Below are 144179 nucleotides of genomic sequence, written 5' to 3' on the forward strand. Positions count from 1 at the left end.
TCGATGATTTCTTGTTTATCGGTAAGAAGGGGGCGGGTGAATATGGGTCGCTCATGAGATCATTTCAGGGATGGATGGATGAAATGGGGGTACCTCTGCCAGTGGGAAGATGGTCGGTCCGGCCACAACAATGACCGTTCTGGGGATCGAGATTGATTTGGTCACAGGCGAGTGCAGACTGCCTAGTGATAAAGTGCTGAAATTGAAAGACACGATCAAGGAGTTGATGGGTAAAGGTAAAGCCACCCTGAGGGAGCTTCGATCACTGGCGGGCAACCTGAATTTTGCGGGGAAGGTCATTCCGGCAGGGAAGGTATTCGCAGGGAGCATTGAGCTTAAAGCAGTGGGGCTACAGCACGCGGGACAGCACCTCCGCCTGGGGGGCGGAAGTCAAGGAGGACCTCAAAATGTGGGATGCCTTTTTGGACAACTTTAATGGGGTGTTGATATGGTGAGAGGAGTTGGACAGCTGCAATGGTCTTCAACTATTCACTATTTCCTAAGGTTCACATGGATTTGGGGCCATTTTGGGGAGCGAGTGGTGCGGCCAGGCCTGGCCAGTAGCATGGCAGTGTGAGGGGATTACTAGAGATATCACACTGCTCCTAGAGTTGTTTCCTATCGTAGTGGCATTTAAATTGTGACCCCGACATGAGAAAGATAAGACGGTGATGATTTTGTCAGACAACCTGGCGGTGGTGCAGATCATCAATCAAGGGACATCCAGTAATTCCAGGGTGCCTAAACTGCTTAGAGTGCTCACAAGGAGCCTGCTGATGCTGAACATGGAGCTGGGAGCAGTTCTTAGCCTTTCAGAACTAAGTATTGTCAGAATCACAGAAGGATTTGCCGGTACAGGCTTTTGTGGGATGGTGTTGGCGCTCTGGGAGGTCCAGATCCTGGATGGCATATCACTTGGCTGCAATAGCGCACTACTACAAGTTGTGGGGAAGGCCATACATTGTAATGGCAAGGAAAGCAGGCCGAAAGAAGGCAGATGAAAGGCGGCCCATTGATGTGGTGAAATGACACAGTATGATCGAATGCCTGGGAGTGGTTTGTCGGGATGTGTACGAAAAAAGGTCTTGTTCGCGGCAGCCTTCACATTGGCTTTCTTTGGACCGTTCAGTGTGAACGACAATACACTAAGGGCCTGATTTACAAAGCGTGTTTCAATGGGTTTGTGTCATTGTAAAACGCTTTTGTAAAATAGGCCCCATGTCTTTGCAATTTGGAAATATTATTTTTCATTTAGAAAAAGCACCTGCGCAAGTGCCTTTTCACTGAATTTTTACAATATTTATAATGTTCACATGCACAATGGAAATCACGGGGATTCCTTTTGAAGGCCATTGGCAGTCACTTGCATGGCATCTTGCAACACACATTCCTAGGACGAATTTGCTTTGATAAAAAGCCCCCCCATACTTATTGCAGGAGTGCATGAATCCCTCTACTGATTTGACCTTCAGAGCATTTTTTCCAGTCTTGAGAGGCGGCTTTTGAACACGTATGTGAGTTTTATATCTAGGGCCATTCATGGGCATGGGCAGTCTGTATTGCGCCCCACAGCCCTGTAGCAGTGAGGGCCCCACGGGCACCCAGGGGCAGCATCTGAACCTGCATAGAAACTAAAGCTGGCCTTGAAAGCGGAGCACATAGGGGCTGCAATAGCTTTCTTCCTTCCGCAACTCTCTTGAAGACACTGCCAACTCGTCATCAGCCTCCTGCAAAACTCTGCAGCTTCATTTAAATGTCCATCTGAAAACATAGGACACTGAAGTGCCTAGCCGGGTTGTGTGATGGGGAGTTCATTTGTCCCCTAATTGAGTGTAATAAGAGCAGCAATTGCTAATCAAATGTGTGCCATTCCTGAAGACAGTTCATCTGAGTCATTACAAAATATACCCTGAATATAAACCACCTACTTTATTTCAATGGTGCATGCTTGTTAGCACACACCAAAAGGTTTGCTACTATGCAAATTTGAAGTATTATTTTTTTTTAAAAAAACTGTGATAAACAGTGACTACATTCAGGTGATCATACCTCACTACTTGTTTTGAAGGGTATCTTTAAGTCTTAGACGCATAGTTGTCAAAGCCAAAAGATGTTCAAGGCTCAAATTATTTTCCCAATCCTGCCTGGAAAAATGCAATTCCAATCATACCGTTGGTTTTCCTGCTTTTATAAGGATTTCCATATTGATCTGTGTGGTTTAGTATGCCATTTCTGTACTTTTCAAGTACATTCTATAAAAACAGTATTGTTTAGCTCTTGAAAGCTATGCATATGCGTACCAACCAAAGCTCAGTAGATATGTTGTGAAATGACAAAATCATAGACCCGGCTCAACCCCTAGCTTCATTATTTAACTAAAGTGTGTGATCCTGGACAACTAATTCTATCTCACTCTGCCTTATCTGCCAAGATAGGAAGGCTCTAAAAGTGAATCCTTTTCATGGTTTATATTATTAAAAACCAACCTCAATGATGGTTAAATAGACAGTAGTGTGGTTTCATATATACTAGTCCCTGTGGCTTTTCATGTATTGCACATCTAAAGGTATTTGCCGCTTGTCTTATCCCTGGCAATATCTTGTAATGTAGGTTTCCACCATGCCCCTGAGTGTAAAGGTTTGATACCACTTACTGCGTGATGTCACTTCCAGTGATGTCAAATTGGGCGGTGCACGCGCACTTCGACCCACACATCCTTGCACCGGCCATGCCTATATCGCTCTAGTGAACAGCTAGAGCCTACAGCCAAACGACTCGTGCATGTACTTCCTGCACTGCCGAGTTCCTAAATAACCCGGGCCGTAACTCCTGCCTCATGAAACTCAGAGGCTACATTAACTGTATATGCTTAGCTTGTGACACGCCAGCTATTCATGGGAGTGGACTTCAGAAGCAGCCCCTGGGGGGGCAGCAGCTGCACTAAGCAATGCTTGGGAAATCGTTGCTGGCTGCCATGGGACTTATTCAGACTCAAGGATGCCAGCTGCGGCTGCGGAGACGTGTGTGCTTGTGCCAGCACGCTGACATAGCCGGGCCATCCCCCGGTGGGCCACCTCCCCACAACCACAGACCATATGCATTTACAAAATGGACCGCAGAGACAATAATATGTTTGGAACAAACAGATCACGTTTTATTGGCGTCAGCAACATGGCCGGTCCCAGCCTCCTTCAGCGTAATGGGCCACAACACCACTGCAGGGACGGGCTTGCTTGTGCCAGCATGGCGACATATCCATTTGTCTTGTTCATTGCCTCAAAGGGCCCCTCTAAAGTGAACCGCAGTCGTTTAAAGTTTGAGGGTGCAAGGAAGGTCTTGATCCTCAACGAGATCCAGCAAGCAATTGAGTGACGTTTTCGCAGCTGGCAGGGGTGTCACATCTTCTGCACAACATGATACATCCAACGTTTTTTGGAAAAGAAAGAAGACCGTGTTTAATATCCCTTTTTGAAACCATTAAAGTAAAAAAAAACGTATCTCCGTTGCACAATATTTTATGTACACTTTGAAAACAACGTGTAATTTTGGAAATGTTCCCAAACTCAACATAAGACTATCTCAAACTCTATACAATCAGCAGCATGTTATCTGAGCAGGATTCCAATTTGTTTCCAGTGTCTTGTAAAATGTTAGAAGGTTTGAATGCCAGCATTCCGTTTCCAAAACATCCTAAAAGGACTTGCATTTGAGGTTAATAATGTTTTCTGTCACTAGCAGTACAGCCTTCATTTCATGCTATTATGCTAGGGTTTGTATAGCGCGGGGTGCCTAGAGGCATTAACACGTTCTATTGGAGCTAAGAAGGTGCAGTCCTAGAATTAGAGAAGCCCATTGTGATTCTGGATTTAAGTTTGTGTGTGGGAGGTGGGCGGAGGGAGTCAGGGGTAGTTTTGGCTATTAGTTGGCTTTGTAAGCACTGCCTGTACTTCAAAACTATTAAACTAGTGGCATGAGAAGTGAAGAAAGGAAAGAGATAGGATGTTAGGAGAGGTGTACAGACTGTACTTGTTATTTGGCTTTTTACCGACCGATTGACCACCAATGTTTATGGTAGTCCCGAGGGCAATTTCCGTGCACTATTTGCCACTGCCGACCCAAAACAATGCTGTGCTTGGCAGTGTTATTTCTAAGCAGTCTTCTAAAAGGTACTATCTTAGTAGTTGTATCACACCATGAGAAGGGAACACGCTTCTCGTATAATAAAACTGTCTTAACTAAGCATCTCTACAGCCACTTGATTTATAATTTGTATGTATCCTGGCATCTGTGGCTTGCACTCAATTTCTGTTAAAAACAAGGATTAGCAAGGTCAACAGTTTTGCATCTTGAATAGGTGTTAGATGGGCCCTTGCCATGCACTGATATAATATGCCCAGGTACCAACACCATTTGACAGCTGTTACCATCTCATGGTCAGGTAGCGCCATTATGACAGTGCCTGGAAACCACCATTGCATGCTGACACAGAAACCAAAGCTGTTGACTTGGCCAATCCTTGTTTCAAGTGCATTAAGTTTATCCGAGATTCAGGGTGCTTCCACCGTAACACATTTCCTCCTAGTCCAAGATTTGTGATTACACTTAGGGGAGGAGGAGGAGAACGAGCTGACCATTAGAAGTGTGGTATTTTGGGGAGTTGCCAAGTATGGATTTTTGAGTAAGTGCAGCCACTTTGAAAAGTATTTAGCCAAGCGCAGGTAGCAAGTGGGATGTGCATGGGACAGAAGCCGCATGGGTGAAAGGTGGAGCAATAACGACTGAATGGGCAACGCTCTCTTGAGGAACCCTGAGCCTGTTCTTTATGTTCCTGGTAGCACCGTGTATCCGGGACTACAGTATTCCAATGTAGCACCCGTCATTGTGCTTGGGATGCTAGCCGAGGATCAAGGAACCGGATGCAGTAAATGGTGGAGGCGTTTTGTATACGTCACACGAGAAACCAAATCAGCTGAGGGTCCAAGAGTTCCACCTGAGAGTAAATGGGAAGGGTCGATGTTAGGCCTTGCATTATTGATAGTGGCTGTGCTGGTGATGGTGGCATCAGAGGTAGTGCTATTGCAGCTAAACTCTTTTGGGCCCATCCGCGTTGTCATACTGGTCCTGATCCTGGAAAGCGTAATGTGGTCCTGGCAGCCCTTATTAGGAAGCAAAAGTATAGTTGTGAGTCATCAGCATAGCAATGAAAGCGTCTGCCCATGTTGATGGACATTTTGTAAAAACTTGGTACCTGAAGAACACCCGGACCAGCAGGTAAGTTATTTGTAGGTTTATTGTTAGTTAGTTGTCAGGAACAACATCGGCATGTCCCTTCAAGCCAGCATAGCTCTCAACTGAAAACCTTAGAACCAGCTTTCAGAGCATAACATCCCCAACACTCCACACACTGTGACACCTTTACATTCCATACAATAGTGATGTCACCACCTCACCTCAAATACACATTACAACACATTTCATTCAGATTTCTTTTATGTTTGTTCCGAAAGAAAGCCAACGTATACTTTATGAAGACCTTTGAATATTGCACTGAAGGAAGGCATAGCTATTCAAGGGATACAGAGAGTCTGCAGAATTGCATTTTAGAGCAGACGTTCTGAAACATGCCCATTTGTCATATTAATTATGCTTATGCTATACCCGATATTTAGGATGCTGCATTCTATCTGCTTCAGTGTGTGTGCATACCTACTGATTCTCAAACATCAAGAGAAAAACATAGTGGATAAAGGTTCAGCCTCAAGACGCTCTCGTTTTCATGCTAGCAGGGTTTATGCAGAACACATCACATCTTAAAAATAGCTCCCTGTCTCAAAGTCAGTGAATGCAGACCCTAAGGGGCATGTCAGATATAATCATGAAGTATTAGGGCTGCCATTTGCACCTTAATATGGTGGGCTCTGTGCTTGGATTAGCAGCTATTGGGGAAGACTTAAGAAGACGATGCAGCAAAGTTCAAGCTCTGACATGGTCCAAGAAAAAGCATCTTCATTGCGGAAAGTGAAAATATATTTTCATAGAAGTTAAGGGGATCAGGGAGGGGACAGGTTGAGGGGACGGGACACACTCTGGGCCCGATTCATGGAATTATCTGTGCGTAAAATAGGGTACTTGTGCGCGTAACTGCATGCAAATCTGCCTTTGTCGATTCATGGAATCGAATGTGCGGTACTTTCCCTGGACTTGCGTGGAGTTCACCATGGCTCATCATGGCTTTGTGAGCAGTCGAGGGCCTGGCGCGAGACTCCAAGCAGAGCGTGGGCGTGGCTTGCTCAGAGGGCTGGGAAGGGGGCCGAACACCAACAATCGGGAAGAACTTGCGAAATACGAGGGCATCTGAGGGACAGCCTGTGGGCAGTTCCTTGCATGCCCACCTTTGCGCGGCACAAGACGTATTAATGGATTCGATCGCACCATGTCTCGGCTGGGAAATGGCCATGCAGGTCCTTCATACAATCTGCCTCCTGAAGGCAGGCGTAAGTACACTTGCGCGTAGGATTTGTGGCACGCAGGTGGGGCTGCATGGTGGATTTCAGGGGGGTGTACTGAATCGGGGTTCGGATGTAATTTAGGGGTGCGTGTAAGCATTGTAGCAGGATGCAGGATTGCTTTACGGGGGTTCACATGCAGATTTACCGAGTTATATCTTAATTATAATTTTTTATATTCATAGTGTCAGGGTTCCAGATACAGTTACTGGGGACCCCATGCAGGGTCTCTGAGTCACAGGCCTGCTTCCGTGGGACCCCATGCACTGTTTGATGTTTGCTTGTATTCGCCCCCGGGGGAGCGCGCAACGGTAGCTGTTTATGCTTTGCGGGCGGGCATGTCGGGAGAGTTCCAGGCACAACTTGTGAATACTGTTACTTTGCGCTGTAAATTTCATGAATACGCGGGGTGTGCATTTTTCTTTCTGTGCGCAGCCTTGCACAGTGTCCTTCTCGGTGCGTGGCTCTTTTGGGATTTCTGCGCACATTTCCATGAATCGCACCCTGTATCATTACCTTGATCTGATAAGCAATAGAAGGTGAAGCGTGATGAATCACTCTCAGATGTCTTGCGCCGTCAATTAGAGTGAGTATGTTATTCTTCGTAGAAGGACATACAAAATGGAATCAAACCAGTGGAAATGGACCAAGGTACTTTTTTTCATGACATTAGACCAAAACATTTTATACATCAAAGATTGCATTTGGCAGAGGCAATTAGTAACATTCTGGTTACACCGTAATCTCTTCCAAATTCATCAATTTCTCCACTGTGTGTTTGTGTGTGCACATGTAGGTACACATATTGGGCCGGATTCATGGAGCGTTGCAAAGTGTATTTTTGCACTGCAAAGTGACTTTGCACTGCACAAAATGGGCTTAATTCACGATGCAAAGGGTACTTTTGCAGTGCAAAGTGATTTTGCACTGCAAAAATACCCTTTGCACTGGTCTATGAATCAGGGTGTTTGTTTGCAGTGCAAAGTCACTTTGCACCAGTGCAAAGTCACTTTGCACCGCACTAAAATTCCATGAATCAGGCCCTTAGTATCTGCACACATGCAAAGTCAGACACTGCATTGTTTGATAGCTTTAACTTAGGTCAGTGCATACTCGGAGGCTTTAGATATGTTGTGAGAATGTCAGGCCATGGGGGCTCTATCACAACACTCTATGGGCCTGATTCACAGACCGTTTTCCAATGGGATTGCACCACTATATAAAACACTTCTGTGAATCAGGTCCTATAAGTCATGGAACAGTGGCCCAGGTAAAGGAATCGTAGCCTTTCTGCAAGGAAGGACATTGTCAAACCATTAATAGGAAAATACAATCTCTCGTTATTCTGTTTAGAAACTTTGTTGGATCAGTGATTCAAATGCATTATGTTTAATGCAATTCAAACAAAGTAGCTAGATGCATAATTGTGAGGTGCCAAAGAGCAAATTGAATATAAAGTAAGTTGTGGAATCAAGTATGAAAGTAATGATTCATATTTCCACGTCATTAAATAGTATCAAAGTATTTAAAGCGAATTGCAACATGTACTTGCAAAACAAGGAAATCCACAGCAAACATGTTTTGATGCAGGAGGATAACAGAATCCACTTGCCAGTGACGCCAAGTGCTCTTTTCATGAATGCTGAATTATGTAATCAGGACAAACACAGATAAGCTTGCTCGATATGTAGACAAATCAAATAATAGTTGGTAATATTTTCCTGGAGCAAAGCTAGAGACAACAAAACCTGACCTGCACCAGAGATTATACTTGGACAGGTTTGTCATATTTTAGCAAGAAGGACAGTTTTACTATTATTTGGGACACGCACGCCCCTACTAGAAAACTGGTAAAATAAGGGTATTGCACCTTATTATTATTTAGCAAAAATCATGTGTCAATAGTTAATGTCTAAAACAAGTGCGGCCGGGGATGTATGACATTTGGAGCACATGTTCAAGGCAATGATGGCAGCCTTAGATGAAAATGACATAGCCAACATGAATGTGGCATATTAAAATGACATACAGAGACAGACGAAAGATGAACATGCAAGACAAAAGACAGGGGAGGGAGGTGGGATAACCTACAGACAGGTTGACATCTAAGATTGGGTTCAGAATGTCAATCAGCAATTGCAGCTCTTCTGTGGATGACTGGCCTGTGAAAAACAGACAACGCAGAGAAAGGTATTACTAGCATGAAATGGTCCCACTCAGTAATAGATGACCCACCACATTTGATTTTAACTCCCATTACACTGCAGAAGAGGGAATAACAGCAAATATGCACCCATTTATTTGTGGTAGCATTGCAAGAAACCTGGACGTGTGAACACTGTGACATCGATGGGCACAGTACCATCCACAGACTTGCTAATAGTCCCAAGGGAGGCCTCCTGACATCGATATGGCACCCATGGACCGGTGCCGATACTGGATGATCTACAGACATGGGATTGGCGGTTCTCATTCAATATGAGAACCATGTGAGCTCACCAATGCTTGTGATCAACATATCTATAATAATCTTCAGAATGGAATTTTCAATAAGGTTAATATCCAACCATCACGAGAATTTTGAATGAATGTGACGCTAACATTCTGATCATTCTGTTAGGTGACTTTAGTGCCATATAGGCAGAATCTATTTGTTTTGATGAGGAGCACAGCAACTCAGGACCACACATGACCCAAATGTCTAATAGACACTGAAAAGGCTGGAAAAATCTGATTCAAACATATAAATGGAAGATCATGAATGGCAATAGTCCAAGTGATCCTACTAGAAACCCAACGAGAATAGGCAGACTGAGTATGTCGACCATTGACTATATTATAATTAGTGAATCGGCTGAACAGTTTGTCTGTGATATGTCAGTTGGCAGCCATGAAGAAAGTGACCATCTCCCCCTATATCTGTTGTTAACGAATGGTGTGGAAGAAAAGACTGCATATGAATTAACTGGAAACAGTCTGATCAATAATGCTGGGAACTGCATAAAATGGAACCCAACTAATGTAGCAAAGGGGAATCCGATTGCAGATTTGGAACTCAGTAATTTCATTGTCAAGATTCCAGCAGTAACAGACACTAATGATCTTAATGTGATAGTAGCCTGTGAAAAAGAAATAACTGCAATAAAAAGTGTCTCTGGACACAAATCTGTCGAGATCCAATAATAGCCAAGTTATATGGGCAGTAATAAACCAAACAAAAAAAGAAGTTTCTCCCAATTTACTCTGTTGGGGAAGATGAATGATCCACACACGTTTGGAAAACGTTTGGGATCGCAGGAACCCGTTGATGAAATTTCAGATTCTGTAGTGACTAAATGGAAGTGCAGCCTTTTGGTTGAAGAAATTAAGGGTCTGATCCTAACTGTACCCTCTTCGCGAGCAATGGGCCCAGATTGTACGTGTAATGCACTGATAAAACTCTCGCCGGACAAATGGGCCAATGCTCTGCACTTACTGTTTGTATGGATTGGGAATCACAGTACGGTGCTCAAAACATGGCAGGAAACCTCCATATTACCCATACACAAAGAAAATAGCTGGAACGATCTTAGCAATTATCGTATGTTAGCGATGCTGGATATACCAGCCAAACTTGTCGCTAAAGTGCTACACATAAAATTGATTCAATGGATTACAGAGTGTCATATTTTGCTGCCCAATCAATCTGGATTTTGGGCAAAACCATCGACAATCCATAATATTACAATCTTGGTCTCAGCAATTGAATACACATGGGCTAGACGTCAGCCACCAGTTTATGGGGCGTTCATACATTTTCCAGCCATTTTTGATACGATTCTCAGAAACAAACTTTGGAATGAGCTAAAGCGATGGAATATCCCGCTTGGTTTTCTCTCTATGATTAGATTGCTATACTCGAATACATCAGTAAGAGTGAGATTAGACGGAGAAGGTAAAGAGTCTGGGCTAATATCAACATGCCAAGGAATCAAGCAAGGGTGCAATTTAGCTGCGACTTTATTTAACTTATACGTAGCAGACTTGCCTATGGCCTTTAACACAATGATCTCAAATGACCTAAAAATAGGCCCTCTCGAAATCCCTTTAAAATTGGGAAGCAGTGTGTTACTGAAAACATGTACTGAAAAGGGCCAAGAGAGAACTGGCATCATTAATTAAATAACTGTAAATCAGTGTGAAAGGCCGCTGGATGTTTGTATCGCTGCAGCGTGTGCCCACTGCCAAGGAAACGTTCAGAGCCTTTGCAGGCAGCAGCAGAGAGTAAAAGTTAAGTTACACTATAACACATTTTGTTGTCAAGTACTACTTCCAACACACGATTGCATGTGTCAGTCCACTAATTCAGAGGCGGGCTTCGGAGGCCTGGCTGGCTGTTTACAGATGTCATTTCAGCAGCTAAGCAACTGGTTGACCTGACCTGATGATCGTTTCTCCAGGAACTCCAGTGCAACTCTGGCTCTCAATTAAGAACACATATACCAGCAATAATAAAGCAGCTGTGTTGGGCGCACCAGGTGGGCTGGATCTCCAGCCTGCTTTGGGCTGAATGTGCAGCTGCAAGCAAAGGAAGTGGCAGAGCAATAATGGCAAATTGACTGACAGTGCTATGAGCATTTGCTGGGTTAACAGAGCTATGATCATTTGCTGGGCGACTGCACTCCTTGACCATCATTCAACTCTAACACTCAGGTGCTGCTCCTGCCTTAGAAAGATTGAGGTATCCTGATATAGGAAAACAAAAAAGGAAGCCAAAATAGTGGCTGCCCAAAGTCAGAGGGCCTCATTACGACCCGGGTGGTAAGGGATTACCGGTATCGATAAGGGCACCGGTGCCGGTAATCCCTTACCGCCCTATTTCGAGGTCCCTTTGCGGGTCCTCCTTTAATGCCTGGTATTACCAGGCGTTAAGGACAGGACCCGCAAAGGGACTTTGGAGGTAATAACGGTACCGCAATTAGCGTTACCGTTATTAGCGCCTTCCCCATTCCCATTGAGCCCTATGGGGGCTCAAATGGGAATGGGGAAGGGCCCTGGTGAATGGGGAATGACTGCCCCTGCCAACCTTGGAATGGGGCGGTAATAGCTCCATTCACCAGGGCAGAGTCGGTATGGGTTTGGAGGCAGCCATGGCGCTAATAGCGCCATGGTTACCTCCAAACTCGTAATGACCCCCAGAGTCTGAGATGAGAGCATTATACTGAGCCCTGAGGGGCTCCCCAAAATATGAGGTGGGGGTCAGATGACGAAAGAGACACATAGAACAGATTGGGACAGGTGAGGAAGGCGTATAGATGTGCTAGAGTGAGTCTTGGAAGTTGGACCTATACAATATCACGCCTAGATCCCTCCGGGTTTGGAGCGCTTTATAAATAAATAAACAAACAAGCAAACAATGCATTCCAACAGTATGAAATGGTTGGCCGAGTAGGACGTCACTGAGATCTCATAGTGCCAGGGAGACCACACTACAGGCATCGACTCAAAAGCATAGGTTGCTGAAGATGGCTACCAAAACCAACCCCTTCCTTCTGTCTTGAAAGGATAGTCTGTTTTCATTTCTCCTTTTGCACAATTTAATAGTTTGAAGATAAAGAAACAGCTTAACTAAAAACATCAGGTGTCCTGAGTTGGAAAGATGTAGGATTGCTTTACCACTCTAAGAGTGATGTGCTGGTGCCGACCAGCGTTTTTTTTTTAATGTTGTACGGCACTTGAATCCTTTTGCCCAACATGTTGCCTGGTGCCAGCTGTTTTGCCTGCTTGTTATTCCGATGTGCTGTTCTGAGCGCCCGCTGCCTGGGGACATCAAGTGACACTGATGTGGATCTGCCATCCCTCACCGCGGATGAGCGCGGATGCCAGTTCACCGCTGGAATTAAAATCACTGCGACACCCTCCCCTGTCCCACCTGGGAGATGGGCTGCTAACAGACATCTTTTATTAATGAGGCAGTTGGTGAAGCGCTGGCATAAAAGCATTCCGCCACTCACCGGTAATCTGTTAAATCAATAGCCGCATTTTTGCGCAGGTTATCATTTTATTGATCATGCAAAAAAACATCTTGTTGATGGAGGGGGAGAGGTGGATATAGGCCAACACTTCTATTATCTATTTTCCCAAACATGAGCCTGTTCTACCCTGCAGTAGGGCTAATACATTGTTATAGTGGCCTCTTGTCTCTTCTGCAGGATGAGCAATGAAAACAGCCACAAGAACGGAAAATAAGGCCATCCCTTAATGGCTGACTATTTTTTTTACTGGCTTTTTAGAGCATGGTCCTAATAATGAGGCGAATATTAATATTAATCATAACAGAAATGTTATGCCGGTGGCACTGATCTGTTTGCTACCTAGTGGCGTCGCTAGGGGTGTGTGGGGTGGTGCAAGGCCGTTCCTCTGAAATACTACCCACCCTAGTGCCCCCCTACCTCAGCTGGGCTACTTTCTCTGCACTGCAGTGCAGTGCCACACACACAGGGCCGCAATCAATGCTGCCGCACAACAATGAAGATCTGCTAAGTCACCCTGCAGCCAAGAGCAGCCCCTCCAATCAGAATGTAGCACACAAAACCGCTAATGATGGGTCATTAGTGACTTAATGGTTTAGTGCCTACATTCTGATGGGAGGTTCACAAAAGGGGTATGATAGTTGGTGTGCACAAAAGATTCTCTGCAATACTGCTTCTGACGTCACACATTGCCCTTTTATAGGCACCCCCCCCCTAGTTTTGTCTGTGGCCCCCCTACTTTTTTCTGTGGCCCTCTCTGTGCCCCTCCTAAATTTGATTCCTAGCGACGTCACTGGTGCTACCATGCATCTGATCGTGTGTATGGTATCAGTGGGAAATGGTATGAGGTAGTGGGTGTTGAGCTTGCCCCGGGATCTTCCAGATTGTAGGGTTAGCTTACGACCATTGTGGGGCTAAGTAGCTAGAGTGGAATGGTCCCATCTTTACTACATTTCCAGAGGACCAACAGTTGATACGCTGTGATGGTGCATTACATCATGAATTTCTCATTAGCATCATAGGCTATGGCACTAGCCAATCAGGAAGCTCGAAATGCAGTGCTCCCTGGCCCTCGCCACCATTCAGATTGCCCCCCATCCCTCTAGCAACCAACCGTGTACCCTATAAGACGCACAGAACTCAGACCCGAGTGTTAAGGGCTGTTTTGTAATTTTAAGAAAAAGAAAGGTAAACTTACTAGAAATCTCTGTGATGCTGCTTAGATCTCCTGAAGTCCCTTTTCTATGTTGATGATGTCACCATCACCAATACAAAAACATGTTTTGATAGTACGAGGTGCAGAGTCTAAGGTCAGATTTCCTTTTCATTTTTACAATGATAACAATACTTCAGCAAACGTGCCTTGGGTTGGAGGTTGCTAATGGTGCTATATCCATCGGCGGAAGACCGACCCTGCAGGTAATGACACCACCGTCTGTGTTCAGGCACCCTCACATTCCTTGGGCTCTTAACTTGGCCAGTGGTTGTTACCGGCAGGGGCGGCCCGCCACCACAGGTAATAACGCCTCAATTTGACATTGGTTCATATGAACATAAAGCAACAGCTTACTCTGTGCATTCCTCAGTGAAAGACTCTCTTCCTGATCACCCGGTTAGCGTACGGAAGCCTCAAAGACTCTGCCTCTCTCAGGTGAGAGTATGGCAAAAGGGACCATTCTTCACTGGCCTGAGGGCATTCCTCTTTATTTTGGAGATTGTAAGATGCTGTTGGCCATCTATAAGACAAGACAGGCAGAACCAGGGATGCCCGCGTACGGCCAAGTGAAGGCAGGTGTCAGAGCAATCTGGAGATATGGAGGATGTTATGGCCCAGAGGGTCAGGTAGAAGTGACCACTCGAAAAGGTATTATCACTGGACATCAGGTAGCGTATTGCATGGAGGGTTCTCATCATAATCAATTTCCTAAAGGGAATGAAATTGTCACCCAGCATCTCATTTTTTATATAAAGTAATTTGATATAGACAAGTAAGAATTGTATGCATGCTAGAAAGATACGACTGGCACAACTCTGCATCATATGCCGTAGGGCAGGTAGTGCTGGCATATTTTTTTATTCCACCGATAAACCCACATCAAGGAGCAACACAAAGTTATCCACACATTTGTAAACCTTTCTTTCTTGTTATTGCTGTGCCACCACAAACAATACAATTATAGTTTCTTCTTGGTTTTGATGTATTTATAAACCTCTTACTATTATATTTTTTTTGTTTTTTTGTTTATTGTCAGGGCTGCAGATAGGATTTAGAAGTGAGAATATTTTGCTCCCTATTTTTTAAAGTTGGGAGTAAAATGATTTTTTACGGAGTAAAAATGTAAGTCAAATTCCCAGTAAGAGTTTTAACTGGAAAACGGAAAAGTGTTTTGTAATAATTAAAAAATAAATGCTTACTTCTTATGATCAGGCAGTTATATTAGTAGCTTCCTCTGGGGGTACTACACTAGGGTGATCCGATTTTTCACACAAAAAACCCGGACAGGCCATAGACATAGAAGTAGGACTAACATAAATAAAAAAATACAGTCCTACTTCTATGTCTATGGCCTGTTGTGGGGGCTCGGAGGGGGTGTGCTCACATGCACACCCCTCTCATTGGAGGAAAGTGTCAGGGGACGGGAAGGGGGAGGAAATGGGGGCGTGAAATGCTTTTCACGCCCCCATTCTCGCAGTTAGAGTTGCGCTGGGACCCGATTTCGGGATTTCGAAATTTCGAAATCGGGTCCCGGCACAAACAGTGACCGTGGTCACTCACCATTGCAAACCCCGGACGGGGTTTGCAAAATAAAAAAACTATCGGGACGGAGGGCGATTTCCCCAGACTGTCCCGGGAAAACCCGGACGTCTGGTCACCCTATACTACACGCACTACTGGTCCAAACATATTCATGGAGCTGTGTGGGTGCAAGCAGGAGAACAAGGTTATAGGTGTCCGTTTCCCAATTTTTGTTTCTAGTATTTTTATTCCCTATTTATATGTGTGGGGAGTATTTGCCTATTTATAATGAGTAAAAGTAGCCGATACACCCCTTACTTGTAGGGACGGTTATTGTGTTACGGTTTATCATTAAATCCTTTCAAAAACAGATACAAATTCAAATTCAAATTTCAATATTTACAATATTTGTCAATACTGAAGGCTCAGAATGAGCTCTTATAAAGTGGGATTATCACCTAGATTTACAAATATTTCTTTTTAAGAGCATTCATCAATCTTCTCCATAAATTGTCCAAAATCACAGCGGACGGGTAATTAATACATTTCTCAAAGAAGAAGAATTCTCTTTAAATTAAGAATGGACAGTGTAATATCAAATGGTGAGGGGAGTCCATCTCCTCAGATATACAAAGTCTACATGTTCTCTTTTCCTGATGAAGGCCTATTTGTGGGCCTATCAGTTCCAACATGTGTAAACAATTGAGCATAAACTTTAAAAACCAAGTTCTGTGGTCATGAGAGGGTGACTTAACCACATAAGCCAACATAGAATTAGACCCTGATGACATATGTATGTACTCTTTATAGAGCTTTAGATTTAGTAGGCTATCGCTGCTCTCAGTGGAATCCCACTCTTAACTATTTTTTTTAATTAACCAACTCTCACAGCCAGGATCCATAGCCACCTCAGCCAGGAAATGTTTGCAAGTTCTCATAAAATTTCCCAGAGTGTAATCCACATCTTCTCAGAATACATCACCCAATTTACAATATAATGGTGTCCCCTTATCCTCCTTGATTTTAATGTAAAGTCACAGTTTACTCCACTTAAAAGTGAACCAACAAAAGTTCTTCACTAACTCCTGGCGAATCACAACAATTGGAAGAGACTGAGGAAGACCCAAAACAGCAAACCAAATTTTCCCCTCGGATATCCTTAGCCATTTCCTAATCTTGACTGGTAAGAACTCCAGTCGGTACATAATCGTTGTGGGCACATTAGCCTTATAAAATTCTATCAAAGGCAATAGTGAAAAGTGACAGACTTTAGCCTGGATTAACTTCATCTGAGTGATGAACAAATGAATCCTCGCCTCCAATTTCTATTTGATTAATGTTATGTGGTTGCTAGAGGCAAATATAAACCTCAGATATACTAAGGAATTAACCTTGGCAATTCTCTGATCATATCCTTAAATTTTGACTTTTTATTAAAAATCAAAATGCTGGATATATATAAATTAATTGCTAGATTGTTCTCCATAGCATATACCCCAATATGCACTTAACACTTCTGTAGACCTATGGGAGTGGCATCAAATAACAACAGATCATCGGCATATGCTGACCACTGTGACTCTAATTAACCTCTTCTCAGAGGAAAACAGGCGGTTTTATGAAGGGCTATGGGGAGATCCAACAAGTACAGATTAAAACGTGTAGGGGCTAAAACGCAGCCCTGCCTAAAGTCAGTATCCATCGCAGTCTCCTTAGACAAAGCACCTTCAGAGTTCAAACAAACTCTCAAAGTATTATTACAATAAAACAGGAGAAGCATGTTTAAAAGACCTGACGGTATACCCCCAGTTAACTAGTTCACGCCAAAATCGACCTCTATCCACTCAATTGAAGGCTGCTGGCATGTCTAGGCTCGCATATAGAGGGACTTCTCCTTTTCCTGCTCTAACTTACTCTGGCATAGGTAGAAAACCAACCCATTCTTTGATGTCCCCATTCCTGTTCTGAATCCCATTTGAAAGATACTAAGCCTCTTAGTACTATCCATCCAATCCACAAAACCTTACTCATAGATTCGTGTGTGCTGCACTTTTTTGAACTTTTTTGTGGATTTGCGATCGGCAGAGTGCCTTGCCTGAGACCCCACACAGTGGGTGGGCATGGCCTGCGCAGGGTCCGGAGTAGGGGGCGGAACACACAAAATGAGCAAGAACAAAGGGAAAAGTGGGCATTACAAGGGCCGGGCCGCAGGCAGTCCATAGCATGCACACAAATGCGCACAACAAAGCCTATTCATGGATGTGCCCACACAACATCTCACCTGCGAAATGCCCACTCATATTCCTTGATCTTTCCACCACCTGAAGGCAGGCATCCAGACACTTGCGCATTGGATTTGCAGCACGGAGGTGAGTTTGCATGTCGGATTTAGAGGTGCGTGCACGCAGATGTGGTTCCGATCGGACTTATGGGTGCGTGAACGCAACATAGCGGGGTGCAGGGACGGTTTATGGGGGTTTGCATGCAGTTTGTCCGAAATATAACATGAGTTACAGGAAACGGTATGCATGTTCTCGGGGTGCCGGTTGCAGTTACGAGGGACCCCGCAGTGTTGCCGAGGTGCTGGCTTGGTTGTGGGGCACCCCACGCAGTTTTCACAGAGTGCATGTGTTGGCACCCAAGGAGGCCGCAAAGGTAGGTTAATATGGCTGTCTTGACTATGCGTGAGGGCATGTCAGGGGCGTTCCATCTGCAACTTGCAGAAAGACCAACTTTGCAGCAACAATTCTGTGAATACGCAGAGCGCACAGATTTCCATCTGCACGCTGGCTCGCGCAAAGTCGCTCACGGCACGCAGGCTTTGCGGGATCTCTGTGCACTTTTCCATGAATCAGGGCCTAAATGGTCTAAGGCGATGTGTCCTTTCTCCCACATTATATTTGTTTTAAAAAACACAAAATATGAGAGTGACTCCAGGGGACAGTTATATTAAAAATCAATGGTAAAGTTTACAAAATATTTCAAAATCCTAGGGCACATCGGCCAGTTGGGAGGGCAACACAAAAGTCATGCTCTGCCCGACAGGAGCTTTGCATATGTCTTGTATACAATAACATTGATTTTTCAAATATTTGACCCTAAAGTGCCTCCCATTCTTTGTGTCTTGGATGGATTTCGAGCACGTGGGCGTGTGCACCACTACATGCCCCAGTGGTGCGCACAAAGTGAGGAGTTTGCTTTTTACATTTGCTCTTAAGCCTGTTCCAGTGTCTTATTACTGTGATTTTTCATGTATTGTGCATATAGTGCAGTAAAGGTGACAATGGGCTGAAACCTTTAACTGCACGTAAACCCTGAGAGAAATGTTACGGTTCCCTTGAAAAGTCATAATCAGACATGAGCTATGCTGGCACTTCCCAGTCAAATGTGCTGAGTTCTCGATCTGATGTGTTGCTACTGTCCTATTCAATGTAATGTAGGACTGGTGGCATGTTCCATTAATGTGCTTTTAAATATATGTTATCCGTTGTAAGATATACCAACACTCCCCTTCACATGCATTCCACTCCTGATAAATTATGTCGCTGTTTCATTACCTGCTTTGCTCTTTATTTTGTCAACGTAGGGGTATAACATTCAAGTTCCAAGGTACTAGCCATCCATAAAAGTCACCGGACACTTTATTTATTTAATTAGTTATTTATTTAGAATACGCACAATGGACCCGTAGGCATGATGACGCATACTTAACAAACAACAAAAAGTCAGCAACACAAACATAGAAATAAATAAAATAAATAACAAAGCGGGATGGGGGAGAGTCTAAACGTCCAGAAAAACAAATACTGTATAAACATGCCAAGAAGAACTAAAACTCTACAGAGGTATCTTAACGCTTGCGGCCCTTGGTTCGTAAGATCGAAGAGAACCCAAAGATTAGGAGTCCTAAAGTACCAGTTTACAATTCGAATTATAAACATACAGGCAGCACACCGTTTCTTACTCGCCAAGAGTCAATTATCACTAGCCAATGGCTAGTGGCGCGTGCAGATTTTGAGCCCAATTGATTATTTTACTGGTTAGAAATGATGCAACTAGCCCATTAAATGGGGCATAGTCCAACAGGGTAATCGAATGCTTTGCATGCCGGTAATAAAAGGTGCTGCTACGGTCTCCTTTATGCACCGCAGTGCTACTTGGAAGTGCAGCGCCTCAGCCATTCTGGCGGTGAGGGCCAGTAATGCCCCACTCACTGTATCGCAGCCCCACAGCTGTCACTACACAAATACATTGCCTCCTCAGCTACGGACCAGTCATGGTGCACATGTGCACGCTGACATTATGGGTACCCACCATCAGTTTGGCCAATTTTAGGAAAATTGATGCAGTATAGACACTTTATAGTGAGGATGCCCCCCAGTTTATAGAGGACCTCACAAAAACAGTTTTTTGTATTTGGCAATAATCCAAGAAGCGTTGAAGCAATCGCCACCAAGCGTTGCACAATGTTACCTCCCATTGTTATAATACTAGTTGGCCCTGAAAACGCACCTCAGGACGTGAAACAGGCAACGGCCATGTTGTACCTAGTTAACATGAAGGCTTTGCTTAGATTGTGCAATAAATCTATTTGAAGGCAATATACCTAGGCAGTAGTACATTTCTTGTTTTGAAAGTTTTTCGTCACGATTTGTAGGTATCGTCACTAGCGAGTCCTTAGAGGGATTGTTTAGTTCGAGAGAGAAGTGCTCGCTTTTTAACATCTAAGTAGTATCTCCAGCTCTTACAAATCAACATTGTAACGCGTTACTCATGTAATGCTAGAGGTGTGGTCAATAGTGAAGTCTTCAAAGACGTCCTGACAGCGCCGTACAGAAAGTCTTTAGTGGTGTCATTGACTATGCCATTGATGATGTCCTCTGTCATTTCCTTACCTTTCAGGTTTTTACAGAGGTCAATAGTGAGGTGTTATGGCGAGCGAGGGCAGCCGACACGAAAGAGGCGGGTGGGCATCAAAGCAAAAGAGAGGCAGAACATCCTATTGCGTGCATGGCAGCAGGAAGGGCGAGCCCCAGTGTGGAAAAATACAGTGAGATGGCGCCCGGGACATTTTATGTAATTATTTATTTAATTTATATAGCACACATACAACCCGGGGGTGGCACTGCTATCATCCTAAGGGTATCACTTAACCTGCACTACGGTATATTATCCATTCTGGACAATTGTGAATATACCTTAATCAAACTGGGTATACATTATCACATTACTATTAGCCTTCTTGTTCTGTATCGGCCACCTTCACATACTCCGCTATTTGAGGAACAACTCCTTACGCTAGTAGGAGATTTTCTCAAGACTACTTTGTTGGCATTTAGCCTGGGTGACTTTAGCCTCTGGGCCTCCCACAGGGATGACCCAGAGGCAGACTCGCTGCTTATCGCACTTCAGGCACTGGGGATTTCCCAGCTAGTTGAGAACGCAACGCACAAAGAGGGACATATTTTATTTTGGGTGCTGAACCATAAACTAATTATTATTCCTATGACGATCACAGCGTGCCCTTGGTCAGATCATCATTTCATTACCTTCTCACTTCTTCTTCCCACTAAGTTGGAAAAAACGAACACCCATACAAGTATAGAATCTAAAGTGAGCAATACCCAAAGGGTTACTTCCGAACTTTCTGGGGAACTGGCTACCTCTCTCTTTGAAGAACTTGCTCCTTCTAATGATCTGCAGGAGCTCGTAGAACAATTTGCTAAGATAACTTCCATGGTTATAAACATTTTGACACCTATTATCATAAAAAAAAAAAATAATAAACATTTGGCAATATGTGGTTCTGCAAGGACATAATTCAGAACAGAAGATTGAAAAGACTTTGGGAAAGGACATGGTGAAAAGATCCATCTCAGGAGTGAGTGTGGCAGCCGTATATTAAAATGGGATCATTCCAGCAATAAAGATCACTTTGACAATTGGATCAATTCTGCTAAATCTGATCAAAAAGAACTGTTCACTATCATAAGGGAATTGGAGGGAAAAACAAGTACTTTCCCCACCATTGTCAAGAGTGATGCATGGTGTACTAAAATTCAAGAGGGTTTTCCACAAAAATCAATTCCCACAGATCCACTATTGAGGCACATCGAGTTGACTCAACTCTCGCTCACTACAATAAGGTGAGCACAGTGGAAATCGCCACTAAAAAAGAAAACCACTCCACCTCCCTGAGTTCTGCTTTAATCAATTTACAGAGGTGAAGGTCCTAGAGATTGTAAAGAGCCTGAAACCTTCTACTTGCATTGGGGACATATGTCCAGCCAGTATAATTCAGAAGGACATCACTCCCCTTCTCCCTCTCATCACTAACATCATGTATTCCACTTTTGCACTGTGCCTCCTACTCTTAAGAAGTGTGGATTACTCCTATTCTCAAGAAGGAAACACTGGATCCTGGATTGATGGGAAATTATCGTCCCATCACCAATGTCCCTTTCCTATTGAAGATTTTGGATAGACAGCTGATCTCCAGTTTCACAACCACATGGTCAAGCATGGCTTACTAAGCAATTTAGAGTCTGGTTTCCATGCTATGCACGGTACTGGACCTGCCATGATGAACCTGAAAAATAATTTGGCCAGTATTGTGAATTCTGGGAAGGTGGCTCTGCTGAGGATTCTTGACCTCTTGATCTCATTGATCACACTCTGCTGCTCGAGAGGCTGGCAAAAACTGCTGTTGAAGGATTGCAGTCACCCCCAGAGTTGCTGACCTGTGGAGTACCACAGGGTGCCTGTCTCTCCCCAAAAATATTTAATCTATATACCCCGCTGCTCTTCGACATCCTGGATGCCGCGGGCATTGTATACACCAAATACGCGGACGGCACCGAGGTGGTCTTTGAGCTGTCGGGTGTCTATCAGAGGGACTCCCAGTTGCTCAATCAGATATACAACATGATCCAGGAATGCATGGATGCTAACTCCTTGCCCTAAACAACAACAAGACAGAATTCTTGCTGGTGAGTTCAGGTCAACGGTTGAGTAAACTGGAGCTTAGATACGGTCAATTCACAGTAGCAGATTGTGTTATCCCTTTGAGCCCATGGTTGAAAATGCTTGGGGTATATATGGATTGCAATTTGAACATGAATAAACCCATAATACAGTCTAAAGCCTCCTGTGCCTGCACGACAAAACTTATTAGACAGATTAAACCTTACTTGTCTCATAGAAATTTTGCCATGTTGGCCACGGCTCTCGTCAATTCAAGAATAGACTACTGCAACAGTCTTCTTGTAGGAATCTACAAAAACAACTTAAAAACCTTACAAGTGGCTCAAAATGGTGCTGTGAGACCGTTCTGTGGTTTCACAAGAACCGCTCATGTCACACAGGCCCGGAGGTCTCTCCATTGGTTATCATTGCGGTATGGCATCAACTACAAAATCCTTACACTGACATACAAATGTTTGGCAAGAAATGTTCCATCCTACTTAGCAAAGAGGCTGAAGAAGGCCACTTCCACACGCTCATTACACTCTGGTGATCTTGACCTTCTACATACTCCCAGAAACAAACTTAAGCACTTTGGTGGCACAAGTTTGACGTCTGCCCCCCTGGTCTTTGGAATTCTGTCCCATTAGAATTGAGAAACAATCGCTCTCTCCTTGGCTTTAAAAAAAACTATCAAGACCTTTGCCTTAAATTCTGAGTACTAGATATTCCTTATTCTCTATATTTGGATAGTGGTCTCTGTCTTTTGATCCTATTGCTCGTCCCTCACTTTGTCTCTCTGTCTCCTTTTGATCTTTTCTCTTACTCGTGCACACTGTAGCCTCCGGGCAATTTGTGTCTTACAAGAATTACTTAATAATATTAATAAGAAGAAGAATTGAGGCACTGTTACAGGTACAAGTTCTCACAATGGTTTCATCAAATAATACAATAGGGTAGCACAGGTACATGTTATCATAGTGGCATTGTCATCCAGTATAGTATTGTAGCAAGGTTAATCTTTCTGGCATGGTTGCGAATAGGGGTCAGGGAGAGTTATGGGTTAGGAGAAGAGCTGCGTTTTGAGTGCTTTGCGGAACACGCAATAGGATGTTCTGCCCTCAGAGAGGTGGGGGAGTTCCCAAATTTAGTAGCTAGGTAAGGAGAAGAAACCCTTTTAGGGACAGAGCGAATGGCACAAATGCTCATGGGTACTCAGCCTTGAGAGAGATGAATTCCCGGCAACAACCAGCTGCGAGTGCTCAGAATTCCTTAATCTTGGTCTGGTCGGCTAAGCTGTCAGGGTTGTTGCAAAAAGGGTGCTAACCTGTTTTCTGTAGTAGCAAAGACTTCTGTTATTTGAGAAATCAGGCATTGGCAGTCTTTAGTATTCAATTGTGTTGAAGTCCGTAGGCCAAATACCTTTTTAGATGCACCATTTTGTTTCACATTTTGAACATATTATAATCTAAAACGCTTCACAGTGTTATTATTAAAATAGTGACAACATAATGAAAAAGAATAAAAACTGTCCCGGACCTCTGCCGAGTGGGACAGTACATGTCACCAGCAGGATATCTAAGACAGATGGTTGGCTATGCCATTTATAATTCTGCAAATTAAGCACTGCATAAAATGCATACAATAATTGGAACATATTATATGTGAAGTCCTCTATTTGCTACAGCACAACTGTCTGATTATGGCTTTCACACCCCAGCTGGGGGGCAGGCACAGGGTTAAAGGCCCGCGAGCCCGGGCTTTGTAGGCCCGAGTGAAGAGAGCGCCTCAGCTCCGGCTGCGGGCCATTACACCCTGAGTCCGTCCCCTAGCCGGGGCGTGAATTCCATTTGTAACCCGGGATTTACCAGGGTGTGAATAGTTTTAAGTTTTTTTCCTTCTGACAGGAGATGAGCTCCGCGCGAGCCCATCTCCCATGGAAATGGCTGCTGCCATCAAAATACAAAAGGGAAACCTGTTCCAAAATGGCCACCGTCACCCGAAAAGAAACCTAGTCCCTTTTCTATTTAATTGGCAAAAAACATTTTTTTTTTGTTGCTTTTTTCTTTCAAGCCGCTGCGGGCAGTGAATGCAGAATCATGCCCGGCAAAGGAGGATTCTGATTGCTTAGACCGCCTTTCCTGGGTGCAAATATGGTGCAGTCGTCTTACTGTGACATCACAGTGTGCCCATTGAATTCAAATTCTCTGGCTATGATGTCGGTAAACATCAACAGGAAGCCAAGCTTTTATTTTCATAGACCATCTTCTCAGGACCATGCTATGCTCGGGCCTTCAGTGCAGGCTGCAGGCCATTACCACCTGGTCTCAGCTTGCTGCAGTATTAGCACCAAAAGGCACGGCTAGCATGGCCCTTGCATACATTTTTGTTAATGAAAACAGGCCTCTGGGCAACCGAAATTTCTGAAAGAAAAGTAGCCCAATCCAAAATGGCTGCTGCAGGAAATGGCAAGAGAGATCAAGATAAAAGCCCTCTTTCAATGTCTGTGGTCTTCAGTGTGCTTCGGATAAAGCAAGTATTCAGGACTAAAGTGAGTGAGAGCTTTTTTAATGAAATGTATAATAAAGATTTAGCGAGAGGTGTGAGATACAGCATTCAATCTGAAAGATGATAGGATGGCGCTCCTGGCCTGAGTGCCAATATACATTATCATGAAGCTCTTTGTCTGTATTAATTGCTCTGCCTGCAGTTTCATGCTTTGCTCAGATCAGAACTCCCCCTTAACTTAGAATCCCACCCAATGACGTACAAGTGTGGGTACATTATTCTGTATAGGACTGAAATCTCTGTGTAAACATCTGCAGCATGGCCCCTGCTCGCAAGAAAGTTCTTATAGCACATCATACGTTCAATAAGAAAATCACACAACTATTTGCTAACAGTTTATTTATTGTTAAAGTGCAGACCAGGCCCTGCCGACTCTTTCATAGTTGTACATGGGTAGTTAAAAAAGGTGAAGAACAGACAATAGCCACTTTCAGCAAAGATTATGGGACATGGGGGAGAGAGGGGAGTAGTGTGCACAAATAGAAAGGCGTGCCAAAAGGCTGCGTTTTATAGAGATGAACGTGCAAATCGACCTTTCAAGATTGTGTAATGCACGGGTGAGGCCCCGCCATGCCACAGAGAACTGTGCATATGTAACTATTACAATGATTACAATCTGAATTTTCCCTGCTAGAGTCCTTCCATACAAGTCAGTGTGCTAGACCGGATCAAGCCTGGCAGAGACGGTCTTTAGGGGCGCGGCATACATCGACACCGCAGGGAGCTAGACAGGCAGGGCGCATGGCCTGTGAGTTTAGACACCATGCTCAGGGCCTCGCTCCAAGGGCAGCTGCCCCCCAGTTAACGCTTACCCAGCCGGAATTAACATATCTATGAATTTGGAAGTAATTAGCGGTGCTTTGCCTGCGGACCGTTAACAGTCTAGATGATTACGCGGCTGTAAACTAATTTACTGCCGCCCGTCTACCACCGCAACTTCATTATTGTGGAGCCGACGGCGGTCACGTGGCTGGTCTCACTGGTGCTGAGGGACCAGCACCATGCTGGTGTGTCGGGGTCACCCAGACGTATAGGTATTTGCAGGGCAGGGCCCTATGAGGTTGTGGGGCACAGTCTAGGTGTCGGAGCACTTTGGATGCCGGTAACAACATTAATGGTGAGTGCCGGGCTGGACCCAGGGCGATAGGCTGGTCTGTGGAGCCCAGACCAGCGGGGACCTTCGGGCCCATGATCATTAGGAGTGTGGCCTGCAGGCCAGGGCCGCAGGACCGTGGTCACATGGTGTAGGCCTGCATGCCCACAATGGGAGATGGAGAAAACATGATTTGCATAGTTGGAGTCTGCAGCCATTCTGCTGCACATGCGGGCAGGGGCTCCTTGTATTAGCTTGGGCATGGCTCATCTTAAAAGGGCAATACACGTGGGAGGGACACATCCCCTTAAAAGGGTATACACATGGGAGGGTCACACATCACCCTCATGGCATCATGTAAACAGCGCTGGCAAGAAGTCTTGCGCTTTTTTACACCCACAGACACAAAGTTGTTTGCATTCCTGTGCTTGTGCCAGCACATTTATTTGGGAGCTTTGTGCCACCTCGCTTCACCCTCCTCCCCAGCAGTGCCCTCACGACTGCCCCCTCCCCTCACCCTTTGCTCCACCCCCACCTCAACAAACATTGCTAGTTTAAAGTTGCATTGGACGGCAGCATGGAGTGTGGGTAGTTGACCTTGACGCTTAAGTTCGTGGAAGAGGCCTTCCACCAAGACACCGAGAGTCGCAGCCAAGGCACTGACAATCCTCTTGACTTTATAGGTCGGAAATATCTCCTTTGTTTCTTTATGGCTGGGTCATTAAACTGCTGAACATTTTATCCCCCTTCCTACCTCAGTCATTTTATCACCGAAGGAGTCTCTTTTATCGTTTTTCCCATTTAATCTGCATTTTCTCTTTCACTGGCCAAAGTGACAATTAAATCTATTAAGCTTCTGTCTGATGGCTTAAAAAAATGTATGAACAGAAAAATGGCCGCGCGGCTGTTCTAATGATTGCGAGACAGAGACTGTACTTGAAAGCAGTGAACAGTGCAGGGTTCTGATGCCGAACTGGAGTATATTTGCCTTGTTCCCTGCTAATGAACATGGCTTTGCAAAACCCTGGAGAAGGGACGTGTGAATAAAACATCAAGGGGTGGAGGCGAGTGGGGGGGTGGGGGAGGGCTATAGCCTCGAGAAAATGGCGCATCGGTTTCCAGCGAGTCACGCATGTAAAAGCACAGTTGTGTCGCGTGAGTAATGCTGCTCATGCTTTGATGTTCTTCGAGAATTAACTATAAGACATCTTTTAATTAGTGACAGTCCTGGGGCCTGGAAGGGGAGGCTAATTAAAAATCGGATTAGTGGGAAATGAAAGTTTGATACATTAGAGCAGCTTTAGAGAGGAGATGGGGGTGTAAGGGATCATGCCTGCAGTGGGGCAGACAAAGCAAGCACTGAACTCAAACATTACAGACGAAGCCAGTCTTTGAGCTGTAGGCCCAAAGTCTTGTGCAGGGAATTATCAAAGAAAGAGGACTCTGTTCGCAAAACTGACAGAGAAAGAGGACTTACCATACCGTTCCCCATGTGTTTAAAATGGCACACGCTAACTTCTCTGGAATGGGAGAGAGTTAACTCTTTCTAATGTTTATCATCCCACTATGTTCATTAAAAAATAGATTTCTTATAATAATGTTTTCATACTACTTATTGATACTGAAAGAACATTGGTTCAGGTGATATTATCATATATCATATCGATTATCGTCATCAAAAACCTTCCTCGACCACATTTGGGGCCCGATTCGTGGAATTATGTGCATGGTTCAAAGTGACTTAGCACTGCTGAAAAGTGACTTTGCACTGCTGACACACACCCTGATTCATGGAGCTGTGTATGTTTGCACTAATACAAAAAGGTAGCAGGTGCCCCTCTCTAGAACGAACATGGCATGATAACCTGTTCTGTGTTTTTTTTCCACTTTGAGAGTCCAGAGCTATCGCTTTTTGCTCACTGTACCTTTCACAAAGGAGGAATATCCATTTGCACATCAGTATTTGTCCTGCCCACATTGGCAGTCCAGCACTGAAATGCCAGACAAACCTCCTTTCAACAAGAGTATCAACAGCAACCCCAGATACGTGTTTCAGCCTTGTTGGGCCTCATCAGTGAGGTGGAGCTGTGCCTCTCTGAGCACAGTGAGCAAGGGTCCACGTCTGGGTTTCCCCAGGTAACTTACGGTGACAAACCCCAAGTTCCTTGCAAAAATACAAAAAAGGTAGCAGGCGCCACTCTCTAGAAAGCATGATAACCTGCTCTGTGTTTTTTGTTCCCACTTTCAAGCATTTGCTTTGACTATTTCTCATTTTTGATTTGCTGCACATAGCGTGATGTTTCCAAGTGCTATGAAGATGTTTTTTGTCCTGAAGGAGATGGTAAAAACCTTTGCGATATCGCGCACCTGCTGTTGCAAAATAGGTTTACATTGTTTTATTCAGTCAGTCAAAGTCTGTACAAAGTAATTTTTGCACTACAAAATGACTGTGCACTCACTTTGCACTGCAAAAAGACACTTTGCACAGTTCCATGAATCAGGGTTTGTGTCAGCAGTGCAAAGTCACTGTTCAGCAGTGCAAAGTCACTGTTCAGCAGTGGAAAGTCCATTTGAGCCGTACAAGAAATTCCATGAATCAGGCCCTTAAGATATAACGAAAAATGTACAAACACTAAATGATGTTCAATATAAAACTCCTGGGATCCATAGGTAAACAGCTGAGACTGATGTGCCAGGAAGTGGAACTGATACTTAATTTCATCTATGTCCTTCCTTGCTTACAAATCAATGTCATGATGCTCCCAGACTAGAATAAAACAATGCAAACCTACATTTCAACAGCAGGTGCGCGATATCTCAAAGGCTCGTACCACCTCCTCAGGAATAATCAGCAGACAAGCACAACCTGGCATTAAGATGCACATAAAATACTTTGAAACCTGAGTCACTATATAGATATGTACTTAATGAATGCAATTAATATCTACCTATGAGATGCATGCCCAAAAGGTATCAACTCAACTATGAACAGTCCCAGCATTTAAAAAAAAAATGTCTAATCAGTGTGTCTACTTGGCGCAGCTTTACCAATTAGAGCCTAGCTCCATGTTTCTACAAAAGTGCATTTTTCTGACTGTGGTCGGCTGATAGTCTGGAAAGATCTGTGCTTCAAGTTCTAATAACACAAAATGATTTGAGGAGGATATCTAAAAATGATACTCCAGAATTTGTATACAGTCCATTAAAACATGTATCGATGTAAATATACGAACAGACAATTATTCAACTATCCTTTTCTTGGTTAATAAAAATCACAATGAATCATAAAGAATGCAGGAGCAGATGTGGATGTGAACATAGTGGTTTACCTGATTCATAATAAAGGGCACCTTGTTTGCAATTGCTTTGTTCCTAAATATCCAGGAAAGGTGAATCAGGGGCAATCACTCATCCTTTTACGACAAACTGCAAGGTAAAACCAACAGTTTGAAACCTAGAGGGCAGTTTCCCCTCACAAACGTATCTTTCGATAGTGATTTGCTTTTGCGTGCTGTGTAGTCGGCGTGTGCCCATCTCCTGCCCTCCAATCCAGAAAGAAGCAGTGGTGGATCCTAAAAGTCATAGGCTATTTAAAGTGAAGCTGACTTGTCAATTTCCTGACCCCTAGCTTGACGCTCACACCTGAGAGTCGAGTGCAGCATTTAGTGCTAGACTTGAGTCGGATAACAGAAACTCTCTGACTTTAGTTCAATCATGTTGCACAGTGCACATTGTATGTACTGACTACTATTCATTGTAATGACAGTGACAAATCAAGTTGCTCGCACATAAAGCGAGGATCCACTGTATCTCTCGGCGTGAAAAGCAATTGATCAGTGTCCCTTTTCCTTCGTGATTCAGTTTAACCAAGATCTTACAGAATGGATCGACAACACCAAGGCAGGGTTTGTTACTGAAATGCTCCATCAATTTAGCACAAGGGAAGGCAGCATGAATTGGTGATCTGTGCTCTCAATTTGTAATGTGACTTTACGTATGGTGATCCACTCATACACTAGGTTATAGCCGATTTGTACTACTTGCACCAGGCAGGAACTATTGCAGATAGGGTGAAACTACAATCGGTGTTTCACCTGGCTATGCACATTTTCTTTTACTTTCAATGGTGAGTGGACATGAGGCACAGCAGCCACATTTGAATACCCTTCAATATTTTGGGATAATCACCTGATACATTGTTCCTCCAATTCATAATGGGGCTTTACTCGAATCTGTGTGCGATTCTGCCCTCTCCTAAATGGGCAGAGATGAATAACCCCAATGCCTGCAAAACAAGTGGTCATTGTTTAATTGGTCAGCCTGTATACCCCACTGCATACTCTCCAATGCATGAAAACAAAGCCAATGCAATCATCATTTTGTTGTTGCACTTTGGGCATTAGAAGATGTGCCCTTGCCATTGCATTTCCCACACAATTCTTTAGATACTTGCTCTTGATTAATTTCATAATGCGGTTGGTAGCCCCTTCACTATAAACAGACATATCAATGCATGCACAATCACAAGTAATTGTCCTATTGTACACTGTGGGCTAAGCACAGTACGTTCAATTGCATGAATCCTCATTCAAGAATGTTTAACACCCCTTGACCCACAAAGAGGCAGCATTCACACAATGAATTATTTCAGGTCCTCATTGTAATGGCCTGGCACACCACAATCTCACTTATACTTTCTGGGACAAGGCATAAACTGTGTTGTAACAATAGATTACCGTAATGTGTAAATGGCCAACAAGAAAAGTGACAGATGGCTATAAACAATGTTTATGTTGAACAATTAACAATGCAATTTGTGTAATACTTATTCAAAACAAACACACACTACACTTCTACATACCAAGGGATGGGAATGTATTCAGAATAAGCTTGTTTAAAAATACATGTTAAAACAAATTACACCTTCATGTTAAATTAGTTGATTTTTAAAATGTGTTGGAAAACATAAGGTACAACGGTTTTGAAATGTCATGCAGGTATGAAATTAGAAAGTCAAAATAGTGAAGGAATTCAGCAAATTGCTCACTCATTGGTCTCAGAAGTCCACCTATGGCAAAACACCCTGGTTTCCTTGCAGCTTAAAACTGAGATGCAACTCCAATCAGCCATTTTAAAATGGCATTCAATTTTCTGGAGGGAACGGTAGGGGAGAAATCAACCCACCTACAGGGGTCTAGTAGGATTCTTTTCCCTCTTTCACCCATTCCCTTCTAGAATTTTATATAGGCCATGGTCATAACAAGGAAAATGTATTTTAATCACTGTTAATATGTATGCTTCTTTACACACTGGATGTACCTAACAGGCTGAGATTCTGCTTCTGAGGAAACCAAAGGCATTGATTAATTTCCATCAAGCAGATGCCACTACCACCTGCACTATATAAAATTGTCATGGAAACATACTTTTAAGTATTCTTTCAGGCTATCAACTCACTTACTTTCAAGTGTTTTTACAAAGCACCCGGACTCTGCATAGGATGGTCACTGTAATTACTCCATCTGGCAAATCTCTCCTCACTGCCTAGACATCAACTAGCGGGGCCTTCGGCTACTTCCAGGAACCAACTCCAGCTGTATGCAATATGGTTCTGCTATTAAGCACTGGACTCCATACTGCTTCAGTTCACATGTGGAGTGGGCCTTCCCAAAATGGCTTTGAATTCGCCCGTGAAAGATGGCTCCTTTCTTCTTTTTTAAAAACCAGTCTTTCTTCATATGGTAACCCTGGGATTCTTACTGGAACCTCTACTTTTCGACTCTTGTGGTTTACCAAATCTCCCGGTTCCATGTGTAATAACCCGCAAAAATATCGCCATACATAAATATTGCCGTATTTTTGCAGCAATATTAGTTTAGTTTAGTTTACATCCCCGCAACCCCTGCATTATTTTTAAAGGAGTGGGGACACCCCCGCAACCCCTGCTCCCAAAAACCCCCAAAATTACCCCCCCCCAAAAAATATCGCCTATGGCCGTTCCAGACGACCATATATACGGCAATATTTTTGGTGGGGATAATATGTAGTGATCCCAATCTCCCTGACTGTGCATAGAGTGGTTCTTATAAAGGACATTTGCGCTCTCCTTGTGAGCTACTCATGATGACATTCTTTTCTAGTCATTCTCCTTTGGAGTGGAATGTTTAGTTGACCATTTACACGTATTATGCCTGACTGGCTAAGAGTGTGAGGACCTTTCTGAATGTTCTTTTTCTTCATGTTACTATCTTGCCTTCACTGGAGAAGAAATCACATGTTCCACGTTGTCCCTCCTGCTACATGCCATCACCAAAAGCGCAATTTTACAAAATAAATAAGAGGTTATTAAAATGACATTTGAAATAACTCTCCCTCCAAAATAAAACCATTTCCCCTTGCACTTTTCCCTTCCCCTCTACCCTTGCACTTGCGCGATCTGAATGACACTTGGCCTAGTAGGATCGTTGTCTGTCTCCCCTTGTTCTCGCCCCCCGCCTCGTCGCGCCTTGAAACCCTTGTGTATAGGTGCGTTACAAATGCCATATCATATCATATCATATCATATCATATCATATCTAAACAAAATAAATAAATAAATGAAACCATGTCAGTTTTCAAAGCGAGCTGTTTCCTCACATGCAACTTAAATTCTCTAGTATAAACAGAAAGGAAGATATTATTATTTTAATATAGTAAAATGTGGATATATCATTATCAAACTAACATATTCCTTCTCATGCCGATCACAGTCATATATGTGTTGTTTTCTCTAACCAAACTAGTGGAGGAGATAGAAGCATGGAGGCGGTCTGCTGCTCTGTGCTCAGTCTCGCACCTTGGCGGTAATCCCCACCTACAAAACCATACAACGGGCACATCAGCGTGCACGTCTGAGTGTGCGTCAGAGTGTCCTTTGTCTTGTGGTGCGGGCCGCAAGCTGTAGGGGACCAACTTTCTCCATCAACCCAGGTAAGCATTTGCTTGCCCTGAATTTATATCATATCATTGTTTCACCATGACTCGTAAAGCCACGCTCCGTAGCGCTGCTATTAAAAACCTACGGATTTCCAAGAAGAAGATCGTTAAGGTCTGTGTTGGAAAAAAGCAGAGCAACCCTGAGGCGGCTAAGAACACGCCCCCTCACAGCTTCAGATCACGGGATTCTTCGCACCCAAATCCACCTCTAAATCCCGTAATTCGTCAGCATTAACAAGCGACTCCCCTGACCAGTCCTTGTCGAACGCAATTGATAACAAGTTGGTGGTAAAATTAAAACATGCTTCCCTGGGTGGTGAACAAGTGCTATCTGAACATAACTGCGAGTACAAAGTCATTCGATTTGTCCAACTCGGCCAACTTGGCAACTTTCGCTTCCTTCTCAGGGTCATCGAATAGCTATGGCTCCAGCTGCTTAAGCGATGTGCCCATTTTCAATGATACAGATCGCCTGAATGCAACTCAATTTAAAAATAGTATCAATGAAATTGCCTTAAAAATCGAAGCAGAGACGGCTTTCCTAGCGTCTTGAATGACGGAGCAACGAGAAGCCAAAACAATCAAAATAACAATAATAATAATAATTTCGCATTTATATAGCGCTACTAACCCTCAGGTGTCTGAGCGCTGCTTATTATTACCCACGGTGTGTGGTGCTCTAGTACTGGAAATAGTTTCCGCCCTGGCTATAAAAGAGATAACACTACCTGCACGACATAAACCAACAAAAATTTCGACAAAGACAGTGAATGTGAAAGTATTTACAAAAACGGAGCTGATAGCTGTGCGAACAAACCCACTTCGCACCCCCTGGGCAAATTCACAAAAGCCACATCTGAGGTGTGGGATTTCGAGGAAATCCATATTCCAGCCCCCCATTGAACTAAAAAATGTCTTGACCTTGAAACATAAAGACCAACCTCAGGCTCCACTATTACATCGTTTGAGCCATAAGGAATATGAAAGAGCTGTGAGACCGAAGCAACTAGGCTTTCATCTCCCTACTACGGAAAGCTCTCTAAAATACACCTTAGTGAAAAACATTACGCCTGATGGCACAACTCGGCAGGCATTTCTACTTGACCCGACCAAGAACGGTGGAAAAAGACCATCTGATAATTTGTCACACAGTGCCGGGCCACAAATCAAGAAAGTAGACAACAGGCAACTTTCTAAAGAGGCAGCAAATCAGCTCCATTCATAGACGGCCCTAATAAACACTAGGCCCACTACAAATGCACAGCAATCTAAAGAAAAATTGCAAACAGTGAAACTGACGGGCCGTACGGCCATTGAACTACCGATCATTGCTTCATGTGCTCTTACACACCTGGGAAAGTGGATTATCCTTGAGGAGACTCATCCCACTGCCAGTATTCCGTTTCTGAATAGGTCTCGCCTTCTGGCTATCTTTCAGCAATTGCCACATCTTGACTTAATACAATCATCAGAACTACCAGAGTGGAATAGCTCCACAAACTGGGCATTGGTCGAGTTTGCATCTCCTTTGACAGTTGCTCTTCTGAAAACCCATGCGAATCATTTACCCATTTGGGTCTCTCTCTGCTCGTAAGAGAATTGGGAGGATAAGATACATCCTAATGGCCACTTAGACTCCCAAACTACAGAGAGAGAGGCACTTAGATCCCTTCAAGCCCAAAGGGCCAGAGCCAATGAGAGCATGCCTGACTTGGAATGTTGGATGGCCGAACGCCCTTTAAATGGTGCAAATTGACCAATTCCAAACATAAAACAACACCATTGGATTTCATGGAACACTCAGTGCTTTCGTTCTTTCTTGGCACATCCAGACGACAAAGATCTATTAGAGGCGGCAGACGTTTTTGTCCTGCAAGAAACTTGGTGCACCAAGCCTATTGCTATCGACGGCTTTAACATTCACATTCACATTCTTTCACAAACAGCAATTCCCTCTAAAAAACTCACCATCCACTACTGAATTCAAAAGAACTTTACTCATTAATCTTTAGAGCCCCCCAGGGGCCTACTGACAAAAACGATTACAGAGATTAGGGAAAGCTCTATCTGCAAATGGTTTGCAATGTCCCTTGACGGACAAAAAGTGATTGATGGGGAATAAAAGAGATCTGCACTGAGTCACTATGACGGAATCACTTGCCCCCAGCTCTTGGCATAAACTAATGGGCCATTTTGATCTGACGGTTCTTGATGTTTCCTCCACTGGTATCGTCAGATCACATATTGATTATGTTTTACTGCTCTCTGACCTGAAGACCAGATGTAGCTCTATCAAGTCAACGCATAATAGGTTTAGTGACCATCCAGTCCTTGGCTGGTCTATGGATGCAATAAGCCAGTCTAAGCAAATTTTCTGAAAATTGGACCATTCCTGCAACTTTCAAGGTAATCGCATTCATTGGTCACCCAAGAATATTCAACTTACAAATGAGATTTTATCTTGCGACCAATCAAGCTTGGTAGAAGCCTTGAGCTTGGTAAAGTGGACACAGTTTTTGCCAATAAAGAATCAGAAAAGCAGTAATAACAATATTTTCAAAAACAGCACTCCATTCAATTCTATTAAAGATGGAAAGAAGACCTTACTTCGAAAGGATAGAGCTGCTATCACAGCCAATCCTGGGATAAATTACCAGGAAAAACAAAAAGTATTCACAAATTTGATTACAAAATATAGAAATTGGCTCAAACAACATAAGTCCTCTATTCGCAGCTCAAATTGGCTAAAACTGTTCCAATGGCTAAAAACGCATAATGCAAATACATTCTGGTTGCGATACAAGGATTTCCGCAGAGCGTTATCTCCCATCAGACTTAACCCTATACCTCAGGAGGTATGGTCCAAATATAAACAGGAGTTATATTACACCTCAGACAAAACTGAACTTGATACCTGGAACGATGGGCATGGTGCAATACTGACAAAAGTAAATATGACACAGTATTTTTCCAATTCAAATTTTCAAGAGGAAAACATTACTAGACTAATAGGTAAAACTAAAGCTTTTCAGGCACCTGGCCTGGATGGTGTCCCTAATATAGTCTTTAAAGAACAGCCCGAACTATGGGCAAAAATACTGAAAGTGCTATTTATACACATAGAGCAGAATGACACTATTCCAGGAAAGTTGAAAAAAATCAGTACTAGTTCCCATATTTAAAAAAGGCAATAGAGTAGAGCCATCAAATTATTGTTTACTGACAATGTTGGACTCGAGCCACAAAAATGTTTGCCAACATCATTTTAGAAAAATTTACTATATGGCCTGAAGACAGTAAACTCCTCAGTGTTTTCCAAAAAGGTTTCAGGAAATCCTTTAGTACGATTACAAATATCAGTACACTCCAATTCCTCATCGCAGAATATGAATCTAAGAAGGGTTGTAATATTTTCCGCTGTTTTGTGGACTTCACTAAGGCCTTCGACTTTGTCTCTAGTGCTAAACCTTGGGAAAAATTCAAGCAATGGGAAATAGACTCTACGCTGCTACATTGCATCCAGCAGTTATACTTTCACACCTCCATTTCCATATCGCTCAACACCGACGGTTAACATTCTGAATATTATCAAACGAACCGGGGCCTGAAGCAAGGATGCATGGTGGGCACTATATTGTATAACACCTACACCACTGATTTAGAGCTTAACTTGCATCAGGTCCGAAATTGGCCACCAAACATCAATGGTACAAAGATCGTCAGCTTGTCGTATGCAGACGATATAATACTTTTCGATCAAACATTGATTGGCCTGCAACGTTCAATCTCAGCACTAGCGACATACGCAAAGGAAAATGACATGATAATTAACAAACTAAAGACAAAGATGATGTGCTTTGGTGGGATCCCCAAAGCTAGAGAAGTCTTTAAATGGAGTATTGAAAAAAAACATATTGGAAAACACACAGGAATTCATGTATTTGGACTTTCCAGTAAAAACTCTCCCATCTTCCTTTCACTACGAGACTCTCGTAAAGAAGAACATCTGGAAAAAATGGCTTAACATAAAGAACAACACAGAGCACCGAGGGGGCTATACTATCGAGGGGTTTGTTGAGATATATAACATGAACATTATTCCTACCTTAATGTATGCATTGGAAGTTCTTCGTGGGTTGGCTAAGGAAGCTCGAGGCAAAATTGTTGAGCTCTAAAATAAATCTCCCCAAGGCTGTTCCAGTTGAGGCATTAAGGCTTGAATATGATCTTCCATCACTTAACTCATTGTGGAGCACCCGAAGAGTTTTGATTAACTCCAAATTGCGAAAGCATTATCGTAGCTCAAATGCACCATTACTGCTCTTGGGAGTAAGATTGGATGAAGAGCGAAACTATTCCTTCATAGATTACTTAAAAAGCTTTACTATAAACCACCTTGCAAATCTGGGAATTGAACCTGACATTTTTGACGATAGTTCTAACTATGAGAGGATAATTAAATCTAAAACTCTACAATGGTATACTGCCTCGAATGTTAACAAATTGCACAATTACAAAAGGTATAGGCAATATTCTTACCAGGGCTTCGCGGGTAATAAACCGAGTAGCTACATAACTAAAATGTGCAGCGTTGAATTGAAGCACTTTATTATGTATCTCCTATTTACTATCCCCCCACTAAAAAATATGTTAGCTCATGGCATTCTTCCATAACACAAGACCCTCTTTGTAGACTCTGTCAAACAGACATTGAAACAAGTCGTCATGTTCTTACCGCTTTCCCAGTTATGAATGAATGTTACCTGAGGGGTTATGGAAGGTACGTCAGCTGTATTGATAATATACGTGGCAAGCAATTTTGGTCAACACTGTTTGGGGCCCATTCCTTAGTAGTTATGTCTGACGCTTTTGCAATATGGAACCTAGCTTTAAAGAAATTTGAATTGTTGGTATAATGCAACAACTGTCACATGGCGATTAGGCTGAATTAATTACTGTGAATGAAATTAATTTGTAAATATGTTTGAGGATTTGCTCTTGAACCTTTTTATTATTTTTATGATAATAGTCTATACATTCTTTAAACTGTCTTTGTTTTTTGTTATAAAGAAATGTGCTTAAAGTTTTGTAACTATACTAAATGCACAATAAAACATGTTTTAAAAAAAGACAGAAGCATGTTTAACTCTTGAAATCATCCTTTTTGTAAAGAGCCTGCTTTCAAAGCAGGCATGCCTTTCTACATGTCCCAGCATCAATGGCTTGTGCAAAGCACAAGTTGCAGGCCTGTTTTATTGAATAAAAGCTTCATTAATTCCCTTGGTAATAAAAGCTCATTTGAAAGCATTAGGTTAGCATTAGGTTGAAAACATTGTCGGTTTCCCAGACATTTGAAGGATGCCTTAATAAATGAAAAATGCCATTTTGTGGCTTTAAAAATTAGATAATGGATTCTTTTTAGAATTGCCAAGGTCTGACAGGTTGCACAAACATTACCCATTTAGAATAATTGCCACTAAAAAAGGAAGAATGAGAGACTCATCAATTAAGGGACCACACATGTGAGTTTCTTTTCCGCAATTTTTCTTACTTCCAGTGCCATGTGTTCCAATATTGAGGTTGAGTCAGTGAGATGTCTTATCTTCAGCCACATCTGTAATATTATGCCCCTGTCACCATCTTCCCAATCACATGGAATGTCTCTCATACTTTTTACTCTGTGTGGTCATTTTTGTTGCAATGTAAAGCATGTGTGTTGGTTGCGCCTTGGGAATAACATGTTATTTTAAGGTTCTGGCTTCTGAAAGATACATACAAACTGACACTGGTTTAACCTTCTGTTAAATATAACATAATAAAATCTGGTTTAGCCATCAGTCAACAGGTACATTTAATAAATACTCAAACTCTTTACCCTGGTTACCTGTGTAAACAATCACATATTGAGATAGATACTCTGCAAATAAGCCTCATTGTTTCTTTTGATACATGTAAAGCACCAATTTCACTTTGTCTTTACTATATTTAAGTGAATGTTGTCTTTTCATAGAGAATGTTTGTTCCCCCCCCACTACCCGCCCAACCTCCTTTATTAGCAACATACATAATATTTCTTACAAGGCATACTACACAGCTTTGAAAATTCCACAGAGTATTTTAATCCGTAAGTTTGGTAAACGCACTGGTGATGAAGCGATCATTTTCCACCTGGATATATTGGTCTAGGTAGGGATTATGTGTGTGTTTTGAGGCAAGGAAAATGTCAGATGTATCTTTCCTTTGTTTATCCAGGCTTCCAATTCCAAAATCAATTGTTCAGAGCTTGTCCATAGCATAACTATATTATCTATGTACTTCCACCAGAGATGTAGAGTAGATCCAAAAGGATTATGTCTTGGCTAAACAGAGTTCCTCTAATTTCCCAACATACAAATTGGCAACATTCTAGTGAAATGTAACACCCATGAAAAGATTCTTCTCATATCAAATTCTGATAGCTGAAGTGGAAATTCACTTGGAATTTGCAAGGGCAGTGGTTTTATCCAGTCTTTCGAAGATGCCATTGGGCACCTTTGTTTGTGGTCTATTAGTCTATAGGCTCTCGAAATTTAGTATTGAATTGGAGGGGTCAAAAGGGCATATCCATCAGAGTAGTGTGTGATGATTCCAGCACATAGACTGTAAAATCCAAAATGGAGAAAGGTTCTAAAACCTACTTAATTGCATTGACAATTGGATAAAGAATGGATTAAGTGGCATTTGTTTATGAAATATGATTACTTAACTGATAGTAGGAAAAATTGGCTAATTTATTTGGAAGTGTTTCCCATTGTCACTTATGAGGCCACTGTTTGCAACATCAGTGACCCTAGTTTTGAACTCTTCTATTGGATCCTCTATAGATGCAGCTGAATTGGTGGATACATCTTGCTATTGGTTAGTTATGCCATGATCTGTTGCCCATATTCTTATTATTGTCAGCAGGCTTAATTATATTTGATTATTCATGACTGCTTGCTCACTGACTGATACAGTATTCCAGTTTTTTGTTTTAAAGTAATCACCTCAGATCTCAGGCTTTCAAGTAGAGCAGTGAACAAAGATGGAGGCTTTAATCATGTTGTATTGGATGATGAATTGCACCCAATCTCATGAAAGTAACACTTCATCCTAATCTTCCTAAAAAAAAAACACTGAATTTCTGTACACAGTCTTTTACATATTTCAGTTTGCCTCAATTTGTGTGAGGATAAATAGAAAATTGGTACCTGATCTATCTATGCCTCCCCTCCTCCTTGATCTTGATATTTGCCTCTGCCTCTCAGCATATTTTCCATGTTGCTTGGTGGTAAATGAAAATATTTTCTGCGTCATCTGTGGCTGCGTCTTCGTGATTGCAATAGCCAAGGGGTGTATTTCCTACAAGCCCAGAGAGAAGGGCTGGTTGGGGGAAGCTGCCCATGCAAAAGGAGGCTATCAGGGAGGGCAACAGAGTATTTCCTTGCTGTTGCTGTGCACCAAATGTGAGTGTTGGATACATACTAGAACAAACGTATCCTCTCCACATTACTGGTAGTGGCAGACAAGACAGGTTACCTCAGTGTACCACCTGCTAGTGGCCTTGGAAAAAGATTGTTTACGTCCTCTGCCACAGTGTAACATAGGAGCATCTATACCCTGCTGATACTGATGCAAGGAACAATGCAGAAGGAAAATAATATGTTTGCTAACTATCGAAGGCAGAGACACTACTGGTACAGATGTGAAGAAAGAGATTTCAGTCTACACTTCATCTTACCGGAGAGTATCAATGTGTTAAATGTCCAGGTTGCATGGTATTTATGGCACAACCTTAGACACCCTCCTCTCTCAGTAGCGGTCTAAGAAAGAGCATCAGTTATCTTTACTGTTTGCCCATAATCTTCAGGAATTTGCATTAGAATATGCTGGCAAGCCTAGCATTGGCAAAATGTTTCTATTCAAACAACAAGAGGGAACATCAATACAGTAGTCTTGCGTAATTACTAGCGAAGAACATGTTTAATGGGATACCAACCATCATATGACTTAAAATAGATGACTTTTTATTTCAGTTTGGACATATGCTTTTTTCAGGGGTATCGTAACAGGAACCCAAAATAAGGCATCATAAGTGGCCATCCTTCTGGCTGGTGGTGAGTGAATTCTCAATTCAATCATTACGGTTGTATCCATGCTGTAATATTCTTAAGATTTGTGTTGCCTTTTGATTTTTGGATTAACAGCTGGTATGGATTTTTCTTAGAGTGCTGATTGACTAATGTGCCTTTGCCTGGGGCACCTAGAGATGAAAGTTGCCTTGTGGTTGCAGCAGACACAGTCAATTATGTCTCAACCTTGTATAGCTGTCTGATTTGTGGCAATTAATGTAATCCTTAATCTGTTTTTTGGGCCATTATATGGAAATTGAGGAGTACCTAAAAGAAGGGTTCACTCCTTTGATCACTGCACAGTCCACAGCAAAATGTTCGCCTTTGACACAAGGGACAGGAAACAAGTATGGGGGTAAGCCTGCCTACAATTAATAGTTTGTCAGGAAACTTGGTTATTTTTGGGCATCATGCTTCTCAGGGATCACGCCCTCCACCTTCAGAAGACTCCTTCATGAGTGAAACACTACATTGTATAAGTTACAAAATCGTAGATGCGACCTGCCTGGAAAATCGCCCTTCTCCTGCCACAAAATACAAATCTCGTCCATAGATACTGCATATCGTCCATCGCACCGACAATCCGCCCCAAGACTGGATCCACTTGCCCGGCCAGAATGGGAAGCCACCTCAATGCCAATATCACTTCTGAAAGGGGCCCCCAATGCCCTACACCAATCACTGCTGCCGGACAATACACTGAGATTAACAACACTGCTTGCCATGCACCAAAGTCCACAGGGAAACACTGCAATATGTCGTGTAATACTCCCAAGGGAAATGTGTAACTCTGCCACTTGCCTTGCACCTAACAGTGCTGCTGTACAATGTGATGTGATCACTGCCACCATATACCCGACACCGAATACCTCTGTAGTTAAGGGATCTGCCAGCCAGGCACATAACTATTCTGCCAATAAGGCAACCGCTTGCCCTTACTTCTACCCGCCCTAATTTCGACAACCTTGAAGCCAAAATGTCAGCCAGCACTCCCCTAAACACTGCTGACAACTGCACCGCCTCCAAACCAGCCCAGATCATGCTTAATTTTGCACTGATAAATGCACGCTCCATACCAGCCCATGCACTCGACATCCATGACCTCCTGACAACAGAAAATATAGATGCCCTAATGGTCACTGAAACATGGCCTCACTCTGCATCAGTGCCTGCCCTCACCCTGGCTAGCCCAGCAGGATATAATTAATATACTTAGAAATGACAGACTCAATGCTAGGGGTGGTGGAGTGGCCATCATAGCCAAAGACCACCTATGCCTCAGACCACTCGACACCTCCATCCAGAGTTACGACATCCTATCAGTAAAGCTATCGACCTCACCCACCATCACTATCATTTTCCACATCATCTACTTTCTCCACTTGATCAGTGACAACATTAAACCTTCATCAAAGTCATCCTTCTTGGTGACGTAAACCTGGGCCTTAACAACCCTACTGCCCTACACACCTCCTTCCTGGTCAGATCCCTGAACTCCATAGGATTTAGCCTCTGGGTCAACGCACCCACCCATGCCAAAGGGTGTACCCTGGACTGAGTCGCAGACCACAACTGTCCAGTCTCCATCAGCTCCAATGTTTCCTGTCCATGGTCGGACCATCATATAATTGCCTTTGATCACCCACTGTGCCGTTACACCAAACCAGCCACTACTCCCTTACCCCCTTCATGTGCTTGCAGATCATGCAATCTTACCAAGGACTGCCTCCTTCTCCACCTCAAAGCCCTGAAACTAGAGCACCTCCATTCACATGATTTGGGAAAGTTTTGGGGTTTTTTGGTAACCAACCCAATTTTTACCATGCGCCTGATTTATACTTAAATTCTTAGAATGGTGTTGCAGGTGTGTGAGGCAAAAAGAGGCAAACAACCCCAACCTCTTATCATAATCAAGACAGCAGGACTGGCACACACACATTAAGCACTGTGCCACTCTTGGTAGATGTATAGAAATCCTTTTTTTAGTTTTTTTCCCAAAGCATAGAGAGATACAATCAAAACAGTGCCCTCTAGATAACATGTGTTTCAACACAAAAGAGCCTTTTTCAAATCAGGGCAAATGAGGTCTAAGTTCCAAATATAGGTATAATCAGAGCCCTACAGATAAGGTGCATATAATGGCTTTATACGCATGTAATTAAAGCCATTACGGAGCATTTAATTTTCTTCTGCGTACCGTTTACGCTGTATTTATTTTCATTAAAAAGCATACTTTCCTCTACTAGATGGCAGTAGAGGGCAATAATCTCCATATCTGAGTGTATTACACAACTTCTTTTATTAAATCAATGAAAGTACAGTGGCATTAACTAGATTTTTGGGATTTCTAGTTTACCATTCCGGCTTAACATGTTGATGTAAGGATTTACATGTTGCCATGTGGTGTTATTATGCAATTTGTGTTTTTGGAAGTAAACTCTTTAAGACATATTTACTGTAGGCCTTGAAATCCAAACTATTTGTACTGAGTAATGCTTGGAAGGTATGTGGTCAAATTTGCAGAGTGGATTAAAATCCCAGCTTCACTGTTCAGCCAAGGTTTGTGATCCTGGTCCCCTGTCCCCATACTCCACCCTGCCTCTCACCCCATCTGTCCGGCCATCCTACTCCCTCCTTTTTGGATGCAACCAGAGGACCACTGGTTCCTTTTGTCCACTTCCACCACTGATGTGATTAGCGGTCATGGGCTGAATTTGCTGCGATGCGTGTTATGTTTGAGATGCAGATTCTTGGCTATCTAGGAGGAAACCTATCGGGCAATCAAGACTGCCCTCCTTGGATGGAGGTAGAAGATGGGGGAAGGTACATACAAGTCTTTAATACTCGAGGAGTTCATGTGAAGTTATATTAAACAAGCAGCAAAGAGTAAGCCAAGAGACATACATTTTGTCATGTGCATTATAGAAATGGTCACTACTATTAATGCTACAGGTCAAACAGTGGAACAGAGGCCAGTCAGGCTTTTTTAGTAGTAACTAGTTGGAAATACATCACTTGTAGTGGCAATTTCTATTTTTGCTAAAAAGGCACAGTGGCAAAAGTATTTTTCCAGGATCACACACTTTAGTGTTGAAGTAGGGCTTTGGGACCAGTCTTCAATTTATGCACTTGCCTGCATTTCTTCCTAACTGTAATTGCCAGAATTATGGTTTTTGGCTTTGTACACAAACAATAAACCAGTAAAACTATAAATATGCCTACCATAATGCAATTCAGCTTGCATGCACTTTTTTGGTTATTTGAAGTGATATTGCTAACTAGTGTCTGGCGATCCACATTAATTTCCTGCAGCAGACAGCGGGAAAGGTAGATTAGCAGTTTGTGACTTTTGCTAAGATTATGGGCCTCATTACACGGTAGGCGGTAAGGGTTTACCGGTACCGGTATTTTACCGGTACCGGTAAATCTTTACCGCCTTCCTACGAGGTCCCTTTGCGGGTTGGGGATTTTGACACCTGCATTTTGCAGGCGTTAAAAACCAACCCGCAAAGGGACCCAGGGAGCTAATTACGGTACCGCAATTTGCGGTGCCGTAATTAGCGCCTTCCCCATTCCCATTATGCCCTATGGGGCAAAAATGGGAATGGGGAAGGGCAATGGTGGAAGGGGGAATTACCGCCCCTCCAACCTTGGAATGGGGCGGTAATTCCCCTTTCCACCAAGGCGGTGCCGGTATTTTACCGGCATGGACCATGGCGCTAATTGTGCCATGGTTCACCGCCTACCGTGTAATGAGGCCCTATGTGTGCAAGTTCCTGCAAGTAAATCATATGCCAACAATTGCTTACTCACACTCCCTCTGCAGGCAATACATCAGTCTCAATCTATAGTAGTTCTTAACAGAGTTTCTAGGCTCTAGAATTTTGAAAATGAAGCTGTGTAAGTACCAGGTACTTGTAAGTTATTTTATGGCAGAATACTTTCCACAAGTGTAATAAAATGGTTAAAGCCAAGCCAGACAACTTTGATCTACAACTCTTTTGGGCTACGGATCTGATTTTACATATGCATTGGGTGTATGTTGGATACGTTTTACTCTCTTCCAGAGGAGAAAACTCATTTTTGCTCTCTTGAAATTGCATTTACGCTCTAATTTGAAAAATCATGCGTAAAATACTCCCACCTCAAAATCTTATCTGGAGCACAGGGTATAATATAATATAAATTAATATATTCATGGGTAACAATCCCCCTACAAAGTGTGCACAGTCACTCCCAACATCGGCGAGAGTCTTTATTTCAGGCACACTTCAGGGGCTGAGTCACTGATTTGAGTCTGTTCTTAAACACCTCAACTCAGCATTTCATCCTTCTGAGGTCGATAAATGAGTACCAACACTGGTTGGGTGATATTGTATGTATATTTGTTCTATATAAAGCACTTAAGCCTAAGTGCTATATAATAATGCATCATTATCATTTGGCCCTAGGCGTCTGCTTGCATTCAGAGTAATTTGGTAATATGGGCCTATACACACTGATCTGACCAATAGATATGGAAATTCATTCTTGTATGAAATGTATATCACATTATAGTGATATAGTAACCATATTGTTCGTCGTGTATTTAGGAACAATGCAATGTGATGCCACTTCCTGTTTTGTTAAGGGGTCAAGGGTCATGTTTCATCGCTTTCTGTGATATCACTTTGGGGAGGAGTCAAATGACATCACTTCCTGTGATGTCATCAGAGGTCAAGGGTTGTGTGATGTCACTTCCTCTACCCCTGGCATTTTGGTGGATTACGTCCCTGCTTCAATCTGATGTGGAAGGAATCTTAATTGAGAAAGTAGGAGTAGACGTGAACGTTAGCACATGAGCTGGTAAGCTCCATAACACAAGGCACCTCTTCACCAATTGCTTTGTGAGTAAATATAAAAACATGTGGGAATTAGGCAGCAAACCTTAAAGGTAACAGTTTTAGACCTAAAGGGCCGTCTCTCCACGTGAGCGTGTCTCTCATCAATGGTTTGATTATGCACAGAGTAGATTTGTAGAGGAGGTCCCAAATAAAGCCTGCACTCCAGTCGCCCATTTTGAAGTTCCAGGAACGTTCACACCAAAATATGTGACGTATGATGAGCAAATAAACCAGCAGAGAGCCGCAGTAGGGCTCTGACCAGTGCCTATTAGAAGAGCAACACCTATTGAAGTACCGGTACCCAGAAAACCATGGAGAGTAAGGTATCCATTGAGGAAACCCTACCAGCAAATGAAACGAAATGAAGATTGCCTAAGTACTGTCCCGGAAGAAACCAAAAAGGCTGTAAAGGAAGAACGAATGGTGACGTCACGAGGACCCGGACAGACTCACAGATAGCAGAAATGTCAACCAAAGAATGACACACAGAGACGAAACGCCATGGATAAAGATATCTTGAACCTCGAGGGGGAGAACGATGTTGAAATACAAAGAAGTTTAAGCTGTAAGCAAGATGAAGACATTCAACTAGTTTACACCTGTAATTATGCTTGGAACCGCAAGAAAGCTAAGAGAACAGTGCCGTTTGCTATGCTTAGTAGAAGAGTTGTGCGGCAAGCGCCATTGTACATAATCTACATCAAATGAAGCACCTTATTATAAGTATATTTCTACTTTGCACAAAAGCAGAACCAACCCAGGTTACTAAAGGCCAAATGGAAGAAGATTCATATTCTAGTAACACAAGGAGAGACGGCTGAATCGAAACTCGGCAGATGCAACTCGTGCCAGGGAAGCCAAGGTCATACCAATAGAAGCTATGAACAGTAGCTACATTTAATTGAAACTAAGAACAGAATATCCTGCCTCTGAAAGGTCGAGATAAGAAGACGTAGGCAGGTGGCGGGCTAAATAAGAATCAAATACACAAATTGAGAGAAACAAGACAAATTCATGGTTTGGGAAGCACGTGACCAGCTGAGCAAGAAGAAGCAGGGGTTCACACCTACGCTTGGCACCGGATGTCAGGATCGGTGGTTGGAAGGTATGGAATTACTGGCGGCGGCTTTAATTCTACTCTGAATAGCGCTCTAGTCCTCATCCAACATGGCGGACTATACTATATTTGCCGGCTCCTCCCCTTCTGCCGGCGCGTTGTATCTGTTTTCTCTCGCTACTACGCTTGCATTTCGGTGCCACTCTTGTGATTCTAGTGATTCTTGTGATTACTCTATTGTATCTAGAAAACCCCTCCCCGGGGTCTATTCTGTTTGGTATCTGTGATTTCACTTCTTTCTTTTCCTTCTGTTCGTTTACCTACCTGTTTATCATCTTTACCCTCTGTCTGTTCGCCCTCGGTAACTATACTTTCTTTCTCAGATTGCATTTCTCAGCTTGCATTCACAGCTTGCATTCACGACTTGCATTCACGGCGTCTTGCCAAACAAACCAGCCGCTTGTAACACACGCAAAACGGCGGTGTTACTTCCTGTATGCGAACAGCTTTCGCGACTTTCATTTCAGTTTTCTTACTTACTCCTGGCGACCCTCTGTCTGTCCGCCTTCTGTAACTATACTTTCTTTCTTGGCTTGCATTTCACCGCTTGCATTCACGGCTTGCATTCAAGGCGTCTTGCCCAAACGAAACCAGCCGCTTGTATCACACGCAAGACGGCGGTGTTTACTTTCTGTATGCGAACAGCTTTCGCGACTTTCATTTCATGTTCTTACTTACTCCCAGCGATTTTCTTCGGTGTTAAGGGATCTTTGCTATATATATATAATACGTTTCCCTATATGTTTTGTTCGTTACATTCTTCTCTGTGAATTGAGCCATTCTCAGCTTACAGTACTACATTCAGTACTAGATTTGGTCTTTGGAAACAACTCTCACTTACTTTGGAACCAGGGTTTTTTCTGCCTTCCGGCTTTTTCCCTGGGGCGAGGCTGGCCCTCCTGGGGGCCTCCCTGGGCAGTTTCTCATCTCTGTCACGGTGGCCTCTGGAGGGGCCAGACCTTATTTACACGAAAGAAAAGGTCGGAAACTAAGGGATAACCATCCCAAGGAAAGGAAGAAGGACAGTAAGAAATCCGAAAAGGTACTTAAGAACCGTTCTTCTGAGGATTCAGGTGAGGAGAAGGGGGATTTTGAACCAGAACCTGACAGCATACAACGCCCGAATCACACTATGGCATCATTGGAGCAATACCAAGAGCTATTTGCGGCTATGCAGAATCTAACAGTTGAGGTTCAAGCCCTGAGAACGGAAAACGTTGCACTTCGACAACAGGTAGTGGTACGTCAGGAAGGTCATGGTGACTTACCCACTATGCCACTCTCTTTCGGCAAGTACAACGGGTACCCTGGAGGTCTAAAGGACTTTCTAGATGCTTGTAAAGTGTACTTTGCCTTCAGGACCCATGCATATGAAACGGCCAGATCAAGGGTCGGTTTCATCATCGCAAACCTTTCAGGAAACGCATTATCCTGGGTCACACCATTGGTCACTAATAATGACCCATCCCTAAATGATTATGACCGTTTCATAGAACTGTTCAAGGAAAGATTCGACAGACCGGAGGTCTTCTACTCCTCCTTGGAAGCCATTCTGGATGTTTATCAAGGTAACTCTGATCTTCAAACCTACGTTTCCCGCTTTCAGAGTTTAGCTGCTAAAACAGACTGGCCAGACTCGGCCCAACAGACCATTTTTAGACGAGGTCTTCACGACGAGATCAAGGACGAGCTTGCTAGAGTTGTCAGACCAGCATCCTTCAGAGAGTTGGTAACATTATCACTCCAGATCGAATTTCGCCTACAGGAAAGGCGACAAGAAAGAAGACGACCCAGAGGAACTCCGCTAACCATGAGGCTCCCATCCCCTTCTCCTCCAGCAAGACCCTCAGCCAGGACGGAAGAACCCATGCAGATAGGAGCCACTCGAGGTCCCCTGACTCCAGACGAACGAAGAAGACGACGGGACACAGGATTATGCATGTACTGTGGTTCTTCCAAACATTTACTGAGAGACTGCCCGGAGGTACCTCTTCGACGGAAGGGAAACTTCAGCCCCCGCTCTGCTGCAAGGGAAGTGTCGGGGGACTTGACAAATACCCTTGCAACAACTCAAGAACCTTAGACAACAAGGAAGAAAACAGCCTGATGATATTCAAGGTGAAACTGTGGCTGTCCGAGACTGCTCCCACGGAGGTATTAGCAATGTTGGATTGCGGAGCAGCAGGCAATTTTATGGACCTCAATTGGGCCACTGAACATCAGGTGGCTACCAGACTCAAGTCATCTCCCATTCCAGTAGAAGGTGTTGACGGCAGGCCATTATCCTCTGGACCCATCACCTCAGAGACTTTCCCACTGAAGATGGAGATGGGCCAACATAAAGAGATCTTAGTGTTTGATCAGATCAGGGCCGCCCATTTTCCGGTTGTGATAGGTATCCCATGGTTAAGAAGGCATAACCCGCACATTAACTGGACAGACAATAAGGTGAGCTTTGATTCTCTGTTTTGTAAAACCAACTGTATGGACTTTCCTACTACCCAAATCACCAAGGCCAGATTGGAAGAAGGAAGATCTACTCACAATTCCATAATCATTTCTTCTGTCCCTCTTCAATATCAGGCATTTTCCGAAGTATTTCTGGATACTATACCCAAGATACTACCTCCTCATAGGGCAGAGGACTGCAGCATCGACTTGATACCTGAAGCCATAGTTCCCTTTGGTCGCATGTATCCATTATCGCTTCTGGAACGCAATTCTCTTAGAGAATATCTAAATGCAAATCTACAGAACGGACTTATCCGTGAATCTAGGTCTTCTTGTGGGGCTTCTTTATTCTTTATCCCTAAGAAAGATTCAGTAGAGTTACGTCCTTGTATCGACTATCGAGGATTGAATAAGGTTACCATCCGTGACAGATATCCCATGCCACTTATAAGGGATATATTAGAAGCGGTACAAGGAGCGGTATATTTCACTAAGCTCGACCTAAGAGGTGCCTATCACCTTCTGCGGATAAGACAAGGAGACGAGTGGAAAACGGCATTCCGCACCCCATTTGGTCTATATGAATATAGGGTCATGCCGTTCGGACTGGTAAACGCTCCAGCAATATTCCAAAGATACATGGATAAGGTGTTTTCAGATATGTTGTTCATAACAGTAGTGGTTTATCTTGATGACATCTTGATATTTTCCAAGACACTTTCAGAACACAGAAGACTTGTTGTACAGGTTTTGCAACGCCTTAAGTCCCATCAGTTGCTTGTCAAACCAGAAAAGTGCAAGTTTGAAGCTACGTCAGTATCCTATTTGGGATTTATCCTAACTAAGGAGGGCATAGAGATGGACCCAATCAAGATCGAGGCTATCCGGAGCTGGAAGGAACCTACTAATATAAGGGAGCTACAGAGTTTCCTGGGTTTAGCTAACTTTTATCGGAGATTTATATCCAATTTCTCTAAAACGGTGCTTCCACTAACTACTCTGTTAAAGAAGGGTGTAAAGTTCATCTTTGATGAGGATCCCAGAAGAGCCTTTATGACACTCAAGGAATGCTTTTCTAAGGCACCCATACTGATCCAACCAGATCAAACTAAACCATTCATTATGGAAACGGATGCCTCCATTGGTGCAGTAGGGGCTATCCTACTACAGAAGTCTGAGGACGAGGTGGAACATCCAGTGGCCTATTTTTCAAGGACTCTTACTGCTAGTGAGCGTAACTATTCAGTACTGGAAAGGGAACTTTTGGCAATCAAGTTAGCCTGTCAGGAGTGGCGCCATCTGTTGCAAGGGGCCGCTCACAGCTTTGACATCAGAACGGACCATCGTAATCTTCGGGTTTTACAACAAATGGAATGCACCAATGCACGCCATGCCAGGTGGGCCTATTTCTTCCTGCAATATGATTTTAATATCACCTACATTCCGGGCACAGAAAATTCGAAGGCGGATGCCCTGTCTCGTAGTTTGGGGGAAGGCTCTGGAATCTACAGGGGACACGAATTGGTCTTCCCAGGGCTTAAGATTGTTGCGTCCACTCTATCCTTTCTTCGAGATTTGATACCTCAATATCAAACAGGCTCTGATCCTCCATCCTCTATCATCCAAGGCAAGGATGGGTTATATTATCATTATGAGGCTTTGTTCATTCCTACCAAGAAACTTCAGACTCTAGTCTTGTCCTGGTGCCACGATTCCCCTTTAACAGGACACCCAGGAGTCAGGAAGACTTATGACTTGCTACGCAGGGGTTTTTGGTGGCCTACCCTACGGAACGATGTTTGCCAATATGTTTCCACATGTTCGGTTTGTGCCGCTAACAAACATCGAACTGGAAGACCGCTAGGTCTACTTCAGCAGGACTCCTTACCTAAACGTCCCTGGGAACATATTTCCACTGATTTTATTGTGGATCTCCCTCCTTCGGGTGATATGTCTGTGATCATGGTAACGGTTGATACTTTCAGTAAGTTATCTCACTTCTCCGCCTTCAAGCATGTTCCATCAGCCTCAGAGACAGCAGCCATATTCCTTCGGGATATAGTCCGCTTACATGGGTTGCCTCGGACTGTGGTTTCGGATCGGGGACCTCAATTTACTTCGAAATTTTGGGCATCTCTTTGCCAGGCACTAGGGATTCACAGGGCTCTCTCATCGGGTTACCATCCTCAGAGTAACGGACAGACCGAGAGGTTGAATGCCAATCTGGAACAATATCTGAGATGCTTTTGTAGTCCACAGCAGGAAGGATGGTATCGCTTCCTTCCACAAGCAGAGTTTGCCTACAACAATGCAGTTCATACGTCCATCCAGATGAGTCCTTTTTTTTGTACCTACGGGTATAATCCCCAACATCTGCCCTGGCTCAGTACCCCTTCCACTAAGATTCCTGCTGTGGACGGGGTTCTGAAGAACTTACATGAGGTACATGAACTTGCACAAAAGGCACACCTGGCCAGCCAACAGGCTCAAAAGAGATGGGCAGACAAGAATAGAAGCCCCAACCCTACGTGGCAGGTGGGCCAATTGGTCTGGTTGTCTACCCGTTTCCTGCCCAGGTGGGTTCATTCTGGTAAATTCTCCCCCAGGTTCCTCGGACCTTTTCCCATTGTGCAACGGATTAATCCGGTTGCCTTTAAGATCAAGCTCCCTGATTATCTCAAGAGGGTACATCCGGTCTTCCATGTCTCCTTACTCAAGGAGTACAAGGAAGATCCTTTCCAAAGACCAGTCCGCAAGGTACGTACACAAGTGAAACCAACACCTGAAGAATATGAAGTGGCTTATTTAGTTGATTCCCGGTACCACCGGGGTAGGTTGCAATACCTAGTGCATTGGAAAGGTTATCCGTTGGATGAGAGATCCTGGGAACCAGTGAGTCATATAAAGGCACCCCGATTGGTTCGGAGATTTCACCACTTCCACCCGGGCAAACCGGGGGGTCCCCGGAGGAGAAGGGGGTATACTGTCAGGATCGGTGGTTGGAAGGTATGGAATTACTGGCGGCGGCTTTAATTCTACTCTGAATAGCGCTCTAGTCCTCATCCAACATGGCGGACTATACTATATTTGCCGGCTCCTCCCCTTCTGCCGGCGCGTTGTATCTGTTTTCTCTCGCTACTACGCTTGCATTTCGGTGCCACTCTTGTGATTCTAGTGATTCTTGTGATTACTCTATTGTATCTAGAAAACCCCTCCCCGGGGTCTATTCTGTTTGGTATCTGTGATTTCACTTCTTTCTTTTCCTTCTGTTCGTTTACCTACCTGTTTATCATCTTTACCCTCTGTCTGTTCGCCCTCGGTAACTATACTTTCTTTCTCAGATTGCATTTCTCAGCTTGCATTCACAGCTTGCATTCACGACTTGCATTCACGGCGTCTTGCCAAACAAACCAGCCGCTTGTAACACACGCAAAACGGCGGTGTTACTTCCTGTATGCGAACAGCTTTCGCGACTTTCATTTCAGTTTTCTTACTTACTCCTGGCGACCCTCTGTCTGTCCGCCTTCTGTAACTATACTTTCTTTCTTGGCTTGCATTTCACCGCTTGCATTCACGGCTTGCATTCAAGGCGTCTTGCCCAAACGAAACCAGCCGCTTGTATCACACGCAAGACGGCGGTGTTTACTTTCTGTATGCGAACAGCTTTCGCGACTTTCATTTCATGTTCTTACTTACTCCCAGCGATTTTCTTCGGTGTTAAGGGATCTTTGCTATATATATATAATACGTTTCCCTATATGTTTTGTTCGTTACATTCTTCTCTGTGAATTGAGCCATTCTCAGCTTACAGTACTACATTCAGTACTAGATTTGGTCTTTGGAAACAACTCTCACTTACTTTGGAACCAGGGTTTTTTCTGCCTTCCGGCTTTTTCCCTGGGGCGAGGCTGGCCCTCCTGGGGGCCTCCCTGGGCAGTTTCTCATCTCTGTCACGGTGGCCTCTGGAGGGGCCAGACCTTATTTACACGAAAGAAAAGGTCGGAAACTAAGGGATAACCATCCCAAGGAAAGGAAGAAGGACAGTAAGAAATCCGAAAAGGTACTTAAGAACCGTTCTTCTGAGGATTCAGGTGAGGAGAAGGGGGATTTTGAACCAGAACCTGACACCGGACCAAGCAGAGATACCAGACCTTTTCCAGACAGAAGATGCAGTTTCGAGTCCAACCACAATGTACTAATGACACATAGCTATTAAAGTTATGATTGATTGTAACAAGGGCTGGAGGAAGGCTGGGTAACTAAGGGGCACCTCGCTCCTGGCCAACCATTCAGCGTGCTGCTAAGCAAAGTAGAAAATTATGCATGGGGTTGGTGCCAACCCAATCACAATGGACCAAATAATCTAGGGTCCTATAGTTAGTAGAACCAATGAGACGTCACTCTTTTAGTGACGTCTGCAGTAGTCATGTTTGAAGGAAGGGCTTAGATGCCCACTTGACAGTGTTTACCCAATCCCCTCACTCCATTACCAAATACAGATATAGTACCTATAGTAAAGTTACCTTTTCCTAACCAATAGAATTGCATGTTAACTTTTGAGCGTTACACGTCAATTATGACGAGTTTTGAGTATAAATGTTACAACTTGTATGACGTTCGTTGGAGTTGAAGCGAGAAGGACGATTGCATCACTGCTGAAATCCATAACTCCCCGTTTTTTGTACTTGTCATTAAACGGACTCCCTTTGCCAAACCATTGGGTTGTCCTTATTGATTGGTGTTTGAGTAATAAATCTGCACCCCCATCCATCTCATGGGTGCAGCTATCTCGTCTTAAAATACTTCTGAGCGGACCTCAGCTATATGGGCCGGCCGGGGGTCTCTGGAGTACAGATGCGGGATGTGTCCCAGCTCCTGCTCGTAGATCCAAGACTGGTGGGGGGCTGAGCATGCAAGCCAAACAGTATTGCAAGTCGAGCAAGACTGGGCTATTATCAGATCCACCGCACACTAGACTAAAGAGAAGCTGTGGCACATGAACTGCTAGACTTGTGTCGGTCCAATGTACCTCTGGGGCACGTAGTCCAATCGTCTTCCGAGGGGGACAATAAAACATTGAGAGGCGAGTTGGGTGGATGACCCCAGCATCCATGTCACTTTTGTGGAACAGACTTCATGAAATACAGGGACAAATGATTTACTGAAATGGTAAATCTTTGCATTCGGTGACATGGTCTATCTCGGGGAAAAACGGAATCTTGCAATGACAATTAATCACCCAGCAATGACAACAGCCTGCAGTCAATCAAAATGCATTAAGAGTGCTTGGCAAATATTGCATGCCTGGTGATGCCCTGCGCTAGGTGATTTATCGTGGAGGCTCGTATTGATTTTGGCTTAGCTTGCAGGGTGTTCAAAATGGAGTGCTCACTTGGGCTTGACTCGCTGATATCAGCTCTCAAACAGGCATATCTTGTTTCCACAATGTAAAGACATGCAGCATTCCAAAAGAAGCTCAGAACCCTGAGATGTCTGCGCCTCAGAGTTTCTCAACCCACTAGGTGTAATTTAGGGGTGGCCAGGAGTCGCAACTATGACCCCTGTGGTCTCCCTTGCTACCCCAAAAAAATAAAAAAAGTGTTTTGAATTTTTTTTATGCAAGGTCCTGGGATGTGGCCAGCGCCATATGGCTCTTTGATTTGGAGTGTCTGGCTTTCTTGTTCAGGCTTCTTAAAAATTAAAATAAAAAGAACAGGGATTCCTCAAGTCTAACACTTTCAGAAATGACCCTAAATAAGAAAGAATGGCAATACCAGATAATTTGTCACTGATTTAGTCTGTTCTTAAACACCTCAACACATCCTTTCATCCTTCTGAGGTCGATAAATGAGTACCACCACAGGTTGGGTGATATTGTATGTATATTTGTTCTATATAAAGCGCTTAAGTGTAAGTGCTATATAATAGCACATCATTATCATTTGACCATGGACGTCTGCTTGCATTCACAGTAATTTGGTACTATGGGCCTATACACACTGATCTTCACGATGCATATGGCGATTCATTCTTGTATGAAACGTATATCACATTATAGTGATATCGTAAGCATGTTTTTCGTAAGTGTTCTTAGGAACAATGCTATGTGTTGCCACTTCCTGTTTTGTCAAGGGCTGAAAGGTTGTGTTCCGTTGCTTCCCGTGATATCACTTTGGGGTGGGGTCCAATGACATCACTTCATGTGATGACATCAGAGGTCACGGGTTGTGTGATGCCACTTCCACTACCCCTGGCCTTTTGGTGAAATGACATCCCTGCGCAACCCTCCCGATTGTTAACTCTTTCCAATTAACATCCCAATTCAGTCGACCGCTTTGTACCTGTCTCTTGACATATGGGGAGCGTCATCGGCAACAATGCAAATCTAATGGATGGACGTCTTGAATTTTGGATATCCTCCACTTCTTACATGCCATACTTTAAGTTCCTGAAGCTGTGACTTACATTTGACTCTTTTTAGTTTTGACAATTTGGTGGTGCTGTAAGGGCTGCCTATAAGACAAAACTATTGGAATGGGAGAGAAGCCAGAAGAGAGATGGGCTGTGAGGGCGGACACACAACCCATTTGTGTTGTTGTTTGGCTTTTTATCCACCAATTAACTGCCCATGTCCATGCCTGTCCTTATGTCCATTCTCACCAAATACCTGCCCCTCCCTGCTGAAAACATATTCCCATTGGACCTATTTGAGGTAGCTGTCTGTGCTTTTAAGGGGATGGCAAGGTTATTTCTTAGCAGTTTTCTAAAAGGTAATGGCTTAATTTCAGCTGTAAACCAGTTTCTGGAGTAATACAATGTCTTAACCAAGTGTCCCTTCATCCACTTGTATTCTAACTCATGTGTGGGTCGAAGGACCTGTCCATTGCACTCAACTCCTGTGAAAACGAAAAGTTTTGGATCTTGCATTGGCATTAGATAGACATTTGCTAGGCACTACCATCATATGCGCAGGCGCTCTCGTAATGTGCCACCTGTCGCCATCTTATGTCCAGGCAGTACCATTATGCCCTGCAGGTGTACTCTCATTGTTGATCTGTCTGCAGATCGATCTGCTTGCAAGCCAGATGCTGTGCATAGTGGCTTTCTGCAGTTGGCTACCATGTTTTCTGAGTGGAAGTTTGTCTTCTCAATCTAGTGTTCTTTTTGATAGAGATTCTATGTGTATGGTACTCACGGCAGCGGGTGTCATAGCCTCGTTTGCAGGTGCATCTGCCTTGCGCCCCATCTTTTCTTATGCTCACTCGTGCCATCTTTTCTTGGTCCCCATGTCACCTTGCAGCTTGGGCCTCACATTTGCTGCATTCCTTATCCAGTGGGATTTATGGACATCGTTTTCTATGCACCCCCTTTTTCCCAGCGTGGTATGTGTGTCTGCGTGTTAGAAAAAGTCACTTTAGCAAGAATCAGAGGGCAGCCTTCCAGATGCCCCCCGGCAAGGTAAGCCACATCCTGGTGTAATCTCCCGCCTTGCCTCCTGTTTCCTTGGGATCCAATGTTCCTTCCTCGCTGGGCTTCCTTATTCACGTCTCCATTTTTCCTGGCATGCTGTGCCACCTCACCGTTTCCTGTACTCTGGGTTCTTTACCATCCTCTTGCGTTGCTCCATTTTTCGTTGTTAGCCATGCCATCAATATTTCTGGGCTCCCTGCTCCCCTTTTCTTCACATTCCACCTTTTCCTACATGGTGCTGTCCCCCCTTATCCTGGACTCTTAGTCCCTGGTTCTCACTATTCAGCCACACGTCTTTCCTTGGTGTTACTGCTCGTCCTGTGCTTACCTTCTCGAGAGTGCCTTCGACCCCTCTTTTGCCTGAGATCCCTGTTTCCTAGCTTTTCCTGGGATCCTCATGCCCTTCCTTTACACTGCCCCTGCCCCTCCACAGCCCCCCCCCCCCGCACCCTTGCTTTACGTGTCCCTCCCAAGCCCATCTTCTTCCTTGGAGGATTGTTCTGCTCCTCCCTAAGTTTCCTCTGGTGCCGGCAACTCTACCAGACATTGTTTAGAGATTTAATGTGTCAACATATGCTGTTTCTACTCAGTTTGTGAAATGTGTATCCTGAAGAAACACAGTCATTTCTCAAGGCACGCAACATTGAATGCACTGCGTGTAACTGACTCAACAGCTGCAGCCAAAGTGTGGTCCAAGGCTTGCACCACCTGAGGCCATGAACTATGTGAACATCTGACATTTTGCGCGTAGCGCGTGCCATTTGGACATGGCCCTTCTTGGTCTTTGTGTACTATGTGAACCACTGAAGAACACCCAATAGTAACCCCACCCCGTGTCTGCAGCACATGTGTATAGCATGTGTGGGATACCTGCAGTGCATGGACTGCTTCCATGCACTGTGCATCCAAATCATCTCCACTGAATACGAGACACGATGCAAGCCCATGTGCATCTATTCTGAATGGAACACACCGTGGGGGACCTGTGTTCGTGGACTGTGTACATGCCCAAGATGGCCCAAATACAGCGTGCCAGACATTAACGTGGGGCATATATGATGGATCAGATTGCAAGAACTACAGCTGCGTTTGATTTTATTATTTGTAAAAAGCAAACGATGCCACTGGACAGTGGTTTTAAGGAACTCAAAAGAATCCCACACAATTCAAAATAAAAAAAAACAAAATGCGTTACAATGAAAACATTCAAATCATGTATTAGGTCGGTGTAGAAGCCAGCTTCAGCAGGAATATTTTAAATTAAAAAATAAATAAATTACAAAATAAATAAATGAAGTACCTCTGGGGTTTAGGGAGAACATGCCTGCAATGTGGAGGTATTTCCCTATAGTGCTGCATTTATTGTGAAGGCAGGATTATTTTTAGGATCTACACTAGAATGCAATCCTGCAGGTGCCTAAAAGGTCCCCAAGTCAGTCAGATACTGTGGAGCAAGATAATGACACATTCGACAGATAGACCGGGTAATGTTTTTACATTAGCAATTTAAGTATTCCACACAATACAACTCAGTGACCCCTACCCTGTACTCCCTCTGCCCATCCCCCCATACACACCACATTGAAGCCTGGTTGATTGCACATTCCAAGAACCTGCCCCATACTTTCATATGTATGTCACTTGTTTTCTGTTGTTTCAGTAATGCCTTGTCAACCAAAGACAGTTTACATAATTCTCCTATCCATCTAACCTTAGACAGTGGTTTGTCAGATATCCCTCGTTTTAATATCAGCACTGTGGCAAAGAGTGCAACTCTGAATAGCCATTTTCTTTGGGGAGCAGGCAGGTCCTCTAGAATAGTGCCTTCCCCTACAATCAGGGTCTCAAAGTCATATTCCACACCCGTTCTCAGTACCTCATTTCTCATAGTCCCGACTTCCTCCCAGAAGTCTCGCACTCTGCTACATTCCCATGTCCCATGCTCCAAATGCCCTCCTCTGTGTTTACACTCCCAGCATGCACTGAAGAGTTTTCAGGTAAGGGTTTATAAAACACACTTTATTAAACCAAAACCGATCCTGGTGGCTTCATTTCCCATGGTCTGAAGGACAGCCAAACCTCTCTCAGGTTAGAGCCAATGCACTCCAAGGCACACATAGTCTGATACACAAGACCTATCAATATGCGGAAACTCCTGGTAAAATACACCAAAAAATATCAGAATATGTTTTTGGAGAAAATGCAAGTCTTTGACACCGGAGAACAGCAAGCATCTTTTTAGGAGAAATTATAAATGTCTCTGACAATACCAGGAAGAAATCAAATTCAGGAAGGAACGGATATTCATAACAGATGTGCAGGATTATCAAGCTGGCTGAAATGTTCCCTTTGCCTGCAAGTACGATAACACTGTCAGCTACGGATAAAGTATATAACTCCAGGAATATCACTGAGGACACTTCACCAACATCTGATGGGGAGAAATCCCGTCGGAATCTGTCAGACAGGTGCCTTTAAGCTTCCTCTACAAAATAAAATGTCTGGGTTGCAAAGGAAAGTTAGAATCCTACCAGACACGCTACATGCAATGATGAGGAAAATCAGAAAGGGCAGAGGCTGCAGACGAGGAGGCAGAATCCATACCAGAACACGCGTGTCATAGGGGCATCTGATAACAATCAAGGACCACCCATATTGGGTGGAGGAGATACTCAGATGGATGTGGTTAAATCTCTATAGTTAGTTTTCTACTCATCATCTTCTGCCAGATATTGAAACTTCTGCCCTTGATGTGTGTCTTTCCTTTTTGCCTGTATTACAATTTGATTATATACAACCTAGAATTGATCTGTGTGATATGTTTGGCAGACAAAGCTTAAGAAGAAGTTTGGATACATCCTTGACTACAGCAAAGAATTCATTACGAATCTGTGAATGGACAGTAAGTGAACTTGATAACATTACATTTACGGACTGTTCAGCATCAGGCGACTGTTCGATTTCACATACATTTAAGATGTCTGCCACACTGTGGATATTGTGAATATACGGTGGTCTGATCAACAGACTTTAAGAAAAAAATGTAGATTAATTTCCATTCAGGGGAGCTTTTGTCACATTGATTCTTTCTCAGAAAAGTATTGAGGTTGATTCTAAGAACCGAGAAAAGAAAGCGAGGAACATTTAACACCATCTCACACTTAACCAGCATTGTTCAATATCCACCTTAAAAATAGAGCCAACCATTGTCATAAAACAGTCTGGGGGTGGGGTTGTTCTGTTGTATGCATCAGATGTTTAATGTGAATGTGTAGGGCAGCTAAATACGGAGGAGAAATACAGACTACTTCCTGATAATCCTTGGTGCAATATGGCAGATAGATTTAGGGTGTTCTCCATCACTAAAGAAGAACTTAACTTCTACTGTAACTAGAGGTGTACCGAACTTCGTCTTTGAGTAAGTATTCGGCTGAGAATCAGGTGAAAACCATGTTTTCGGCTCGGCCGATGACTTACTCAAATCACTACTCGAAACCAATGTTACACCCCTACTCTTAACCCTACCTCCCTGCCTCCCTACCTCCCTGCCCCGTACCATTTCAGTGTTCTGCGTTCTTTCGCAATCACTGTAGTGTGTCTGAGTGGCTGCAGCAGTGCAGCGTCTCCCAGGCCTCTGTGCACAGGCTTCCAGGATCCCGGCGGCAGAGGCTGGGCTGCCATAGGTTGCACTTGTTTCGAGAATACACAAAGACGGAGGGGGCAGGGGGAATAGCCGAGGCAAACAGTAGGGTTTGGTAGGTTGTAAGCAATGATTAGTTGAGGAAACACTGAAGGAGAGTAAACACTGAATTGGGGGATTGAGAGATATGGCAGCGACAGCTGGAGAAAGCCACCGTAAATGGCAAGGCACCGACTGAAGAAAGACACCATTGATGGAAACACAAGTAAAAGGGTGGGATAGCGAATAGTGTAGATGCTGAAAGATTGACAGCAGTCAGACAGAGGCTGGTGCCCGCTGCAATGACTTTCCAGTCTGCTGTCCTTACATAGACCGAGGGTCACATTGAGGTGAGGGCAGATACAAGGGGCACTTAAGCGGGAAGACCTATGCAATTGAAAGACTGTGCGCCAACTGACTGTCTGAAGCATTTGGGATGTAGCTTAACCGATTTAGGGTGGAAAGGCACCGCGAGCAGAAGTGGAGTGTTTAGAAACCGAACCGTGCAAGCCGAGGGAAGGGCAAATGCTTCAACTACCACATAGTGAAGAACACCGGGACAAGCGTCGGTAGTGCCCACAACAGAGAGTGATAGGGGGTAGGTCAAAAGCACAGAAACAGTACAGGAATAACTCAACGGTTGCTCGTTCTTCAGCAATGTCACTTTCTTAGTTTGTTTTATGTTTTTTTGTTGGGTGAGACGTATACAAATGTCCCCACACCCGTTCTCAACACTTGATAGTTGTGGCTTCTTCCAGCGCAGCCCACAGTGTGTTTCTTAGGCCCATTATGCACGGCCCGTCTTTTGAATGACCAGACAATACCACAGCAAGACAAGACTTCTCAGTGGGACTTGTATGTTGAGTTAAATGAAGCATCCCAAATGCACAGATATTACTTAATAAGGTGAGTTACACATCCCAGCTACACGAACGAGAAACCCCTTTCATCACGCATAGGTGTGTGCTACTGTCCAGGTGTAGTAATCCTACTCTAGAATTTCCTTGTGGACGTACTTGTTTATTTATATTAAAAAAATTGGGTCGCACTTGTGCATATGTATGCGGGTAGTTTGTTATCTGCGAGGTTCCACCTGTCAGCATTGTTTGATTTACCCCTTGTAAAGCTGGGAGGTGATGCAATTGGAATATGTGGGAGGTGTGAGTCGATAGCATGCACATGCATACAGTGGCATTGCCAAACCATTGTCTGTTTGTATTCTGCAACACTGATTGAAACCGTGTCTACATCATTGGGTAAGGTTACAATATGGCTCAGTTTCTATTAGATCATCAAATAGGTACTTAAAGACCTCTAGTCGAGCAATCTAAAGAATCGCGAGAATACTATTGCAGCTTTACAATTCCCCCCGCAGGAACAGCCCCCAGAATCCCAACCAAAAAAATCGAAAGCATGATAGTTTGACCAAAGAAGTAGAAGGGTTCCCAAACATGCAATTGGAGACACATTTGTGGCAATACAGAAAGGGGTCTTTTTGCAGAATACATCACTATGGCCAAAGGATACATTGCATATACAGGGCGGCTTCCAAATAGTGATTCAAGGCTGGTAGACACTTGCATAACCAATTACTCGAATGATAGAATCATCCACAAAAACCATTAATATTAGTTACCATTTCAGTTTTATTACTTCACGCCTAAAGGTGAACTCTTGATGAGTACAGATGAACACTTTGGAATCCTTCCCCCATGCGTCAAAAAGCTGTGAGAGCCGTAACACATTTGGCTACGGGCAAGCATTTTAAGTACTTTTAAAACGGCCTCCTGCAGACAACACAAAGTAGGTTTACCTGGCAACTAGCCCAATAAAGACGCAGTGCCTATTGTAATATGTTTTTTAATTTACAAAGTGTTTTTCTAGTCTACATAACTTTATTTATTAAAAAGGTAACTATTTGGCTCTGTATCTGGCTGCGGCCGAATACTTGTCCAACTATTCATTATTTGGACGAATACTTAAATCTACTATTAGGTGCAGCACTAACTGTAACCGTTGGGTGGTCATAATTTTGAAAAAAAAATGTCGACAGACAAAAATGTTGACAAAAAAATGTCAAAAAAAAAATGTCGACTTTCGTTTTTTTTAATTATATATTTATTTTAGGGGTTCGGGAGTTAAAAAAAGGGAAAAATTAAAAAAAAAATTAAAAAAGAGGGGTTGGGGGGAATCCCCCCATTTAAAAAAAAATGCATTGAAAAAAAAAGTCGACATTTTTTTTTTCGACATTTTTTTTTCGATATTTTGACTTTCGACATTTTTGTTGTCGAAATTATCACTGTAAACCACTGTAACCCATATGTTAAGTTCCATCCTTACATATGGGGCCAAAGGTGCATACATTTGTTTTTTCACCTCCAGGAAGACCAAATCTTTCTTCTAATGACAGTTTAGGTGAATGTGCATGTAGACTCTTTTATCCAGCCCTATGTTGTCAGGTTGTAATCCTACGTACAAGACACTAAGCACATGCTGCAGTTAATACACAATATGGCAATATGTGACAGAGATCTTTTGGTGACTTGAGAAAATCTGACTGGGGTATTATTTGATTGAATGTAAAACTCTCTATTGAATAATATCAGCTCATAATGTTATCTTGCATTGAAATATCACATAATTAATGTTACACATAACAAGAGCAAATATTTTATTCAAAAACAAAATGAACTGATGCAATGACTTTGCATATTTAAGCAGGCATATAAAAAGGCAATATTTGTATTTGAGTGTTCTGCAAGAAAATTATAGAATGCTAATGGCAAGCCACAAAAGATGTTTAATATATTGTTAAAGTGCACAGTTTGCTATTTATACAAACAAGGACAAGGAAAATAACACATTTCTGTTACATGATACATAGTATCTCATGCAGCTGTTTTCTACTATGGACTTAAGCTGTGAACCTTGGTTCACATAAATTGTATGCTTATGCAGAGATCAGATTTCTGCAAAGCTGGCCAAATTCTCCTTTATTGTGACTATGGCAATAAAGGACAAATGGCACATCTGTGTTTACTAGAGGCAAGGTCTTATTTGTAAATTACAAAAAAGTCCAAATATATTCCAAACTCAGGATTTATATGTTCCTAATTTTTAAGATTAGCTGGAAGACCACCCTCGTAAGGGATTGATGACTGCATGGTCACTAAGTCGTCGCAATTTTAAAGAAAGCAAATACTACTGAATATATTTTGACCTCTGACCTGGAGGGGCAGTGAGGATATATGCAGAATGTGTCTGCTCCATTAACAGAAGCCTATCAAATGGGACTTTTGTTCATGGCACCACATGGTTCTGATGATACGAGGACACTAGTAACATGTAATTGACAGCTAAAGTCTACACCAGAAATGTGCACCGAATAATGCATTTGAAGAGGACAAATGGGAAATACATGATTGCTTCTAGATTTGTGAAATTATTGTATAATTTGAAAGCCCAAGTCAGATTTCAGTTCAGCAGAACATGGGAACAACATCCATATGAAATTGACACATTAAAAGGTATAAATAATTCATGCATTTTCATATTTTAATCACTCTGCTATGCACACACCAAACTTCCATGATCTTACCAATAAAAGGCAATGTAGGAAAGGGTCCAAGGTTAGTTGGATTACATGGGTCAAGTGACTATTTTTCTGCCAAGGGGATCGCAATGGCTTGCCTAAAGTGAGCTACGACACTGACCCCTTTTGAGGACATGCATTGATGAACGAGGACAGATCTGCAAATAAGCAGTCTAGTTTTACCAGAAGCAACTAAAAGGCAGAGTGTTAGATTGGGAGCCAGATGGTTTCGTTTTCATCACTTGTTGGCTGACATTTTAAACTGTTTAAATTCTGGCTGGGCGGGTCTGAGTGACTAGTTTAAGATATATGTTGACAGTCGACAAACATCAAAAGTTCTGAAATGCTATTTGTATCCTCAGTGATTTTATTATGGGACAATTGCCTTTTAGCCATTGGTGTTGCCCCTATCTGTATTTTATGATGTTTTTTACAGAGGCTAGGATCTGCCTCAGATTGAGACTTTCGATATTTTCATCTCTACGCCAAAAATGTAGGCGATTCCATAGGATCAGAATAAAGGGTGTGTTACTGTCCTTTTTATGGAAGAGGCGTTCCTTTGTTTTTTGGGGGCACATTGTATCAAGAGTAGATTCTGCGCCGGTATGTCTGTATGACACACTATGCTGCTAATTAGATACGCATACCACAACCGATATCCTTCAACATTAGTCTACACTCAACTCATGCGCTGCATCCGCCGCTTCCACGACCTTTGCCCATTCCCATGTTTGTTAGAAGGGCCACAGGAAAAAGCTCTGAGTTCAGTGAAGTGTGCCGCCGTGAAGATAAGTGGGGTCAGGGCTTGGGTAGGGTTATGCGGGGAGGAAGAGGTGGGTAAAGTGATCTGTTTGATCACTGCGCAGCACCGTAATTGGCGTTGACATTTTCATTGGCACAGTTGGCTCAGTAATCACATAGATTCATGTGTGGCCATCATATGTCCAGGTTCTGCTCACATGGGCCTTGGTACTGTCATCATATGCCCAGACGCTACATCATATGCCTACGAAAAGCCACTCAAAACCCAAATATGGACGTTACATGTCTATGAGCAGCCACTTGCAACCCGATCCGAAAATGGTGTAAAAACAAAAAGCAAAATATCGAGGTTAAGTACCCCAAAAGGAAATACACTGAACACGGGTTACAAAGGAACATACAAAGAACTTTATTTTATACTGAACAGTTTTCCAAGAAAAGTAACAGATAGCTATCGGCCCTCAGTACAACACAACTAACTCCAGCGTGGTTCAGTGTGTTCAGTGGGAGACGCTGTACGTTAGAATTCGTTGCTCTTTTATACCATTTACGAACATGATATCCAACCCTACTTTGGGTTAATATTCCTCTAATACATTACTGATCTAGGGTTCATGCCAAGTTCGCACCACTACATGCAACAAGTTTGCCTTTTAATACATACGTTAACAAGCCTACACAGCAACAGTGTATTTTAGGATTTCTCATAAAGGTCTTCTCAAACATTAATACAATGTAGTTAAACAAGTGTTCTTAGTTCAGTATTTGGATACAGTGTTCTTAACATATGCTTGCGGATTAGTTTCATTGACACGAGTAATCCTTTACACACAGGTCAACGAAGGACATGGTCTCAGTTCACGACCCCGACAAGTGGCCTGCAGGCAAGTTACATATTAATTACACACAGAGGTCAAGATGGCCATGTTGTATTTCGGAGTGACATCGTCCAGCATTTTAACACACAGGGTGACTTTACAGAGCGAACCTAAAATGGCAGATTGACCTAAAATGGCGGTTTACATTGATTCTAAGGTCAGGACCTTGCAACACGGATTCCTTCGCAAGTGGCTTATAAGCAGCTTGGCGTAGGCCAATATACATATATTCGTTGCAATAGGAGGCACGATATAATTTCTCATTTGACAATGGGAGTGGCGATCTCTGCTGCCACCAGTTGCTTCCGTCAGAGACTTGCAATAGTCGTGTTCGCAGTGAGCCAGAGATCAAGACCACGATAGGCCAAGCCTCACACTGCCAAACATGACAGCATTTGCCATCTGTGGGCTTGCCTGTTTCCTATCTGGTTGCCTACAGAATAAGAGCCAGGCAAGCCTAGAGACGGGTTTGCAAGGTAATGTGCTCTCAGAGCTGTCTCTACAAGGTGCTTCTTTTGTTTACCCCAGACTTGGAAGTGCAAGTTCCCACTTTGTCCCCCCTTCATCTCTTTTACTTCATGGCCAATATAATGTGGAACTATCGCTGATCCCTGCTCGCCATCTGAAAGCACTATGAGACAAAGTGTGAAAGGTAGATTTGGTCACCATCTGACTTTAACACAGCACTAACATGCCTTTGTGTGTGCTACGTAGAATACACAACCATAACATACACCCTGGGCAACCCTGGTTTCTTTACTATTGGGAGTCTTCCACCTATTTTAAGAAGCCACAGAAACGGTACTCACACACTAAGAACTTTAAATTTTTATTTGTATTTGTAATTTTTTCCTTCAGTCCTCCATAGATGCCATGGCAGGGATCCGGTTGGTTGATTGTTAGGTTAAACAACTCTAATTGAGTGGGTCCAGCTATGTGGCAATGGATCTAGCCCAATAAAGAAATGTGGCAAGTCTAACCCCCCTCCTCTTTTTACACATTCACTGTCCATCTCGACTTGATGATGTCAATGTTCCAGGACAGCAGAGAGGAAAGTGTCTGAAACTGGGATATGATATGATAGGCTATTTTATTTATAATGCAGCAGGCCCCGTAGCAGATCAAGATTAAAGGAGCAAAAGTCTTCACAGGATCAGGATTTCATGTAGGCAGTAGATTCCACTTTGACGCTTTGCATTCAGGGCTGGTGTGATTAATTCATGGTCCCAGGTTACAGCAGGATTCCTGCAGGTACCTGGAGGCCCTCCTTCCAGTGGGACATATAAATGATGCAGCATTTCTAGCAGTGCGTCTGATTCCGGGGCCACGGCCTGGTGGCCCAGGGAGCTTTGACAGACTCCAGAAACTTTCTGGGATATTCACCAGGGCTCCATTTGTAATACACAGGTTCACGTCCATGAAGGATGGCACAGAGGTAAATGACGTGTTCGCATGTATTAAACTGGCTGCATGGTAGAGATAGCAAGAGTAGGCCATTAACGCATTGAATGGCTTTTGACATCTATCCAAAAATCCACCTTTCTATTGGAAAGCATTGAAGTCCCGGCAGCGTCAATGTAAATTCTCAGATTTCGAGGCATTGTCGTGCACTGTATTGAGAATGGCAGAAATCCTCCCTCCCCTTCGACAGTGACATATAAAATCATATCAATCTTTGTGAACTTGTCATGTGACAAATGTAATCTTGGTCAGGCTGCTTCTGCAGCTAATCAAGTTCTAAATCTAATCATACTTTTATTACAGTCCATTGTTTTGTGGAGGGTGCGCACTTACATCAGAAGTAGTCTTCATATTAGAGGAAATAGTCTTTTTTTGTTTTTGCATAAGTAGAAGGTGTTTTCCTCAAGGTGGTGTTACGCATGCTCCTCTGTATATGCAGTGCCGTTTTTAAGTATTCACCCAGAAATCCTCTTACTCATTACCATTTACTCCTGACTATAAAAAAGTTGGTACAATAGCTGTGCGGCTTGAGCACGCGCCTCAGACATCAGACACTCCCCAGGTGGCACCCACTTTCGCAAATGAAGTGGTGTCTACGTGTGTGCCTGCTGTGCCTCTTGTATACATTAGCTTACAACTGTGTGCATCATTTCCACAATGTCTTTCTGATGAGGTTACCATGCTATTTACAGGTGCCTCATTTGGACTATTTATTTTGAGTTCTTAAGAGCCAAGTCGTTTCCAGGTGTTGAGGAAAGAGAGGAGTGGAGGAAGGACCAGAGATGAGAGGGTGGAAGGAGAGCGGTGGTGGTAAACGCATAATTCCATGGTAATTTGCCAGGACACATATCCGGTTGGTTGGGCATCTGGTAGCGCGACCAGAAAGTGCAATGTGCGGATCTAGGGCAATTCTTGGATGCAGAATAAGACACAAGGCCATCCGCAGCTTGCCCATTGCGTTTTTTCCCGGGTCTTCCTGTGCGAGGCCGCAGAGTCCAGAGTTAGACCAGAGACGGACATGGCGCTGATTCCTGCATGGTCCTTTGTTGAACTGTCTCATACAGGGATAGCCTACAGGAAAGGCTCAGTTTTGATGGCTCCCCAACATTGAACTAGGTATTCTTGTCCCCTCCACTTCTGTGGAAACTGGTTCCAAGCACTGTACCTTGGGGTGACAGAAATGTGGCACCCTTTCTCATTTTGTATCTGATTTAGGGTTGAAAGCAAGCTTTGGTAATCATGCCTACAGACTTTTTTTTTTATTACACTGGACTGTTTTTATCAGTCGGTACATTATTCCCAGAAGCCTGCTTTATATTGTATCCTTGTTGTACGCTTTACTTACTGTGTGACTTTGAGGGATACTTTTTATCCAAATAAACTTTATGGATGCCTCTTTGCATAAGTATTTTACAGGTGCACAGCGGGTGATTGATGGGTATGTACAGGCACACAGAATGGTATGATAGGATGGCAGGGTTAGCAACCTACTGGAGAAATGGAAAGGAGAAGCAGTGTGGTGGTGTCTTGGAGCAAGTGGGAGCCAGAACCCAAGTGCGCTAGAGCTTGCAACAATTTGAATGGAGGGAATCAGACGGTCGTTTTCATGTAGGGGCATGAACACGTTGAAATCGTATAGGCGGCTGGATGTAGGAATCAGGAGAGCAGCAGGATAGAATCTGTATGTTGGTATTATATAACAAGCATTGGCAATGCCAACAGTTTGGGCTCTTGTGTAAGCATGGGAAAGGCATTTGCCAGGCATTACCATAATAGTATTAACTGACCATTGATAGTTGCAGGTGCACAATGGTGCGAGTACCAGGGCAGCTAATAGCAATGCATAGCAAAAGCTTGATACTTATACGTAAGCCAAACCCGTTGGCTTTGCCAATGCTTGTTTTTAAGAGGACTTCAATCAAGGCGGGAACAGTGCTTATAAACCGATTAGCTGAAGGCAGGCCTGGGAAGACATGTTTTTTACACCAATCGTGGGTTTACAACTCCAATTAAGTCATTAGAAGCGTTCTTTAAAAAAGCACTGGTAGGCACTTTGAGTGCAAAGTTTGATGGAAAGGATTGATTAAATGATTAAAGCAAGCTCAGAGAGTTCCCATAATGAGTTTTTGTTGGGAGGGGATGGGGAGGAATGGGCCGGTATGGCCATAGGGATTGGCATCGCCATGGACAGTCAATGGGTGGGCACATAGCCAAACAACACCTACAGGTGGTGTGTCCCTTCATATATGCTATTCGTCTCGGGAGGATAGCTCAGGGGCAACGTGCTCGTCTTGGAAGCAAGACGACACAGAGCAACACAGGTTTGATACCCGGGTCCGCGCTTTGAAACGTCTGGGTATGCAGCCTGTTATAAATAACCTATCATATCATATCTGTAATCTAATGCAATAGTTTCAGCTTATAGGTTTGGCATGCGATACTTAATAGCCCAAAAAAAACATTTAAAAAGGAGGGGCCCATTGTATAGCTGCACTGGACAGGCTGAGATGGAACACTGTCTTTGTTGTGTTTTCTATACAGAGGGCAGGTGTGTTGCCTTTTAGGAGAACAGTCAGGCAGAATAGGTGCGTTAGAATCTAAGAGGGAAGTAGAAAGGTAGGATCAGTGCGCTGGACCCTACAGGGGTTCAGACTGGAGAAGGCCACTCTTGATCGAACACAGGAGGATCCGAGTGTAAAGTCAGTTTGCTGGTATCTTGTGTGAAGATGAGAAAGCATCAGTCAGAGCCCAGGTTCATATTCCATCCTCCCAGTATTTTAGGCTCTGTAAATTACTTGAAATACTATTGTTAATTAAAGTATTGTGGAAGGAGATACAAACTGCACGGATGGCCAAGGTATAGTGTGTATCAGTTTTCAATTGTTATGCAGAAACTTATTGTTAATTATTTATTTAAAATGATTCCTTACACGCATCCTAACTATGAAGGAAGCAGAGAACTATACAATACACTGCTATTACAAGTTACAAAACAGCTGACAATTGCAACTTCAAACAGAGTGAAATAGAAAACTGTGAGAAGAACTGCAATAGTAAAGAAATAGTGGCAAGCCAACAGTTTGGGCATTTTTTAGGCATGGGGTAGGCGTTTGCCAGGGACTGCCCTAATGCTACTACCTCGACATAAGATGGCAATGGCTGGTAAATGGTTTTAATTAACTGAGCACAAGGTCAGATTGGCCCTTGGATTTGGGGGCGGGATTCTGGGCATGCCTGGGCTGGATTTAAAAAAAATTAAAATAAAAAAAAAATATATATTTTTTTCCAATTATTATTCTTTTTTTCAAAAAGCCTTTCATCCTTCTTAGGTCGATAAATGAGTACCAACTTAAGTTGGGTGATATTGTATGCATATTTGTTCTATAAAAAAGAGCTTAAGCGTAAGTGCCATACAATAATATATTATCATTTGGCTTTGGACGTCTGCTTGGATTCACAGTAATTTAGTGTACTTAGGAACAATGCTATTTGATGCCACTTCCTGTTTTGTCAAGGGGTGAAAGGTCGTGGTTCATCGTTTCCCGGGATGTCACTTTGAGGTGGGGATCAAATGACATCAATTCCAGTGATTTATCAGAGGACAAGGGTCGTGAGGCGAGGGGTGGGCCACTTTTTTGAGGCAAGGGGTGGGCCACTTTTTTTTGGGTGACCGGGCCTATTTCTTGTCCCAGTCCGACCCTGACTGAGCATATGAAGTCAGTGCCTGACACATTTCTATCTAGAACATATACACAAGACACAAATGTTGGCTTTGCCACTGTTTGTTTATAACACGACTTTGGCACAGGGAACAGATGTGAGGACACGTGCTGCTATAAATGAAGTGGCTGATGACACATTTGTTAAGACATTTTAATTACACTGGATGCTCCAGTATAGCGGCTAAGACATTCACTCTCAGAAGACTGCTTAGAAATAGCAAGCCCTATCAAGTGCACAGTTCACTACGACATGTTACTGCATGACAGAGCTAACTGATTTCAGTTAGGTGCCAGGAAAATGTATTTTGGGTAGGGAGGGGCAGTTTGTCAGTGGGAATGGCTATAGTGATGACCATGGCCATTGTTATCCAATAACTGACTAACTAGATTGCCCTCAGCTCAAGCTGTTCGACAGATCTTTCAGTCAGGATTAAGGAAGTTCATGAGGACATGTCATTACAAAGAGGTTGTTGAGGCATCCCCTTGCTCTGTGCCTTTTGCTGGCCTTCTACAAATGCTTATTTTTATAACACAGCTGAAACCCCTAACTTTAGAGCACATCCTTCACGGCTTGTCCTTTGTCCGGGTACCTCTTTCCCCCTTTTTAATCCTTTTATTCTTGGTTACTCTTCCCAACCCTTCCTTCACCCCTTCCAATGTAAGATTATTTTATCTACAGCATTTATGTATGGTTTCATTTTTTTAAATGTATTTATAGCATTTATGTAGCGCCAAAACCTGTGGGTGCCGGTGTGCATGAACAAGATAGGTACGATTAGAAAGTCAGGTAGCATATGATGAGACATAGCATTGTTTCCGGAGGATAGCTCAGGGGCAACGTGCTGACCTTGCAAGTATTACGACACAGAACAGCCCAGGTTTGATCCCCGGGTCTGTGCTTAGAAACCTCTGGGTATTAAGCATGTTATAAATGATCAATTACAGAGGCGAAATTCATTATATTTGGTAAACAGCCATGTTTTCAGGAGTTTTCTGAATGTAAGATTGCAGGGTTCTTCTTTGATGGTTGATGGGAGGGAGTTCCAGATGGTGGGGGTGATGAAAGTGAAGATGGATCCTCCCGCTCATTTTCTTTCGAAACGGGGGTGAGAATCATGATGGTAGAGGAGGAGCGCAGCAGGTGTGTTGTGGATTTTCATGAGAGGCGGTGATTCAGATAAGAGCCGGCTATAGCATGGATGCATCGATGAGCAAGAGTTAGAGTTTTGAATTTGATGCAGGCTTTGATTGGGAGCCAGTGAGCTTTGCATGTAATCTGTTTGTTGCATGCCCGAAGCTGCGCGCATGGCATTGTTTTGCAGAAGTTGTAGTTTGGACAGGTTCCTGGCTGAGATGCCTGTGAATAAGGCATTATAGTGGCCGATTTTGTCTACTTACGCTGGCTCTCGTGAGAGTAAGACAGTTGTTTGGGGTGAGGAACTATCTGCTGAGATAGATGAGATTGGTAGTGTAGACGGTTGAGGCGATGGCATTTACGTGTTTAGTCCTGTTGAGGTAAGCGTCTGAGTAAACACCTAGAGTTAAGATGTGTTTTAAGACGGGGATGATGTTGCCATTTATGATGAAGGTAGAGAAGGCGGGGTCCAGGTTCTTTAGGTGATTTGGAGGCCCCACAACAAGGGGCTTGGTTTTGTCATTGTTGAGGAGGCACAGGCAGTTCATAGCCACCCAATTGTGTATGATGCAAGACTGCAACACACCACTCTCTTCAGTCTAGATGTTAAACCTGTTTGAAGACCGTTCCAGCCTCCTTATCCCACAAAGCACTGCAATGTTGAGGGTCAGCTGATCGGCAGATCTTTCGTTTTCACGTACTCTTTGAGTTTCTTACCATCCTGGAGACTATATGAGTCAAGGCCAGAGTTCCATCCACAGCACAGGTCATGCATTTTATGGTTTGGAGCCGGAAGTTGAATGTTCCAAAGGTGCTGATGTTGATTGTTGTGAATGTCTTGGGCTTCTATGAGCTAAGCAAAACACAGGCATTTGCGGTTATGTTAATGGAACTTATTGTCACAAAAGTCGGTAAAATCCTCTTCTTCGCAAGACAACTCAGTTTCACCCCCTTCCCCCGACTCCTCACCTTCCACCTTCTTCTTGGATTTCCCTTTCTTGTGGCTTGTAGGTCTCTCCTTTTTTTTATGAAGATATGGACGTCCTCGGAAGGATGCCACTGTGTCACCGTAAAAGGTGTAACGGGGTAACCCCTCCGGGAATGCCAAATAGGGGAAAAAGCCGATGGCACAAAAAACCCCTCCGAGACTTCCTTCAAGGGAATGAAGAACAGGTTCAAGTGGTTGGATCTGGTTGAGAATGGAGATTCGGGGCAATAGAATACCCGCAGAATGGTTCAAGTACAATCCACCAAAGGTGGTTGAAGTTTCTCGAATAGATGGCGAAGTCAATCCGTAAAACAGGCAGGGTTCTGGTACACAGCTGACAAGTAGGTACAAGGGCTAGGCAGAGGCAATCAGTGAGACAAGCAGAGTTCGAGAAAACAGCTGACTGAAAGGTACCAAGGGCTAAGCAGAGGCAATCCGTATGGCTGGCAGAGGTCTGATACACAGCAGGTAGGAAAGGAACAGGGAAGAAATACTCAAATGAGGAAATAAAAGGATAAAGGGTAAACTGGCAAGGAATAGGAGAAAAGGAACAGAAAGAAAAGAGAAGTGAAAAAGGAGGCAGAAGGTTTACCAAGAGGGGACAACAGCAGAAGGGAAGCGATGTAAACAAAAGATGAAGAACCGCAAGTAATAGAAGGGAAGGCAAAAAGTAATCGAGCGAGAAGTACACTAAGAGAGTGACGGCAACACAGGAAGAAACCCGGAAACGTTGCAACGCGTTCATAACCAGGAAGTGATGACTTAAATACTTCGGGTTATGTACGCGTGCAACAACTAGAACGGTGCAGTCGGAAAGGAAAAACGTGATGGGAAACGCTATGGCGGACCGTAACGCCAGCAATTCCAAACCCGCCCCCCTGCCTGGATGTGACACTTATAAAGCACACGTTCACCCTAAGGCATTCTGGTACTCACCAGCAGAACAGAAAGAAATAAGAAAGAGAATTCAGAACAGAAGAGTTTTTAAGGAGCAGCGAATTTGCAAATTATTGTCACGCTCACCTGGTCTCCACGGGGCGTAGCACGAAGCTGCACGAATGATGTCTGCACTGGCGTTGCACAGCCTGAGTGATGATGCTTGCACGCGTCTTCTCCCTCACTATCAGTTCCCAGGAAGAGTTTGCCTAAAATGTCGAAACAAGATTTTAGGCAACCGTGAGGAACGGGTCTGGTTCCCACCTCCCTTAACCTTCTGATGCCCTTCTCCTCTTCTGCCTCACCTTGGGGTTTTTAATGGTGGGCTCTCCGTCCTGCGATCACTAGCAGGGGCGCAGTATGCTCAGACTTTCCCTGGATCAAGTTACTTCACTGATCCTGCGGGGCTGTAGCAGAGTCTTGAATAGCTGGACTCACTAGGTAAGTCTTTATGCCAATAGATGCTTGGTATAGGTGCTTAATGTCCTTATTGCCCAAGTTTTAACCTTTGTTTCTCTTTTCTTTCAGGCGCGGCCTTGGGTGGTTTTCAGATGAGGAATTGCCTCTTCCTGAGACGCTGAGCAGATTTCCTGCAGGTGAGTATAAGCGCGAGTCCGTGGTGCTGAATGTCTTTATAGATGGTTCTTTTCCGTGCTCGACTAACCCACTGTTCTTTTCCTTTTCAGCAATTCAGGTGCGGCGCGGCTCCGGAGCGGCGATTGGATGAACCGCTTCAATGAAATCCCAGAAGAATGCAGACCCCGGGTGAGTATTGGCTGTTCATGCAGATGCCTTCTCTGCAGGTGCGGCGATCCGGAGAGCAGCTGAAGGCGCAGCCTTTTGGATGGAATGCTTCAGGTAAGGCCTCAATTGCTGTACTAATTCCTGTTCTCTTCTTTTCCTTCTTCTCAGGTGCTGATGGATCGTGATCTCAGGACGGGCATGGCTATTGAAGTTCGAGTACTAAGCAGACACGGTGAGCGTTACGCTGCAGGAGTGCAGAATAACGCAAAGCGTGTTCTGTCTATAGGGTGTGGTTTAAATAGCCTTGCAAGTAGTTCCAGGTAGAGTAGTCCCTCAGCCACACCCAGGGTAGACAGAAAAGCTTAGCCCCACTATGCTGTGTATGTAGTCCCATGCAATTTAGCACATAGTATGAGCCGGGCGCCAGGACTGAGTTCAGGAAGTCCTAGGACAACTTTTTGGGGCTTGATAAGCCCTTATGGGTGCCAGTGACTGGGGTAGGCCCATCAGCTCCTGAGGTTTGGGAGTTTGCACCATGACAATTATGTTCATTTCAAAGGTTTCATGAATTGTGTTTATTTGATCTGCTTTCGCGTGCCATACATGGTGTATTACTGCCCTCTTGAATGGTTCCACGTTTTGTAAACAGTGGCAAAGACGACAAAACCCCTGTTCAACTTTCAGTTTGTCTTCCTTATTCACCATATCTCTCTCCCCATGCCCGTCCTACGTTTGTGATGTATGGTTGTAATATTTCAAAAGTTCTCTGGAATAAATGACCACCATCAATCACTCTGGCTCCTCTCTCCTGCACTCCAGGCTGTAACTGAAGGCCGTCTCTTCCAAGAACACCTCTGTATACACCGACTGCGGAATCAGTCACCGGCTCCCCGAGCCAAAGCTATTTCCAGTGGCTCCCCATCCTGTGGCTTCTTCTCGGTAGAACCTCAGCCGAGTTCTGTACTGGCTCAGTTGCTAGCCAGCTAGGCGTGTGCTGTGCAATTCCCATACATACCTCTTGAGCGTAATTAAATTCCCTCATTCAGTATCATGCAACCACTTAACTGTGCAATCATATTTTGGAGTCCAGTCCTCAGCACTGTATAAGAACACATTATTAATTTTACTGTAATTGCTTCTTCATCCTTACAGCAGATTGTAAGAGTTGGCCTAAATTTTTCAAAGACACATTTGTCAAGATGGCAATTGTTGCCCAACTCTAGGTCGTCCTAATCCAGTTTAGTGAATTGTGGTCTCCTAGGGCAGGCATGTGTAAGACACTATAGACCATAGTTCTGTGCAGGACTGTTTTTGACAGGCTGCAATATATTTGAGCCTTTTTGTCTTCTCGGGTGACCGTTTTTTCATCTGGATCTCTTTTGCACAAACCTAAAAGAAATGCTAAAAGTTGTGGAAATGGTGATTGCTATAACAAAGGACTAACTTATGTGTTGGTCCAGTTATGCAGCAGTGAAAACGCGAATTCTAGAGCATATTACGTGAGTAAAGAAAATGTATGCAGCATATTTGTGGTATTATGATCGAACCATGTTCATGCTTTAAAACAGTTAACTATCATTAGAAAGCAAACCAAAAACGTACTTAAACAAAACATACATATGTTACAGAGTGGTGGGGATGCCCTATGGTTAAGGTGAGATGTGAGTTCCATTTCAAATTGAAAAAATTAATTGCTAATAACTTTTGACGCGTGCAATGGAGTTGGCTGAAATGTTGCCGATAATTTTGTTTGGCCCGGGGCCCCATCAAGACTCAACACTTTGGAAAGGATTTGTTCAAAAATAAAAACGTTATTAAGAAAACGAAAAAAGCGGTTTCAGCCTACTCCCCATTCATTTTTCCATAGACAAAAAAGGTCAATCTTTGCTCCACCACTCAGCCCAAACTGCTGGGTGGATTTGGACCAGGTCCGAAACAACTTGGGCACGAAGCATTGACTCGCAATGCTTTTGTGGTTTTGGGTTATTTGGTCCGGTCGCCAAAAATTATACCTATATCCCATAACATATTGCGGAAGAGAGGATTTTCAGAAATGAAAAAGCTGCCAACTTTTATTTTTCCAATGCGCTGAATTTCAAGCGTTTTGTTGCGTTAAGTTTACTCACCTTAACTGCACTTCAACTGAAGTATTTTCATTGAACAAAACAAACATATATATATACATATATATATAAAATTCTCTTTTTCAACATTGCAAGTGCTACAGAGAGGTAAGAGTTAAGAGGCAGGGAAGAGTGGACAATGATAAGAAGGGGGGCAGAAAGGGCAGGTACATGGGATGGAGAGGAGCAATGCCAAAGGTTAAGCTTAATTCGAAACCTTCCGGACATACCCTCATTTGTTTTGCTGATTCTTTCATAGGGCAACATTCGGGGGGAAATGATGGCTTTTTATAGGGTACAAGTGGTTTCCCTGGTGATGATAGTTGAGCGGTAAATATAGAAGATGTCGGGAACATAATTAGGTGTGGGTATAGGGTGAAATCAGCGATTGCAAATGTAGATAGAACTGAAAGCCAGTCAGCCAAACTATGCAAGAGGTGTTCCTTTTTGATTCACAGTTAGTTGTCAGATTGCACCAAGTCAGTCCATATCCCAGGTTCATTTTGAGCATTGTTTGAGCCCTTTGGCCAATTAGGGCCTTTGGAATTGGTCTTTTTAGCCAATCATGAGGTGGGGGGTGACCAGACAAATCAACCAGGTGCTCTGACGCATGGAACTGACTGCCACAGTGAAACTGCATATGCTAACACTCCAGGAGACAGCTACAAGATCATTTTGACAAAAGTATCAATTGACATAAAATTGATAGAGATATGGGTAAATGTAACTGAAGATCGTAACTGGAGAGCAAACGCTTCGAGGTAATTTGTTGTTATGTGTGTCCATCTATGCAATACAAGTTGAATACTTCTGTGTCACTAGTTTCTGATTTAGAGCATCGGTTACAGGTAGGAGTCTAACTCCAAGCTGCTTCTTCCCTCAACCAAACTATTGTATAAATACTTTTGGGGAGCAAGCTTCCACACGGTCACACACAAACCACTACTACCACAAGCACAGAGCCACCTTTAAGCCTCTTAAACCTTTTCACTTGCTTGTTTATTAGTTTCGAGCCTACATCCGCTTCTCTTATCCTCTCACCCCTTTCCCAATTCCTTAGACTGACTCACCCAAGGCAGGTGCATGGCACACGACTATAGCGATAAGCTTTGGCACTGATCGTCTACTGTGGAGATGATGGGCACAGTATAAAAACTTTTTAACATAACATTACAGTACATTTCAGATAATGGAGAGAAATCTTCCAGTGCCTTTCGCGGAGTAAGTATACCAAAACTCAACAACTATGCGCAACGCATTGTACAGGAAAACATTTCTTGTGCAGAGCTACAGATTACTATCCCACAGGGGTTGCCGGCCAGATGCAGGCTCTAAACATTAGCCTCATCCTGCTGAACTATTCAGAGAATGTGCTGGAAGCTTACTGTGGGCAATAGGCGAGCGGGGAGACAGGCGAGGGCTATTCTGAAGGGTTTGACCACCATGATGGAAATCCCTGGTTCTATCTGGCGGTACGACGTCCAATCATCGTGGGATGTTTTTTCGCGGGAGTCTTTACCGCGATTTCTTTTATGAAAAATACTCATCGAATTTTTAGGGGGTTAGGCAAATATATATGTGGGGTGTGAGTGTTTGAGAATAGCAAAAAAACTGAAGGGGATGGGGATTTGGGGGAACCCCCCAAAAATAAAAAAAAATACAAATGTGATGAGTTTTTCTCGTTAAAAAATCTGCGGGAAAAACCCCCGTGAAAAAACATCCCGCTATGAAATGACATGGGGCCCTATCTGGCATGGACAGAAATCCAATATGAAAAGGCCCTAGTTGGCCAAAACCCAGAGGTGTGCCTTTTATTTTATTGTGTACATTTAACCTACATTTCAAAATGGATAGCTCCTTCTGGGTGGCGCCCGAGTGGTATTTGGTTGGCACTGTGATCCAGCCACACTCCTTAGAGCTGATTTTGTTTTTAAATGCTTGCACACCTTGCTTCCCCCTTGCACTGAGAGTGTGGTCTTTCTTTGCACGCGAGCGAGGCGGCCAATTTATCAAAAGCAAAGCACGTCCTGTTATGCAGGAGCATAAAGAGAATGCAAACAATCACAGAAACAAAGCTCCTACGTCTGTCTCTTGACAGAGTGTTTTGTTCTCATAGCAACAAAGAAAAAAACAAAATAAAAGCCTGCAGAGGCAGAGCCTCCCGTCCTGGCGTGGGTGCCATTGGAAGCCATTACGGGCTGGTAATGACCCTTGAAGGAGGTTGTCCTCCGGCATTTTCATTCTTGTGCTGCCACAGATTAGTATCATCTTTGAATCACAAACATATCCCATGGTTCAGGTGTCACGATGGACAGGACAAACACCACATCCAACCTCTCACTGATTTGCTGGCCGCTAAGGTAAACCCCGCGGTAAATCCAGCTACTGTCGGATTTCTCTGCCAATGCCCCGCTTCCCTCACGCCATGCACATATATATTTCAACCAAAGCGATTTTGCTCTCTTGGTGTTGTCTGTGGCAGCTCCCTCCACTTACGTCTCAAGTTGAACTCCAACATCCTAAGTAGCCATTTAGTTATATATGTCTCATGGCCCGACCTCCCGATTCCCTCAGGAACACTTACCGTCCTAGAATTGCTTCCCTGCAACGCCTTTCTAAATCATTGATTTTCTGCAGGGCAGCTGCAGGCAGCTCTATTGTGTCTTTAGTGAGTGTAGCTACTGTGTCAGAGCCCTCTGGGACTGACCCTCACTGTATCTCTGTGTGTCTTGCACGTCACTCCCTGATCAAGGTAAAGGTAGACTTCCTGGCTGCAGAAAGCATGCTGTGTATGTGTGGTCTGATCTGAGACCTGGCAGGGTTTTTGGGCATAACATAAAGCCTAACAATATAGAAGGTTTACATAGAGGGAACGAATGGCCCACAGAATATAGATTTACTGACACAGTCAAACAAAAACAAGTTGTAGTCCACCTCATTAATAACAAGCATCCGAGCAAGCAACATGCAGGGATAGCACTAACTTCACACCAGAGTTCGGATTTTATATTTTTGGGGAGAAGAGTTTCCTGGAGCATTACAAAGGACCATTGAAATGAAAAGATAATTGGCCTCATTACGAGTTTTGCAGTAATTCAGTGGTAATGCTACCTAATTACTGCCAACGTCATGTACTGTTACCGCCACTTAGCCACGTTTGTTTACCGTGGGATTACAGGTGGCGCTAGGGCAGTGTAAATCCCCCTTTTTGGAATCCATAGGACTGCATGGGGATTTTGTTAGAATTACTGCAAGCAGTTATTCCGCCACTGTAATTCTGCCGATATTCGATGGAAAAGTGGAGAATTCACCTCCTGCATGAGGCTGGAGATAAATCCTCCACTTTTCCTCCAAATTTGGAATTCGGTGGTGTGGTGAAAACAGCAGTAATTCCATTACCACCCAAAAGAATCGGCGACAAGGGGAGTTCTACCACTTTTTTACTGCACCTCCAAACTCGTAATGAGGGCCAATGTGCCATCGTATTTGTCCACAAGAAAAGAAAGCTGCCGGTTTTTCCTCGGAAACCCTTAACTTCTCCAAAATGTAATGATTTCAGGAAACAAATGAGTTTCTCGCTCATAGCAAGGGGTGTTGCTAATTTTGTAAAAGATCCGGGACTGAGCTAATGTCGGGACTGTCGGGACTCAGGGATAGCTAGCCTTTTGGTTGTAACCCCTGAGCTTCTATCCAGGGCTACAGTCAAAATACCTGGGGCTTTAACCCCCTCAACCCTCCCGCCCCAGCAACGCCTCTGCGCATAGCAATGTAAAGATGGCACACACAGCTGCAAGGGGCATGTACATGCAGAGATTCTTCTTGGGAGAAGACCAACCAGAAATTGTTCAAAAGAGGACAGGAGCTCTTATATCTCACAAAAAAAGGCAAACGGGCCTAAATGAAGAAATTGAATGGTACAAAGTAAATCTACTTAAATAATAACCAGGGTGAAAGCCATGAGTGCATGTAGCTAACCTGCCAATGGTATCATGGGTGCGGGCCTGTTATAAGGATACCCCAGTTTCATTCTAAATAAACCCTCTCCAACGTGGCGCATGGTGCCCCATGATACACAATTTGGTATGATATGTAACCCACCATACGCGGCACATACACATTAGTTAAATAAGGGCATAGTATTAAATAATTAGGCAAGGCTAAGGACATAATCACGAAACATTTAAAAAAAAACAATTGAAACATGGCAAATGGTGTTTCGTGATATTTCACATCATACGACGCATTGTAAAATGCGGCAGGTATACAAACTAGGGAAACCAAATGGTGTCTAATGACCGTGTGATGCACTCCACGTGCATGTGGCTTTGTACTCAGAAAACACCACACAGAGAGGTAAGGTTTTGAAAATTCCCCCATCATACAATCACAATCCTAATCCTTCAGAAAACAGGGATTTAGAAAGATCCCAATATGAAATTTAGGTGTTCACATCAATTAAAAAGGGCAGAGAACTAGTTCCTGTTGCAGCACGAGTATACATTACATCCCTAGCACCCTTTTATTGGAGTGCCGAGGCACACAGGTCTTTTCTGGTAAGCATCAAAAACTAAAACAAGTATAATTATCTAACAAACATATACAGAATTTCCAAGTCTGTCATAACCCTTATGCAACCGTATCTGTGTCAACCATTACTTTTATGTGTTGATCACAGAAAGAAAACGTGTAGCAGATTTAACAAAACAAGGGGTATGAATAACTCCCAGGAAGAGAAGGTAATAAATAATGACTCTAGTCGCAATATGCAAAATACTGAAGTAATATGTTATTTGGGACTTTTTGAAACCTCATTCTCAAAAAAAAAGATTAGAAAACTATTATTCTTGGTTATTTGCAGACTAGGCATGCCCACTAAGAAAGAGAACTCATCCCAATGGTAATCTGAAGTGTTAACCCTTCACTAATAAGAAGCATAAAAAAGAGTGCACCTGAAGAATGTTCTACATTGAAATTGAAAGAACAGAAACATGTTGTGCAGAGTGTTTTTCTGTAGCTTACACAGAGAAATGTAATTGCCAGTACGTCCACAAATGAGGGTGTTAAGCAAGGTGCAGAGAGTGAAAGACAATATGCTATAAACCTATGCACGGATATAAGTAGGTGGTACAGTAGTCCTGATGAATTTGTTTGTTATATGTAAAGATTTACAGCACTATAGCATTGATTCGGTGAAAATAGAACAACGATTAGAGACCCGATGAGTTTCTGTCAGTTTAAAGTATGTTTTATAGGAAAAGAATAAGATGAAAATGTATGTGTATGTCTTGTACTAAATTAAAGTATTTTGCGATTGAACAAATGAATTCAAGTTTTTTGATATATGTCACAAACAAGCCTAGTCAACAGATTTTCCACGAGTAGGGCTCCAGTTTCTCAGTAGAGAAAATCCAGTGTTCTACGGTTTTGTAGCAGATGTACATGTAGACGACTTGCAATCGTGCATGTCGACTTTAAAGGTGTAAGGCCTTCTCTTTAGCTCCCTGAGCCAAAGGCATGAAAGATTTGTTGCAGTTTCAGGAAGGCAGATCCACGTTTTCAAATCCCTACAGGAATGCACACCGGAAGGTGATTTTGTTTGTTGCCTAAAGGAAAACACCATTAGGGAAAAGCATGATCCTCAACCATTGACACAGGGTCTAGAAACGTATTCATTATTTCCAATGGAAAGGCAGCTTTTCTTTCATTATGGTTGGGTGTCTATGCTAAGACATACCAAACAGAAGACAGAGAAAAGCTATATTTGGGACTTGTATATATAAACATATAAATAGGGCACATTTCCTAATTATTTATTGTTAAATAGCCCCTTAGTTGATCTTCATACTAAACTCTAGGATCAAGTTTACAAACACAGTGGGTTTAACCAGGACTAAAGAGACAAACCCTTATATTGGAAAGGAACTACTTGTAGGATTCTTTTAAGCATAGTGCCATAGAACACGTGTTTCTACACAAATTAGTACGGCTGGACTCGCCAACTCGCTGAATAACAAAATAAACTAAAGTGGTCTAACAAGAAATGTGCATATGAGTGCATACTAAACTTCTTTACATGCAAGTGTTCCTTATTCATATTCCCTGTGGATATTCTGAAAATCTGAGTGGGTTTTATGATTTCTGTGGCTTGCCAAGTGTAGCATGTCAAAATCATTTTGACGACATCAGTAACAAAGAATGCTGTGCTGGTATTACCATGTTCTGCTTCCATGTCTCAATGCAAGGTGTCCCTTCTGCTTAAAATATTATAAATGGTACAATCTAACACTGTTTACATCTTATATGTGCATCTGTGGTGCTACCCACTTTTGCTGAATGGACATTTTGGAGAATTCTTTGCTGCTTTACCACAAAAATATAGATGGTAAGTTTGGGTAAGGTATGTAGAAGGGGGAGAATAGGTTGTTCAAGGGCGGTGTGGGTGGAGTGGGGGACGCCCCTTCTTTTTGTAGTGAAAAAAAGCTGCAAAAAGAATTCTGCTAATTTGCCATTCGGCAAGACAATGCAAGGAATGTTCATAGATCCGCATTTGTGGGGCTTGTTAGCTGAAATGGCCTGTTCTACTTGCCCATCTCAGGTAGAAGAGATTGGTGCATGTATTGTTAACTCCACTTTAACATGGTGTTTGCTAAAACATATCGCAAAGTTCCAGTTTCAAGGATGTCAGGCTATGCCTCACTGATGATCCCTAATGAGAGTGAAACGCAAATTTGTGTTTGTCTGCAACCTTGAGAGCTGTCTGTCTTGGGTTGGCAAAGCTATGTGCAAAACTAGTGCGGCTCTGCAATACAAAATGCACGATTTCTAGATAATTTGCATAGCCCCAATGCATTGCCGACTGGATCTGCACTGGAGGTGAATTTCCAGTGATAGCTACAGGGTGGCGCTGTGGAATGTGTGGCTTGTTAACTGTCTACTGTACTTTCATAATTCAGGGAGAATGTTTTTTTCATAAATTTGTAAACCCATCATAGCATAGATGTGTTTGCTAAACATACAATGCTCCAATCACAACAATGCCAAACTATTCCACAAAGATGATCCATAACACACACAGGCACTAGGGAAAATGTATTTTCTAAAGTACTAACCAGCATACATTACTGCAATGTTGTGTAATTGTTACATGAAATTCAACTGATCCAACATAGGGCAGCTCAAAGGATTCTCGGGATAAGGATGGGCTAGGGCATTGAAATCTCTCTGATGGCCCTCAACCCAGAAGTGTGTGCGTATTTATTGTGATCTTTACCCGACTTACTCTGAGGTTGTGCCTGTTTACCTTCCAAACTTGCCTTACGTTAAACCCTCAGGGGGAGCCTGAGATCATGAGCTGTGGGCCTGCATTTTGCACCAAGGTGTAAAAAAAAACTATTTGCAGACAATGGGCCTCATTATGACTCCAGTGGTAGCTGTGCCAGTAAAAAAGGCACGGCTGCTGCCAGAGTCATTTATTTCCACGCGACCGGCAATGGGGGCTTACCGGGGCATTACAGCTCTGCCGGTCCTGGTAATTCCCCATTGCTGGGTGCCAGAAAAAATTACTTCCCATTCGAGTCCCATTGGACACAATGGGAATGGGGAGGATGGATGTACCGGCACCATTTATGAATGGTGCCGGTACATCCGTCAAGGTCTACGAGTGGGTGCCGTTCCACCCACCAGGTCACACCTGGTGGTGGGAAAGGCACCCGCTCACAGAATTCAGAGTATGTTACCGGACCGACATACTTATAATGAGGCCCAAACTCTTTTCTCAAATCGGCCCTACTTTTTGGAACAAACTTAAGCATGGATAATAACCACCTGACATTTTTAAAAGCTCTGAAGACAAACTTTTTTTCAGAACGTTTACCGAATGGCCACGACAGATCTGCTTAATTATTTTCCATATCATTACCAACTGGTGTGCAGAAAATTCTATATTCAGACGGAAGATATGCAAGCTAGACTAAGCAGCATAGGGATGAAGCTTCTGACACTTAGGGAAGATTCGATAGCACACGAGAGGCTGAGTGGTAAACAGTGGGAAATATTGTTACGAGTAAAGGTACTCCCAAACAATAGCTTCTGCATGAATGTAAGGGGTTGCTCTGTATGAACCAATATTAATAAGAGGAAAACGTGTTCAATTTGAAAGACAGGCACCTCGAACGCAACATCGTTCTTTCGCCTGCCAAGCCCTTATGAAAGGGTAAAGACCATATGCAAATCAGGCTTGGTCCCACCCCAAAAGGGGCAGGCCAGCCCGAACTACTAGGTCACATCCCTGCACGAGACCACAAGCATCCCCAGACAAGTTCCAGCCCGTTGGGTCTCCCCTTAAATTCCATCTCACTGGAGAAGGATCCACGTGTGTCTGCGTGCATGCATTCACTCCCAGGAAGCGTGGAGGTGTCTCCTCTGAAACCAATGCACAGTGCACAGTGCATGCAACCACAGAGATTTTTATTAGCAGCCCCCCACCTTTTCTTTTGGTGGATGGTAACTCTTTTTTGCTGTTGCAGCATACCTGCTCACAGAGCGTTTTCCTATGGGATTGTGCCATTATAAAGTGCTTCTGTGAATCAGGCCCTCAATGATTTCGTGTGTTTGGCATTGCAATGGCATGCTTCACCGCACTGCTGGATAATGTCGCTGCTTGATCAAGTCACTAATGGGACCTCCCGCGTTGAGAAGAATGCATAAAGATGAGAGGCATCCTATCTTTATAAATGAATCTTTAAGCAAAGCCACCATGCCTTTGAAATTGTGTGCGCAATTGTTGATGAGATTGTTCAAAGATAATGAGGATTTTGACTGTTAGTGTTGTTGTGTTAATCCATGTAACAATTAAGTCATGCTTGTGGGATGTTTTTACCCATGCATCCAAGCCCTACAATAAAACTGTGCAGTACTGGCATGGAAAACATCATGATGGCCAGAACTTCCCAGAAAATGCACAGGGAAATGCATGAAGAATAGGCTGCCACTCATTTCTGCCTATGTTGTGGGCACAGAAGGGCACTGCCTAAAACCACCATTGGGCTACACACAGTAGCCTGAAACCATTGCAAAAGGGGCAATGCTGATTGCCAAAAGCAACCCATAACTATTGGGAATTCATTTTCTTCAGGTCAAATATGGCTAAATTATGGGCACAAAATTATTTTACTGCAGAACCACAACAGTGCCATGTGCTGAACCTGGATAATATACTTCCATGAAAAATCTCTTGTTTGAAATGCATTAATTCAAGACTGATCAACAAAAAAAAATGCATGCAGTACCCGCTTTGGACTCAAGGCGGCGCTAGCGGTCTAAACTCTGACAGGAGAACTGCTACTTCAGAAGCTAATCAGCCTTCTGTGACAATTGGGACGTCAAAAGACTGTGGGTTAATTGAAAATCCAACCACCTGCTGTTCCCAGAGACAATCTGATTTGATTAACAGGCCAAAAGGCTGGGAAACCTTCTCACCTCAGAAAGCCCAGGATATCACATGGTCATGCTAACCAAATGCAAAGTGGCCCCCTGGTCTGTTGACCTCAGCTTGCTGGAGCCCACACAAAAGACATTTTCCCTTGAATAGGATATGGTGATTTTGACTGTTTCCTGTCAACAAAGATCTGCCAGCCAGGAGAGACATGTGATCACTGTCATCCCCAAACTTTGGGGGCGGACTCAAACACTGCAGTACTTTGAATTGAAAGCAAATATATATTTTACAGAAACACTGATAATTCTTGGTAACTAGATGACAGAAATGTGAAATTTGGGGATCCTTAAAATGAAAACTTTGCCCACAATTCAAGCCCAAACTCCAATTTGTGTGATGTTCTGGGGCAAAACCCCGCTATTTATTGATACTACAGACTCTGTGTTTAAGCTAGAGACATGGGAATTTACTGGAGTATGTATGGACAGGCCGTGTATATGTGTATAATTTTTAATGAAAAACCAATGTTGCATAACACACTAAAATCGAAAATAAGTTGCCATTTCTTTACCCAAGCTCCTAGAAACGCCAGAGTCGGAACAGTGCCTACCTCATGTGATATATGATGTGTGTAGGTGATGTAAAAACAACTGTGTATTTGGGAAAATATGTATTTGGATCAAATATAGATTTGTGTGTAATGATGACAGGGGAGGGCCCTCTGGCCATAAAGTCTACCTCATCACTCTGACTCACAACTCAGTTCCCCCAATCCAGGGAGAGAGGAGGAATTGGCCAATGATAAGTGAGAGGGGCAGGTTTAGTTATGACCAACACACACACCCACTTTCCAAAACACATAAAAAGAGACTGCTGGGACAGGTAGAGACATTCAATTCCATTTGCTGCGGAGCATGCTGACCGACGACTTCACATCCAGAGATCCAACACTTAGACTTCCACAGAGACTACAGAACTTTGATCCAAGAAGGTCCACTGCAAGCAAAAGTATTTGTCAGCAGGCCTCAAAATCATTTGCAAACTATTCCACAGCCGGGCGAGCTGTCTGAATTATTTTGCCAAGAACTCTTGCCAGTACCCAGAAAGCAGTGTTACATCCAGAATCCACTTGATCTGGACCGGAAAGCAGAGCAGTATCCAGAACCAGAGGCCGCTGAATCCAGAGAGGCTAGACCAGCAGAGCAGAGCTGACCCAGATCGCTGTGAGCAGAACCGGTGCCTGATTGACCCGCCGAGCAGACAGAACCGCAGCCGGACGTGTTGACCAGATCCGTGACGAGGCCTAGTTCAAATTTATATTGTGAGTACTTAGCAGAACTGTGCAGAACCTATCTCTTAGTTAAAATAATCTAATCCAAACTATTTTAACCTAAGTAGAACAGCCTCCTAGAAATCGTGTCATCTGTCATTTGTAAAGCTGCACGACTGTAGCCTGTCAATTCTGAAGCTGCAAGCTGTCACCTGTCATTTTGAGTTTTACTTTAAATCCGAAAATCTACCTTTATTATATCGTCCGTATCTCTGGAACCGTTTGGGCTAGGAACGAAATGTTTCATCTGAAAGCTTAGAATCTAAGCTTTCCAACGAACCTAAGACCGACTTGCTACTCCTTATACTTTGCCGTAATCGCGATTCACGCACTCGCGAATTTTGCTGCGATTTGCGATTTGGCCTGATTTCTTTACCTGTAAAAAGATAGCAGCTTTTTGCTTTCCTTTGCTAAAAATTCGTTTGCCTCTTAATAACCATCCCTGAATCATTGCTAAAGTGAGCCTGAGCTCATCCCAAGTATCTCTCACTCACCCCAAACCTCCTAAAGGGAATTAAAAGCATTTTCAGCATATTTCTCACTTCACTGCCACCACATTCAAAGCACTTGGGCCTGCGTTTTAAAACTCATACCTGTTTTCTCTAAGCTTGCTGGGGTGGGAATTGAATTTCGTATTGTATTTGATTGCATTCCTGAGAACTGTGTGTGTTACTTCCATCTCCTTGCATTGCATATAAGTGGGGGGGTGAATTGCCACCAGGGGAAAAGTGAACATATGATATCTTGGGAAACCATATCAGTTAGTTTCTGTACTGCATTTTCATTCAACATTGCATCCATTTGAAACCATAAAAGTATTTTTGCTACTTTATCCATCCTATACTAACTCCTCATTGATTGTAAAGAAGTGTGCTAGTGCCAGATTACCCATTGTTGATCAACATCATATGTCTAAGTGTACTATCAGATATTAATTTATTATAAAGTGTGATATATATATATTGTTTAAATTCTCAAATAAACCTTTTAATTTGCAAAACAAACCTACTTCTTGGCTCAGTGGGGTCAGAGGGATTCTAAGAGGGGGGTGTTATACTAGGGTGGTCATCCAGAGTACTGACCTAGACATAAAATACATTAATAAGGGTTTTCCTCAGCATCCCAGACGAGGCATTGACTTGGCTGTAGTGTTGATTGAATATCGCTTACATGGTATACTCAAAAGCAATGATATAAAAGAGGATGCCAACTAATATGACGTGAACAATTAATAGAGTCAGTACATCTGTGTCTCAATTCAAGGGCCATATCACAGAAACTTTGTATGCATTCAATAAATATGTTTTTTTGCATTAGGGCCATTTTGCCTTAGTGCAAACTTTATAAAATTCCTCCCTTAATGTTTCTCTTAATTCTGAGCACTTACAGACATGAAAAAAAGCAGATCATTTGTTGCATTTATTCTTGATAACAGGGAAACATACCATTGAGCTGGGTGTTCTATTTTATCGCTGCATGGAGGGCCAGCGCATGTCTCTCTTGTGCCTGCGTATATGCTTGGTGGCCCTGAGCGCTGGAAAGCACAGAATCTGCTGGCTCAGCACTTTTTAAGGCAATGCTGTTCGGTTGGCAAAGGACGTCCCTGCACTTGTATGCCTCAGCACAGACCTGTAAGTGACCTCGTCCTTCCATCTTCACAAAAGAAGAGGAAGTTCAACTGAAGTTACGGAAAGTTCCTCTTCCCTGCTTTCTCACCCCCCCCCCCCTGCTGACATACTTGTCTGCTGTACTCACTGGCTGCTTGGCTACCCTCAGAATCTCACTTATGGGCTGTAACCTCTACAGTCCCTGCCTCCTTGCACTTACACAGAGCCGCGCTGCCCTGGCTGCACTTACTCAGAGCAATGCTGCACTGTTCTACCCTTCCCTCTCCCTGGCACTTCCCTTCCCCCCTTTCTCGTTGTCGCACTTGCACGATCTGAATGATGCAAGGCTTAGTAAGAACGTTTGTTTTTGTCCTCCCTCTCTCTTCCCTCCCTTGTCTTGTCGCACTTAGAAACACTTGTGTACAGGTGCGCTATAAATGACTTATCATATCATAAAGCCATTTATGTGAAATCGTCAAGCTTTATCAACACACTCGTAACAATGCCTAAAACAAGGCTGCTGCATTCTGGGAAAAATTCAGCCTATGCTAAATCATACCTGATTCCACAGGAGAACTTCACTGAGCTCCCTTCTGTCTGGTACTGGGTGTCACGAAGCTGCTTATCTCAATTTAAGACACTTCATCGAACAGAAAATTGAGCACGTAAAGCAGAGAGTCTGATCAGACAAAAAGTCTGACAGAAAGTGTGTAAACCAAAATATAAAAACATGTTAAATCAGACTATCACACAGAAAGGCAACCAGGAACATTGGCTGGATGTTGGCAGCAAAGAATCAGCTAGACTCCATCTGCCCGATCTGTCTAAGAGACGCGTACCAGATGTCCTTTACAAATTAAATTCTCAATGTGTTTGGGCAAGACGGATATCAAATCCTATCTCTGGAAGAAAACGTCTATTGACAATACAATGGATGTTCACGCTATGTGTGGTAATTGAAAAATACCGTCTGCGGTAGTCGATGCCACTGAATGTGGCCTTCCAGGACTAGAGCGGCACATTTCACATTCGAGGTAGAGAAAGATTGGGAGAAATGATTAAGCTCTAGGTGATAGGATCTACATCATGGCACAATATGCCGACGCCCGCACAGCCATCAGGAGTGGTTGGGAGACCAGAGGAGGGAGTGTATTGGAATTGAGGCCGGGGTAACACATGGATTATCTAGAAAAGTGTTCTAGTTGTGATAGCAATTTTCATATACCCTTCAATAATAAAACGTAAATTTGTCAACAATGAATCCCTAACAACTAATGTGTTGATCGTATATTCACAATTTTAATTCTAAATTAACATTGTTTGAAAATATTGTCATGCTAGATGGTAAAAATACAAAAATGAAACAGAAATGCCTGTCTATTGTTCTGTGACATCCACATCAGACTCATACAAAACACATCCATCGCACGATAAAAGACTGTGAACTCATGCTGTACAAGTGTAATGAATTAATCATTTTCTTAAGCTTTTACTATTTTCCTTTCAAATCTTTTGCAAGACTGTCTATAATTATATATCCACACACTCAGATGTAAGACATGCGCCAGTTGGTTTGTATGTAAAGTAAGTTTAATTTGTCATGTATTCGCCCTTAGTGATGACACGTGTTTCGGCTCATTGTCCCTTTTTCAAGTCAGGGCTCATGCTTATTACGTAGTCTTGATTAGAATCATCATATGTAGTTTTGAATTTAAAAGGTTAAATCCCTTAATTCCAAGCGTCTAGGGTCTCACGCATCAACTACCTATGAGGATTCTAATCAAGACTACATAAAAAGCATGAGCCCTGATTTGAAAAAGGCACAATGAGCGAAAAACATGTCATCACTAAGGGCAAATACATGACAAATTAAACTTACTTTACATACAAACCAACTGGTGCATGTCTTACATCTGAGTGTGTGGATAAATCAGTACTTTAGGTGGTTTACTAGGCTTTTTAACCACCATACTCAGTCGAGACGCGACAGCAAGAGTGAACATTTCTATTGGGATTGACTGTGTGACAACACATTGATTATAAGTGAAGCAGGATAAGTGTCGCCTAACCGACCAGACCCTTAAAAAGCCATCAGTTTAAATGTTGTCTATAATTATGACACCAGAGTGAGGTTGCATGGCCTTCCTTATGACGAAGGAACATGAAACCAACATGAAACCGGGATGCATCTTGGCTCCAGCGATCTATATGCCTGACACCTTAAGAAATCACTGCCACCCGAAACACGGTAGTGTAAACTAACTATATCCTTCTAAACTATGAATGGAGAGCGGCTGAGTGTGGAAAGCGGCTGAGTGTGGAAAGCGGCTGAGTGTGGAGAGCGGCTGAGTGTGGAGAGCTGCTGAGTGTGGAGAGCGGCCGAGTGTGGAGGAGCGGCTGAGTACGTACGAGCGGCTGAATACGTAGAGCAGATGAGTACGTAGAGCGGACGAGTATGTGACTGAATATGTGAAGCGGACGAGTGAGCGGTGCGGATGAGTATGTGAAGCAGTCGAGTGTGTAGTGCGGATGAGTGTGTGGAATAGATGAATGTATAGGGTAGATGGGTAGGCCGGACGAATGAGTAGATTGGACGAGTGTGTAGATTGGACGAGTGTGTAGAAAGGATGAGTGTGTAGATTAGATGTATGTGTGGAGCGGACGTATGTTTGGAGCGGACAAGTGTGTGGAACGGACGAGTGTACGCAGAACGGACGAGTGTACAAAGAGCAGATGAATATAAATGGAGCAGATGTGTGTAAGTGGAGCGGATGAGTATATATGGAGCGAATTATTGTATATGGAGCGGATGAGTGTGAGTACAGAGCAGATGAGTGGCATGATGAGTGTATGGTGCCGATGAACACATAGAACGAACAAGTGTATGGAACAGATGGGTTGTAGAGCAGATGAGTATGATGAACGGATGAGAACGCAGTGCGGAAGAATAATGCATAAAGCGGATGAGTGTGTAGACCGGATGAGTGTGTAGATCAGATGAGTGTACTCAGCGGATAAGTGTACAGTGGGGATGTGTACTCAGAGCGTACGAGTATACAGAGCTGAGGAGTGAGTTGACAGACACGAATACATGCGCAGGGCAAACTGGAGTACTTGCGCGAGAAGGGCAGGAGTGCATGCGTATGGAATACTTGGGAACACACGTGGAGCACACTAGAGAATGAAGGATAGACTAGAGCACGTATGGTGAACCAGAGCACGTGAGTGTGCAGTGCAATCATGAATGCCTGAAATTACCAAAAATGCATAGAACGAACCTGATCGCTCAGAATTGCATGACGTTCGTATTATGCCCTGGAATGCAAGGAACCTTCGAAAGAGCATACCTCATATCACACCCCACGCTTACTCTCTCCTTACACCACCACTCAACTAGAACACAGAGATACTATGACACCATTCGGTATAACTGTTCTCATATCAACATCTGCCGCTCACTCCCCATCACTCTAAGTAAACATTGCTGGTCTCACACCCCCAGCCAGGCGTTCTCCTCAGGCCTAACGCTGCCACACTCGGTCTGGATAATTCCGACCAGATCGAACACATACTCCTGATCTCTCAGCCACCACACCTACTGCTAGGAAGCAGCTACCACAGGAATTCCACACCAGTTGCACACATACCTGGTGTGCACACGCACCTTTGGACTCTCTATTCTCTCTACTGACCCGAACTTCTGTTCCCAAGGGCGTTCAACCTACCAGCGCCTTCAGACCATACCAATGGTATATAAGGCGCTATCTAAGTGCAAAATATCATAACATAACATAAATCAGTTAATTGAACCGAATAGCGTACACCCTAATGTAATGTACAGAGGTCTGATGTTTGGCACAGATCAGGCCTCAAACCCTGGAGATGCAAGGATACCAGTTCTGCATCATGCAGCCTTATAAAGTACGCCAAAGGCAACAAGCAACTTCTGAAAGCCACTGAATCCTACTGAAAGGGCAATAAACATTTGATGCATGAAAATGAGTAAAAACATGATGAAGATGGGGCTTCTAAGGAAAAGGCTGAGGAGACAGATTGAAAATCAGTGGAAATACTTTGGAAAAGTGCAGACCTATCCATTTCTGGTGGTGACGCTAACTAGTTAATGGAACCACCACTGATCCTCAGCCATAGCTACAGCAGGCGAAGCAGCGAGGGGCGATCATGGAATTCACCCGTCCAAATGCTTCTCAGTGGATCCAAAGAGCCGAGGGATAATCACCTATTGGGGCTGTATAGTGGAGCGAGGCAAATGGGGAACATCACGTAGTCCTCTTGTTGAGGGAAATTTGGAAAAACCTCTCCGGCCTCACCAAATCTAACACAACAGTGACAGTGGACATTGATTTGTTTTTGCCTGCAGTCACAGATATAGTTGTCCTGTTTCTTTTTGCTATAAGAAGCTACTCCTGCACAGGAAATGGTTTGGTGCATCAAATCTGCAGAGAATGTTCCTGAAACATAAACGTAAAATAATGTATTTTATATAGACAGATGCAGAGTCATTAGATCTGAAAGGAAGACAAACTATGTTCTTCCCGTGTTCCTCTATTTCTCCTTCACTCTCTTTCAATTCATTTCCTCGTCCACGTTTGTCTCGGTCTACCTCGACTCGCAATTTCGGGGTCATCTTTGACTCTAATCATTCCTTTGCTTCCCACATCTCTAGCACTGCTCGGACCTGCCGCTTTCAACTTTTCAATATTCCTACATTTCGCCCTCTGTTGACATCTCAGGCTACCAAACCCTGTATTACTTCCCTGGTTCTATCGAGACCCGACAACGGTTCAGCCCTTCTTATTGGTCTTCCAGCCTATCGTCCTGCTCTCTTGCGATGGCTTCTGCTCTGCAATTCGCACTCTCTTCCCTTTTGAGCCTCTAGGTCAAATGCTTTACACTCTCTTGCGTGGCTTCCCTTTGAGTCCATCTGTTATTCCGCTTCTTCTGCATTGTATTTAAATGTTCGCAGTTTAGCTCCTCCCTATCTGTCCTCCTTGCTTTCATTATATGCTCGTTCGCTTCATTCCCAATCTCTCGATCTCTTAGCTACCCCCAAACCTCCTTGTACGGCCTCCTAATTTTGAGTTTTCTACTTATTGGCCCTTACATTTTGGAACACCTTACCCTTCTCTGTTTGTTCTTGACGCTCTTTGCCCTCTTTCCGCTCCTCTCTGAAAGCACATCTGTTGGCATCATCTTAATGTGACATTTTATGATTACTTTTGCATTTTTATTGTACTGTTTATTTACGTATGTTCAGTGCTTTGGCGCAAGCGCTCTATAAAGTCAATAAATAAAAAATGAAAGTGATCACGGACCGAGATCTACCAAAAGCAACTCTGAGAAATAATGCAACCTCAATGAAGATGTATGGAAGAGAGAAATACAATAGGAAGGGTGAATACAAGTCACCTCGATAACCTGGAGAGATATCTTCTGTTCAGTCAATAGCCACAAGTCTATCACTCACCCCAACGTAGGGAGAAGAAGGACGCCCTTTTTATATTTGCAAGGAATAATCTTCTCCCATTGGCAGAGGTCAATCGCTGACAGATGCCTGCTTTTATGAAATGAAGGGAAGAGGAACACAATCGCATCTGTTTCTTTTATTTACATGGTATGAAGAAAAAAGGAACCATTGCTTCTCTTGTTAGTGAGATGTCTAGAATTCGAAACTATTGCCCATCTGATCACGCAGAGAAGCATGGTCTCTGCGTCCAAGGTGGGGGTAGAAATTGGAGAAGGCAAGCAATAGGGCATAAGAGCTAGGCAGCCCAAAGTGTCGCCACTGCTGCCCCCGTTTGCTGCTGCACACACATAAGCTATTATGCTCTCAAGAGGCAAAGGAAATGGCCCCGTGACCCCTTTATTGTCTGTAATTTGCTTTTAAACTAAATGCTGTTTTTAAATGTAATTTTCTTAGCACAAATGGTTTCGCCCGAAAGTGTTTAAGTTGAAACTTGAGAGGAACTTTAATAATCATTATATAACAAAGAAATAAAGCCTTAAATCCAGAGCTATTACCTTTCAAGGGGTTTTCTCAGAGTTCCCAGTGGCACAAAAGGAATGGGGCCTGCGTGCATTGCCTTTGTACTCATGTAGCAGAGGTCTAGGAAAGTGTTCTAAGATATGGGTTCAGTGCGAACATGTATGATGGGATATGATAAGTCATTTATAACGCACCTGTACACAAGTGTGTCTAGGCACTATGTATTAGCGTGTATCACAAACCAGGCTCTCCCTCGATGTGCACATGGTTGGGTTAAATTCCGAGTTTGGATCGGCTCTTACATACCAGGGAGCCAAAATTAGCCAATCATGTTTCCACCAAATGTCTTGAGCCATTGGTCTGAACTTCAGCAATGAAAAGATTAATGCCCAGTATCTTTTGGTTCGAAGTCAGGGTGCGGGGGGGGGAATGGGGGCTATTGGATCACAAGCCATCTAGCCAAGAGATAACTTTAAGACACTCACCTCAACATGCACGTGTGGAGACCCACATCCCTGTAACACCTGTCAACCAAAACAGAAACATTTTAGGGGGTGCAGCAAAAAGGTAAAGTGCAACTACCATAAAATATAAAAATGCCCTTTCCAAATGTGTTTCAAAAAAATGCGCGAGAATTGTCTGGGCATTGCTGCCAATTTACGTCATGACAGTGTGAAAAAGGGGCATCAGCACCCGGGCATCCAATCAGGTGGTCAGAAATGTGGGCGGAATCCCACAGCACCACTCACATTCTCTCCGCCACCTAACTACCACGCTCTCTCCCCTGAGCCCCCTCAGTGTCTGCCATTCTTTTTCAGATCCCATCCCCACCACTCCTAACCCTTCCTCATCCCAGCCGCCTGGGCTCACTATTTTTTAAATCACCCCCCACCTAACCAACTTACCTGCTCCTCTACTCCAGCCCGGCCTTGCGTCCTTTCAGCCTCCCACCATGGACATAGAAAAGGGAATAGCCTATTTGCCATGGTGGCGACCATCTTTGAGAATTATTTTTGCCCACACATGCGAATGGGCATGTACAAAAGGCACGATGCCCATCCCCCACATGCAAACAACTATTGAAAAACCGCTAGCACTCTGGAGGGAACCCCCAGGGTGATGATAGCGATACACCCCACAATGTGGGGCTGGCAATGGCCCTCGCAAGGCCTTCACTGAACTGGGGCATATCCAGGTTGGTCTGGTAGGCCATTACCCACCCTGCCAGCCTTCCATTGTGGGTTTTATCACTATACTATATCATAGCGTTGTGGATTTAGGTTTTCCCCAATACAATCTGGTAAAACTACATCTAGATCAAATGTTGGCATTGCAATGGAAACTGTGGAAGACCCCTTTTCATACTTGCTGGCTGTATATTGTGTGTGTGTGTTTCACTTGCTGTATTGTTACTGGGCGAGGCCTGGGGTCAATGGCAGTGGTAAAAGGAGCCTGCAGGGTGGCCCCCCTGATGGTTTTGTGTATCAAACACAGATATTTTTAAGCTTGCCAGAATGTGTTCTGCAGTTTCATTGCATCTGTAGGAATACACCATTGGCAGCAGGCCTTTCCTTCGGCTCCCGCTTAGACTGGTGTGTGGGTTCTGTAAAGGTAATGAAGCCAATGCAAGCCAATCATAATGGTGATGCTAGCCCCACATGTGAAGCTATACCGAAAGCAATATTTTCCTTGCAAGGACTATATTTCTGTTTCAGTAACTTTATATACCCTGTGACTTTGTTGATTCAACATGTCATATATTCAGAAATGAAAGGAACCTTTGTTTATGCACTGGACAAAACACAGTGTTCTTCCATGTTTGAGAAGGAAATGGAAGAATATTGCTAACCATTATTCAGAGAAAGACCCTTGAAATACAATGCTCATGGTCAGAGCTATGATTTTCCATACAAAACACAGTTGCAGCGTCTTTTTCCTTCTCAGAGGGATGTGAAAGGGCTGCTTGACCTGCTCCCTAATTGAACATTTTTGGTTTGCTGTAAATTGTGCCGTAGAAACCAGAACGTTGATTTGTGAGTCTATTATACTTCGACATATAATCCTGTTTTCAGACTGCTGACATCCATGCCCAACCTGCCGGGACTGTGCGTTGTGTTGATCGTAGCAACCACAATCAACACAACTATGACACTGCAAACAAAGGGCAGGTCACAATAAAAAGAAGGAATAACTCGTTTTGTAGAAGTCCCTGAATTAGTCAGGGGCTCTGTTACATCATACACATAAATGTTGGATCCAGGTTTTGTTGGGGTCTTATGTTGAGAACAAAGGTTTTTTGTGTCTGAAAAGGGGAACATTTTGTAGAGTGATGTCACAGTAAATATATTGAACTGTCTAAAATGTCTGTGAATTGTGTACATAGTCCCTATTTTTAACTTGTTACTACATGAATAAAAAAAATCGAAAAAATACTATGAGTTTTCAGAGGGTGAATCAAGAAATCTAGTATGTATGACATGATGGCCTTTATCACATTTTTGTGTATACTTTGATGATAGCCTGGAAGATTAAGGCCTACCAGGTACCCTGAGTTTATTAATAGAGTGAACATGTAACAAAAGCTGGATCATTAAGCATACCAATTGCAGGCCTTGAAAAAGGATTGCCTGGTGCGAAACACATGTAGACTAAAGCTTTAAAATTGTTGTTTTAAATAAATCCTAGTCCAGAATCAAATGCATGGATGCATGATCATTGCTTCAAGTGAATAGAAAATTGCTTGTCACAGTCAAAGCAATGCATGCTTTTTAGACTCATATTACATTGTGATTTTATTTTTTCAGTTATGCACAGAGCCCTGCGGCATGTGTGTGCCTCTCAAATGATCTTTGGCAACATCTCGTGTGCCACTCCAAAATAAATAGACCTTAGATTCCTAGGCCAACCAGTCCAATGCATTTTATCTGCTAAGCTTTAACCCCCACACTTTTTCATGAAATTGGTATCAGCAATGCCCAGCTCCCCATCCCATGGGCAGCGATTCGGTTATCAACTCCATGTCACTTTTATCATACGCCCAATGACTGAAGCAAAGAATGGCGGTAAACTCCATTCTTTTTGTGTGTTTCAATCTTTCAGCTTCAAATACCGCTTTGTTTGTTACCGCATCAGATCCTAGGCAGGGCAAGTCTCACTGGAGCAGTTTTGTCCTCGATCGCATCACCAAAAGAAAATGCAGAAGCAATAAAGAGGGAAGCACCGGCAGGGGAATTTTCAGGGAGGTGGAAAGATGATATCCCTTCAGGACAATTCTGATAGGGCATGTGCCTTAATGGGGATTTATTGAATTGATACAGCTGTGGGATGTATTTACCCATGCATCCGAGCCATACCTCAAAACTGTGCAGTACTGACATGGAAAACATCATGATAGCCAGAGCTTCCCAGAAAATGCACAGGGAAATGCAGGAAGAATAGGCTGCCACCCATCTTTGCCGATGTTATGGGCACAGAAGGACGCTGCCTAAAACCACCATTGGACTACCCGCACAGTAGTCTGAAACCATTGGGAATGGCAATGCTGATTGCCAAATGCAACCTAGAATTGCGGGGAATTCATTTCTTAAATCCCAAAAATGGGTGCAGTACCAGTACTCACCACTATCCAAAAGCCGGCGTTTTAAAACCACTCTGTGTGTTTCTGAAGGCAAGTCAAAATGCCTATTTCTAACAGTGCAACATGTGCAAAATATTTACTGAACACCAGCAGACATTGGCAGAATGGAGTTTTGTGTGCCTACAGAATCTGGGAAATGAAGATCATAAGACAAGGTTTATAACAAGACTGGCTGAGCTGTGGATTGCAGCAGTTTAAGTTGCACTGGATTTAAAGACACTAAAATCGAAAATGTTAAATTAAATGAGTGACCTATGTTTGGTGTCACATGCCTTTGTAACTGTTGAAATGTCATAGTTTTGCACTTAGAATCAGCATTCTAGCTGCATGTGTAAAATTACAAGTTATTTTAAAAGCAACAAAAAGTTAGCTGAAGGTCTGGCTTAAGGAACTTGATTTTGCCTAGCAACGGATCCCATCAGCAGTGAAACTTGAGTCACCACTGTGTTCCCAGGCCAACCTTCCTTTTGCTGCCCAGGCTAAGGATATGCCATCTATCTGATAATTGAATTATCTGTGCTCTGCCAGAGAGTGAACAAAGCCCTCTCCACTCAGGCAAAGGTTTTTTATTACAGACGTCGTAAAAAGTGGCTTCCTCCTGGAGAAGCTGGGAGGAGCACTGCCTGTGAGAAGCAAGCTGGCTTGGCAGAAACTGGAAAGACTGGTTTCTGTACCATGTGACCTGAAAAGACACACCCCTGCAGCAAGGATATGGTTTTATAAAAAGGGGGATAATTCATAGAGCGGACATGTGAAAATTTTATAAATGATACCATAATTCTTGTGATTTTTCTGCCCACAGTTTAAGACGTGGTAGGAACCGGTGGTATGTTCAGGGGGGTTTTAGCGGAAAAGTGGATATTACTCTAAATGTGTGCATGTTAAAAATCTGAAACTTCATCAGTTAATGTCCCTACCCCCTGCACACATGTATGTAAAGTTGGGTCCATGTCGGAAATTGAAAAAGCAGTTAAAAAGTCAATTATGTACACTCTTTGAATGCAAGCTCCGAGAATGAGCAGATTTGGACATAGACATGGCTAAATTCAGCCACACCATGTATATGTAATTTTAAACAAATGTGTACCTGTGCAAATATGTTTTTAGGTCAGATATAGATTGTGTGTAAAGTTGACAGGGGTGGGTTCTCTGTATCATAAACAGACCTCATCCTGATGACACTTCATTTCATTCCCCCAATCAAGTAAGAAATGGAAGTTTGACCAATTAGAAGCTGAGAGAGAGGTAGGGTCAGTGATGCTAGAACACACCCACATTCTAAACACATAAAAGCAGACAGACAGGACAGATAGGAGATTCATTTTTCATCTGCCGCTGAAAGCTCTGCCGGAAAAATCCATACTTACCTCCATCAAACTCCAGAAAGCCAAACTAGAGACTTCAGTCTATCCAGAGCAGAGAGACCCAAAGAACCGGTGCCTAGCAGAGACCAGACCCCTGTGAGCAGTTCCAGAGGCCAGGCGCTGTGAGCAGAACCCGGAAAGACCAGACCAGACCAGAGTCCAGTTTAAAACCCTGACCAGATCCATGGCGAGGCCCATTTCACTCAAGAATATAGTGTGAGTACCCAGCAGAACTGTGTAGAACCAATCTCTTAGTTTAAATTCATCTAATTCAATCTATTTAACCTAAGTAGAACTGCCTCCTAGCTGTCACCTGTCATTTCTAGTTGAAAGCTGCACTTGTCATTTTGAGCTTTTGAAATTTGCAAACCCAAAAACGACCTTTACTAAATTACTCATATCTCCGCAACCGTTTGGGCTAGAGACTTGCAATAACTTTCATTTGGAAGCTGAGATCCCAGGCTTTTCTAGGACCCCAAAACGGTAGAGATAGTCCTTGCGGTTCCTTTGTAATAGCGCTCGGCGCATCCGCGAATTTTACCGCGATTTGCAATTTCTTCACATGTAAAAACTGCTGCTGTTTGCTTTCCATTGGCCAGAAATTCGTTTAACCTGCTAACTATCCCTGCATCATTGCTAGTGTGAGCCTGGACTAATATTAACTAGATACCACTCACCCTGAACCTCTATAAGGGAATTAAAAGCAAATTTAGCATATTTCTCATTCATTGCCAGCACATATCAAAGCAATTTGGGCCTGTGTTTTCAAAACTCCTATCTGTTTTCTTTAAGCTTGCTGGGATTGAACTGAATTACAGTTGATTGCATTTCTGAGGACTGTGTGTTTTCCTTCCATTTCCTTGCATTGCATAAAGAGGGGGGGAGGGAATAGCCCGAGAAAAGTGATTACATTGTCTGGTTGAATCATATTGAGTATTTCTATACTGCATTCATTCATTCAACCTTGCATCCATTTGAACTCTATAAAGCATTTTGTACCAACTTATACTTCTGTACCTATTTGCCAGTGTGCTACCTTATCCATTTCATATCAACTCATTAGTGATTATAAGAAGTGTGCTAGTGCCAGATTCTCCATTGTTAATATTTACCATATCAGATTAAGTGTGATATTCAATTATTAATTTATTATAAAGGGTGATATATATATTTTAATTTATCAAATAAACCTTTTAAACTTGCAAAACAGAACTACTTCTTGGCTCAGTGGGGTCAGGGGGATTCCAAGAGAGGGGTGTTATACAAGGGTAGTCATCCAGGACGCATGAACTGGACCTAAAGATATATCAATAAGGGTTTTCATTCAGTATTCTAGACTAGGCGGTAACTTGGCTGTAGTGCTGAATTGAATCCTCTTACAAAGTGGGGGCTCGAGCCGAGACGTTGGGTTAGATTTACCATTTGTGCAGATTAATACAGTGTGCTAACTGACGGGATACATACATCCAGTCGGATCACCACGCTGCATTACGCTGTGAAGCATTCCTCAAAAGGGACACTCCAAGAAAAGTTCTGTTCTGCAAAAATAAAATACAAACTTCTGTAAGTCAGGACAGAGACCAATCTCTAGAATGACGACCTTAGTAGACATGAAAATAGCCAGAGAGCACCTCTTGCATAAGCTATTTGTGAGAGGTGAATGGACCGAACGGGGCCAGGATGTGTGGTTGCAGGCCATCACACAACAGGTCACTGAAACAGGGTCAGATATATATAGAGATCAGGGTCCCTTACATGTGGCCCTGAGTGAACTATATATGGCTCCTAAAGCCAAAGAGGAACACAATAAGATTGCCAGGATAGCAGCATACCTGTACCTATACGTTGGAGACATGCAGGATAGATGTGCGGAAAGCCAAAATCTGGCAAATAGGCAACAGATGGCATTACAGAAGGCCCAATCTGATCTGGACTCTTCTGAGCAGAGGCTGCAGAGGAGCCAGGAGTCAGAAAATGACAGCAGACGGTACATCACTAAAATAAAGGAGGATATGGATGTGCTGCAAAAGGAAAAGTCAGAACAGGATACCAGATTTCTGGCCCTACAGAAGGAGCACCAAGACAGTTTGGACTCCTTACTGCAGAGCCAGAAAAAGTTGGAGCAACAATTAGACTTTAACAGGGCATGCACGGAGCAGGTAGCCACCCTGCAAAGTCATCTAGATAGAGTGAAGGTAGAGAGCAACAAGCTGATCTTGAAAGACCTGGATACCCAGGCAGAGTTTGATGAGGAGCGCCAAAAAGCTGGTGCCCTTCAACGGCAAAGGGACGACCTGGCGGCACAAATGCAGGCTCTTAGTCAGGAAAGAGACGCCTTAGGCCAGGAAGTCTGCCATTTAAAAAGGAAAATGGAAGAAAATCACCTGGCCCACCAGGGGCTGGGTGACCTCCAAAAAGAAAACCAGAACTTGGTAGAGCACACCAGAAGGGTGGAGGATGCTCTAGCAAGAAAGGAGCAGGCCAATAGGGACACAGCTCAGGAGGTAACCCTCCTGCAGCAAAGACTGGCCCAGTTCTCCAGGACCAACCAGGAAGCACAGAGGGAAAATGAGGCCCTCTGTCAACACAATGATAGGCTCCAGCAACAGGTAGCGATGCAGGAGAAACTGATAGAGTCGAGTAAGGCCTTAACAGAGGAACTGAAAGCACAAATGCAGGCTCTTGCATTGCAACAGGGAGCAGGGGCGGATAGAGATGAGGTCCGCTGGGAAAGAGAGACTCCTGACCATAACCGCAGGAGCCCTAACACCAGGGGCCTTCATCTTCCCCAGTCCCTGGACTCTACCACCCCCGTGTCCCCTGGCGCACATGAGCACAGGGCCACAGGGATGGCAGATTACTATCCAGCTAAGAGTATGGGGCTCATAGGCCAGTACCATCCAGGAATGGAGGGGTGGGCATCCGGGTATGGGCACCCAAGTACAATACAGTTCAGTGGGGAACCCCAGGAGAGTAGGCCCATTAAGGGCATCCTGAAAACCTCTGCCCAGTTAGGTCAGTGGAGGGGGTACCCATCAAATCCTGACAGCAAGGAGGAATCTGAAGACTCCTCTGAACTGCGCAGGACACAGGAGACCAGGTCCCCACATTCTGCCAGCCATTCCCAGGCTCGCAGAATCCGGGAAAACCTGGAAGAACAGACGGGAACCTCTGGGAGCAGTGCCTCTGAGTCCGACGAAGAATGGACAAGGGTTACCCGAACCAAAAAGGCCAATAAGGCAAAAAGGGCCTTGCTCAAGGACCCCTTAAAGCAGATTAAGGCGATCAGGAGCGTCATCACGCCTTACCATAAGAACGCTAAGTATTCTGTTTGGGAGCACTTAGAGTTGTTTGAACAAATGATGGAGACTTTCCATTTGAAGGACAGCCAAAGCTGCATTCAATATGTAAAGTGGACCTTCTCCCCGGAATACTCCAGTTTCTTTGCGGGGCTGGAGGACCAAAATCATTTAAGATGGTCCACCTATAAGGCGGCCATCCTGAAACATTTTTCTGTTCACAGAAATCCTCAAAAGGCTCGCAAGGCAGCCTACAATTTGCAATGTGGGGAGGATCAGGCCCCACAAGAATTTGTGCAGGAGTTAAAGCGTGCTTTTGCACAGACCACAAGAAGGGTGCGCACAGATAGTAGAGAGTTTATAAATACGTTTTTCCATGCCTTGCCCAAATATATCATGACCCAGCTCGTGAGGGATTTTCACGAGAGAAGATCTTTAGACTGGGTCATTGAACAGGCTACCCGGATCTATGAGGTGCAGAAGCCCATAGAAAATAAAAGCAATGCCCAGAAAAACCCCAAAGCCAACAGCACCCCTGCTGCTGCCAAGGTGGCAGAGGTAAAGGTCACCCCCGTTTTGGATTTGGAGATGGGGGGGCCTAAAAACCTACCTGCACCTAATAATGCTAGGCCCAGAAGGTCCTCGGGCCAGTCCCAGACAGGGAGCCAGGGAGGCAGCCCCACAAATGGGGTCCCTCGCTCTCCTGACTATGTAAGTCCTCGCTACAAAGGTAATCGACCCATCCTGGGTTATGTGTGGACTCCTCCAGCCCAAGGGGGGGGATCCAGACAAGCACCTAACCCAGGGAACTTCCCTCCAAACTTCCCACAGGAGGGCAGAAATTTACCAAACCCTGGGCAGAACTTTTTCCCCAGATATCCACCCGACTTCCAACCCCAAAATCATCCATCCTTCTTTCCTCAATTCCCTGAGCCCAGACCACTGAATCCGGGAGAGGGGAGGCCAAGGGTGGAGGGGTACCAAAATCTTCCCAACCAGGGGTATTACCAAAGGAGGGATAGCTACCCTTCCCGGGATCAGCCCAGGGGAGAAAACAGGGCCCCGTATCAGCCAGAGCGGGTGTCCCAGTTAGAGCGCCAGGTTCAAAACCTGGCGCGGGATATGGGTCATATACTGAGGGCACAGCAGAACCCTCAGATCAGCATGCCTGCGCAGAACGCACCCAACTCTGGACCTGGTGCTCCAGAACAATGACGGGGGCAGCACCCCGATAAATCACCGGTTCCCAGGGAGGAGGCACAAAGGGAAGGGGGGTGTAAAGCCTTGGAGGAAGCTTCCTTCCTCACTTGTAAACAGCCCCTGGAAACCCAGGAACCGGAAACAAAATCTCTTGCCCCTGAAAGTCTGCCTCCTAAGGAGCAGAGGGGGGGTAGGAGAAACAAAAGACCCAAACAGACTCAGTTTGAGGAGGAGGTACAGATCTTCCAATTTGAGGGAGAGGGATCCTCAGAGGATCCTGGGAAAAGGATCTTCTCCTTCAGAGAGGGGGGAACTCCTCCCAAAGAAAAATGGGTCCCTAGGGATGCAAATCCAGACTGGGGAGATGTGGAGACTGAGCTACCGCCGCCCACCATCTCATCCCAGAACCAACAGCAAGAAAATCCCCTGGTTCAAACCCATCCTGGCGACTGCCTCCAAAAAAGGGGGGGCGGCCCAGAAACGGAGCCAGGGGAACCCACAATGGCTCTGATCTCCAGTTGCAAATTCTTTCTTTCAGATTCCCAAGGCTCTCCACAGAATTCTGCCCAAAATTCTTCTCTCGCGATGTCCAAAACCAGAAAGTTAGCCCACCAGTTGTCCAAAAATGTACATTATCTGTGCCCCCTTGAGGAGAAGGAGGGAAGATATTATGCCCCGGTACAAGTACAGGGGCAGGGTACAATCTCGGCACTGGTGGACACTGGATCTCAAGCTACCCTTCTGTCCAGAAGGGCCTTTGATGAACTGAATGCAGGAAGGGGAGAGGATTACCAAATTCCTCTCACCTCTCTTCCGGGACAACTACAGAACTTTGACGGGAAGGAAATTCCCGTTGAGGGGACTGCAGACTTGGACATTAAAATTGGGCGACACAAGTTGAAACACCCGGTCATAGTTGTGACCCCAGAGGGCACCCCTTGTTTACTAGGGAATGACCTCCTGAGAAGGTTGTCACCCCTAATAGATTGCGTAAACAAGGTCCTCTGGACCCAAACTAGCCGACCAATAAAATTAAAACAGAGTGTCAACCATGTTAGTTTAAACGGCACATGCCACATGGTTGAACAAAAATCTGACCAAGTAGAATTTCACTTCCAGAACAACCAAATTCCAGACGTGACAGTAATAGCAGTAGGACAACAGACTGGTGATGGGGGGTCCTCTCTATTTCTGAAAATCAACCTTCCTTCCAGTCTAAAGTGGTACTCCACGCTGGAAGGAAACACTCTGAAATTCTATACTAATCCACAATCAGAAACTCCCACTCCTATAGTCCAGAAAGATGTGAAATCAGCTCAAAGCCTGGCTGATATTCAGCAAATTGGAGAGCAGTTGTTCATCCCTGTTCAGTTAAATGATGGGAAGGACTCTGTTCTCGCTCGAGTGTGTGTGAACAACGGTAAGAGCTTCATCAGCGAAGCCATGTTTCGCCAACTCCCAAAAGATCCAGCCATTCCCACCTTCAAACTGATAGACAAATGGGAAATGGACCTGGAAGCACCTAATTCCAAACATCTCCTGCCAAGCAGGTGTATGCTCAAAATCTCCATTGGCAACAAGAGCATAGTCCACAATTGTTGGGTCGTGCGAGACGTCCCTGCCGCCTTTTACTTAGGCAGTGACATTCTCAATCGCTTTGCCATTAGTTTGGACCTAATAAACTTCAAAGCTTGGTCCCGATTAGCGGATAATCCCATGGGCTTTGATGATCCAGAAAAAGCATTTAGGTCAGCTCAATTGCTACCTTATGCAGTTGAAATTCAGGTTAAAGAGGAAGTCACCATCCCAGAAAGGACCCGACAATTCTCCCTGGAAGTGAAAGTTAAAAGGGGACAAGAGTTGAAAAACCCTGATGCTTACATACATCTAAATGCTTCTCTCCAACAGCAAGGGTTGGGGGTAAACCCAACTCCATTAGTCAACATAGAACATGACACCATTCTAATAGAGGTGGATAACAGCGACTTAAAGAGTATTACTCTAGCCGCAGGCACCATTATTGGAATGGCGGTTGATGACCGACATTTCTCCATTGATCTTGTAAATGAACTGTTAGGACCCATCCCCAAGGACTGTTTTGACAGTGACAGTGATGACAACGCAACACCAGACAGGATTTTTACCCGGCATGGGGGGAACTTCCTGGTGTACACTTCCTGCCCCTATGGTAAGGAAGATGTGACCTGTGACTTCAGGAGGGATGAGGTGATTTTCCAGGTCCATGAGGGCTGCCTTTCCCACCTGAAGCCTCCGGTCCAAATCAGCACTCTGACCAGGGACTTCTCCACCCAGCTGGAGGAGGCCGCGGAGATAGCCAAACCAGAAGTCTTTCCAGGCTTCATGCAGATGGTGGAAGAGAGAGTCAACCTAGCTGATGCCTGTGTGACTCTGGAACAAAAGCAAAAGTTGAAACAAGTTTTCTTGGACTTCCAAGATCTCTTTGCGGTAGACTCATATGACTGTGGTCGCACTGACATCCACACAACAACAATCCCCACGGACCCTGGCATGACTCCTGTGTTTGTGAAGCAATATCGCTTGCCTCTCGCATCAATGGAGTCCCTTACTGAAATAATTAAGAACCTTGAGTCCCGGGGAATAATCCGTCCAGTCCACAGCACCTTCAATAATCCGGTGCTGGGAATATTGAAGCCAAACGGCCAGTGGAGACTCTGCGCTGACCTCAGGGAGCTCAACAAACGGGTCCACACTTCCCGATGGCCTCTTCCCTACATTGACCAAGGGCTGGCCCAGATTCAGGGGTCACAGGTATTCACTGCAATAGACCTGACCAATGGATACTGGACCGTGCCTGTCAGTAGGGAGGACCAATACAAGCTGGCTTTTACCTTTGGGGGCCAGCAGTACACATGGACCCGGACTCCCTTCGGATACCTCAACTCCGGCAATGAATTCAACATTTTTCTACACAAGGCCATGCCCGACCTGGGTGCGAGGGGTAACCTGGCTTATGTAGATGATGTCCTCATCAAAAGTTCATCTGTGGAGGAACACATAGCGGAGATCCGTTATGTTCTGGCCCAGTTGAGAGCCGCCGGAGCAAAACTTTCCTTTCAGAAAGCACAGTGGTGTAGAACCCGTGTTAATTTCTTGGGGCATGAGATTACTCCTCAGGGTCTCTGTCCCCAGGAAAAGAAAGTGGAAGCACTTCAGAAACTGAAAGACCCCACAACTCTGCGGGAACTAAGGAGCCTCCTTGGACTGACTAATTACAGCAGAAAGTTCATTGAGGGCTACGCAGAGATCACCAGACCCCTGATTCATCTCCTAAAGGGGGGGGTCAAGTGGGAATGGGGTCCAGAACAATCCGAGGCAGTAAGACAACTCAAGAGAAGCCTCTCACAAGCGCCTTGTCTAGCTTACCCGGTCAGAAACAAGGAGTTCTTCCTGGAGACAGGGTTCTCTAATACGTGCTTGACGGCAGTATTATATCAAAAGCATGACAAGGTCAATAAAGTAATCTCCTATGCGAGCAAAACTTTATCCTCTGTGGAGGAAAAATTCAACGATTGCGAGAAGGCACTCCTGGCAACGGTGTGGGCATTGAAGAATTACCGCCCGTTTATCCAGGGGGAACACATCATAGTGGAGACTCCACACCAGCCTCTGCAATATCTCCAAAGTGACAGAATCCGGGCCGGAAATGTGAGTAATTCCCGAATTACTTCCTGGATTCTGTCAATGCAAGGCTTTCCTGTGGAGGTCCGATATGGCCAAAACAAGAAGAGTCCCCTCGCGCAAGGTCTGGCTGACTTGCATGATTGTGCCAGAGAAAACTGTCTCGAGGACGAAAGTCTAAAAATCAAGGACAACATGGAGGCATACCTTAATTCCCCACACAAAGTCTTTGAAGAAGACAAGTGTGAGGGAATGCCCACTGTGTATGTGGATGGATGCTCTTACCATGTTGACACCAACGGGGAGAAAGAACTGGTGGCTGGCGTAGGGAATGCATGGGTGAATGAGTCCCCAGAACCCTCCGCTGGATACAAAATTGGTCCCCGAAGTAGTCAGGTGGCAGAATTGATGGCTGTGCATCAGGCCATCCTCACTGCTGTCCAGCATCAACTCCACGAACTGGTCATAATCACAGATTCGGATTATGTACGGAACGGGTTCGTGGAGCACCTGGTTAATTGGAAAACCAGAGGCATGTTATGTGCTAACAACAAACCCTTGAAACATGGGAAGTTGATCCAAAACATTGATGATCTGGTCACCTCGAATGAGATGACCATCTATTGGAAAAAGATCAAGGGTCATTCCAAAGTAGAGGGACCAGACAAAACTGGAAATGACTTAGCTGATCAGCTGGCCAAAACCGGGGCCATCCAAGGGGATCTAATTGAGATTGAGTCCCTGTTGGGGGAAATCCAGGTCACTGCCGTCACTAGGTCCCAGACAAATGCTCACAACGACCTTTCAATTGCACAATGGAGTAAGGAGACCCCTGATGCTGATTTGATTACAGCTCAGAAGGGGGATCCAATTATTGGTAAATTTTACCAGCACCTGGAGGACCCTGAGAACTTTCCCCTGACGGATACCGATTACATTGGGAAAGAGGACCTAAGAGTGTTGATGAAATGTCCCAAAATGTTCCGGATCCAAGACGGTTTGTTGGTAAGGAAATCCAAAGCTGGCCACGATCAGTGGGTGGTTCCTACCTCATTCCGAAGCCTGATGTTAAGTCACGCCCATGATGCGGCCACTGCCGGTCATAGGGGGTTTCACACAACATTGGAAATCTTAAGAGAGGTTGCATACTGGCCACACATGGGGCAGGACCTCGACCAGTACCTGAAGGGTTGCCTTGTGTGTGCACAATTTCAGCCATCATCCCTCACACACCGGGCGCCTTTACAAAAGAGGGGAATGACACTGCCATGGTCAGATTTACAAATCGACTTTGTAGGCCCTGTGATTCGCTCGGCTAGGGGGAATAAGTACATGTTGACCGTGACATGCTTGTTTACCAAGTGGGTGGAATGTCTCCCAGCCCCAAATTGCAAGGCAGAAACTGCAGCGGCCTTGATGATTAACCACATCTTTTCCCGTTTTGGTCTACCTCAAAGGATTGAGTCAGACAGAGGTAGCCACTTCACCAGTGAAGTAATGACAAAGATGTGGGAGATACTGGGGGTCAAGAGAAAGCTGCATATTGCTTATAGACCAGCTTCTTCTGGGGCAGTAGAGAGATATAACCGGACAATTGTGAGCATATTAAAGAAGTTTGTGGCAGATTCTGGGCCAAGTTGGGATATCCGATTACCTCTGGTCCTAATGGCCATCAGATCTACCCCTTCATCTGCAACCAAAATGTCACCATTTGAGTTGATGACTGGGCGCAAGATGGTGCTTCCGCAGCATTTGCTCTACAGGACCCAAGAGCAGACACTGATAAATGCCTCCACTACTCATGAGTATGTAGAGAATTTAAGGAAACACCTTCAACATGCTTTTGCTTATGCTCAGCGGAATCTAGAAAGATCGGCTGATAGCATGAAGACCCATTATGACCTGAAAACTTCCAGGAAGGAATATCAGGTGGGAGACCGGGTCTATCTATACAACTTCCAAAGGAACCAGGCCAAGCAGCGCAAATTTTTGCCTACATGGAAGGGACCCTTTGAGATCGTCGATAAGATCTCCCCTGTGGCCTACAAGATCCGCATCCCCAAAGGTGGTTCGGCAGAGGGGGAAGACAAGTGGGTCCACATAAACCAGTTGAAATGTTGCCATCCCAGGCACACTCTGCAACAACTGGAGGAATCCTCTGGAATCCTAGCAGGCACTGTCTCAGACTAATTCAGTTCCAACCATAAAACATACCACATCTAGTCTCTAAAATATTGTGATTTGCATGAAACTGTCTCTTAGTTATACTGTTTTTTTTTTCTCAAAATAAGAATGTAATGTTTCGTTATGATAAAATGCATATGCTGCCCCACTACCTCAACAGTGGTGGAAAAACGTCTATGAGTAGATATTGCCGCTTTTGCTTTATCATCCTAGGAGAGATGAAACCATGAAGGATGACCAAGAAGGACGATCCGGAGACCGGGAGCAAAGACACAACGGGCCCGGGGTACCGCCCAATCTTCCCATCAGGACCGGCGAGGAGAACTGATCGATCAGTACCGGATGGAGAAGAAGATGATGAACTGTGCCATCTATTGGAAGAAGATGAGGAAACATCCCAGGTCTTGCGAGTCCCATTCGTGAAATAGAATGGCCATCGCAAGAGGGGGGCTTGTGGGATGTATTTACCCATGCATCCGAGCCATACCTCAAAACTGTGCAGTACTGACATGGAAAACATCATGATAGCCAGAGCTTCCCAGAAAATGCACAGGGAAATGCAGGAAGAATAGGCTGCCACCCATCTTTGCCGATGTTATGGGCACAGAAGGACGCTGCCTAAAACCACCATTGGACTACCCGCACAGTAGTCTGAAACCATTGGGAATGGCAATGCTGATTGCCAAATGCAACCTAGAATTGCGGGGAATTCATTTCTTAAATCCCAAAAATGGGTGCAGTACCAGTACTCACCACTATCCAAAAGCCGGCGTTTTAAAACCACTCTGTGTGTTTCTGAAGGCAAGTCAAAATGCCTATTTCTAACAGTGCAACATGTGCAAAATATTTACTGAACACCAGCAGACATTGGCAGAATGGAGTTTTGTGTGCCTACAGAATCTGGGAAATGAAGATCATAAGACAAGGTTTATAACAAGACTGGCTGAGCTGTGGATTGCAGCAGTTTAAGTTGCACTGGATTTAAAGACACTAAAATCGAAAATGTTAAATTAAATGAGTGACCTATGTTTGGTGTCACATGCCTTTGTAACTGTTGAAATGTCATAGTTTTGCACTTAGAATCAGCATTCTAGCTGCATGTGTAAAATTACAAGTTATTTTAAAAGCAACAAAAAGTTAGCTGAAGGTCTGGCTTAAGGAACTTGATTTTGCCTAGCAACGGATCCCATCAGCAGTGAAACTTGAGTCACCACTGTGTTCCCAGGCCAACCTTCCTTTTGCTGCCCAGGCTAAGGATATGCCATCTATCTGATAATTGAATTATCTGTGCTCTGCCAGAGAGTGAACAAAGCCCTCTCCACTCAGGCAAAGGTTTTTTATTACAGACGTCGTAAAAAGTGGCTTCCTCCTGGAGAAGCTGGGAGGAGCACTGCCTGTGAGAAGCAAGCTGGCTTGGCAGAAACTGGAAAGACTGGTTTCTGTACCATGTGACCTGAAAAGACACACCCCTGCAGCAAGGATATGGTTTTATAAAAAGGGGGATAATTCATAGAGCGGACATGTGAAAATTTTATAAATGATACCATAATTCTTGTGATTTTTCTGCCCACAGTTTAAGACGTGGTAGGAACCGGTGGTATGTTCAGGGGGGTTTTAGCGGAAAAGTGGATATTACTCTAAATGTGTGCATGTTAAAAATCTGAAACTTCATCAGTTAATGTCCCTACCCCCTGCACACATGTATGTAAAGTTGGGTCCATGTCGGAAATTGAAAAAGCAGTTAAAAAGTCAATTATGTACACTCTTTGAATGCAAGCTCCGAGAATGAGCAGATTTGGACATAGACATGGCTAAATTCAGCCACACCATGTATATGTAATTTTAAACAAATGTGTACCTGTGCAAATATGTTTTTAGGTCAGATATAGATTGTGTGTAAAGTTGACAGGGGTGGGTTCTCTGTATCATAAACAGACCTCATCCTGATGACACTTCATTTCATTCCCCCAATCAAGTAAGAAATGGAAGTTTGACCAATTAGAAGCTGAGAGAGAGGTAGGGTCAGTGATGCTAGAACACACCCACATTCTAAACACATAAAAGCAGACAGACAGGACAGATAGGAGATTCATTTTTCATCTGCCGCTGAAAGCTCTGCCGGAAAAATCCATACTTACCTCCATCAAACTCCAGAAAGCCAAACTAGAGACTTCAGTCTATCCAGAGCAGAGAGACCCAAAGAACCGGTGCCTAGCAGAGACCAGACCCCTGTGAGCATTTCCAGAGGCCAGGCGCTGTGAGCAGAACCCGGAAAGACCAGACCAGACCAGAGTCCAGTTTAAAACCCTGACCAGATCCATGGCGAGGCCCATTTCACTCAAGAATATAGTGTGAGTACCCAGCAGAACTGTGTAGAACCAATCTCTTAGTTTAAATTCATCTAATTCAATCTATTTAACCTAAGTAGAACTGCCTCCTAGCTGTCACCTGTCATTTCTAGTTGAAAGCTGCACTTGTCATTTTGAGCTTTTGAAATTTGCAAACCCAAAAACGACCTTTACTAAATTACTCATATCTCCGCAACCGTTTGGGCTAGAGACTTGCAATAACTTTCATTTGGAAGCTGAGATCCCAGGCTTTTCTAGGACCCCAAAACGGTAGAGATAGTCCTTGCGGTTCCTTTGTAATAGCGCTCGGCGCATCCGCGAATTTTACCGCGATTTGCAATTTCTTCACATGTAAAAACTGCTGCTGTTTGCTTTCCATTGGCCAGAAATTCGTTTAACCTGCTAACTATCCCTGCATCATTGCTAGTGTGAGCCTGGACTAATATTAACTAGATACCACTCACCCTGAACCTCTATAAGGGAATTAAAAGCAAATTTAGCATATTTCTCATTCATTGCCAGCACATATCAAAGCAATTTGGGCCTGTGTTTTCAAAACTCCTATCTGTTTTCTTTAAGCTTGCTGGGATTGAACTGAATTACAGTTGATTGCATTTCTGAGGACTGTGTGTTTTCCTTCCATTTCCTTGCATTGCATAAAGAGGGGGGGAGGGAATAGCCCGAGAAAAGTGATTACATTGTCTGGTTGAATCATATTGAGTATTTCTATACTGCATTCATTCATTCAACCTTGCATCCATTTGAACTCTATAAAGCATTTTGTACCAACTTATACTTCTGTACCTATTTGCCAGTGTGCTACCTTATCCATTTCATATCAACTCATTAGTGATTATAAGAAGTGTGCTAGTGCCAGATTCTCCATTGTTAATATTTACCATATCAGATTAAGTGTGATATTCAATTATTAATTTATTATAAAGGGTGATATATATATTTTAATTTATCAAATAAACCTTTTAAACTTGCAAAACAGAACTACTTCTTGGCTCAGTGGGGTCAGGGGGATTCCAAGAGAGGGGTGTTATACAAGGGTAGTCATCCAGGACGCATGAACTGGACCTAAAGATATATCAATAAGGGTTTTCATTCAGTATTCTAGACTAGGCGGTAACTTGGCTGTAGTGCTGAATTGAATCCTCTTACACAGCGTATGATTATGCCAGTCCCACTCCATTGAAACCACTGATTACACGGCTGTGTGAATGGTGAGGAGCAGCTGCCAGCAATTTAAGGACGCGCGTGCAGATCAGCGTGCCTCTTGTCTATGTCAAGGGCATGTGTATGTAACATTGTTCAGCCAGCAGCTGACTGCATAGAGAATGCACCATAGAGCCCCCTGGCAGTACAAGTGATGATAATGTGTAGCACGCACAACCACTCAGTCGAACCTAGGATGGGATAAAGATGAAAAGATATATGGCACCATTTCATTATTCAATTGACTAATTTTGCCAACCTGAGGCTCGTTTACAGACACATATTTGGCTGGTACTAGATGTTTGGTTGGTGGTAATTTGGAGGGATGATGAAATTTGCACTGTTGAAAATACAGCTGTGTTTGACCACTCGTCTTTTGCGCAGGCTAAACCTGGGCACATATCTTTTATTTAGTTGATATATCGAAGCTAATTTGTTAGTTTGCCTGTGTGTTCTTTGCAATTGTTTGGAAATAAATCTAACTGGAAAAATTGGTTTGGTTTTTCAGCACCTCCCCTTATTTGAACGCAGGAAGGGTCTAACCCAAGGGTACACAAAATAGAGCCTGTGGGCCAGATGCTGCTCTTCGCATGAAAAAAAGAACATTGCAGGCAAAGCTTACTTTATACCATGAAAAGCAACTAGGCTTTGAATTATAGACAAAAGGTGAATGGCAACTGGGTGCCAACTTGACTTATTTAAATTGCAGTGGCTTTTTTAAACATTTCGTTTTTTCTTCTAATGATTGTATTTTATTTGTGGTATTGTAGGTATGATACAGCATGACACATAGCACACATGGAACATGATATTGGACAAGTGAAACTACAATGTCATTTTATTTAAAGCCTCTCAAAATAAAACACAATCACAGTTAGGCGAAAGGTACACCTCAAGCTTGGGGGTTATTTTGTCAGCATCCTTTTGTTAACAACAGGCCTCAATTAATTTCCTCTAACAAACGTTAGTTTTTGTTTTCATTTTGTTCCTATAAATATTGCAGAATCTTTTCAGAAAAAAAAAACAGAAATTGAGCAATATGTGTACATTTCAGAATGCGCCTTTTCTCTTGCTTCAAAAAGCCTGCAGTATCTTTAGTCTGGCCCACCACTGAAGACTGGAGGATTACAGCTGGCCCTCCAGCAAATCAAGGTGTACACCCCTGCTCTAACCCAGGGCCAGCCATGAATGCCAACATCCTACCTGTTTCATGAAAAGTAGCCTCTTGCAACATTCCTGTTCTTTTTACTTTTTTCTTTAGCCCATAATTAATGTTTGGTTTTAATTGAGTTTTTCTCAAGTTCAGGGATGAGAATCTCGTTTTTTCCACACACTCCCCTTTGGATTCATCTATTTGCGTTCTAGTTTTTCTTCACGGATAATCACAGTGGTATTCAAACTTTTTTATGCGGGGCCCCCACTTGAGTAAAAACATTTTTGCCGAGGCCCCCCACCCCGACCCCTTTGAGAATAAATATTGTTGCTGGGCCACCGCAGATGCTTTAGCTGCTTATATTTTCTATTACAAGCAGTCACCGTAATCAATTTTGGAAGACCCTTGCGCCCCCAGACATGCTTCAGGGCCCCCATAGTTTGAGGACCCCTGGCTAATATTGTTGTGTTTGAGTTTGTTAACGGAGCACTTAATATGCAGCCTAAACCACATAGCCGCAAAACGAACCTGTGCCCCAACACGGTATTACCCAAATTTAACTTTTACAATTGACCTTTTGCTCTAATTGACCTAATTATAGTGGTCATAATTGACCTTCTACACAATTGACATTTATATTATTTTAGTTATGAGGGGTTGCAGGTTTTTTGGATTGGGTGGGGGATTTCCGAACCCCACCACCGACCAGCCTACGTTGATCATGCCTGCACCTCTCACTATCCTACCGTACACACCCTGCCCTGCAATCATGCACCCCCCCTTTCCCACTAACCCCCACCACCATCCCCCCCGACCACACCCCTTCCCCTCCCTAAAAAACGCACACCTAGCCCTCGCAAGAACAGAAGCCTCATCCCTCTCCCCCTCTCACCCCCCCTAGCCTCTCGCACACACCAATCGCAACAAAGACACTAAAGAGGAAACGTACATGGACCCCCTCAATCTCTCAGCACTCATCGCCTCCCCTGTCTCGACCCACCACCTCATTCCCCCAATCACCACCATCCCCCCATGCTTCACCCTTCGTGAAACCCCTCTCCCTTCCAACCGCAACTGAAACTCCTAACCGCCCACACCCCACCTTCAAGTCCCCCGTGCCAAACTCAATCACCTTAACACACGCATCCATCCACTCCCACCCGAACCCGCCAACTTTTCTGCTCTCCCGCTTTTCCCATCGATCATCAACCACCCCACCCCTCTCCCTCTCCAGTTTCCACCCTCTCTCCCACCCCCTTCCGCTGCAGCTCCGACACCAACCCCTCCTACTGCAGTGAATTGCATCCTATTTAATGCCTGATCCGTAGCAAAAAACAGACACAGCATCTATGACCTCCTCGCCTCTGACAAACCAGACCTGGTTTTCATCACAGAAACCTGGTTCTCTGACTTCGCCCCAATCGCCAATGAAGCCTTCCCCCACGACTACTCCCTCATCCCACTGAACCGTCCCTCTAGAGGAGGGGGAATAGCATTCGTCTTCAAGTCTCACTTCCACGCCTCAATCATCGACAATCAACCTTCCATTCCTTCCTGCAAATCACTCCTCGTTAAACTATCCCTCTCCCCGTCATTCTTACACAGCTTCCTAATAATCTACAGACCCCCTAGCTACGATAGACAATTCTCAAACAACCTCTGCGACTCGATTGCCACTCTTCAACTAAACCATCCCAACCTCACTCACCCTTCTTGGAGATTACAACATATAGCTTGACATCCCCACCAACCCTATGACACACTCTCTGGTCTTCGCCTATACACGATTAACCTCCTACCCAACATAAATGGCCCGACTCACTATAAAGGACACACTCTTGATGCCATCTTTAGCTCCCACAACTGGATACAGCTAAACCCCCCCACTCCTATCATCTGGTCCGATCACTTCATTGTTTCATTTGCCATTCGCTCATCCGACCCGCCTCCCGTTCTTGAACCTGAACTTCCAAATCAATGCAAATGCTGGAAAAAACTAATAATTGTTCCTGACCTAGCCGACATACTCCTCCAGTCTCCTCCACCTACCTGCCAATTCAATAAACAACTAACCCCGAGGCCTTTGACTCATGGCTCAACACCTCACTAATGCGGCTCACACCCTCTTGCAAACCATCAGCCCGCCATGGCCTGTTCCCTAGATGGTTCACACCTGATTTGAAGACCACTAAACAACTATATAAATCCCTAGAACGCAAATGGCAGAAAGCCAAAACCCAAGAGAGCAGAGCCAGCTTGGCCCGACACCGTCATCAGTACAAGGGCAAAATCCAGAAAGCAAAAAAAGCCCACTACAACTCCCGAATCCTAAACTGCAAAAACCCCAGCAAAGAACTTCACAAAATCATCACTGAATTCACCAAACCGGCATGCAATACCACCGTCCCGACCCCCTCACAATCACTGTGCGACTCACTCTCTCTCCACTTTTACCCCACGGCTCTCGAAAGAACAAATGCTCTAACCACCAAACTGTCTCTCTTAGATCCACCAGGCAACCCTCCCCCCAAACCGGCCAACCCACCGCCTGCGACCACTACGCAACCAACGTTCGACTCCTTTAGTCCAATATCACCCGATCAATTTCTCAAACTTCTCTCTGCCCGCAAACCATCCGGCTCTCCGCTAGACCCTTGCCCGGCCACTACCCTCAAAGAATTGTTCGTTTCTACCTGCGCAGGTCAACACGCAAGATCCATCATAAATGACTCCCTTTCCTTGGGTATTTTTCCCGAAGCATTCAAAATGGTTCATGTCAAACCTCTAATAAAAAAACCTTCCCTCAACCCTCACGAGCCCAAAAACTACTGCCTCATCTCAAACAACAGGTTCCTTGCCAAACTCATTGACCGAACCGCCTACTCCCAACTAAATGCCTTTGTCGAAGCCAACAATCTCCTAGACCCCACACAGTCAGGTTTCAGAGCCCGACACAGTACTGAAACCACCCTAACCTCAATTTGGGATGACTTTAAAATCACGGCAGACTCCGTGGGATGAGCCGCATTAATTCTTCTTGACCTATCCGCCGCCTTCGACACAATCAATCACCCAATCCCCCTTGACTGCCTCCACTCCCTAGGAATTGTGGAACCGCTCTCAAATGGATAGTTTCATTCCTCAAAGATAGGTACCAAATAACGCTACTCTCCACCTATTCCTCCCAAGCCCGACCAGTCGACACGGGAGTTCCACAAGGAGCATGCCTATCTGCCCTCCTGTTCAATCTCTACTTGATCACCCTCCCACCAATAATTCGTTCACACAACATCTTGTGTTACAACTACGCTGATGACACTCAACTAATTCTAAAACTCCTGAACTCAAAACCCAACTGCTGACCTGACCTTGCTTCCTGCCTCCTCGACAGAGAGCTCTGGATGACCCAAAGTCACATCTTGTTAAACCCCTCCAAAACTGAAATCATGGTATGTGGCAACTCCAAACTTCTTCCACACCCACTACCCTGGCCATCTGCCATGGGCAACTCACTGACTCCCTCTAACTCAGTAAAAAACCTTGGATGCGCCCTTGACTCTGATGTAACACTCTCGCGCCAAGTCAACAACATCTCAAAGTCCTGCCACTACCACCTCAAAACTCTTAGGCGCATCTTTCCATATCTCTCCTTTCCCAACAGACTCTCTGCGGTTCAATCAATTGTTATATCAAGATTGGACTACGCTAACCCCCTTTACCTTGGAGTCCACGCTTACCAACTGAATAAACTTCAAAGAGCACAAAACGCTGCAGCCAAACTGCTACTAGCGCTCGGCCCGAGAGACCACATCTCCCCAGCCCTTAAAACTCTGCACTGGCTTCCAGTGGCCCAAAGGGTGACTTTCAAAACCTTATGCATTTCTCATCGAGCATTGCATAAAACCGGACCTCAGTATCTTCAAGACAAGCTAAAACCCTATCACCGTCCACGTACTCTAAGATCAAGCTCAGCCGGCCTGCTAGTCATACCTAAAACAAACTCAGTCAGGTTAGGCGGATGATCATTCTCAGCCTTGGCCCCCACGCTGTGGAACGCACTCCCACCACACATCCGCCTAACTGAAGATCTAATGTCTTTCCGCAAACTACTGAAAACTTGGCTCTTCCCCTAAAACCAACCCCGTACTCAAACACCCAAACTGAATAACAGCATCTCAATGACACCAACCCAACAAACTACTAGATCTCGAATAACAATAAGACAAATAACAATACAACATCAAGATCCATGTGAGAAATCGACAACTAATAACCACTAATGTAAACTAAAAGGACAAACAGAATAGACCAAGTAAAGTAGATCAAAGCAGTGAAGTGGATAAAAAGAATAAATCGTACGAAAACAGTAATGAGGTTTAAATTAATGAAATGGATGTAATGAGTACAAAGGACAAAATGAACAAAATGGCCAAATGAATAAAGAGAAGTCGTGGAAAGATGAATACAAGAGACTGATGAGTATACAGACAGATGAAACTGACTGTATGAGTGCATGGCATTAATGAAAAGTACAGAATAGACGATTCAAGTACATGTAACGGGTGTAGTGCATGAAACAGATAGAGAGCACGGAACAGATCCAGTGCGTATGAGATGTGACATGGCCTGAATCGATAATGCATGATGAATGTTCGAAGTGAATCGAGAGGATGAAATCGTTAGAATGGATGAAGCGTGTGGAACGGATGAGTGCGCTGAGCGGATAAATGCGTTAAGCAGATGAGTGTATAGAATGGATGAGTATGTTGAGCGGATGAGTGTGTAGAGCGGGTGGGGTGTAGAGCGGACGAGTGTGTAGAGTAGATGAGTGTGTAGAGCAGACAAGTGTGTAGAGCGGATGAGTTTGTAAGTGCAGAGTGTGTGTAGAACGCAGGAGTGCATACAAGAGCAGATGAATGTGCAGAGCGGATGAGTGTATAGTGGGGAGGAGTGTATAGAGTGGATGAGTGTATAGAGCGGTTGAGTGTATAGAGCGGGTTAGTGTATAGAGCGGATGAGTGCGTATGAGCAAATGACTTTGTACAGCAAATTAATGCATATAGCAGATGGGTGTGTGCAAAGAACGAGTGCATAGAGCGGATGAGTGCGGGGAGCGGATGAGTGTGTGGAGCGTGATGGGTGCGCAGAGCGTGATGAGTGCACAGAGCAGAAGAGTGCCCAGGGCAGAGGAGTGTGTAAGAACGGAGGAGTGTGTAGAGTGGAGGAATGCATAGAACAGACTAGTGGGTAGAGTGGACGTGTGTATGGAGCAGACGAGTGCGTAAGAGTGGAGGGGTGCGTAAGAGCGGAGGGGTGTGTAAGAGCGGGTGAGTGCATAGAGCGGGTGAGTGCGTAGAGCGGGTGAGTGTGTAGAGCGGGTGAGTGAGTAGAGTGGGTGAATGAGTAGAACGTGTGAGGGCATAAGGCAGACGAGTGCCTTGAGCGGATGAGTGCCTAGAGCAGACGAGTGCATTGAGCGGACGAGTGCGTAGGGCCTATGAATGCGTAGAGCGTATGAGTGCATAGAGCGGATGAGTGCATAGAGCGGATGAGTGCGTAGAGCAGATGAGTGCGCAGAGCATGTAGAGCGGATGAGTGCCTAGAGCGGATGAGTACCTAGAGCGGATGAGTGCCTAGAGCAGATGAGTGCCTAGAGCGGGTGAGTGCGTAGAGCCGTTGAGTGCATAGAGCGGGCGGACCTGGTGAAGTATGAAGATGGAATGGGTGACTGTAGAGCGGACTAGTGCTTATAGCAGATGAGTGCCTAGAGTGAATAGAGTATGAGTGCATAGAGCGGATGAGTGCATAGAGCGGATGAGTGCGTAGAGCAGATGAGTGCGCAGAGCATGTAGAGCGGATGAGTGCCTAGAGCGGATGAGAACCTAGAGCGGATGAGTGCCTAGAGCAGATGAGTGCCTAGAGCGGGTGAGTGCGTAGAGCCGTTGAGTGCATAGAGCGGGCGGACCTGGTGAAGTATGAAGATGGAATGGGTGACTGTAGAGCGGACTAGTGCTTATAGCAGATGAGTGCCTAGAGTGAATGAGCGCGTAGAGCGGATGAGTGCATAGAGCCATTGAGTGCGTAGAGCGGATGGAACGGGTGAAGCATGTGGATGGAATGGGTGACGTATGTGGCTAGAACGAGTGATGTATGTGAATAGAACGGGTGACGTATGTGGATGGAACGGATGACGTATGTGGATGGAACGGGTGAAATATGTGGATGGAACGGATGAAGTATGTGGAAGGTACAGGTGTAATATGTGAAAGGTAAGGGGAAGTACATGGATGGTACGGGTAAAATACGTGGATGTAGTGCATAAAACAACTTAGAATACACGGAACGGATCGGAATACATGGAACAGATTCGAATACATGGAACGGATTCCAGTGCGTGGAATGGATTGGAGTGCGTGGAGCGGACTGGAGTGCGTGGAGCGGACTGGAGTGCGTGGAGCAGACTGGAGTGCATGGAGCGGACTGGAGTGCATGGAGCGGACCGAAGTGCATGGGACGGATTGGAACGCATAGAATTGCGCGACTTACATGGAATGGTTTGGAGTGCATGGAACGTTTGAAAGCGCATGTAACCCATCATATCACATCACCACGCTTACTCTCTTCTTTACACCACCATTCAACTAGAACACAGAGATACTATGACACCATTCGGTATAGCTGTTCTCATACCAACATCTGCCTCATACTCCCCATCACTCTAACTAAACACTGCTGGTTACACACCCCCCAGCCAAGCGTTCTCCTCAGGCTTAACGCAGCCACAATCGGTCTGGATAAATCCTGCCAGAACGAACACATACCCTTTATCTCTCAACCACCACACCTACCGATAAGAAGCAGCTATTACATGAATGTCACACCAGCTGCACACATATCTGGTGCTCACACGCACCTTTGACTCTCTCTACTCTCTCTACTGACTTGAACTTCGGTTCCCAAGGGCGTTCATCCTACCAGCGCCTTCAGACCATACCAATGGTACATAAGGCGCTATATAAATGCAAAGTAACATAACATAACATAACATTGCGGGGGGGTTTCCCACACATATATGGCCTAATTGACCTTTTAAATTAGGTCAGTTCTCCCGAGGTCAATTCTCCCGAGGTCAATTGTAAAAAGGTCAATTAGTATACATCCCCCGCCACACCCCTTGAGCCAGTCATTCATTGTGCACGCTGCAGATTGTGTTCACTGTATTAAAACAGGAAGCTGGAAACAACGCACCCCAAAAACATAGCTGGAAAAAACGCTGTCACCACGAAATAGCATTGATTGAACAAAGTAATATGTGACTATAGTACAAATTACCACCAAATACAAATTTAGCATAGTCCAAAAATGCTTATGTAATCCAGCCCCAGATGAAAGCCAGGATGCTACTTTCCTAACAGGCTGTGGCTTTGGGCATTCGTGCTTCTGTTTGTCTCCACTTTAGCACAGGATCTTCAACAGCTTGTTGTAATTACATTTGCATACAATTAGCAAATTGCTTTTACTCCCGACAAGTCTTCATTGGTGATAAATGCACGGCAGGCTTGTGTAGCTTGCAGCAGTGAAGGTGTCCATAACTTTAGCAGGTTGTTAATGTGGCTTCTGGCTTCTGCAGCCTGCTTTTTAACACAGGGTCCTTTTTTCACACCGGAGAAAATCAGAAAATGTAATGTAATTTGTTTTTTATAATGCGCATAATACCGTACCTGAGTGTGGTTTGTAAGCACGGATCCAGGATTCAAACCTCTGTTGCTCTGCCTGGTCTTGCTTCCAAGACCAGAGCGTTGCCCCTGTGCTATCCGCCATTCACAAAGCATCCATGAGCATCTCAGGATTGCACCTGCAGACCTGCACTTGATTCATGAAGGCTGGAGCGGATCCAGAGTTGCCTGGAGCATCTCCGAGATGATGAGAGTGAGCAAATCATTGGGACGCTCAAAGATGCTCCAGGCATCCGCAGATTTTCTCCAGTTTCAGGCTTGGGAACCAGATGTAAGGCAGCCGGTGCATATCTAAGTTGCTCATGGGCATCTCCTTATGGGCTCCAGTGCAAATATTTCTGAATCCGGCCCAGAGTAGCATTTGCATGTGGCATATGTGTGTCAATCGGTCCGGTAAGATAGCACAATGGGTTGGGCACTTGCTGCTGTGATCGGGAAGTTACAGGTTCGAATCCCAGCAATGCCAACTCAGCTGCTCATCCTTCTGATATTGATAAATGAGTACCAACTTCAGTTGGGTGATGATTGTATGTGAATCTGTTCTTTCACCCACAGCGCGTGTGTGAAAATGCTATATAAATTACAGCTCCTCATGATTTTTTGGAGAGGTCCTTTAGATGCTATTGGGCACGAGCGATCACTACCATGGTCTCTGTGGTTTCTCTACCAAACCCTATGCTCCTGAGACTCCCATCCTTGAGATGTACCTATATTCTATATTCACCATCCACCGAGCCCAGCAAACCAAAGGCCCTGATGGCCAGGAACTCTGTAGCCAGGTAACCGGTGACAGGGACATACTTTAGAGGCCCTATTGAGTTGTGATTGTGCCTTATTTGCTCTCTTTCTGACAACATTGTCTATTTTAAGTTCTATGTGATATTTGTGCATTTTAAAGGTCGAACACAAAAAGGGCAATGTATTTTGGCTGATTTTCTGTGGTCTTCAAAATGCCGAAATATGACATTCTCAATCACCCCACTCTTTGGGAAGGAGATCCCGCCTCCACCCTCTCCCGCGCACGCGGGATTTCGAGATAATTAGGAGTTTCACCCCCCCCAAACCTCACCTTCCATTTCCTGCCACCCCCTTCCCAGCCAAACACATTACACCGCCTCTACCACACACAGTCACGTGAACAGGCATGTATCCACCCCCTCCTTTCTCCACCACAAATGTTCTACCTCCTCTCCCACACAGACACGCACTCGCTCACAACAAAACCCTTACCTCACCCCTCCATCCCCCTTCCCAACGTCACTCGCCTGGCCGCCCGTGCACCCACTTATCTGCGGCAGGGGTATGACACTTTGAGTTAGAAAAGCCACTCCAAGCGGTCTTTCTAAATCGGACTTTTAAAATCCGAAATTTTTAAAAAGACCATTTGACTGCTCATGTGATCTATTGAAGATGTGTATTAGTCTTACACCGAGTGGAGAATGTTGTTCCTCGCCCTTCTGTAACTCATCCTGGCATTGACTGAATGTTGTCGTCAGCATGGTCAATGGTGAAGAATCATGGGAGTTATGGGCCAGAACAGAAGGGATAGGATGCCAGTGGGAGATCGCAGAATTCCGATCTTAGACATGATATGATATGATAGGTTATTTATAACACACTTAATACCCAGAGGTTTCTAAGCAAGGACCCAGGGATCGAACCTGTGGTTCTCCGTGGCGTCTTGCTTTCGAAAGTTGCCCCTGTGCTATCCTCCCGAGACTCCCGTATGCTTCGTGGATAGGTACAGACTTTGAAACAGTATGTTTCTAGCACAGACCACATTTGGAGAATGCATGTGCAGCGCAGTCCTTCATTATGGTGGTACCTGCACAGTCACATCCCAAGAATTGTGTGAGCGTGTTAAATGTTCCTTTTTCACCGTGTCATGAGAATTGCAGTGGCCCTTGTTGGGAAGCTGGGTGGAAGTGCTTGCCTATCATCAGGCAGGTGCCTGCTAATGTGTATCATACTCAGTAGCCTGTGTAGCAATGGGGCATCCTGCATTTGAGATGTGGCAAAATGCAGCCCCAGTTACATCACTGGTGCCCCTAGAGGACTGGGGGCAAATTGCAACAAAAATGGAAGTGCAAAGAGTAAATTACAAAAGCTGGAGATAGGTTAGCCCTTCCCCCCTATATATTCTAGGGGGGGGCATAATGCGCAATTCCAACTCTAGTCCTACAAAATGTGGGGAATAGTTTTGAATTTGGAGCGTCGCGGGAGGAACTACATGGAGTCCCCGATTCGGACTTTTGAGAGAACACAAAGGTATGGTGCACTTGCATTGTGAGAGTGAGGCGTGCATGAGAGCACCAGCCAGCAGCATTCTAGTGGTGGCATGTCCATTAAGGAGGAGCCAAGCCAGCCCCGTGAAAATACAGATTGCTCCCATAGCTGCAGATGAGGATGCGCTCTAGTCCTGGTTTTCTTTAGGGAAACATGGCTGGCCTTGGCTTACAATTCCCCACCTGCACGTACTGAATGGGCCATGCACGGCCTGGGATATTTTGCTTTTTGGGCATCTAGGCTGTGATGCTGCAAGCCCAAAAGTATGCAGGGGTGCCCTGAACCTCCCCGTGCATCAAGAGGGCCACAGGGATATATAATACATTACCCCAAAAGACAAGACATAACACACCTCCTTCCTTTTATGTAGAACAAAGGAGGATAAAGGAGGACCTGGAACATCCACACATTATCACAAAACACAAGACACAACAGTATGCATAGGTATGAATGTGTGTGCATGCGGGGAACACAAGACACAACAGTATGCATAGGTATGAATGTGTGTGCATGCGGGGAACACAAGACACAACAGTATGCATAGGTATGAATGTGTGTGCATGCGGGGAACACAAGACACAACAGTATGCATAGGTATGAATGTGTGTGCATGTGGGGCGGGAAGGAGATTCTCTGATTGGAAGGCCTGGGGCAGGATGTCTAGGCTCAAAAGGGAAGGCTTAATATTTTTACTAGAGTTATGGGCAGTGCCAACATGCTGAATTGGCTCAACCAGAATTGGCATGTATTCTTACATTGGAATTGCATTTTTACTGGCGTTAAGTTACCAGGATGAGACTGCTTACATGGGGATACTGGCTTACATTGATGCTGACAGTATGGATATGTTTCCTTACAGTGGCATAACATTTTACTGACAATATGGGGAAAGGCAACATGATGAGCATTCTTACATGGAGATGCTGGCCTACATTGGTGCAGCCAATAATGGCATGTTTTCTTACAGTGGCATGACAGTTTTATAGGCATTATAGATACAACCAACATGATGAGTGTTGTCACATGGGGATACTGGTGCATATTATTGGTGCAGCAGGAGTGCACATGTTTTCTAACAGAGGCATGGAATGTGTACTGTCATCATGGGCAAACATGGGACGTTCTTACATTTGGCTACTTGTCTTTAGTCTTCCAGCAAGCATGCTGATATTTTCTTATAGTATAATTACTGATAGTATGGGCAAAGAAAACATGAACATTTTCTTACGCGGGATACCAGTGCATATTGGCACAACCAGCATGAACATTTTTTATATTGGCAGAATACTGGCATAGGTTGTGGGCAAAGGCTTCGTGAAAATGTCTTTGTGCACTGTTGTTAGCCTGCAATCTATTCCATTTATTTACTGTGTTACCCTACAAAGACAACTGTAAACTATGAGGCTTTCTTCCCAATTTTAAACAGAAAGTGTGCTGTAAAATGAATAATTGAAACCCATTATTTGAAAACAAATAAAAAAGAATTTGTTATATCCTAGTATATGTATGGTTTACATCTGGTATGCGAGCTGTGGGTCTGTGAGTGGAGCTTGGAATGTTGGTGTGAGGCACGGAGGAAGGTGGTGAGTGAGAGGGTTCCAGGTTGGATGGTTAGGAACTTGCAGGGAGAGAGCCAAGGGTGAAGGCAGCATACATATTGATCTCCTATTCTCACCTACCTACTGAAGCTGTAACTAAATAAAGAAGACTTACTTTTATAACCCTGGCTCCCTGGTGGTTCCTGTGTGTCCTGCTTGAAGTTGATACCACCAGTAGATACATCAGAATTCTCAAGTGTGATAACTTCCACACAGCTTGCTTCGGTTGGCTGGGGCTCCCTTGCTATGCTCAGTTGCCCACCCACACCAAAGGGAAATGTTTACACCCCTCCAATTACACCATTCACCAGCCACCATGGCTTATGCATTGAGTGGTGCAACACCACCCCAACATGCCGCCTGCTTTCTGTGGACTTCCAACCACGCCAGCAGTCTGCTCTGAAGGCCAGCCTCTGTGGTGGCGCATCTGTGACACTCTGCCTGGAGAGCTCAGGGCGCCCGTTGTTGTGTATATGGTTGTTCAAGGTTTTCACCCACAGTGTCAACAATCTCACCTCATCCGGTTGCTGGAAGGTCTAACCCCATATCTGGGGTTGGGAAAGAAACTGCAGCATCCATGTTCATGTCTTGATGCCGGTGTACTCAATCGGCACTCAGCAGTATCCATTGGACAGTAGTTGTTGCTCAGTGGAAGACATCAATTGTGAGAAAGGAATTTGCTCTCTCTCTCTCTATAGATATGCTTCCCTTACTTTTGCCAGCACAATTCTCTATATATGCTTCCATTGCTAATATGATTAACTGAATAGTTTGTTCTTATTCTGATGTTATTGCAGTCCCACTATATGTATGTATGTATGTATGTATGTATGTATGTATGTATGTATGTATTTATTTATTTATTTATTTATTTATGTATGTTGCCATTTGTAGAGCGCACCCAACCCACAGGCATCCGGGCGCTATTCTTAGTAGACAAGCACAGTGGTTACATGGTTGCATATATACAGAGACAGGAGATATATATAGAAGATATATATATAGGTTTGATGGAAATTCCCAAAATAAGCGTCTGTCTATATTTATTGTTAGTTTGATTGTGCATGATTTGGGGGAGGGAAGTGGACAGATGCTTTATTTACATTGAAACACCATGTGGCTGCCCCACACTTACCTCCCAAATCCATAGTGTAGGAGTCATGCAGAAGCGCACGCTGACCAGTGTGCTCCAGTAGCACGCAGGACATGCTTCCAGAGTGGCTGCTAAGATGACCACTGCCTTCCGCAGGCTGTAATCATGCGTAGATGCTGTGCTCTGTGCAAACTCAAAATGCCAGGATGTCAGGAGCTACCTCCTCAGCAGCTCAGTAGGATCTGGGGATACCCCTCCACCCCCCAGCAGATACATGGGCAGGAAGGCCCCTCAACGTCACCAAAGAGGGTGCAAAGGGGGCTGGATGAAACAGGGTGCAAGGAGTTGTCGATAATTTGCCTATTCCACAGGGTTCCTGGACCCAGCAATCTCTGGCGCGCTTCACGCACCACCTCTACCCCTACCCCAGGGCTCGTAGGAGTTCCATGTCTTGCCAGAGGTTCCTCCATGTTAGAGCAACTCTGTGATGTACCTGTCGGGCACATGCATGCAGCCTCAGCCTAGCACCTCCGGACACTCTGGCCGTCACCAGAAGCAGCAAACCCTAGCGAGGTGACCAGCTTCGATCTCCACACACCCCCAGGTGTGTCAAAAACGTGAGAACCCTCTCATGCTTCACATGCGCTCATTTACCCATTGTACTCACGTTTACCACGCACACACGCAAGCACCTGCATGAACGATGCCCGAGAAACTGGCGGGCCACGGTTTCCACCACTCCCAACTCACACAGTGCATGCGATTGGCCACCCCTGATTGAACTGGGAGCTCAATAAAGCTGTCTTACAAGTAAACAACTGTTTGTCGATACTTGTGCTGTTTGATCCCGCTCATCCAAAGTAGTGTCAAGATTGGGTGCATACAGCACATTTCTCAAAGCTATGAGAAATGTTTTGAACTATGAGTGACATATGATGAATAGTGTCATAAACTTGTGCTGTGGTAGGATAACTTATAACTTTTTTTGTTGAACTGGTGAGCTGTGCATGCTCTGCACAGTCCGCACCTCAAAAAATAAAGCCACCCCTCGTCTATTTCTGAGACTAGAGGCTTGACTATTTCTGGTGGCATTTCCTTTCCCTGAGTCCAAAAGGAACTAATAACCGGCTCTCAGACATCATCAAATAAAATGGAGATAATTAAATGTTTGTCATCATGGAATGCAATGCCGGAGCACTTGCGTCTGGAGACATTCTCTAGGTTGTGAGCGTGCCAAATGATGGCTTTGCACAGTGCCAGTGCAACATTACCTTATGCAAATAGACATTGCAAAATAAGGGCTTTCCATAGCGTTTACCTCCCTCTTCCAAGCACTATAATAACAGTCGTCATTAGCGTCTCTTGTATTGGAAGTTTGGAACTCGATGTGCCGATATCGGAAGGGAGAAGGGTTTGCCCTGCCCGGGATTCGGACACGCCAAATGCAGGTTTGCCTCGTGTCAGAGACCAGGGATTTAGCTGTGAGGCGGCGCCCAGGCCATTTAGGCCATTTCCATGCCAGCTCTGTACAATTCTGCCTCTTTACATCCCGAGGGCAAGAGCTGTAAGTGTGTGCTTTGTGGGAAACCTGTCCGGTGCTATCGATTGGCCGTGACGCAGCTTGGGGGAACTTGCACAATGTCAACAGGAAGTGCGCGCCATGGTTCTGTGTGCATGCAGTGGCCCATATAATCAGCAGCACACATGCTATTTGTTTGTAATCTGGAGCCCAGTCGCAGAGCCGAGCGGTGGGGCATGTTTCAGCAAGTGGCAGGGGAAACAAATGCAAATGGCTCCCTTTGTAAGGAACTGCTTCGTTTCCATGGCATTTTGTGTTGAGCAGAGAAGGCAAGGAGACTTGCTAGTGAATACCTCACTAGGTCGACTTGCCTAAAATCAGAGGCGATGCTAAGGGGGCAGGGGGATAAGGGGGTTATAGCCCCCGGTCTTTTGGTTGTAGCCCCGGATAGAATCTCAGGAGCTATAGCCAAAAGGCTAGCTAGCCCCCAGTCCCAACAGTTCTGATATCAGCGTAGCCCGGAGTCTTTTCCAGACCTAGCAACACCCCTGCCTAAAATGCACACAAACCCTTCTTTGCACCAGTTCACTCTCTGAGGGATAATCTAAGCCAAGTTGTGATATCATTTTTATTTATTTATTTTATTTGCATTTGTAGCAGCGCACCAAGCCCTCGGGCATCAGGGCGCTAGTACAGTAAGTGCGACGTGACATTCTTAAAAGTGCAAGCAAACTTACACAGGTTACAACCTCACCATTTCCCTAATGCCTTACTACAGCAGCGCAGTGTTTTGGTGGCGGGACGGGAGGATTTCCATTTAGTGCTTTGCGGAACAGGAGGATAGTGGGGGCATTTCCAACCTCTGCCGGGACTGAGCTCCAGATGTTTCGTTATATCTCAGTCCTAGGATGAGCATCACAGTGTATAATGAAAACGACAAGCTCTCTCCTCCATTCTTTTATGCATGTGCAGAATTGAAGCTCTCGTTCTCAGAAAAGTTGACAACATAACTGGGTGTGCTGTGGTGTCTTGGAACAGGCAATTTAATGTATAGCAAGGCCTTAACACCTGTTTTCAGAGTAATAGTGTATTCTCTTCATAGGCACTGTACTGTACACTAAGCTGGCAATCTCCATACAAAGACATCCACCTTTTATAGGAAGTGAAATGAGTGCTGTGTCTGCCATTCAGAGGCGCAGCGAGGCGTGCACGGGTGGCCTTGCGCTGCCTGCCTGTCGACTGGTGGTGGTTTTTTGTGCCATTCAGAGGCGCAGCGAGGCGTGCACGGGTGGCCTTGCCCTGCCTGCCTGTCGACTGGTGGTGGTTTTTTGTGCCATTCAGAGGCGCAGCGAGGCATGCACGGGTGGCCTTGCCCTGCCTTCCTGTTAACTGGTGGTGTTTTTTTGTATTTATCGAGTAAACATCAGAATAAGCAGTATTGATCCAGCGGTGTCAGAATCCGGGAGGCCATTATGGAACCAAGGCTAGAATTCCACAGCTGTTCAATAATCGCTCAAGAGCGGCGCGCCACCTAAATCTCTTTTATCTTGGATGGAACTGGTTTTCGATCCTATGTTTTTTTTTCTTCTGCTACCTCTTTTTAACATGACTGAAATGTGGGGGTTCAGTACAGGGAAATATTATACAGAGCTCCTCCATTCGTACGGGCAGGAGGGGGTATCCAGCATGGCGGGAGTGGTGGTGAGGGTGGGGCGAACTATGGGATCTCCGAATGTCCCATTGTGTGGTCAAACAAGGGAGACATTTCTGACCAGCCATTAGGGCCCAAACACCTTGTCAAGCAACAGCAAGCGCTACAGTCTGAAGGGTTGAGGTGGGCGAGCCGGAGAATTCATGTGCGTGGCGAGGGCAGAGCCAAGCCTAGGGGTCTGGCTGGCTATGCGAGCCAAACGTGGTCCTAATTGGCAAAAGACCCAGAGCTGGCGTCCTGCCTCCCCGCCACCAACCACGCAAAACTCGCACCTTCTGTCCTGTCTTTCTCCCATATTACACAAACCCAGAGCTCATGTTTTGCCTGCAAGCCATGCCCCTCATATCACAACACCTGTATCTAGTGCTGTGCCTCGCCACTCCAACAGTTGGGTTGGAGGGCTTGTAAGTACTTTGCGGTAATGCCTGTGATTCGAACAACCTGATTGGCTGCTCACCCACTCCAGGATGCTAATGTTTAAGTAAGAATCTGGGCAAATCATCCGAGCGAGAGTTTCTTTTATGGAGGCTATTTATTGATTAGATACAGATGAGGGTCCAGGAGAGCAAATTCCAGCAGCAGGCAGAGAGGAGGACTGCCACTTGCCAGTGTGCTATCCATTAAGCTATCTTGCCATCCCCACTGACACACCTATAAAACTGCAAACAACTCCCCAGAGGTGGTCATGACCTAAATGTCGTGCCTTCTGAGCTATTAATCTTCCATAATGTGTTCAATACCGGAGGCCAGTCTCCAAGCGAGGAACAAGGATTCGAACCAGAGCCATTACGTGTCATTACTTTGCCCTATAGCTTTTGTTAGCCCATGAGCATAACCTGGGGGTGGGCATTAACCCACAATAATGACCTCTCAGACAGGCTGTAAGTCTTAGGTGACAGACACCACACATCCTGACAGACAATGTAAGGCATTGCAATTGTATAGGGAACATAAATCCTCATCTTACTGGCAACATTTCAAAGAGAGCAGGAAGCTCTGGATTATGTACTATTTTTGTTTTTCCGTTGCTCATTTAGGTCGGTTAGCAGTAGTTTAGAAAACGTGCCAGCTCAGTGGGTTGAGGGCTTGCTGCTGTGCATAGTATAGAATCTGAAGGCAACCGGTCTGATACTGTAAAGATCGGCCTTGCCTATTTTTCCCCAAGGGTAATACAATTAGTTTCACTGAACTAGGTAATAGTGACACTTATTTTTAATTTGGCACACGACGATGTTTCCACTTTCCTCATATACAGCTCTTTGTGTGAAAATCCCAATGCTTCGGAGCACTATCATAATGGGAGCTATTATTAACCAACTCAATGGTTCTCCGTTCGTCCTTGGAAGGACTGTTGGAAGAAAGTACTAAGCACAGAAGGTTCCATGCGTGTGCTGCATACATGTTGATTATTGCATGGTCTGTTATAGCCCATGCTCTAAATGTAGCTAGTACAGATCATGGAGCATTCTAGGGAGACATTACAAAACCTCTGACCTCGTAATTGATATTACTTCACCAGGAAGACTTGGAAGGTTATCTGCCAGGCAGGAAGCATTAGCAGGTGTATCCCTCATAGGTCTCAAGCCCCCCAAGCCCCCACCCTCCTCAGTCTCAAATACTGAAGGGCCCTGCAGAGCATGCACAGGATCTACTCAAATAGACACACACGGGCTTCTTCATTTCGGATCTGCTTGGACGTGTCTCTCCATATGACAGAATGCTCCTTCTTAACCCACCCTTTCCTCTTTCTCCAGCAGACCAAGGTCTTCAGATGCAGACTCGGGCACACTAGCCAATATTCACCTGGACAAGCCTCAGGGCCGCGGGGCCACTGCACTGGTGATGGGTTCAGTGGAATACCCCCATTTCATTGCGGACATATTTGCGCGAGGCCCACTTTTTCACAATTCTGTAACACATTTCCTTGCAAATATATTTGGCGGGTATGGGTTTAGGTATATAATTATGGTGGGGAGGATGTGGAACGTGCAGGGGGTCTCCTGTATTATATTTGCAATTAAATCTTTTAAAAAATGTAATAGTTGGGAACAAATTAGCCTCGAGCAACAACGTACAGCCGCGTTCAGCATCAATGCCTATCACCTTACATCACCAAATTCACAAAAGACATTTCTGGAATGTGTTACATCTTACAAGCTGGGACGACACCCGCACACCATGGCTGAGTTAGCATGCTTGCACACCTGTGGGAAGATTCTCTAGGCCCACAGACAGAATCCGGGATGCACGCCCTGCATCATCCTCTTCGGCACCAGTCGGAAGGATGCAGTTTTTTCCAGGAGGTAATAGCGTATTGCATGTTATGCAATGGATGATTGTGTTGCTATGCGATCTTATAGCGCCGACGGCAGCTAGAAGTGCTTCGAAACCCTTTGTGCGAAAGAACCTGTTCACGGCACATTCACTAATTCACTAGTAAACATTCACTCCCACCATCACAACACCAAACAAGATGTTTTCAATATTTTGTTACGTTTGTAAAACATGAGCATCTCCCTCCCCCACCCCAGACCACCTCTTCTTTCATCATATGTTTATAACCATCTCTCCCCTCCTTTCAGGCGGTTTGTGTTTTATACCTTCTTTTAAAAAAAGAAAAACAGAATTCTGCCAGTTGGAAGACATCTAGGCAGTGTAGAAGGAAAGGAAAGTCTTTATGTGTCACGTCACACACTTCACATTATGCTTCTGTCCTTCTTGACCGCTTGAGCTGATCTTTGCTTACCCTTAGGTCACAGGTCTGAATCCTGGCAGGGCCCTCTTCAGATTTACCAGGTGGATGGATTGAGTAATAGTCACACCTAATATTAATAGCATTGTTAAGCTGCTAGAGGTTCCTCAACAAGCGACACTCAAAACAAGCTGTTATATTGTTAAGATTTCTTTGTGCAAAATAACCCTGCCGGAGGGTTTGGTCTCCTTTTACCACCCTCTTTCCCCCTTAGCCATTGTTTTTGTCTTGGGCTCTTGGGTATACTTTCTATTTACTTACACTTTGATTAACTGGCTTTTGGGCATTGCTGAGCGCTGATTAACTTTGTTTTGCGGACACATTAGAAGCAGGCAACATAATACAAATGAACACTAACCAAGAGGGGGGTTGAAGAGAAGAGCATCACCTTTTCACCTGGGTTCAAAATACCTTCAACTATCCCTCCGTAAATAGCTCCCCACTCGAGCTCTTTGCTCCTCTACCTCTAACTCCCTTGGGGTCAGTCGTTTTTCAAAGAAACAAGCTGGGGGTAGACCTCTATCTTCAGCTGGGGCCTTGCTTTGGAACAGCCTCCCTGCCACTCTGAAACTTGAGGAGAACCATCTCCGGTTCCGGAAGCACCTCAAGACCTTCCTCTTTTCTTCTGCCTTCGCTCCCCCTCTCTCCTGCTGATTCTGTTTCTCTCCCGGCGCTGTGCACCTGGCCACCCTCTGTCCCCCGGGCCCAGGTGCCTGCTTACCCTGCCACCCTCCACACTGCCTCCGGGCCACCCCTTGCAATGGGGTCTGTATCTGTACCCATAAAGTCCCCCACCCCCTTTCTTTTCTTTCTGCACTTATCAGACATACCCTGTCTGCTAAACTCAGCACTTGCCACTTGCTGGCAACACTAACACTGTGTATTGTTTTTATTATTTATTTATTTCATGTATTTATTATTATTCATCTGTTTCTCCTCTGTGCCACTCCTCTGCGCCACACTTTCCACTCCCCCCTTCCATACACTTTTCAGCTCTTCCCTTTCCCAATGTCACTGGGGCTAGTGAGATTGTTGTTTTGTTCTCCCCTGTTCACCTGCCTTGCCTCGTCGTGCTCTGAACACTTGTGTATGAGCGCGATATAAATAAAATATCATATCATACCTGGCAACAGTAGTGTGGTATTACCGCCACATCTTAAACGCTCCACCCAACTGTGATGAGGCCCATTGTCATTTGTAGCGCGCTGCCCAGGCCGGTAAAGGCACTGCCGTCTGCCTTACGGGACCCTCACTTCACTCAGGCCCTTAACATGGGCGGCAGGCCATTACCAGCAAGGTAGGCCTGCAGTCTCGAGTAAAATTACCTCAGTATAGCACCACTCAACCAGCTTCCATGAATTTCCACTCTCACACATCCTGGCTCTGAGCAGGTGCTAGAATGTCTTCACTGTGCACACGTGGCCCCTCCCACACCAGCACAATCAGGGACTCTGGGTTTGATTTTCAGGGCCATTTGATGATGAAAAAACGTTATCACTTTGGTTGAAGGTTTTCCCAACCGAAGAAAACACGAGTTTCCACCTAGCCATGTTGTCCTGTTGCAAATTCATCAGGGAGGCCAGGACGACTTGTGTTGTGCCTTTTCAACATTTGTAATTGTCTAGCGTGCTATTTAGTGATGTACGAATACATACACTACTCCCTCCACGTGGTAATACAAAATGTTAAAACGATTCCACGTGACCAGTCTAGGGATGGTTTGCCAGCTCTGCTGTCCTGGTGAACAATAATCCGGCATTTATTTTCCATCCTGTCCTCACTCAAGAAAATCTTCTTCTCAAAAAGAAGCTCCATCACTACCACGAGGAACCTTCGCAGTCAAAATGTATGCCCTTGAATGAAAGCGGCATCGCGTGGTTCCCCCTAAATAGTATTAGTTAAACACTATAATGAGCATGCTCAAGAAAATAGCAGCAGGTAAGTGTTGCATGCCATACTACCTAACATTAGTATTATCGGTATCGCTATGATCAATAATAATTATAAATATTGTTATTGGTCCTAACACTACTACTATTAGAAGGAAAGTACTAACATTGTTATTATGCATACATTTTAATATTGAGATTATCATTATTTGTCTTGTTAATGAATGATTAACCATAACAGATATGCAGATACGACAAACAATAATAATGATGACACGAATAGTAAGACTATTTCTGCCAATAGTTTTAGTCGAGCTTATAGTGCATACTAGCTGATGGTGTTGCCCGGGCTTTTATTCTCGAGGTACAGTTAACAGTGTATAATGTGGTGCAGATTGGCGAAACGGTGTGGAATTGTATAAGGAGCAGTGCTTCGCCAAGTCACAAACCCACAAACAGATGTTTACATTTGCTGAAATCTGGGGAAAGGGGTGGAATGTCAAAATGACATGTAGCCATTAATGTATGGCATGTCCTAATAGGCGTCTGTGCAAGATTTGGTTCAGATTGGTGAAACGGTGCGGAATTTTATAGGGAACATACGTGACGTCACAAACCCACCCATACATTTTCACTTTTTGCTGAAATCCAGGGAACTGGGTGGGGTGTCCAAATGTCATGTAGCTAGTAATGTCCAGAAGGTCTTAACATGTGACTGTACAATATGTGTGATGATTGGTGACACGGTGGGGAATTATAAAGGGAATATTCGCAAAGGCACAAACTCACAAACCCTCACCCAAATGTCCCCTTTTGCTGAAATCTGGGGAAAGGGGTGGGGTGTCCCAATGTCATGTAGACAGTAATTTCCTATCAGGTGACTGTGCAAAATGTTGTGCTGATTGGTGAAATGGTGTCGAATTGTATTGGGCGAATACGCGAAGCCACAAACCCACAAACTCAGAGACTTTTGCTGAAATCCAGAGAAACGAGTGAGGTGTCTAAATGTCATGAAGCCAGTAATGTCTGGAGGGTCCTTACAGGTGACTGCGCAAAATGGGATACAGATTGGTGACACAGTGTGGAATTGTATAGGGAACAGGCACAAATCCACAAACCCACAGCTAGATTTTCACTTTTGCTGAAATCTGGAGAAAGGGATGGGGTGTCCAGATGTCATGTAGCCAGTAATGTCCAGAGGGTCCTAACAGCTGACTGTTCCAAATGTGGTGCAGATTGGTGAAGCAGTGTAGAATTGGATAGGGCACATACGCTTTGCCACACACCCACAAATGCTCACTTTTTTATGTATAGATTAGCAGCAGAAACAATAATGCTAATAATTCTTATTATGCAAATAAGACCACATAATGATATTAATGTAAATAATAATAATAATAATAATAATAATAATAATAATAATAATAATAATAATAATAGTAATTACAATAATTAGAATTTTCCTAGTGATCATTTCAGTCAAGCTAATATTACTTTTTCTAGTAATGGCAGCAGGGCCATTATCAATACTAACACCAATATCAATAATAAGAATAACATATTTCCCAAATGTATCTCGAAGATCACAGAAATCAAACATCCTGAGCGTCTCCTTTTCTTGAAGAAATGACTCTTATCGCTGCGATTATCGCACAGCTTTGGCTTTCTGTCATTTATCCAGACAACTCTTGAACACAAAATATGTGCACCATTTTTCCCGTGGAAAGTCGCTTGTCATATCTCTATATTTTATGCGTAACCTTTCCCCGCAGGATGGGGGGGGGGGCCGCGGTGCTGTAACTCAAGCCCCACAAATGTTTATTCCAGCTTTGCTTGGAGGCTTTGGGATTTACAGTGGAATAAAACAGTCCAACGCGACATCCTTAAATCACCAACGCTCTTTATAGATAGCAGCACCAAGTCTGTTCAAGACCAACAAATGCACATTAGGATAGGTTTTTATTTTTTTATTACAAGAAGTTCACTGCTAGAGACTGTAGACCGCTTACCAATCAAACCTTAAAGTGCAGAGCTCGATCCAACGTTCAAATCAATAAAACAATGGTTTCAATTGGCTCAAATTCGTCAAACCTCTACGGAGCTAACTCATGAGTTATGAAGAAATTACAACAAGCCTTATAATTCTTGATTAGTTTTATGTGCAGTTTGCATCCTTTTATTCTTTCCAGTCATGGTCACCTACTGGTTTGAATCAGGTCCAATTGATTTGAATCAGATTAATGCCCCACAAACTGAATAGAATTAAATCCAATGCATTTAGTGACAATAAAAAAAAATATATAAAATGTTCAAGCCAACTTGTTACTTAGATCTTTTAGAGCCGAGGTTGGGATCTTTCAAATCATTTTTATTAATGGTATGTGAGCCAATTCTTCTATGCAGATCATTAACCATTCAACGATCCTGCCCGTATCAACCTCCAGAGGAAAAAGGTCTGAGTCCCACCTGCCAAGATCCGAACATCTGACCACTGAGCTATTTTACCAAGTCTATTATGAAGACACAATGTTAGTTCACCTAACTGGGGGTAGGAAGGGCTTGCACCCTATAGTGTGCAGTCAAGTAAGAAAGAGTTGATGAGATGGGACATACACTCCATCAAGGGACTGGTAAGGACCCAGACAGAATTGGCACCTGTTTTAGATTTAAGGGATAAGGAGGTCATACACACTGAGGCACATACATATATGGCCTGATTCCATTCAACAAAATATGACAGTGACACTATCAATGAAGCATGACACTCAATACCTTTCTGATATAGCTCTTATTACTGAAGGTCAATATGTTTCTAGGCACTAACAATGTTGATGAATAATACATTTAATTCAATGGGAGATTAAGACAGGGACCCATGCTCACAAAATGTTGTCAGGTTGAAAACCAGTATTAGAACCCAGGCCTTATGGTTCTATTTAAGACAACAGACGCTAGAAGGCACCTCCCAATTCACGCTCTAAGCAGAAGTGTATGTGTTTGTATTTATTTGAAGGACAGGTGAAGTGAGGAACTTCCAGGAGTCAAGGTAAGTTTCTGGCAAGTATTTATTCTCATGAAATGAAGGCCCTCCAGTCATAGGCGTATCTCCAAACAGAAAGGGTGATGTCCATAGATGCAACGTTCTGTGGAACCCCATGAAGGTTCCATGTCTCCAGGGAGACCACATAACATGTTTATCATGTATTGGCAAGTGAATGGCAACAGAAACATATGCAAGTTTGAAAGAGGCATAAGATAATAACATGCTTATAAGTGCAGTTACAACAAGAACCATAACATGTTTGTGTATTGCAGTTGCCTGGAATGTTTACCTCTTTATTTGTATTTATTGTTTTATATAGTGCCTTAATTCAAGGTCCATAACATATTTATTACTTGCAGTTTGATAAACAGGAAACATTTATTATAACGGATGTTCAACTCCTGACAAGGGAGTCAATGAATACACATTTATGGTAGAGAAAAATGAAAGGAATCTCTACAGAAGAAGGCTAGACAATACACATATATAACAACAGGGATGTCAATCTTGATGATCAGAAATAACAAATAATTATAATATAATATAGCAACACATTTACTGACGGTGGAGTCATTGCCATGAAGGGTGCATGTACAATTGCACAAAGATGAGAACATGTGTTGAGCCAGTTTATGGTGGTGTTAAAAAGTGTGACTTATACCAGCCACAAAACAAAACAAATAGAACAGAATATGTATATATAAGAAAACAGGTGACTTATAAAGGCAACTTTAACCTAAGGGTGCAAGTGGTTCAAACTAAAGAGGAGTCATTTATAAATATACAAAATTATATTGGTAAGTGTCACCGGAGGGAGTGGTGGTGTCAGCTAGGGAAGATGGGGGAGAGAGTAGGGGAGCGCCCTCTTTTGCAAGTACGTGTAGTTTAAGCCAAGCTTTCAAGATATCCATAGTTGGGCCGGATTTGGTTTTGATGGGCAGTGGGTTCCAGTGGAGCGGGGAAAGTAGAGGGAAAGAGTGGAAGCGAGAAGAGGCCCAAAGGTGTTCTGGGACAATGAGTGCAGAGGAGAATCATAGGGGAGGGCGAGCAAGCCGAGATGCAATCAAACAGGACTGAGGGGCAAGACCATTGATAGCTTTGTAGACTATGAGGCGGAGCTTGAAATGGGAGCAGCTTTGCATGGAGAGCTAACCAGCTTGTTGTCAGTTAATTAGAAGTGGGGTAGGATGTAGAGAGTGTGCGTAGCAAAGTTGAGGACCTTGTCTAGAGGGAGGAAAGAGTATAAAGGAAGGCCAATGAGCAGGCTTGAGCAGTAGCCAAGTTTGCTGAACATGAGGGTGAAAATGAGAGTTTTTGTAGAGTGGTTAGTAAGAAAAGGAGGACTTTTCTGAATGTTGAGGAGGTTAATATGAGCAGCAGAGGCAGTGGTAGTGATGAACCATTGCAAGCAAAGATCGCTATCAAGGAGGACCCCAGGTTTCAAGCCTTGGGCAAGGGAGCAAGAAGGTCAGGCATTTGAGGAAAGAAAGCAGGGGATGGGTGGCATTGGAAGCTGGGAGAAAGAGGACTACATTTCAGAGAGCCATCCCTTGATGAATTGCAGTGAGACAATTGGTAATCCCTTCCGAGGTGGCTGGACTAAAGGCGTACACATTTACCAATTTCTTAGACTAAATATAGTAAAATGACTCATCGATCACCACCTGACACGACCGAAGTAAGATCAACATGCACACAGCATATGCTATCATGTCAATTTCAAGGATTCCTAAAACTCAGAGCCAAAAATGACTTTCCATGGGCTAAAAAAGCAATGGAATTAGGGCTTTCAATTCGTAGGCCAATAACCTTATGCTAAAACCGTAGATGTCTCTGTGAAGCATAATGGCGTGAAACTGGCAGTCTTCCAGTAACAGTGGGAAGATCTCCCATGGCTTTAGTGGAAGCACCAAGTAAGCCACCGTGCTTTGATATAAACGAGGCAGGGTCCTCATTAGCACCCCTGTGCAACACTCGACATATGTGACACCAAATTAGCTTGGGGAAAGCTTCTGTAGCTTAAGGGTTACTCATCTGCATGAGCATAGATATTTGGAGGTGAAAACATTCCTGTGGGTATGTTTTACAATCTCCTCTGTATCCTACGATTTACCTGAAAGTGTTGGTAGAATTTTGGTCATTTTGTCCCAAACTACATGCTCATTCTTGGCCTGGGCACCAATAATCAGAGCCCCTTTTTTCTGTACTTAAAGAGTAGGCACGTTTGTCCTTCATCCTCACGTCTACTCTCTTCATGCAACTGATGAGGAATACGAGATGCGCAGGATCCGGTGAGAAGATGAGCTACAGCTGGTTTCTCTTCACCAAATTATACATTTTTATACATTTTGCCAGCAGAATTGTCGAGTGTTCATGAAACGTTTTAGGTATGCTGCCTACCATGTCTCAACAGGCACCAGCATCCAATCACATAGCAAACCAGCCTTAACTTTCTCTGTATAGAACTTTGCGTTACTAAGTGAAGAAGGGTCCATTGCCCCATAAGAGAAACTAACCCCAAAATTCCAACTATCACACTTCACAACAAAATCAGTTACTGGTTCTGCCCTTTGTTAGGAAACACATGAGCGATAGGTCTTTCTTGGTTATAGCATCAACTCCCTGGAATTTTTTTATTCTACTCTTGATTAGCATCAGGGGTGTTCCTAGCTCTGGAAAAGATCAGGGACTATGCTGATGGTGGGAATGCCGGGATTGGGGCTAACTAGCCTTTTGGTTGTAGCCCCTAAGCTTCTATCCAGGGCTGCAACCAAATGACCCGGGGCTCCGAAGACCCAGCCCTAGCAATGCCTCTGAGCATGATTCCATAAGGAAGGTTTTGTTTGGATAACAAGTGGTCTCTCTTCAATCCTAGAACACGATTGGTTATTCCCTTGGTTTGCACTTGCCCTTTGGCATGTTCTCCCCTTTCCACCAATGGTTATCTGCATGGTGTTTCTGTTGGCAAAGGCTTCACCAGTGCCAGTACAGAGGCTGCTGAAGGCTTAAGGATCGGTATTCTATTTTGAAAGCAGGAACAAGGTGGCAGTGGCCGTAAGGCTCTGCATAATGGGACTGTGTCTCCCCAAAGACTCCCGACAGGATCACTGTGTTGGTGAAGCAAATAGAATACTAGATTTGGCAGAAGGGGCAATAAATCAAGGACGGTAGTTATACGTCACAAATGATGGAGACGTAACGTCATCACAGTGCTGCCTTTCACTGATTGGTAGCAGCCTGTCTTAGAGGCTTTGTACAGTATCTGTTTTTGGTGATAGTCAGCAATAGGGGCCGGGGTTAGGGGAAGCGCTCTGGTGAATCCCTGGTGTACATCCCCCATGTTGCTCATCACACAGTGGGCGGCATTCCTGGTCCCCAGAGGGGCACCAAACCCGATGGGGGCAGGGAGCGTCCAATGTGACTATATCATGCTAGCTACATGTACAGCACCCTGACACCCACTTTGCCCTACGCCAATTGTTGAATACTTAAAAACGCTGTTTAAAGTATATATGAACGATATAAGTAGCCATCTTGAGGGAGGAACAATAGCAGACAGTGCCGGCACTGCTGCCCCCTCCTTGCAGGGAAGACAACTCACCAAACAAAGAGTCATCCCGGAAATTTCGCGGAAGTGGATCAGGGTTCCAGCCAGCCTGACTGTTGCTGTGACCAATGCTGTCTCCTGCTGTTTCTGGGCGAATACACAAGACCCCTACTGTGGATTCTACTTCTGTGACACGAGTTGGTGAATTCTGACTGCCTCCCAAACTCTCAGCAAATGTATGCAGAGTCTTTCATAGACATGTCACCTTACACAAGAGTAGCAAATAATCGGCGGCCATTTTGCATGGTTCCTACTAAGCCTACTTGCGAATCTATGGAAGAGAGCTTTCGTTGTTGGACAGAGTCTAGCAAGCCTCAGTACACAAGCTGAGCACCACATGCTGGGGGAAGGGACAAAAGGAGATGGAAGAGAAACACACACAAGCAGCCACCCATCACGCAGAAACCTGTCACCAGCCACATTGCCAAGTCTAGCCCAGCAGGGAGACAAGGGGGCAGTCGAGTGCCAGCTCAGGCAGGCCTGGGGAATTGGAACATGTGCAGCCGTGTTTGCCTAAGGCCCACTTTCCAACACAAAAACCCTGGGCCGTGATGCCACTGCCCTTAAAAAGTCACCTGGGAAATGGCTGCCAGGGGGCAACATTTCCCTAAAAATGCACCCTCAGTAAAATGAATCACTTTCCCCAAGTATTCTAGGATTGGAGTTTATATCAAAACATTATACACCTCCTAGAAAATTTGGGGAAAGTATTTTAGGGGTCAGGAAAAAATCAAAGCAACATTATCACATGGAACCCCCAAGAGTACAGCCCTGATTAGGACAACAATTAGACACAGCAATGGAATCCTGGGTGCCACTGGAAGCCAGATAGGTTCCTCTGCAACATTCAGACCCATAGCGACCACAATGGATACTCTATAGGGAGTAGTGTGACTATACATGTAGGAAATGCATAGGATATATCAATGCTGTTATAATTTGTGTTGCATTGGTAAATAACAATTACATGGAATTCCTCAAACCTGATTAGATTACCATAATTACATTCATTGTTATAACAAATTTAAACTAGCCCAAATCACTTTAATTGATTTTTGTAAATTATTTAGCCAACAGGACCGTGATGTATGGTTCGGCCTCTTTCTGTGTGTATATTAATTAATAATGGAAGCGTGTCAGCATGACGAACCACTCCACAGTCCGCTTCACAGTGTGCGCTGTTCTGACCTCTTTTTCGCGGTAGTATGTCCCAATAGTAAAAGCCGCATCTAGACTTTCTTTTCATTGTGTGTGAATTAATTTCGGGGGTTGCGAAGTGCTGACTGACTTAAATGTTTCTTATATAAATATAAGTTAAAGTTCAGAATAATCTTGTAAACCAGCTAGCTATGGCTTTCCCATATGCCATTATAATATAATGGGCTAGTTCTGGCACCCCCTCACTGCTGCCCCCAGACAAAAATACCCTTTCCAAACCTGGGGCCTCATTATGATCATGGTGGTATGGAAAAAACGCTGGCAAACCAGGAAATACTACCTGCTAAGGCCCCTGCCGGCAGAGAATTCATGGAATCACTGACACCCTTGACAGCAT

The sequence above is a fragment of the Ambystoma mexicanum genome, chromosome 4p (assembly GCF_040938575.1).
Source record: "Ambystoma mexicanum isolate Mex_15411 chromosome 4p, UKY_AmexF1_1, whole genome shotgun sequence".
In the NCBI taxonomy this organism is placed as follows: Eukaryota; Metazoa; Chordata; class Amphibia; order Caudata; family Ambystomatidae; genus Ambystoma; species Ambystoma mexicanum.